This window comes from Rosa chinensis, chromosome 1, assembly GCF_002994745.2.
Source record: "Rosa chinensis cultivar Old Blush chromosome 1, RchiOBHm-V2, whole genome shotgun sequence".
In the NCBI taxonomy this organism is placed as follows: Eukaryota; Viridiplantae; Streptophyta; class Magnoliopsida; order Rosales; family Rosaceae; genus Rosa; species Rosa chinensis.
The window spans coordinates 49,566,376-49,710,554 of NC_037088.1; the positions used below are offsets into that span (position 1 = coordinate 49,566,376).

General features: G+C 38.2%; 9 protein-coding genes across 13 annotated transcripts; 2 read left to right on the plus strand and 7 right to left on the minus strand.

The window, feature by feature from the left end:
* The first annotated feature begins 11,513 nt into the window (after positions 1-11,513).
* LOC112182142 (3-hydroxyisobutyryl-CoA hydrolase 1) lies at positions 11,514-13,038 on the plus strand. Its single transcript, XM_024320590.2, has one exon. The coding sequence runs from the start codon at positions 11,629-11,631 to the stop codon at positions 12,826-12,828; it is 1,200 nt and encodes a 399-aa protein (XP_024176358.1). The 5' UTR covers positions 11,514-11,628; the 3' UTR covers positions 12,829-13,038.
* An 8,686-nt stretch (positions 13,039-21,724) lies between these two features.
* LOC112181741 (probable polygalacturonase) lies at positions 21,725-24,264 on the plus strand. The gene is made up of 6 exons (XM_024320126.2): positions 21,725-21,833; positions 21,925-22,278; positions 22,745-22,865; positions 23,022-23,196; positions 23,294-23,364; positions 23,454-24,264. The coding sequence occupies exons 1-6, from the start codon at positions 21,798-21,800 to the stop codon at positions 24,158-24,160; spliced, it is 1,464 nt and encodes a 487-aa protein (XP_024175894.1). The 5' UTR covers positions 21,725-21,797; the 3' UTR covers positions 24,161-24,264.
* Positions 24,265-24,614: 350 nt separating this feature from the next.
* LOC112181742 (mitogen-activated protein kinase homolog MMK2) lies at positions 24,615-29,674 on the minus strand. Its single transcript, XM_024320127.2, has 6 exons — positions 29,170-29,674; positions 27,973-28,102; positions 27,119-27,256; positions 26,087-26,419; positions 25,347-25,530; positions 24,615-25,107 (listed from the first exon to the last, which is right to left on the minus strand). The coding sequence occupies exons 1-6, from the start codon at positions 29,331-29,333 to the stop codon at positions 24,935-24,937; spliced, it is 1,122 nt and encodes a 373-aa protein (XP_024175895.1). The 5' UTR covers positions 29,334-29,674; the 3' UTR covers positions 24,615-24,934.
* Positions 29,675-31,913: 2,239 nt separating this feature from the next.
* LOC112181744 (protein BPS1, chloroplastic) lies at positions 31,914-34,424 on the minus strand. 3 transcript variants are annotated; one of them, XM_024320129.2, is made up of 2 exons: positions 34,269-34,424; positions 31,914-33,192 (listed from the first exon to the last, which is right to left on the minus strand). In XM_024320129.2, the coding sequence occupies exon 2, from the start codon at positions 33,178-33,180 to the stop codon at positions 32,122-32,124; it is 1,059 nt and encodes a 352-aa protein (XP_024175897.1). In that variant the 5' UTR covers positions 33,181-33,192; positions 34,269-34,424; the 3' UTR covers positions 31,914-32,121. The 3 variants fall into 3 exon arrangements, with proteins under 3 accessions (XP_024175897.1, XP_024175898.1, XP_024175899.1); XM_024320130.2 differs by lacking the exon at positions 34,269-34,424 and adding an exon at positions 34,039-34,237; XM_024320131.2 differs by lacking the exon at positions 34,269-34,424 and adding an exon at positions 33,621-34,026.
* A 3,954-nt stretch (positions 34,425-38,378) lies between these two features.
* Positions 38,379-41,516, minus strand: LOC112181746 (probable serine/threonine-protein kinase At1g01540). The gene is made up of 7 exons (XM_024320134.2): positions 40,800-41,516; positions 39,958-40,062; positions 39,741-39,863; positions 39,466-39,636; positions 39,236-39,365; positions 38,907-39,116; positions 38,379-38,814 (listed from the first exon to the last, which is right to left on the minus strand). The coding sequence occupies exons 1-7, from the start codon at positions 41,354-41,356 to the stop codon at positions 38,647-38,649; spliced, it is 1,464 nt and encodes a 487-aa protein (XP_024175902.1). The 5' UTR covers positions 41,357-41,516; the 3' UTR covers positions 38,379-38,646.
* Positions 41,517-44,239: 2,723 nt separating this feature from the next.
* Positions 44,240-49,869, minus strand: LOC112181796 (CAAX prenyl protease 1 homolog). The gene is made up of 14 exons (XM_024320197.2): positions 49,715-49,869; positions 48,928-49,075; positions 48,745-48,829; positions 48,555-48,650; positions 47,781-47,846; positions 47,489-47,587; positions 47,169-47,282; positions 46,961-47,071; positions 46,343-46,405; positions 46,144-46,236; positions 45,670-45,783; positions 45,330-45,401; positions 45,188-45,253; positions 44,240-44,769 (listed from the first exon to the last, which is right to left on the minus strand). The coding sequence occupies exons 1-14, from the start codon at positions 49,743-49,745 to the stop codon at positions 44,653-44,655; spliced, it is 1,275 nt and encodes a 424-aa protein (XP_024175965.1). The 5' UTR covers positions 49,746-49,869; the 3' UTR covers positions 44,240-44,652.
* Positions 49,870-51,875: 2,006 nt separating this feature from the next.
* On the minus strand, positions 51,876-54,824 carry LOC112177422 (CAAX prenyl protease 1 homolog). 3 transcript variants are annotated; one of them, XM_024315713.2, is made up of 14 exons: positions 54,706-54,824; positions 54,461-54,608; positions 54,305-54,389; positions 54,118-54,213; positions 53,905-53,970; positions 53,714-53,812; positions 53,488-53,601; positions 53,265-53,375; positions 53,118-53,180; positions 52,909-53,001; positions 52,646-52,759; positions 52,437-52,508; positions 52,289-52,354; positions 51,876-52,140 (listed from the first exon to the last, which is right to left on the minus strand). In XM_024315713.2, the coding sequence occupies exons 1-14, from the start codon at positions 54,734-54,736 to the stop codon at positions 52,024-52,026; spliced, it is 1,275 nt and encodes a 424-aa protein (XP_024171481.1). In that variant the 5' UTR covers positions 54,737-54,824; the 3' UTR covers positions 51,876-52,023. The 3 variants fall into 3 exon arrangements, with proteins under 3 accessions (XP_024171481.1, XP_024171486.1, XP_040368697.1); XM_024315718.2 differs by lacking the exon at positions 53,714-53,812; XM_040512763.1 differs by lacking the exons at positions 53,714-53,812; positions 53,905-53,970.
* A 46,768-nt stretch (positions 54,825-101,592) lies between these two features.
* Positions 101,593-102,164, minus strand: LOC112168859 (CAAX prenyl protease 1 homolog). Its single transcript, XM_024305782.2, has 4 exons — positions 102,147-102,164; positions 102,021-102,092; positions 101,873-101,938; positions 101,593-101,724 (listed from the first exon to the last, which is right to left on the minus strand). The coding sequence occupies exons 1-4, from the start codon at positions 102,162-102,164 to the stop codon at positions 101,608-101,610; spliced, it is 273 nt and encodes a 90-aa protein (XP_024161550.1). The 3' UTR covers positions 101,593-101,607.
* Positions 102,165-103,402: 1,238 nt separating this feature from the next.
* LOC112168870 (L-type lectin-domain containing receptor kinase IX.1) lies at positions 103,403-105,724 on the minus strand. Its single transcript, XM_024305794.2, has one exon. The coding sequence runs from the start codon at positions 105,694-105,696 to the stop codon at positions 103,783-103,785; it is 1,914 nt and encodes a 637-aa protein (XP_024161562.2). The 5' UTR covers positions 105,697-105,724; the 3' UTR covers positions 103,403-103,782.
* Between the last annotated feature and the right edge of the window lie 38,455 nt (positions 105,725-144,179).

A 144,179-nucleotide genomic window follows, 5' to 3' on the forward strand; every position in this document is an offset into this window, starting at 1 on the left:
CCCATTTTTCAAAGTCCTCAAAACAACCCACAAGAAGGTCATCGACTGGAACCCAGAGTGCCAGGCGGCGTTCCAAGGCCTGAAGGAATACCTGGCGGCAGTACCGCTCCTCTCCATCCCTGTCCAAGGTGAAACATTGTACATTTACCTAGCGGTATCTCAGTCAGCGGTTAGCTGCGCCATCGTCCGGCGGGAGGACCAGGACGAGCTCCCAGTTTTCTATGCCGGAAGGGGCATGAATGGAGCGGAGGCACGGTATCCTCCATTAGAGCAGCTTGCTCTCGCACTCATCGTTGCCGCCAGACGCCTCCGCCAGTACTTCCAAGCCCATACAATACATGTGCTAACCAATCAACCGCTGAGACAAGTTATGCAGAACCCTGAACATTCGGGGCGCCTCAGCAAATGGGCCATTGAGCTCAGCGAGTTTGACATTGATTACAAACCACGAACCGCCATGAAAGGCCAAGCGGTGGCAGACTTCATCGCTGAGCTCACCGAGCGTCAGCCCGAAACCAAGATCGATATACCGCTCGGAACAGAAATTGCTACGGCCGTAGAGCCGACACCCCAACAATCGGACTGGAACCTACACGTGGATAGTTCCGCTTCCGCCAAGGCCAGTGGTGCCGGAATCATCTTGACAGGACCACGGGGGCTTAACGTCGAGTATGCGTTGAAATTCAACTTCAAAGCTTCTAACAACATGGCGGAATATGAGGCACTCATTATTGGCCTACTCCTCGCCATCGATTCAGGAGCCGACAGTGTCAACATCTTCAGCGACTCTCATTTGATCGTTAACCAGGTCAACGACAGCTTTCAGGCCAAGGATCAACAGTTAGCGGTATACTTAGGATACACCAAAACGCTGCTCAAGAAATTCAAGTTCCACAACATCACACAAATACCCAGGGAAAAGAACGCCAAGGCTGATTCACTGGCAAGACTGGCAACCGCCCAACCACACCAGAGCCCAGCAGACACAAGGGTAGAATCCCTGGACAGGCCAAGCCTCACCAAAACCCTGGCGGAGATCTTTAGCATTGAGGCCAGTCCTAGTTGGATGGACGAGATTATCCAATACAAGCGCAACGGGACATTGCCAGAAGACAAGATCAAGGCGCGGCAGCTCCAGCGGAGAGTAACCCGTTACAACATGCAGAGCGGCAAACTTTACCGCCAGGGATTCACTCAACCCAACCTTCATTGTCTAACCCCAGAGGAGGGAAAGGTCGTGCTGACAACAATACATGGCGGGGAATGCGGAAATCACTCAGGCGCCAGATCCTTGGCTAATCGCACAATGCGACAAGGCTACTTTTGGCCTACGCTTGGTGATGACGCCCGGCGGATATCAAGATCCTGTCATAAATGCCAACAATTTGCAGACTTTCCACACGCTCCGCCGGGACCTCTGTCGGTTATTGTCAGCCCCTGGATTCACTCAACATGGGGCCTGGACTTGATGGGAAAATTCCAAACCGCCAAAGGTCAATTCAAATACATCATTGTCGCCATTGACTACAGCAGCAAGTGGATAGAGGCAAAGCCACTAACGGCAATAACTACCGCCAAGGTAATCCACTTCCTCTGGAAGAACATCTACTGCCGCTACGGTGTCCCTCATGCAATCATCACAGATAACGGCACACAGTTCAACAATAAGGAACACATCTCTTTCACCGCCAATCTGGGCACCAAGATGCGTTTTGCATCGGTCGCCCATCCCCAAACCAACGGCCAGGTCGAGGCGGCAAACAAGATAATCAAGAAACTATTGCAGAAGCGGCTCGATGAGGCAAAGGGTTTGTGGGCGGAGAAGTTCCCGGAGGTTCTGTGGGCCATCAGGACAACCCCAACCTCCGCCACAGGTGAAACCCCCTTTTGTATGATGTTTGGGACCGAGGCTGCCCTGCCTATCGAGGTAATCCAACCAACCGCTAGGGTCGAAGGTTACTGCCCCGAGACCAACAGCGACGGCGTTAACCTCGACAAGGATTTACTAGAGGAAAAGCGAGAGGCAGCCCATTTGCGCAATCTCCAGAATAAGCGGCGGGTATCCCGTTTCTACAACGCCAGGGTTAAGGCCCGCAACCTCTAACTGGGGGACTGGGTAATGAAAGAAGTTATACCCCCACCAACGAAACTCCGCCCAACTTGGGAAGGTCCATACAAAATTATAGAGGTCGTTAGCCCGGGCACCTTCTACTTAATGGACAAGGATGGCGTCACAACGACCCACCCTTGGAATACCGAACACCTTCGGTATTACTACAAATAGTCATACCGCTACCCAAGAGCATCTTCACTTAGCTAAATTTTTGTTCAATATTTAGCTAAGGGAAGCTACCCAACGGGTACGACCCCGCTTTTGTAAACGCTGTTCAGACAGCTATCAATGAAACGAGGAATTATTCAAACCATTGTTACCAAGTCTAGCACTGAGGGCAACTGGCAACGCCAGTCAGCGGACTACGTCGGCTACATTGTGCACTTGGACCAATTTTAATTCCTTTAATGTTTCATTCATGACCAAAAGCAATTATCAAGACTTCTAGCGGCACACACATTATCACAAACAAAAGAGAAACACTTGGAATTTGGGTGCCAACAAATTTCATTTCTCAAAACAGAATTACATCATTTATGCCTCAGCGGCTACAAAAAAAAAAACTGTCCTACTCCTATTTAGGGGTTGGCAGGGTTTGTCAGGTCGGCCCCGCTACCATCAGCAGTTCCACCGGCGGCCTGGGGAGGATCGGAGCGGCTCTTCTGGTTGGACCCTCGGGCTGTGGGACTGGGAGTCTCTATTGTGCCATCCGCCCGGGTGTGGGCCGCCAAGAACCCAGCACGGGACCCCTCGGACTGCGTAGGCGTCCGCTGGGAGCCGCCTTCTGGATGCTCGCCACTCTCCCCGCTACCAGAGCAGACTCCGGGACCAGGTGCGGCGGTAGGAGCGGTACTTGTTGTCGGCGGCGCTTCCTTACTCGGCTGCACGACCGGCATTGCAGCTTTCGCCCAGTCAATGGCGCCCCTCTGCCGCAACATCTCCACATTGGCCAGGGCACCGGCCTTGGCTGCGTCGTTGAGCGCCTTCTTGAGCTCCGCCGACTGCTTATACGATTCAACAGCGGCAGCCGCAGCACCGCTTCCCTCAGCCTCCAAGCGAGCGACTTCACCCTCCAGCCGCTTGATTTCGGCTTGTTTAGCGGCGGACTCCCGCTGAAGGATCTCAATTTTCTTCTCCTTCGCAGTCACCCGGTCACGCACCAGAGACATATCCTGCTCCAGCTTGGCGTACCGCTCATTTTGATCCAGGTGCCGCTCAATGGCAACGTTCAGCTTGCCCCTGGCATCCGCCGCATCGCAGTCGGCCTTTGTCAGACGCCGCTCGACATCAGCCAACTTCTCCTGGGTCTGCCCCAAGTCCCTCTGGAGGCCCGCCACTTCCTCCCTCAGCTCCCGCTCAACCAGGGGCTGCTTGGACGCCGCCTGGAACATCTTGTGAAGCCCGACGGCGACGTGCCCAAAGGCCGTGCTGAAGGGCGACTCGCTGACGGCGGTCGACCGAACGATTCCCTCCAGGCCGCCGAACCCCAGCCGCTCGCAGAGGTGATACAGGAAGTCCCGCTCACCGTCGTTGAGGAACTCGGCGTAGGCGGTAAATGAGTCCAGGCCGCTCGCACCCACCTTTTTCGCCACGTCCGCAACAACCCCGGGCGGAACCTGCCTCGACTTCTTGGGCTGCTCTCGGGCCCCCGTTACCTCCACTTCCTCCTCTTCCCCACCGGAGTCCGGCTGGCGGCGTTTTCGCTGGAGCACCCGCGTGCTCCCAGCAACGGCAGGCCTCGAACCCCCGCCAGCGGCGCCAACCCCGCTACAGTAACACCCTCGGTGGGGCGCACCGTTCTCTTCGCCGAGCCTCGCCGCAGGGCCGGTGCCCTCTCTTTCCTCGGCACCGCTTCACTCGCACCGCCGGTCCCCGCCTGGACGGCAGGCAGCCCATCACCACCGAGATGGGAGTGGTGCGGCATTGGCAGCACCACAGGAACCTCTGACTGGCTCAGCGCCAGTGTCTCTGGGTCCACCACCGTTTTTTGTGCCGCCATCCCGGAAGCATACATGGCTTCAAGGAAGTTGTCGATTTCAGCACGGTCCATGGCCTTCGCAAACGCGTCACGGCTAGCCTTGTTTCCCGGCGGAGTCTCTACAAAAATTAGTGGCAGGCCAGTTAGCATGGGACAACCTCACCAAAGGTACGATACGGCTAAGATTACTTACCAACGGCGCGCATCAATTGTTGAGCTACCAACATCTCCCACCCGCTAAGGAGACGGAAGTCCAGCAAGTTGTGATTCCGCCAGCAACCTCTGATGCGTGCTACTCGGCACTCTTCCTCACGAGTTAAGTTGTACTGCAACCCCGCTGCACAAACAGGTCATCATCAGTAGAGTACACAAAAAAAAAAAAAAAAAAAAAAACCACGCCAGTCGTGTTCAGCGGAAACAACAAACAACCTTGGATAGGCTGAAATTCTGACTTAATTCTAAACGACCGCTCCCCCTCGTTAGCCCCCGCCTGGTACTCCCATCCCGCTGTGGCAACTCAAAACGAGCCCCGCCAGTACAACATTGAGTCCCGCAGGTTTTCGATCAGCTTGGGCGCTCCTTGCCGACGGCTGAGGTTTACTTGCCCTCTACAACCCTGGCGCTTCACGTACACCAGTTCATAGAAATGCAACACCTCCGCCACGGTTGATCCTTCGCAACCAGACAACCGCCACAACGAGTTCAGCGACAGCAGTAACAGCCACATGTTGGGGCACACTTGCCCAAAGGCGATGCCAAACTCGCACAGCAGAATCTGAAGGTTGGGCACTAGCGGGAGGGTCACTCCCTCGCGAAATATAGCCTCGTGCACCGCGGCATGGCCCACCGGCAAAATCGAAGCTTTCTCCTCTACCGACGGTGGACGTAGCTTCACTGCCCCGGGCAACCGGAACACCCGCTTCAGCCGGTTGACGGCAACCGCTGTCATCCTACCTCCCGCCTCGTCAACGGGAGTGCCGTCCTCGAACACCCACGCAGACTCGGTATCCTCCCCCGTGTCACCTCCCCCGCCAGCAGAACTGCTGGCGGCGCTATTACTTTCTAGCCGCTCTTCATGCAAAGTATGCGCAGCGGCAGCCTCCCCCGCCCTAGAACTCTCCGGACGCGACGCACGACCCATATCTACGTCCCACGGAATGATCTGTAGCGGCTCGACTTCTAGCGGTTCTGGCAGTGAGGTTCCTGCACGGGCAGACGGACGCAACGAGTCAATAAAATTTCTATCCGCCGCGCTGAACGACACTTCAGATCCGGAATCCTCACTGCTCGAGATCTCTATGACGTCGGCCATCCCAAAAACCCTAAAACCCAAATCAGTTAGCTCACACAGCATCTAACCTATCCCTATAACAGTTAGTGCCCAAGAACATCAACAACACTCAACCCAGAAAATGCAAAAACAAGAACAAACCGACTAAAACCCAGATTCGACCATCTAGAAAAGCCCTAACAACCCCAATTGTCAATCACAACCACCCTTCCCCAAACCCCCTCACAGTACGTTGACAAAGAGCATATCACAGAAAAACCCAGAAATCCAACAACGCAGACACCCAATCAAACAGGAAAAAGGCCAGATTACCAACCTTGACAGTGGAGCCTCTGACAGCAGTGTGCACACTACTCTTCGCAGCCGGAGATCGTCTGTTCGTCCACGCACAAGAACTCGCCGATATCGCCTCGCCTTTCTCCTCCAATTTCAAACACAGAACACTTGAAGACGACGAGGGCACAGTTCGAAGTTTAGAGCAGTGCCAAATATGCGACCTCCCCCCCCTTTTATGTCAACGTCAAACAATCCCACGCCGTCCGTTTAAAAAATGACATCGACTACCAGCCGTACGCGTGTCCAACAGCTGCAGTTACTCTCCCGATTAACAGAGGCGATGCCTCGGTTACGAAATCCATCATTACTCGACATTAATGACGAGGAGACGGCTCGACGAAGGAGACACGCCTCCGCACGCTAACCCTTTAGGGGCTTGCCACGTGTCCACCACCATCAGGCGAAGCGTCCGACAGAAGCCACAACTTTTGGGTAAAAGGCTCCAAGTATCGAAGTCCGCTGAGCGAAACCCCGCTAGCGGAACTTCTCACTTGTCATCTTCCAAGTATCGAGGTCCGCTGAGCGAAACCCCGCTAGCGGAACTTCTCACTTGTCATCTTCCAAGTATCGAGGTCCGCTGAGTGAAACCCCGCTAGTGGAACTTCTCACTTGTCATCTTCCAAATATCGAGGTCCGCTGAGCGAAACCCCGCTAGCGGAACTTCTCACTTGTCATCTTCCAAATATCGAGGTCCGCTGAGCGAAACCCCGCTAGCGGAACTTCTCACTTGTCATCTTCCAAGTATCGAGGTCCGCTGAGCGAAACCCCGCTAGCGGAACTTCTCACTTGTCATCTTCCAAGTATCGAAATCCGCTGAGCGAAACCCCGCTAGCAGAACACTTGTCTTCCACTTGACAATTTGCAAGGGGCAGCCTAGGCTATACATGGCACTGCCGGCAGGGCCCTCTCCATCTTGCAAACCCCGTGCGTTGCTGAGCGCAGTTCCGCTCAGTAACCACGGCCGAACACGTCTACAAGACGCTGTTTTCCTGCTGCATCCAGCGGGGGGTATCCGCCACGCGGCGTTGCGGTCAGATCGTCCCTACGGGACACGGGGACTTGTCAACAGTTTACGACGACCCTGATCAGGTACGTTGACCCCCGCCACTCGGGTACTAAGATTGGGCTCGCTACCCAACACCTTCTGCTCTGCGCAGCTTCCCCTCATCAAACAATTTGCCGACCATCCGGAGGTCCGTCTTGGCTAGGGAGTGGGGGACTCCCTGGCGGGCCTGGCAGGGGCCCACCCGAAAGGGTATAAAGCGTTTGCTCAGTAAATCCATGGTTGACAACGCACTGACGCTAATTATGCTGTTGCAAGTCTAGCGGAAGTAACGCTTCACACCGCCGATCAACTCCCCAACCAAGATTGCCCTCCTTGACTGGGGACTTGGGGGACTTGTACCTACATGTGCTAGAACGAGCATAATTAGCTATAATGAGCCACGCTCATTGTACCGCCGGAGGTACCGAATCTCACCAAGAGGATGACCTGCGAAGTCACGGCCAGGCGGGCTACCGCTCGAGCCCCACCCCAACCCCCAGATCACCGCTGACGCGCCGCCACGCGCCGCGTCAAGATAGCATCAGAAGCCCCTGACGCTGGGAATCGAAGCACATCAGTCCCACATCGGAAACAAGAAGAAGATCAACCCCTTCCTCGCCTATAAAAGGTCCTCTCCTCTCTCCTCATTAATTACGCAATTACTACTCATTTATTGTTATGCTGCGCATATACAGTGACTGACTTAGGCATCGGAGAAGTGAAGACCGCCCAACGCGGTCTCCCTCTGACGCCCTGTCTATCGTGTTGCAGTAACAGGAATCACCTAATCCTAGGAGTAGCGGTCCGCCCACCGGACCCGCGTTAAGCAAGGAATCGGCTACCGCCGGACTTGAGCATTAACAAGGACGTACTGAGTTCAGTATCGTTGGAAATAGTGAAATTAAGTTTGAATCGTGATAATAGAATTTCATTTGTTGAGATATCATGGGTCTAATACGACCATCTTAATTTGTGATTTAAGATATGGTAGCTTGTGTAGGAATATTTGTGTAATGAATCGTTGAAATTAGTGTGATGAATCTTTGTGATGATTTCCATGCAAAGCTTATGTAGGAATATCTGTGTAATGAATCGTTGACATCAGTGTGATGAATCTTTGTGATGATTTCTATCTGTGTGATGACCGGCGAAATCTGTGTGATAATCAGCTGGACAATTGTTATCTGTATGATGACCGGTGGAATCTGTGAGATAATCAGTGTGATGACTGCTCAGTAGTGGAGTTGAATTGTTAATTAAGTTAACAATGATCGAGAAGACTGCCGTGCTGGTCGGGGCTACCTACAAATGACAGAGTGTGGGGTTACAATGACTTTTATGATTTGAATTGCTTGACTTAATGTGACTCCTGAACTAAACTATATGCAGGGGTTACTATGAATTGTTTCGCTTGTTTGAATTGTGATTGCATTGTTTTCTTCTTGATTTTATTGATTGATGGTTTGATTTATCTTAAGAGCCACAGTGGTGATGAATTGTACTCTGTGGTGAGGATAGGAAGGTGATTCATTGATTTTCACCTTTGATGTCATGTTGATGACAAAGGCTCCTAGTGGAGAGGAAATGAGTGTGATTTTGGAATTCGCCGTAGTGCGTTAGAATGACATCAAACATTGCTTGAGGAAGTTTTCTTTGACTGAATTTGTGTAATTGGATGCTAGGTTGAGAATCTGAGCATGAGGCTTTAGTCACCAGTTGACTTATGTAGGCACGATATAGAAGGATATGAAATTGATGGGTGTATGTGTGAGTTATATATGTGCATATCGTTGTTTAGGTTGAGGTGACTTAAGAATGTGTTTATGCTTTGTGGTTTTGAGTTTACTCATACAAACTTTCATAAGCTTACCGGGTTTGTTGTGTGGCAATCCAATGCACTATTCAATGGTGTAGGGGTTAATCTTGCAGGTCAAGGTAATTGTGGCTGAAGCTGAGGTTGCGTGCTGGCAGCATTACGGTAGGAAGCCAATTTTGTGACTTTACCATTGTTAAGACTTCCACTTGTAGTAAGCTCTAAGGAGCATTTACTTATTATTTTGTTGTGGCAATTTAATTTATAAACATGTGTAATATATGACTCTGCGGAGCGAGTCTGTATTGATTAGTGGGTTCAGGGCATTAGTATGTACTTGGTTTAAAAAGAAAAAAAATTTCAGGTATTTTGTATTAATGGCTGAAGCATCACGCATTTATAATTATGGGATTATATATCGATTTTTATTTGTGTTAAAAATCAGGGGAGTGACATTTCTTATGGTGAGGCTATTAATGGTATATAAATTTGTCACTATGATATGCATATGTTTATTCCTTCATTATTCTGAAATAAAAAATAAAAAAATAAAAACAAAAAATTCAAACAACTTGCCACTGGCGAACTAGCATTTGGTCAAGTAGATCAAACAATTGCCATTTTTTTTTTTTGAATCCCCTGCTTTCTGATAAAAGAAAATATAAAAGAAAAATTACTGGTCACTCCCTGTACTTTTAGGGCGTCAACAGTATGGTCTCTACTATCTTAATTTTAACAAATTACTCCTCAGACATTCAAATCTCACACAATTACCACTCATTTCCTCTCTCTCTCTCTCTCTCTCTCTCTCTCTCTCTCTCTCTCTCTCTCTCTCTCTCTCTCTCTCTCTCTCTCTCTCTCTCTCTCTCTCTCTGATTTTCTAGTAGACTCACTCACATCTCCGACCTTGAGCTCCTCATTCCTCCTCCAATATTATAGTCATAAGATCTAGACCACCACTATCTCTGGCCTTAATAAAGATTAGCAACTAGATGTTAGACAAAATGTTATAGTTGGACGAAGATTAGTTGATCTATCAAACTAAATTACCAAAATTAGATATTTTTAAATCACAAGGGCAAACACAAACATGACTCTAAACCACGGGGACTAATTATAACGTTTGACCTTAATTTTTTTGTATGAAATTTCTCCCAAACCTAATAGTAAATATACAATTAATTGCCCAACTCAATTAGGTAAGCAGCCTAACCGATTGCTTTAATACTGTTGTCAATTACCTCACGCTATTGAGACCAAAAAATTATTGTAAGAGTTTTGACATTTGTTATGGTGAGGCTATTAATGGTATATAAATTTGTCACTATGATATGCATATGTTTATCTCTTTACTTTGAAATTAAAAAAAAAATTAAAATTCAAACAATTTGCCACTGCCGAGCTAGCATTTGGTCAAGTAGATCAAACAATTGTCATTTTTTTTTTTTTTTTGGAATCCCCTACTTTACTGGGTGTTAGACAGAATGTTATAGTTGGACGAAGATTAGTTGATATATCAAACTAAATGACCAAAATTAGATATTTTTAAATCACAGGGGCAAACATAGTCATGACCCTAAACCATAGGTACTAATTATAACGTTTGCCCTTAATTTTTTTGTATGAAATTGCTCCCAAACCTAATAGTAGATATACAATTAATCGCCCAAGTCAATTAGGTAAGCGGCCTAACTAATTGCTTTAATACTGTTGTCAATTACCTCACGCTACTGAGACCAAAAAATTATTGTAAGAGTTTTGACATTTCTTATGGTGAGGCTATTAATGGTATATAAATTTGTCACTATGATATGCATATGTTTATCTTTGTCTTTACTATGAAATAAAAAAAAATTTTAAATTCAAACAATTTGCCACTGGCAAACTAGCATTTGGTCAAGTAGATCAAACAATTGTCATTTTTTTTTAATCCCCTGCTTTTTGATAAAAGAAAAAATAAAGGAAAAATTATTGGTCACTCCCTGTACTTTTAGGGCGTTAACAATCTAGTCCCTACTATATTAATTTTAACAAATTACTCCTTAGACATTCAAATCTCACAAAATGTGATCCAAAATAACTATTTTACCCCTCATTTGCTCTTTTTATTTTTTTTTATTTTATCTCTCTCTCACTCTCTCTGATTTCGTAGACTCACTCACATCTCCATAAGACCTTGAGCTCCTCATTCCTCCTCCATTATCATAGTCATAAGATCTAGACCACCGCTGTATCTAGAATTAGACCCCTAGTCCTTGGCCAAACTAGTACCACTACCACTCTTCCTCTTAAAAAGCATCAAATCAAGCCTCTCATCTTGGAATATGGATCGTCGTCGTTCATGAGGCGGTGCACCAGCATCAACGCCTTGAGCTCCATGATCCAGTCGTGCGTCTTCCCCAGTCGCTTCGACACCACTGACACGCACGCCTGCTCGTCTTGCCCTTAACGGCTCTGATCGCCTTCTAAACTGGAGGCTCAGCCACCGCTTGCAAACCAGCAGCGAACTCGGGTTCAATATGGACTCATGGCCCACTCTGGCCTTAATAAAGATCAGCAACTGGGTGTTAGACAGAATGTTATAGTTGGACAAAGATTAGTTGATATATCAAACTAAATGACCAAAATTAGATATTTTTAAATCACAGGGGCAAACACAGTCATGACCCTAAACCACGAGGACTAATTATAACATTTGCCCTTAATTGTTTTGTATGAAATTGCTCCCAATCCTAATAGTAGATATACAATTAATCGCCCAACTCAATTCAGTAAGCGGCCTAACCAATTGCTTTAATACTGTTGTCAATTACCTCACGGTACTGAGACCACAAAATTATTGTAACAGTTTTGGCATTTCTTATGATGAGGCTATTAATGGTATATAAATTTGTCACTATGATATTGTTAGTCTATTGCAACCTACAATCATTTTCATATTAGTGTTCTATATAAGATGGCCACAATTGTTCCATATTATGTAGTAATTATTCCCATTGATCACTAAGCATTTCCCATTATCCATTTTTCAATAGTTAATTGATCACAACATATGGCTTCTTTCAGCTCAGATTATCATGATAATGGGAATCCAGAGATTCTAGTACAAGAGAATAATCCATTCATTAGGACATTGACACTCCACAAGCCTCAAAAATTGAATGTTCTCTCCACTCTCATGATCTTGCAGCTGTTTGAGCTGTTCCTCAACTATGAGCATGATGCCTTTGTCAAGTTAGTCATTCTCAAAAGTAGCGGAAAAGCTTTTTCTGCCGGTGGTGATATTGCAAATATAGCACATCATCTCTACAATGGCAATTTGAGACATGCTCTCAAATTGTACAAAACTGCATACACCCTAATGTATTTCCTAGCAATAAAAACTAAACCTCAGGTTTCATTTCTTAATGGAATCACTATGGGGATGGGGGCAGGTGTTTCTATACACGGTAGCTTTCGTGTAGCAACAGAGAAGACAGTGTTTGCTATGCCGGAAACAGCTATCGGATCGTTTCCTGATATTGGTTCCTCTTACTACCTTTCAAGACTTCTTGGATTCTTTGGAGAGTATCTTGGTCTTACAGGTGCCAGATTGGACGGTCCTGAAATGCTTGCTTTGGGTCTAGCAACTCACTTTGTTCCGTCATCTAAATTGGCTTTGCTAGAAGAAGCCTTGGCAAGAAAACTAGACTCTTCTTCAACTAATACAAGCTCAGCTGACGATTGTGCTATTATTTCAGCTATTCTAGATGAATACTCTGAGCAACCAGCTCCAAAAATGAAGAGTGCTTACCACTATATGGATGTTATTGACAAGTGCTTTTCTCAATCAACAGTGGAAGAAATATTAAGTAGCCTGGAGAAAGAGCTTGCTACCATAATCAACATAACTGATCACCATGAATGGTTATTGTCAGCAATTCAGTCGCTAAGACAGGCATCACCAACAAGTTTGAAGATTGCTTTAAGATCGATTCGAGGAGGAAGGCGGCTTCAAGGAGTTGGTGAGTGCATTGTTCGCGAATATAGAATTATTTATCATGTTTTGTGTGGGGAAATCAGCAATGATTTCATGGAGGGTTGCAGAGCTATACTCTTGGACAAGGATAAGAACCCAAAGTGGAAGCCTTCTAGATTAGAGCTTGTCACTGACCAGATGGTAGGCCACTACTTCTCTAGATTGCATGATGACGAAGAATTAAAGCTCCCTCAAAGATCTAAATTGTCTGCAACGGCCATTTCCAAGCTTTGAGATTGATTAAGAAAACTTTCTCTCAGTTTTCAATTTTTCACCTAGTTAATAATTTTGTTTCATAGCACTGAGCCTATGTGTAGGGTAAACATTACTTTTTAGCATTTGTTTCTCCAAATACTGGGATTAATTGATAAATACAAATTTGTATTATCATACTCTGGAGTAAAGGCTTTTCTGAGAAATATATAGAAGCATAATTAGCTTTGATCTTACGTTGTGCATTATATGAATTCACATTTTCTAGTAAATTATAGTTTTCCGAGAGAAAATCCATACTAGTTGATGTACGTGTCCGTCAAGAATCCAAATTCCTAGTACATCCATTTAAAATTGAGCCATAGCTAGCTGACAGCAAACTCGACCCTCTAATAAAACACCAGATTTGCTGGTGTTCTATTCCTTGCAGGTTGGATGATGACGAAGAATTAAAGCTCCCTCAAACATTCTATTTGCCTGTCAATGCCATTTCCAAGATTTAGAAAATTATCGGTAAACTCTTCAAAGCTAGCAACTACTATAGTAAAGAAAGAAGAAACTTGGCTGGAAAGATATGAAATGTTCTAGTTATATTATCCATTCATAATGTAGACAACCTGATCGGGTTGGGATCACTAGATAATTGCCGGTTCATCTTGTACTCCTATATAATATACTAGAAAGTATCTCCTTGCTAATGTAATACTAATACTTATGCCTACAGTAACTCATCTACTCTACAAAAATCAGTTGGAAGAATAATATCCTACGTATTAGTAGTACCTAAAAGGCTCGTGGTGCATTAGTACAAGTATCATGAGACTTTATGATAAATTAAGGGTGGTGCTATTCGCACACCCATTTTCTCTCTTCACACACCCTCTCTATTTATCTATTACTTTAATTAATTTTTTTTTTTTTTTACAAATTACCCTAACTACCCACCCTTACAATTCTGTTTCTTTTTCTTTTTTTCTTTTTTCTATTTTTTTCTATTTGGCAAGTCAATCATTCCCAAATCCTAAACCCTTATTTTCCTGCAAACACAGAGGACTTCAAAACTCTTTGCGATTTTCTTTTTTAAGAATTCCATCAAAAACTTCTATAGCATAGTCATTCTAACTCTCTAACCTGATGCTTTGAAGTTTAATTATGGCAAAACAAGCAACTTTAGACCCAACTTTGGAAAGAAAAAAATTACATCTGATTTGCAATGGAGACATGAAAGAAAAATATAAGTTTAGTGATCATTCGAACCCCTTTGAATCCATCATTCCTGGTAAGATTCTAATTGAAATTATCTGATGTATTTCAATCCATTGCTCTCCACTAAAAGATCAATTTTCTCAATGATTTGGTGGACTAGGAGCTTTAAATTTGTGCATTTTGTTCGGCTTAGTTTGATTTTGGTATGGCTTGCTTGCTAATCATGGTTTTGACTTGAGTTGATAGATAATTTTGAAATTATTGACGATTTGATTTCATTTTGACTTTAGTCATATCATCACTCTACAAAATGTTTTATGTCACTGGGAATGGTATTGAATCAACGTTGCTTAGTCAGATGTGAGAGATTTTTGGATCTCCTTTAATTTAGGTGATATGCTTATATCTTTCTTCAGTTTTGTATAGCAGTCATGATGACATACCTAATTGCAAAACTTTTGACATATTGCACTTTGTCATGTCGATCAAATTTTTTTTTTTTCTAATCAGCAATGATATTCACGAGAAAAATTGGTTTATTGGATAATGATGTTTAATTTCATGATTGACTTGCCAAATAGAAAAAAGAAAAAGAAACATAATTACAAAAGAGAGTAGTTATGGTAATTTGTAAAAAAAAAATTGTATTAAAGTAATGAAAAAATAGAAGGGGTTGTGACTAAAATGAGTGTGCAAATAGCACCACTCTAAATTAACTTCAAAAACCAAAAACTACAATTTGCAATTATTCATATATGCAGATTTGCTCACCTAAGAAATAATTTTAAGAGACTATGAATGACAAATTCATAACTTGCTAAAGTATACGATAATACATTAAAAAAAATCATATAGACCCCATGTAATATATATATAACTTAATAATTCCTTAATATGTAGTGTTTATGATTCGACTATGAGGCCTTCACAAACAATGACTTAATCGTGTTTGTTTCTTCGTGAAATTGATGTCACATTGGATCTCATCTCTGACTTTTCTTAACATGCTAAGAAGTTCTAGTGTGATTTTCTCATGCTGCAACAAAAAATTATTAAATGACATCGTGACTGCTTTGAGAGCTTCCTTTCGGGAAACGGGCTCCATAGTAAAACTATCATTTTTAACTTCATCATCTTTATCATTTTTCATGACACTCAGAGTTATATGCTCGTCGGTCAACAAAGCACATTAAACAAAATACAACAATATTTAAGAAAATAAAGAATACTTTGATAAATTATTAAGTTATTAATTTATCGATTATTTAATATTCACTAAATTAACTATATTGTATAGTCTCATATCATCACGTTAATTTCAGAGTTAAATGATTTTTGCTTGCCAAAGACTGACATTACTGATAATTTGGAAGGGATATAGGAATAAGATCAATTTATTACCTACATTCACTAACAAAAAATGATAGGAACGCAAGTAAAATTCACATTTAAAAGTTATCAAATTGAAGTAGCTAATTAAATTCTCTCATTCTTTTAGAGATTCAGTTATATGGTGAGATGAGTTTAGATTTTTAACATATGTAGAGAATCTCCTTTGTAAAGAAAACTAACTCTATTGGCTTACGAAGCTTGTTTTAAGGAGACGATTATAGATATTCTTAGTCGATACATAGTTACATTCACTTACATATGGTGTTTACTAGAAAATTGGCCGTGCTTTGCCACGGGTTTTGTTTTTGGAAAGAAATTAGAAGGATTAAATAAAGGGAGGCTATGGACGGGAGATCATGGCTGTGTGCATATCAAACAAAGTCCATATTAATTCAAAGCCCAGACACCGAATAACAAAACTATCAAAAGATGACAGCCTGTAATTAAGAAGCAATGAAAGGGTAAAAACATATTTTCATATGTATATGACAGATGCGAAATTGTGGTAGAAGACCGGAGGTAAAATCGTCAGTTCACTGTTACATGAACAGTTATAAATAGTAAACTCATCTTTCATATACAGTGTAATTTTGGTACACTCCTCAATAGATATGGTCGGTTTCCTTCAAATGAAACTCATCTTATTCTCATACATTCATGCTTATATTTTGAAATTTAGTTGGAGAAGGATCTAACCAATAATGACAAAATGAGAAGCTCCATTGCAACTACCAAAAAGAATTTCTTGATTCGTATTATGTAACATCTCATGCTTTGCTTGGCAACTGGTTTGGATGCATATACTGGAGAGGATGGGCGGCAAACCAATAATTCGACCAAGTACCAACTCTGGTCGGTGCTCCACTAGTTTTGCGCGCACACTAACATTAATAAAATATTAGCAAAGAAAAACCCATAATTTGATATTTCTACAAAAGCTGCAATAGTGGCTTACATATAATTTTCACCTAGATTCCTAAACGTGGGATGGTAGTGGTTCATTGGATAAGGAATTATATTGTCTCCACTACAGAAGGCTGTTCTAGGCTTCTAGCTACCACCAAGATATTATCCACCCAAAGAAACTTTTCTTTTGTTGGTTGAATACCCAAGGAACTTGAGGCCAAGTATTGTAGTATAGCTTGAACCAGAAAATGCAATCTTTAAACAAAGATGGGGTCAATTAGATATAATGTTTCGTACAGAAGTACGTCATACCATTTTGTTTTTCGGATCACAGTGACGCCCTAGTCTTTCTGAAGCAAATCCGGTAAACTTAATTTCTTAGTTTGACAGTTCATACCCTTACCAACTATTTTTCCAATGCAAGTCTCTTTCATCCATTTTCTGGAGCATTTTGTTCCGACCAACATATGAAAAAGAAACGCAATAGATGAGAAAATGCTTAGCACTCGATGGTTTAACAAAAATTTGAGAAGCAACGTTTGCTTTCACTATCCCGCACATAGAATTGGCCTTTCTTTCTGTTAACATCACCCAACTTCCGCGCAACATAGACTAATGTCATGTGTGACTTGCACTTTTACGGCGTGAAGAGAAACTTGGTTTTATTCTCAACCACGTACAAAACCTCCACTAAGGAATACTGCTGCTTTTTGTTTTGTTTTGTGCCAAGAGACTTCTCTCGTGAGTGAATAGCATAATCTTGTGAGGGTTTTGAGCCTCTTAATAGGGTATCTTCAATTTTAAAATATATAGTCTTGTAGTTTTATCAGTTCAACAAACCCCAATTACATTATTCTGTTTCATAGCAAGCTAGAAGCCAAACTTCCATCCATTCAAGAATTCTACCTTCACGGGTTGTCAGGGATGTCTCCTTTTTATTGTCCCTTTTCATTTAGGACATAATATATTGATCATCCAAAACACATCTTTGGTGAATTGATTGATTGATCCAAAATTGCCTTCTTATAGAACAATTCATAATGTTTCTAACTCGGGCGAAATATAAAAGTCTGATTCTTTATCGAACATCTTGTCTTTGATCACACTTTAAAGAAAAAGAGCAAATAAAAGAAAAGATACATATACATATATATACACATTTACATTTTATCAAATATCTGGTGCATTTTGTTACCAGAAACTATCATTATTTTGCCGTGGGTTCCATAAACTAATTACTGCATCTGTTTACTCAACCTTAACGAGTCATCATGTAGCAGAAGTTTTGGCTCATATCAGATTATGAGGGGTGCAATGATTCCAATTTCAAAACCATTTTTTTCACAGATGTTAGAGAGATAGCTCCTGTGTTGGATTATTATGCTGCTGCTAAACAACTAAAGACCTGCATAATTCAACTATATTTAATTAGAAGAGCTCTAAGGTCTAATCATAATAAGTTTAGAGAAGTGAAATTCACACTCCTCATTTTACAATTCACACTGTATGTTTTCTTAATTTTTAGTATCTTAAGTTTTGTTTTTTTAGTGTAGTTTTTTTTTTTTAGGGCAACGGAAGACTGATCTATTGATATTAAATCATACGACCTCACTTGGTCAAGCTTGAGAGGTCCGAATACCACTCATATTACAAATCAATGCTCATATAAAAAATACTAAAGTCCACAGCGGAAACTCCAAAAACTAAATCCTAAAGGAACTGCATAATAAAAAACAGAATTTAAAAACTCTCTACCCCTACACTGCCCTAAAATGGTACCAATGTCTTGAATATCTTGACGTCTAAGACCCTTTTGGTGTACGTCGCAACATTCAACACACCCACAGCAACATTCTAGGAACATGCATAGGACTAAGAGCAGGATGGACCACCCAACGAAGGCCTAATCCCAACCCGAGAGTGAGAGAATAGGCGAATTGGGCTAACCTAGCCCCAATTCACTAAACTGCATCTCTGCAGCCCATGAAGGCAAAGGCCCAAAGACCCACTGCCTAAACCCTACATTCCCACACCCCGCCGGCCAAAACTGGAACCTCCAAGAAGCCAGTCCGCCACCACCTCATCAATCCAGTGGCCTTCCCAGGCAGGAGGCCATAGCAACCATCCCACCGCTCGCCAAACTTGATCGCTGCAATAGTCCGACCCTGCAAGCACGAACCAAAGCCTTAACAGGCAGCCCGAAAGCTAATCTCTAGCAATCTCTTACCGCTCTCCTCTTCTAGACCCGAGAGCGTGCCGCCTACCTCCTCCTCGTCAACCCTAAAGCCGCCCCAGAACAATAACCGGTCGCCGGCAAACCCAAAGCAAAATCTAAACCTTCAACTTTCTCTTCCGGCCAAACCGCCTCCGCAAACGCACGGAATAGATGAAGCCGCGTCCTTCTACCACTTGCAGGACCGGAGTGCCCTGCTGCAGACGGGATCGGAGCGTCGTGAAACCTAGAAGGTTTCGGTTTCGCCCAGCAAAAATGGGAGCACAAATGTCGAATTTTTTTATAGTGTAGATTGTAAAAATGTGATATTGAAATACTAAAAAATGTAACATAGAGTATGGAATGTAAAATACAGAGTGTGAAAATCCTTTCCCTAAGTTTACTAATCAAATTACCATTAGCAAATTAGGGTTAGGATGAGGGCCACCAGTAGTCACCAGTTTGTGATCGACCCGTGAATCTGTACGTGAAGTGGGTCGTCGTCGGCAAGGCAATGCTTAGATTTGAAGAGTTCACGAGATTGGATTGTATGTGATATGAACATGAATATGAGCGTGAATATAGCAAACTTCAAGAAAGTGACCGTAGAGTGTGGGAACCCATCAGCTACTTTCCAACGGCAATGGTCCAAAACTTCACAAAGAGGCAAAGATCCCTAGTTTCAACTCACAAGCTCATGAGTTTTGAATCTTTTGATGAGTCACTCTAGGAGTCATGGGTGAGATATCACTCCTTTTTTAGTTAGCTAATTTGTTTTTCTATTCTAATTTTAAATGTTACTTTGATAAGTAAAAGATGCTTACAACAACAAAAAATTCTACAACTCACGGAAATGGGCAGACAATCGACCAAATGGTAATATTCTTCCGAGGATAAACTAAATAAGTAATATGTAACATTTTCTTATTTTAGTAGAAGTAATATATAACATGGTTTTTATTTATTTATTACATTAACAACTAATAATTACAGTAACTAGTTTTTTGTGAGTCGAAATCACGACCTCTCACTTACAAATATGAGATTAAGTGTCATGTATGGCTTTCATGAAAAAAGATCTATTTGGCAATTGATAATTTGATAGCTATAATGATTAATGGTTTTTATAGTGGAATGGACGGCAACAATGGTTAGATGATCTCAGTTCTCAAACATGGGTGATCACATAGATCACTAATGGAGTTTACTATTTAAACTCGAGCAAGTACTTTATCTTTTCGATAAGAACTAGAATTAATGTATTTTTCAAGTTAAATGATCATTGAGGTAAGAGTGAAATCTTTTGATCCTTTAAAAAAAAAAAGTTAAATGACCACTAAGCTCAAACTAAAAGAGACAAATAGTGAAAAGGCTAGGATAAGCTTTGTTTTTATTATTTCAATCCCCGAGTCATTATCATTATCAACATGGAATTTCAGTGGAATTTGAATCGTCATTTGGCTCCAGAAGAGTGCCAATGGCTATATGGGGAGCCTGCGATTAACTTCGAAGATCTGACCTAAATTAAATTGCCAAAGGGCAATTAACTGAGCTGAATCCAAATCTTGCGATGATAAATAAATGTCACTGTGATTATTCAGAGCACCGCCGTGCACTTGCACCAACATAAATGAATGGTTAGATTGCATTAAATACACTTTTTGTTTATTAAAAATAAAGTTGATAATAAATATCAAGGGTTGAAATTATCACTTAGAATAATTTCCATCCAAAATCATGCAAAATTTTGTTACTAGAAAGTGGTTTTTCTTTGTGGTTGAGGTATAAGGTTAAATCATTATGAGTGAATAGTATATCAAATTGGATAGCAATCATCTAAGGGAAAATTATACAATGTGTTAACGTATGACATATATACAATTGCCTTAAAAGTGGTAAAATGAGTCCTCAAAATAGTAATATTAGTCCTCAAAGTGGTAACATGAGTCCTTAAAGTGGTAAATTTTCTTAGTTTACCGTATGAGTCCTCAAAATAGTAATATTAGTCCTCAAAGTGATAACACAAGTCCTTAAAGTGGTAAATTTTCTTAGTTTACCGTATGAGTCCTCAAAATAGTAATATTAGTCCTCAAAGTGGTAACACTAGTCCATAAAGTGGTAAAAATAGTTGATGTATGAGAAATGTTAACATACCATAGTTTTATCATCTAAGGTGAAGGATCCATATTTTCTCATGATTACAGCCGAACACAAATTTCAATTAGCTAACTAATGTACAAGGGTGTTGCACTTTATCTTCACCTCAAATGTCGACCATTTGAACTATGAATTTTTTTTTTTTTTTTTTTTTTTGTTGTGGTCTGAACCTTCTGAACTTTGCATATCGCCACCCTTCTTGCAAAGCAAATACTATCGTCCAAGCATCTAACTCCAAAAAAGAGAAGTGCAAGCAACATCTGGATAAGAGACATCACCGATTAGAGGAAGGATTGTTTCATTAGGAATTCAATCATCTTCTTTTACTAAATCAATCCTTACTATACACGAGATATATTTTCTTTTATTTGATAATTAAAGATATTCTGGATCTCATGTCAGTGATGCTTGAGGAAATTTACGAATAGATATCTGATAGTAATTTCGACTTATAGATGAGAGTCATGAGACATTGGATCGTTATAAGATGGTACCAAAATGCAACTCAAGCTCATAGCCTTTGTGAATCTTAGTTCATGGTTACAATGAAAACTCCCTGCCAATATAGGAAAAGGTGTTACCCCTACCTGGATCTGCAAACCAGGTAGATAGTTGCATCCCATATATCTTGGTCAAGATATATTTTGGTCGCTTTGTATGTGATCATAAATATGTCAATTTTCATTCAATATATCTAGTTGTTGATCTCACATTTATGTAACTAGTTCACATGATTGCTATTAGAACTTGGTCGAGAAAAAAAATAATGAAGGGTGTCATTTCTTCTCTACCTATATGTAAAGAGAGACTGTTATAACCGTAGCTCTTTGTTAGGTTATTCCCGTCATTCCGGCATGGTTAAGTTGAGTATATATAACAAGTGTAAAACAGAACAAACATTTCTTTTGTGACAATAAATTAAACATTAGCTTAAAAAGGAACTGAAATTCCATTTCTTTAATTCCTTTTGAGAATGACAACAAATCCAATATCATATTAATCATGCTAAACTATTCCCAGCTCAACTTCACCCCCCCCCCCCCCCCCCCCCCCCCTATATATATACCTTCTTTCTTCTGTGCAACACCAAAAACAAACTCCAAGCTTTCTTTCCACAATGGGATTGTTGAGAAGAAATCCCATGAAAACTCAAGTAAAAACCTCGCATTCTCTTACTCTCTTGTCCCGTTTCCTGCATTTTCTCAGCAAACAAATGCTAATGACCAGCCTTATTTTCTTTTCAGGTGATGAAATCAGTGTTAATAGTAGTTGTGGTGGCCTTAATACTAAGAGGGGGAGAGAGCAGAGGAGTAGCCAAGGCCAAGCCTAAGGGCCCCATAAAATCTGAGTCGTTTCAGTACTCTGCTATGAATTGCAGAGCTCACAGTGCTTCACTGACCGAGTTTGGAGGAGTTGGAGATGGAAAGACATCAAATACAAAGGCTTTTCAGACTGCAATCAGTAAGCTGAGCCAGTTTGCAACAGATGGAGGTGCTCAGCTTTTTGTTCCAGCTGGGAAATGGTTGACAGGAAGCTTCAGCCTCACCAGCCATTTCACTCTTTATCTTCACAAGGATGCTGTTCTTCTTGCTTCTCAGGTCTCTCTCTTCTTCTTTTTTCTTAGTTATTGATCCCTAAACATGCATATACTCCCATTTATGCTGTTTATTATGTTTTTATTTGTCTGTGAGAAAGTGGTTATGTGTGTAAGTAGGATGTGAGAAAGAATTAATCATCATGAAAATCAGTTCTAAAACTTTCGATCCGAAATGATGTGACAGAATGTTAGCGTTCATATTTGGCTTAATCCGAACATTATGTATGAACTCAAAGTAGCCTCAATATGGGCAAATGAAACACTGTCACACTATAATTTTGAGATATATTTTATAGGAATAATTGCTCTGGAATCAAAGAGTAATTTGTTAAATTTGAAAGGATCTAAGAACCAAGAGTAATAGTAAGGACCATTTTGGTTTCTTATGATGTGTTTGGTAGATTTTCGTATGTATACTATGTGTTTTGCTTGGTCTTCTAAACTCAACCAATCAACCGGGGTTTCAGGACTTGAATGAGTGGCCTGTGCTTAAAGCCCTTCCATCTTATGGTAGAGGAAGAGATGCAGCAGCTGGAAGGTTCTCCAGTCTCATATTTGGAACAAATCTCACTGATGTCATTGTTACAGGTACCTACTTGGTTTTTGTATAATCAGATTACTCATAATTTGTTCAATAGGTTCAATTCAACTAGATTTTACCTACCAACTCCAAATTGGTTATGTTACTTGAATATATTGGAGTGACTAAATTCATTGGGACCCATTTGATGTTTCCAATTTCAGGAGACAATGGCACAATTGATGGTCAAGGTGAGTTCTGGTGGCAACAGTTCCACAAGAAGAAGCTAAAATACACCCGCCCTTACCTGATTGAGATCATGTTCTCAAGTGATATCCAGATCTCAGATCTCACCCTCCTAAATTCTCCATCATGGAATGTTCATCCTGTCTATAGCAGGTAATCTACACCCTTTCACATTTGAAACGTGACACAACAGTAAAATTTATTTGTACCACATTTACTAATCATCACCGCTCCAATTATGATGTTTCAGTAACATTCTTGTGCAAGGGATTACTATCATTGCTCCAATTTCGTCTCCAAACACTGATGGGATCAATCCAGGTTTGACATAAATTTGTCTCTACATAGGCCATGTTAGGATAATGGCAAATTAACCTACTTAACATGTGTGTTTTGTATTTTGAATGCAGATTCTTGCACAAATACTAGAATTGAAGACTGTTACATAGTCTCTGGTGATGATTGTGTAGCTGTTAAGAGTGGTTGGGATGAGTATGGTATATCATTTGGAATGCCTACAAAACAACTAGTGATCAGACGGCTCACATGCATTTCACCCTACAGTGCAACCATCGCATTGGGCAGCGAAATGTCAGGTGGGATCCAAGATGTCAGAGCCGAAGACATCGTGGCCATCAATACCGAATCAGCCGTCAGGATCAAGACAGCTGTAGGGAGAGGAGGGTATGTGAAAGACATATATGTAAGGAGAATGACACTGCACACAATGAAATGGGCATTTTGGATGACTGGTAATTATGGGTCACATGCTGATGGTAACTATGACAAAAATGCCTTTCCTGAGATTACTGGGATTAACTATAGAGACGTGGTGGCTGAAAATGTAACCATGGCTGCAAGATTGGAAGGCATTGCCGACCATCCATTTACCGGGATTTGCATGTCCAATGTGACCATTGGATTGGCAAAGAAGGCAAAGAAGCAGCCATGGACATGTACTGATATTCAGGGGATCACAAGCGGTGTGACGCCAACGCCCTGTGGTCTGCTGCCTGATCAAGGAACTGCTAAACCTGGTGGTTGTGATTTTCCAGCAGATGATATACCGATCGACATGGTAGAGATTAAAAAGTGTACTTATAGGAGTGATGTGTAAGATTCCCCAAATCATGTGCTGTTTAATGGCAGAGCTAATTTGTCACACCAAAAGCAAATGCCATATCTGAGGACAAAAGTTTAATCCTCTATGTTTAACTGTTACTATTATTGATATTAGCGAGAATTAAATAGAAATATGAAACAACCAGAATTCTGAAATCAAAGAGACTGAAACAGCACCCTGCCCAGTGATAGAATCCAGAATTGATAGTACACCGAAATATTCTACACTAATATCTGAATTTTATAAGCTTTTGTCAGATTTCACAATGAAGCTAAGAAAGTTGTGTCTTGAAAGCAAGCAGAAATATACAGAATCGAGTAGTTTCAGCATATCAAACCTATTCAGACTATTTAGCCTACCATTCTAAATAGAAATAGTTGCAAGGCTGTTAGGCCTTACAACAGTTCTGGGTAATTCTCCAGCATCAGTTTAACGCAGTAAGCCAATAGGTCCAGAACCTCGGCTCCAACATCTACAACCAAAATCATGATGCTTGGCACCAATGAGGGGTTGAAGCTCTACATAATACACTGAATAGCCAGCCTTGACATTCAATTTTCATCCCTTTTACAAATTCGAAAAATACAGACATCCAAGGATGTGAACAAGTCATATGAATGACATCTCAGCACAATTTCTCAATAAACCCCAATATCTCCAACAAAGTTTTATAATTTGTTTTCTCCAGGAGGATCCAGGGGGTTCTATGTAGCATTATTGTACTCAGTTTTTGGGTTACTAAGTGCATACAACAGACTTGCATAATCTTCACTGAATTGGATCTGGATTGAACTTTACTGACTCTCTCCATATGAGTTCCTTGATGTTCTCTTCAGTAAACGATGGTTGCTCAAAGTCAAAACTGAAAGGACTTGGGCAGACAGGCTCCTCATTGATATCATGAAGAGGTGCCAAGTATGGGTGGCAAAGAGCCTCATCAACTGCAAAGCATGTCAAAGAAAATTAATTATCGATGCAACTAACAAATATGGTTGTTGAGACTAATAACACATGTTCCACCACATATATCAGAATAGAGAATACTAAATCTCCCATTACTTTGTTTTCTGACATTAAATATTTCCTTCTTCTTTTTTCCGAAGTTTGAATTCACTCTGAACGCTGCAGGATTCTTAAATCCTTGTTATACTTTATACCAGAACCAAATAACTAAGAATACCTGTAATGCGCCTGTTTGGGTCAAAGATAAGCATCTTCTCTAGCAAATCAACAGCACCAGCAGACATATTAGGAAATCCAACGGAGAAGTCCTTCTTTGCATACTGAGGTAGTTGTCGAACATATCTTCGGGCATTATCACTTCGTAAAAATCCAAGGCTTGAATCATCAGGTGAACCTATTAGCTGCTCAACAAAAATGGACAACATCAATGCACTAGTCGTCACAATCAGTATGGTACATATGAGATAAGAGAAAAACTACTTTGTAACAAAGATATGTGAAAGGAAAACCCATTTTCATCCTCCATAGATGCATCACCTACATCTAAGGAGCACCCATTATCTCTTACACAACCATATAGATTAATCTTACTACAATCCATTTTCCCATTTTCATCGCCATAGAATCAGTCAAATTTGTGCACTTCCTGCCATTGGCAACAAGAAACCTAGCCAAATGAAAATCAAGTCGTACCTCCATGACTCTTGCAACTAGGAAGGTTCTAAAAGTTGGGCATTAAGTTGTTTAAGGGGCCAAAAACTTAGAATGATCAGGATTACCAAGAACAACTGATACCCTAAGTAACATATTACCTGCTTCCCCATAAGTGAAAATTAAAGTTTTTGGAGGCTTATAATTTAAACATACATCTACAGATGCATCATTCCCAGAGACTTGAAAAATAGAAACTGGTGAAAGACCTATTTAGGTTCAGTAAGAAATATAAAGAAATGATACCTCTGTAATGAGTCTCAGCTGATGCACATAATCTTTGCCAGGGAATAGGGGCCGTCTGGTCATGATTTCACCTAGAATGCAACCTACAGACCATATATCAATTGCTGCAGTGTACTCTGAGCAATTAAGGAGCAACTCCGGAGCACGGTACCAACGAGTAACAACATATTCAGTCATGAAATCAGTTTCAGATGTTGTCCTTGCAAGCCCAAAATCACCAATCTTGAGATCACAATTTGCATTCATGAGCAAATTGCTGGGCTTCAAATCACGATGCAAAACACTTGCTGAATGTACATATTTGAGCCCTCGTAACAACTGATACAGAAAGTACTGCAAAGGTAGAACTTAAACATTAGTGAAACTCAGGCACGTCTCACCAATATCAAGATCATGAGAAAACTGCTAGATGCAAATAATTGTGTCTTAGTTTACACTTGTTTTTATATCTATGAGCCACAAGTGAAAGTTTCCTGGAAGATCCAGAAAACTTGAAAGTAAAGATATAGAGCCATGTTCCAAGTTCCAACCAAACTAGAGATATCACTACCTAAGCAGAGGACCAGAATCTTTTTTAAGAGATGAAATGAGGATCACCATACACAATTTATTATAAAGCTATGGAAGGACTTGCAAGATACTTAAGTCCTATATAGAGCTGAATGGGTAAAAAGGAATATGTATACCATCTTCAGCAGTTGCGTGAATCAACCTACTTCAGTGACAAGCAAGTATTGCTATCACCAGTAACCTAAACATAGAAATCTGGAATCCAACTACAAACCTTGGCCTTTAAAACAAAAAGAAAACCACTGTCAATAGTTTAGAACATTCCAGATTTCATATGAACATTCCATATGAACTGCATGAAAGCACTAAACCCAAATGGTATAGCAAATATTAACACACCAAAAAAAACTACTGTCAAAAGTTGAAAACATTCCAATGCAACTATATGAACTACAAAAACCTGGCACTTAAATTCAACTGGCATATCAAACATATAAACCAAGAAATAAAAGTAGTACCAACCCGGCAATGGTCATCAGTCAAAGTTTGGTTGGAGCGTATTATCTGATGAAGGTCGGTGTCCATTAATTCATAAACAATGTAAACATCATTGAAGTTCTCCTTCTGTGGAGGCCTTATGATGTCTTTGATGGCAATAACCTGAGCAGAGAAAGAATAAACTAGTAAGCTGTTGACTCCAGGAAAAAAAAAAAAAAAAAAGAGTAAAAAACAGAAAGAAAACTTAAAAAGAATCTAAATTCTCAATTTTTTTAACAAAAGCGGTGCAAACAAGCAGAATTAAGTCCATGTGAGATATTCAACTAGGGAGGGTAAAGAAAGATTTATTCCAGGAAAAATCCTCCCCCAACTTTGCCAATTATAATTTATAAGTACCTTTCTATCAAACTTGCTTTGAAGCTGGTGGAGCACGTCTCATAAAAATAAGTAAAAAAGAATTTTAAAATTAAATTAACAGACATGATTCTTCATGGTATTTACAAGATGCTCTCATCTTTATCTCCATAGTATTATTATAAGGAATCATTTTAACTGACTTATCTGTCTATAAAGTTTATATTCTAGTTGATACCATTTTCCACATTGAGAAAAAAAAAAAAAAAAAAAAATCATTCTATAGATGAAAGTGCTGCAAAGCCACAAAGGATGTGAAGAAGAAAAATGCAGTCGTATTTTTTAAGTGACGTATGATCAGATATGAATAAAGTGAACTACTTTGACACATACGATGTCGTCCACAATAGTTACATTGTAATTAATGATAAGCAAAAAGAGTATCTTGAAAAATATAGTGCTCAAGGAGGAGGCAGAAAAGATTCCTCATAAGAACATGAAGGGAAGAAGGTCACAAACATTACATTTTCATGATCCATGTGCCGAAGAAGTTTAATTTCTCGTAAAGTCCTTTTGGCGTCTATTCTGTTGTCAAATGCATTACCAATCTTCTTAATGGCAACCTCCTCATGAGTCTCAGCGTTCACAGCAGCACTAATAGCAACCAAAAAAAAATTATCTTCCTTCAATTTGTTGATAACACATAGGACATAAGTCAAATAAATGGAAAGATCATTTATAATTGAAACCTTGAAATAGCACATCATTCACCCAACAAAGGCTGCAGTCAAACACACAAACTCTGCACTGAGTCATGAGAACCCAATATGTTGTAAAGTTTTACATATTAAAATGAAAGAAATAAGACTAAGATATACATCCATGCAGAAATGTGAGTCCCGCTAATGAAACATGGGACAATAGAGGACCAACAATAACATAAGGGGAATCAGCAAGGAAGGTAAGGATCACACACTTAGAGCTGAAATGAATATTACATCTACATATGCAAAGTAACAAAGACAATTCAAGTTGACGACCCTCAAATAACATGGGAAATAAAGCTTCATGCTATCCATCCTGATTTTTCAGGAAAATGCACACTCAGTTGAGCGTCTTTCTTCCAGTTAAATTCAAAACACATAGAGTGACCTTGGAACTCTTAATTTCAATATTTTTCACATTCTCCTTGAAACAATGTAAATGCATCTTTGGACTGAAATCTCCAACAAGGAACACATAAAACATCACTTACCCCAACTTAAGAACACATAACAAATTTCATGGGAATATGTGTAACACTTCATTTATTGTACACAAAGAAACTGACCCTCTCCAACTCACAACCTTCATAACTTTATAACCAAAAACAGAAAACCACCCCTAAACCAGCACATACCAAATTCAACCCCCCAAAACAAAAATAGAAACAAACCTACACACAAAGAAAGCTACTATCTTTAGCAAACCCAGCTAATTTCCAGATAGAGATCTTCATAAAGAACCAAACTTTCCAACTACACCCACAATAATCAAATGAATACCTTGATCACAATTACAAACTGCTTCTCCACTAAACTAAACATTCAACCCAATACTTCCAACTCAAAACCAAACTAAACCCAAGAACTTCAAGAACCATAAATCACCACAGAACCCAAAAAGCCTCAGACTTTAATTACCAAGAAAAGCTCAAAGACCCAGTGAAGCAAGAATCTTACCAAACAATACCATAGGCGCCTCTCCCAACTGGCCTTATAGGAGGCACATACTTCCTGGAAACCTCAAAGAGATTCCCATACACATTGTACTGCACGTACCGGCCGCCGTGGGTGGGTACCCCTCTGATGTTGTGGTCAGCTCCTGAGGCAGTGCTGATGTCCATGGCAATCGGGTCGGGTCGGAAACGGAAATGGGTCGAGACCCAGATGGGATTTAGTGGCTAAAAAGCTGGAAGGGTAGCTAATGGAGGAGGAGGAGAGGTGGGAATGCAAAAATTGTGTCGGTAGGTGTAAGGGGTTTTGACATTTCTATGTATTGATTGGTAGCTTCTTTGGGTTTTTTGGGGAGAAATAGGCGAAGAAAATGGAGGAAGGGTTGTGTGTGTGTACGGGTGTACGTGAAAGAGGCTTTTTCAACTGGAAAACCCGTGGAGGAAAAATTGGACCTTTTTAACTATTCTTCATGTGAGGGTTGGTGTGGTGTCTGTGATTTTTGGGTTTACGATGATCCTTCTTTTTTAACTTCTGTTTAAAGCAGAAAAAAGAGAGAGACAGAGAGAGAGAGAGATTGAATTCAACCCAATGGCTTAGCCCGAAATCCTATCAAGGAGGGTCAAGAATATGATCAAATAACTTAGTATATTTATATACAATAGAACTAAATTTTTGTAGTAAGTAATATGATAGTCTTATGGCTTTTTCATTTGTTTGTGGCTTAAATCTATTAAAACTTGGATGGTTTATTGAAATGTAAACAAAAATAATAATATAATGTCATAGAATTCGGAAGAAGTATAGGGTTCAATGAAAGTTTTACGAGCTATGTGAAACTAAAAACATCACATAACTGGAACACAAAAACTAAAGTCAAAGGGGTCAATATACACTCCTCGACCACCTGTAGCTACACCCTTGATTAGTCCCTTGGTAGCGGTCTTCACACGAAGCGCTTACCCTACCTTAAAGGGAGAGGACCACTACACCCGAAAACCTATATACCATCCCCTCGGTAGTTTTGACCCTTTTTGTCTTATATGAACATCTTGACCTAAACAATAAAAAAACCACAAACTAAGATCATGTATGAACAAGAATACAAATTTCACAAGAATGACTCAAGCTGAACCACTACAAGTGGCTTAGTGGTTCTTGCCTAGTTGGATGTGCTCCCCAACCTAGGTTCAAACCCCAAAGTTGTCAAAGTGGTCAGGCATTGTGCTGCAATGAACAGTTGAAGCATTTCACATGCGCCGAAGGGGTTTATTTTGGACCTAGAAAGCCTTTGGGTTCCCTTGACAAAGTCACAAAAAAAAAAAAAAGACTCGAGCTGCATGATGTCATTGCATTATTCCATTGCCTCATCCCCAATTCATCAATTTTTCAAATAAATGAGTAGGGTCATAAACCGTTTATATAGGTAGCCTCTCCCATAACGGATTGGCTACTTGCGTACACTAGCTAATTATCTTTGAATGATCAAATTAATTGATTGGGTCCTGTGGTAGGTAAGATGTTCATTGTTGAGTGTTCACAGTTATTGTTGATTAGTAGCTGCAAAGTCTTGCATTTCTGTTTTCCCTTGCATTTTACATGTTCAGGTTGAACACAAATTTGACTGAAGAAAAGTGATTAGAAAAAAAGCATGCGTGAAGGAAACGCAGAGAAGTCAGATTCCAATTAAGACTTGACTATGGAGATTAATATCATAGTATATTATCCCAATTCATATCCCACATCGAGAAATTGACTGGGGAAATAGTCTGACACGAATCGTTTTGATGATGCTCATGTCTAATTCCTGCGTCTGAGTTAACAAGTCGAATAATAAGTTGTGGTACCATGGGGTCCTGAAGATTAGATTGTGATATGAATGTGAAACAAGAACTTGAATATTGGCGAAGTCAGATTTATCAAATGAATTTTCAGGTCTTTTGAGTTAAGCAAGCGTAATTAGTAGCAATGGAGAACCTATGATTGTTTAGTTACAAACGAACCAAGGCAACAATGATAATAATGTAATCGATGACCTCGGATTCAACACTAATGGGACTATAATCCTATCGGATCTTCACATAATAATCGACAAGGCTCTAGTTCGATCGAAACCAAAACATATTAGATATGGATTGACAAGTTGAAATCTGAAAAATCAAGCACACAACTCGGGACATGAAGTCGGAATCGCTACAAAATTGGGGAATCCCCACCACATCAAGAACCTCCCAGTCTCTCACCAGAGTAATACAACTATTTCAATGTCATTTGTCATCAGTAACCACTAGACTCCAAAGTTCCGACCATTGCCATTTGCTGTTAACGTGTTCTCATGCTTATGGTCAGTAATGTTCTTTCCCTGCTATGGAACATCAAGTTACACAAGAAATTAGGAGAACGCGGTACACAGACTAGATTCTCTTGCGAAGTCCAGGAATATCACGCCAAAATCATGCCTACATGAATCAGAAAGTTCTCCAAACCACTACCAATAACAATCAGGCAGTAGGAAATAAGCACATTGAACTTGTATATGTCATAGGCATTGGAGCTTGAATTTTTACCTAGAACTTCAGACATGAAACTTGCTCCATTATCTGAGTCTTTAGCTTTAGGCTAACACCAAGAGCAATGCCGTAGTGATTTGCGTGACAAGCTCAAGATCAAAAAGTCTGATAGTGGTAAATAATGAAGCATCTTTCAATTAAAACCAATGGAAGCAAAATAAAGTAGCAGAGCAGCCTCACACGATTTCAATCCAAACCATATTTCATATATAAACGTCAGCACATAGTGCAACATACTTCTACAAACCACTAACATAGTAATACAACATAACTTATACATCACAACATACTGATTACACTTAGCCATACAAGATGGTATACTTACAAAAACAAGAAAACTTAGAGCCACATACCTAAAACCATCTTTATAAAGGAAGATTAGCTTTGCTATTCACCTCACAACCTGCCCTTCTACATTTCCCATCAGCATCCGGTCAGAGACTGCTCCACCTGATCTCAGCTTAGAAAGCAAGGCATCGCGTCCAGTCAAGAGGATTTGGAAAAACCCATCCACTTCCTTGGTCAGAAGATCAAGTCCTTGAGAAAGATTCTGTGCCTTCCTTTCTAAATCTGAAGTAGAATTCTTGAATGCTTCTTCTTCTGCGAGGGCCACGCCATCTTGGATCATAGGATACAAGTGCTTCACAATACCATCAACTGCTTCCAGCTCTTTCAGTACCGTAACTCTACCACTAGAAAGTACATTTCTAATTTCCCCATTTACATTACTCTGTAAGTCATTAAATGCTTGTGCCCACATATATGTCTCGGCAACATTCAAATCTAACAACTTGCTTGCAGAACCAGAAAAGGCAGCGGCAAAGACACTACAAACAGATACTGTCAACACCTTCACTCCATACATAGCACGCATTAAAAGTTTCCCTTTTGCTGAGTTCTTAACCTTTGGTAGATCCAGTGATTCCACAAGCTTGTCCAAAATGGTGCTACAGTTCTCAACCCTGGGGTTCTTTGAAGCAATATGATTCTTCCAGTCATCAACTGAAGAACGGGCACGAATAAATTGCTTCGAAGAGGCTGAATTCAAATTATGCAACACAAACTGAAGAAACAAATGCCCCTGGTTTAAGCGTGCGATCTCAGAGCTGAAGACAATGCATATATCAAGCAACTTTACACTGATATCCAAGTACACATCAATCCACTTCTCATCCCAGGCACTCACGGGAAGATCAATCTCAGCTATGAGAGTTTTTATGTCATTATGAGTTCCACAAAGCGACTCCATTGCCAATTTCATCCATGACAAGCTAAGGACATCATTGTTATCTTTTGGGTTGAGCTTTCTCAACCTCTCAGCCAATGTTTCCTCAAAAGTGTTCAGCAGTGCAGAAAGGTTCGGAGTCATTTGAGAACCCTTTGGCGAAATCATCCGGAAAGGATTTCCAAAATGGAAGAAAGGTCGGTGCGGGACCTGTGGACGACTCATTACTAGTATTCACTGCAAGAAGATATAAACATGATGTTGCAAATCAGCTACCAAACACAACCAACTCAAAATCCGCAAGAACATTTACAAAACTAGCAATCCAGAAGACAACAGCAAGTAAAAATGATATACTACGCAAAATTTCACAACCTTCCACTTAATTCCAGGAGATAGAATAATTATAAAATAATAATTATGGCTAATTGATAAACATGAACAGGAAAATAGATAAACTGGAAGCCACAGTTTGTCTCTTACATTCTTAATATCCACCAATATGCAGACTACTCAAAGTTCAAACAATTGTACCCATATAGGACGAGTTATTCACATTCTTAATCAGCAACCTTGATAAATTTAACAAAATTGCTTCTTCTGAACGATAAATTAATACAGCATCCAATTCATCAGGATAAAAAAAAGTCAAAATTGAACCTTACCTGCAACCGTGTCATATCTTCAATCTAAAAACACCGAAATCACAAGACGCAAAGCTAAAAGCTTTATGGTAATTTTTTCTCTTAATATGTAATGTTCTCTAATTTGTTCAAGACTGCAACTTTCTCCGGTACCAACCCGACCATCAACCAGCATCAACATATAAAAGCTTAGCCATCTCCAATTAGCAAAGAAACCCCAAATTTCTACCCAAATCCCCAAACTTCAGCCTCATACATGACACATCTAATCAAAATACCACCAATTATCAAAACCAAAAACAAAATCAAAGCTTTACCCAACCAAAATTTCATACTTTTCACACAATTCTGTTCCCATACAAAAGAAATTACCACAAATTCATACAGATTCAACCATATATATCCAAAATTCAACAGTTATATACATCGATCCACTTACCCAAACAACCAGCCGCTAGATCGTTAAGAAATCAACAAATCTTCACCGATTATTGATAAATTCACAAACAGAAACACCAATTACTCCAAACCTAAGCCTAAATCTATCACAAAACTAAATCTAAATCAAAACAAAAAAATAAAGATTTTTTTTTTTTGTTTTTTAACTGATGAAGTTGTAATCGGTAAGAGAATGAGAGTTACATAGAGATTGAAGAAGAGAATTCAGACCTGATTCGGGAGATTTAGATATCAAGAAATTTCGGCGAAGCTTTCGACGAAGACTCCGTGTTTTGGGTCTGCGTTGAAAATGTGAGAGGCTGGCTGCGGTTGGTTTTGGATTAGTAGGTGAGGGGATTGCGCTACGGTCACCAGGAGTTACACGGGAAAAGGGCGACACGTGGAGAAAATCGAGCGGGGAGGTAACGGGAATATCTTAGATGTTTCCGTTTGGTTCGAGGAGCTTCGGTTGCTATGCTGGGGTCGCACAGAGGAGATTGGGGTTGAAAGTTTGAATTATTACGTGGAAGAGTATGGTTGGGTGTGGTTTTCTGAAAAGTCTGAGGAGTATAAATGTACACTTTTTGGGGAAACTGCATGGAAAGTACGAATTGTTATGTACTCGACTACGCGTATAGAGATACTTTCCAATTCAATAAAAAGGAAAAATAAAAATCTTGGCATGTCGAAGGCAGGAAAGACAATTAATTAGGCGTCAAGAAAAAAAAAAGAGACTATAAATTCTCGAAGATATGAGAATGGGGATTGAGTTAGTAATCCGATCTCTACAGAAATCTGAAAAATCTTACTTTTTAATATAAAAACTTACTTGCATTTTAATCATCTTTGTGTTAGCAATTGAAATGAAACATCATTAATCATATGTACATTAAATGAAAGTGTGTCATGACATTGCGCTACTTGCATTTTGATCACTTTTGAGTGTAAAGTACACTAGTTTGGCAAGTGCATGAGAGTACTTTCCAATTCAATGAAAGTTAGATTTACCGACGGCATGAACTACAACAAATTCTCGAAGATACGGATTTATGTTTTTTGGATAAGAATGAAGATTCAGTCACCTACCCTCATCATGTAATCGGATCCTCTAAGGAAATATGAAAATTTACTTTTTGATTATGTGCTTAATTTTTAAATTCTGATCTATGAATTTTATTTTCCTCTATTCCCATACATATTTCAAGTAAGCAAACCGGTCACCTTTTTTTTTATTTGTCATCTTCTTTTTTAATCTCTTAAAGAAATTTAAAAATTGGGGTGTATTAAGTAGTTATGCATATGTACAGTTGTGCTCACTTAGGGTCAAAGAAACTGTGAGAGAGAAATGAACTTATACGTGTATTAAATCAAATGTCAAAATTATAATAACTTAAAACTATGCATTTATTCTCCGCATTCAGGGGTGTATTAAGTAGTTATGCATATGTACAGTTGTGCTCACTTAGGGTCAAAGAAACTGTGAGAGAGAAATGAACTTATACGTGTATTAAATCAAATGTCAAAATTATAATAACTTAAAACTATGCATTTATTCTCCGCATTCAGATTCACTCGTTCCTCACAGTCCCTCAAAACATATCTTAAAAATAATAAAACTACTTTCAAAGATTATCTTTCAAAAAATTTAACAAAATAGCAAACTTTTGTTAAATGATTGTTTATCTAAGGGACAGTTTGAAGGGGACTGTGAGAGACAAGTTAATCTGACAGCTAAAAACAAATGCACTGTTTTAAGTTGTTATAATTTTATATTTTAAGTTTGATACATATGGTTGAGATGCACTTGTCTCTTACAGTCACTTAAAATTGTCATTTAGGTGAGAAAGTTTGCCCTTGATCATCTAAAATTCTAAAAAAAAACATTCAATACAAATGGTTACCATAATTGTTAGACTGGTTGAGAAAACCTCTGTACAATTATCAACAAATATCTCTTGTCAATTGAATTATAGACTTAACCACTGCAAGTGGCCTAATGGTTCTTGCCTAATTGGGTGTGCTCCCCAACTTAGGTTCGAACCCCAAAGCTGTCAAAGTGGCCAGGCACTGTGCTGCAATGCACAGTTGGAGTATTTCACATGCGCTGAAAGGGTTTATCTTGGGCCTAGGAAGCCTTTGAGTTCCCCTTGACAAAGTTAAAAAAAAAAAAAAAATTTGAATTATAGACTTCTATAATCCTCTCTGGTCGAATTTCAGTTTTGGTCTGTCTTGTTAAAGGGGAAAAGTCTCACATTATAGTAGTGAAAAGAAAATATACCTTTTAGGACAATATTAGTACAATTTTGGGATGTGTTCGTCGCTTTTTAACATGTGTTATCAACTTGGTTTATTTTTCTTCAACATGTTAATATGCCGATTTTCTTTGCTCACCATTCCCCAAATGCTTAACGAGTTCTTTAAAATAGTTTCTCAAATATTTGCACCCAACTAAACTGGTAGGCTACTTTTTTTTTGAGTTGAAAATGTCATCCATTATGCAATTTAGCAAGCAGTACAATAAGACTTGCCCGTTAGGGCTCTCAGAAAAAGCCATTACATAGAGCACACTATACTAGCACACCCCTCACACAAGCATACTACTCGGCACACCCCTAGCACACCCACCTTTTTTGATTAAGCGTAAAAACAAGAAAATATAGCCACCCCAAGAACAAATAAAACTAACATGAAACAGCTTGTTTCTTGTCGATCTGTCCCACTCAAAAAGAGAAGACAGACCCAAAGCCAAAACAAAAGAGTAAAACCAAATAATTAAATAGCCCCAAGCCCACAAAAAGAAGGCCCAATCTCCAGCCCGGCTTGGAAAAACCCTAGCAACCACTCCAGTAAAGCCACCGCTGCCAGGTTCTCTTCCGCCCCAACCACAACTGCTAGGCTACTTGATCAGTGAACAAAACATTGATAGGGCTATTGCTTTCACTCACAATCTCCAAATCCACAGCTAGCCTACTTATATAAATGACCCATACTAATGCACGAGACTTTGTATTATGTCATTGACAATAAGATGACTTGCTAGCACAAAATTATATAATAAGATGAGGCCATGAGATTGCAGTACTATGACTTATGAGATCATATATGAAAGAGTTGAAGAGAAGATGTTCGGGGGCAAATATCAGGCTGTATAAAAAAGATGGGATTTAGTGGTTCATCAAATCGAGTTGGTGATGCTTAGCTAAAAATAATTAGTAGCTTGTTAGTGGACCTAATTAAAGATTTGAATGGAGAGTTAACTAATCAACAAAGACTGCCAAGTAAAATACAATTAGAACCCTTTCAAAAAAAAAAAATACAATTAGAACATTCCCGCATTCAAAGGCGCCACTTGCTGTTTTGGGAAAACAAAGAGTTAACAAATCACCGTAGCAAAGTAAGAGACATAGTAAATCCCATACTGATTTCCTAAATAATGAAGGATTATCCATCGAGACCCTACATAACTCAATGATCGACCACATGCACATGCTATCAGTAGATAACGAAGCTCAGCTTGTGAAATGGTAGGCGAAGCGTGACTTGGTTACACATGCACATACCATCAGTAGCGTGACTCGGTTACACATGTCTTTTTGACAAAAATTTCTTGCCAAAGTCAGCAATGTAACTTTCAAGCAACGGCAGAGAAATGAACTGAAAAAGTCTATACGAGATTACTCGGATGAGCACGGCAGGCAATTTAAGTCATACTAATTTAGTTAAGCAGGTAGATTCACAACAAGAATACAAGAGACCAAGTACGCACCACTAAAGAAATCAACCTAACAACGCAGGCTCCTGCAAAAGACAATAGGATACTTCCCAAAAACATTCATGGCCAGCTTACCGTTATCATTTTTCAAGACAAATGTCAATGTGAAGCTCAGAGAGGGCACGAGCATGTTCTGGCATTGATGGAGAAACCTCAAGCCTGACCCCAGTTCCAGCCCTAACCCTAATCCTCAGTTGCCTGGCCAACAAGGACAAGAGGAGCCACATGAATGAGAGAAGCTGCAGGTTTTGTAGGCTAGTAACACCAGCAGCAGCTGTTTTAGCTGACTTTAGCTGGCTGCTGGGTCCAATTCCCAGAGACCATCCAAGGCACTGATGTTGATGTAATCTAAAAGCTTCAATCACAGAAACTCAGGAAGTGGGTCCCACTGCTCTTCATCGCCATCTGATTTCCAACGCTGGGAATGATGATAACACAAAGTTGGCAACAGAATCATGGTTTATGTACATGATAGCTACTGAGTAATCTCATCTCTGGAAGCAACTAGCATGTGGAGTTGTGGACAATGAAATTGAAAGGGAGTGAAGATGAGCAAGAAGAAAAGAATGTGACCACAGAGAAAAGAATATTTATATTGATGTAACACTAGTGATATATTGTTTTACAAACAGAACACCTATAAGAATGATGGACAAATTTGATTCAATATTGTACAAAGTGCATCATAATTTGATGCACATCCTAAAAAATTATGTAACCAAGCATGAAAACAAATGCAAATTATTGAAAGATACAGACAAAATCAGGGTAGAAGAAAAATGAGCTTCAAAAACTTCCGAGATAAAACTGTTAGTCACCTAATCCTTCCCAATGGCATTATCTCCACCTTGTAGGTTGATTATGGTTCCTACCACTATCACCTTCACTAGTATCAGAAGTCCCTTCACTCAAGTGTTTATCTTTATCACCCATCTTCATACCAACATGATTCTCCCGTCGATAATCAGGATCTGAACGGGATGTATCTCTCCCTGGTCGCCTTTCCTGCATATAATGAAAAAGATGGATAGAGTTAGGTATTGATCAAGAGAACAAGGTCATTACAAATCTTCATATTGAATTTTTGTCACACATACATCACGGAATAGCAAGTCATCAGCCTCCAGCATGTGGATCACATGTCCCATTTTTGGCCTTTTTGTGGCATCAGGATCAACACATCGAAGAGCAACCAGCAGAGCACGTTTAAGTGCTTTTGAAGCAGGCATCTCAGGCAACTTAGGATCAACTACTTCCTCAGCTTTTCGGTCTCCAACCATGTTTTTTAACCATTCAACTAGATTCACCTGGTAAAAAAGAAGTTATAATTAATTTTCAACTTGCAGTTTTTTTGAAGGGTTTCAACTTACAGTTAGAAGCAACAGAAAACCCGATAAATGAGGAAAAAAAAGGTTCCAAAACTAACCTCTCCTTTTGGCCGACCATAATCAACAGGGTTTCTCCCGGTTATTATTTCCATTATAAGTATTCCAAAGCTATATACATCACTCTTCTCATTCAACATTCCAGTGCAAGCATACTCTGGTGCAACATAGCTAAACAAACCACCAATTTGAGTCTTGATGCATGTGTTTAGGTCAATCGCCAACAAACCAAATGATAGAAAAGGAATGAGAGAAAAAAAAATGAACTAACCCAAATGTTCCCATCACTCGAGTCGTCACATAACTATTCTCAGAGCACAAGAGCTTGGCAAGCCCGAAATCAGACACCTTGGGATGCCATTGGCGATCAACTAGTATGTTGCTAGATTTTACATCACGATGAACAACCTTTGGTTCAAGACCCTCATGAAGATAGGCCAACCTGCACAAAGAGGAAACCTCAAATGAGTGAAAACTTGCATACATCAATCATGGTTTTTCTTTTTTGTTACACAAAAAGAGTAAAAATTGGGATATGGATAGTACCCTTTTGCAGTTCCCAATATAATATTCATTCGAATATCCCATGTTAGAGGGCTGACTTCACCAACATTTCCATGAAGCCATTGATCCAGATTGCCATTGTCAACGTACTCATACACAAGCATCCTAAGAAACAAAACCGGAAGTTGAATTGACACCTCTTAGATGCTCCACAGTAATAATAAACTAAAAATCCAATTCTAAGATAAACCATGTATACCTGTATGCACCTTCAACACAGTATCCGAGCAACCTCACAAGATTTTTATGTCTCACACGCCCAATTACTTCCACCTCCACTTTAAATTCCTTCTCAGCTTGACCCCTATACAAAATCAAAGGCAGTATCATTAGTTAATTACTGGCCATAGTGCTATTCACCACACAACATAAAAAAAACTGAGGCAAAACGTGAAAGTTTAACATAAAGAAAAATGAGATAAGTCAAAGTGGAGGTGTGTGTGTGTCAGACAGAGAGATTCTGATGCCAACATCATCAATTCAAGCTTGACTGTGAGCACAAGGAACCTAAAATGAATGATGGGCTCTTTTTCAGAAAGCAGGCGACTTTACAGCACAAATTGTCACAAACGCAAGATAAGAATAACATTCAAAAGCGAATAAAACATACAAAAAGATAATCAAATGATGAAGTCGTAGAATCAAATGCCCTGTTAGGTTGCCCAGAAAATCCATGAACAGAAGAAATCACAGCGGAAAAAAGAAAGTTAAATCGCAAACATAGTCAACTCACATCAGTACACCTAACTGATAGAAGGATCACTCTAAAATGAAAATTCAACCATTTTATGAAATATTCAAACGCCATTTTAGGAAACAAATAACAGAAAACAAATGAAAACTATTTATTTTTAGCTTCTGTAATTTTCTATTTAACAAAGTGCCTCACTAAAATTTTCACCAACCAAACTGAAGAACCCAGAATCGATAATCAAAACTGCCACAAACCCATATCAAAAACACACCCAAAGCCACAATACACACATCAAGTTTCCATCTTTTATCAAAAAAAAAAAAAAGGTATTAAAAACTATATAGTACCTGTTATTCAACAAGTTCTTAACAGCGACCTTAGTCCCATCACTGAGAATCCCACTGTACACAATCCCATACCCACCTTCTCCAATCACATTTTCTTCACACAACCCATTAGTCGCAGCCTCCAGCTCTCTCAAAGTGTACCACCTCCCCCACCCCAGATGCGAAACCTCGGGACCCACCACGTTGCCGCTCGCAAACGACACCGTTTCGCTGTTCAAGGTCGCCCTGCTCTCGCCGCTGGAGGCGCGGTCGGAGAACACGACGACGCGGTGGTCGGGCTTCCCGATCTCGACGTGGACTTCCGGCTGGGAGTGGTTGGGGTGGTGGACGATTTCCTGGATTTCTTTAGAGATTACTGGGCTGGGCACGGCGGCGAGCTTGTGGGCTTTGTGCGCCTTGTGGCGGTGGCGGGCGGTGAGGCAGAGGGAGAGGAGGAAGAGGGTCAGGACTATCAGAGAACCGACGAGGATTCCGATGACGACCCAGAGATGGAGGCCGAAGATGGAAGTGGGTTTCGAGAGCTCCGAGTTCACGAACGCCGCGTCGTACACTGACATTGCTGCGAATCTAATCCGGACCCAGGTGGAGAAATGGAGTTTAGAGATGTGGGTCGGGTCGCATTAGGCTCGCCGGAGATTGGTTTTCCGGCGAACGGAGAATCGGAGATAGGAGGAATTAAAAAAACTCTTCTTCGGAGCTGTGTGTAAATGATCTGTCTGGCTCTCTCTGTCTGTCTCTATATTACTACCGGGGGACTTGGTGGAATGACGATTTTGTCCCTTGCCTTAGTCTCTGCTTCACTGACTTGGTGTTTACTTTCCAAATGGAGGTTGGTTTAAGCTAATCAGCCAGCTTAAACACGGTTTAAGAAATTCTATTTTTACTACAACTCTTAACTATAACATTATTCAATAGTTCAGAGTTCACACAAACAAGTGTGTGAACTCCTCATTGACTAGAAACCTTACGGTTAACTTTGTGGCGTGCAACCGAATCAACTATGATGGGACTTTTAACCCTAGGCTCGAGAATATTTAAGCTTAAGGGCTTGTGATCCATATTAACGTAGAGATGGAAAAGAAAACAATCTCAGAAGGTGTTTGCCGATCGTCAATTGCCAATAATTAATTTCTTATTTTCCTGATCTTGCAAGGAGAAAGATAAAGAGAAATGTTAAAAGTTGAAGGTTTTGGGCCAGTGGATACTCAAGATATAGCTAAACCGCAACTTTGACATTCCTAGACTCGCCTCCTTTGTCACCAAACCACAAAAGAACGGGAGAATGGAGGTATGAAACCCTAGAGAAACCTAAGGAAGGAACCGGTCTCAACAAATTTTAAAATAATAAAATCCTCCAAAATTCCAATAGACAAAGAGAGTGGGGAAAAATAAGACCCTATTTAGAAGTGCAATTATTAGCTACACCGTTATTATGAAGGAATCATTTCACTCCCAGGTCTCAATCAAACAAAGAATTTGCATTTTGAAATTGGCTCATGCTCAAGTAATATTATTCAATTGAGTAGAGTTCACCTAAACAAGTGTGTGAACTCATCATTGACCAGAAACCTTACAGTTAAATTTGTGGCGTTCAATTTAATCAACCATGATGGGACCCTTATCTCTAGGCTTGAGAATATCTAGGCCTAAACTCACTATCATAGAGATGGAAAAAAACAATATCAGAAAATGTCTGATGATCACTAGTTATCAACAATTAATATGTTATTTTCCCGATCTTACAAGGAGAAAGAAAAAGAGGAACAAATGAGGTTGATGATTTTGGCGTGTGGGAACTCGATGGATACCTAATCCGCAACTTTGACATCCCTAGACTAGCCTCCTTTTGTCACCAAACCGCAAAAGGAGAGAACGAAGGTATAAAACCCTAGAGAAACTAGGGAAGGAACCAATCTCAACAAATTTCTAAAGAAAAATATCCTCCGAAATTTCCAATAAAAGGAATAAACAAATCGAGAAACAATAGACATAAAGAGAATGGGGGAAAATAGAACACTGATTAGAAGTGTGATTATTAGATAAACCGTTCAAGGAATCATTTCACTCCCAAGTCTCAATCAAACCGAGAATTTCCATTCCGTGAACACTCTATTATGTGCAAGAAGTCCATATGAAAGCACTATCTTACCTAATTTTTTTGTTTGAAGGGCAGGGAGAAAGATGATTGAAGACAATTGGGGGCCTACTAATCCACTTTTAAACAAGGTTAAGGTAACCAAAAGGTGACCGTTGGATATTTTGATTAAGCCACAAATTGATGTTTCCTTTCTTAACAAGGTTGTCTCAGCACTTATGTGTTGGGAGGAAATTTCCAGTGGAAAATCTTATCTGCAGCTTTAATAACCATGGTGTGAATTACGATGGAGTAAACCAAAAACATTTTGATAAAATCCAATAAGTCACCGTACGATACTACATTTCAAAGTTATTGATTCAAAGTCTTTCGGAGAATTCGATCACGATCAAATTAGGTTAGAGATTCGATCACCTTCAAATTTAACCAAAAACAGAAGATTATAGATCCAGAAAATGCTTGATTGCTATTTTGTCACTGCAAAATCAAAATGGAAGGGCATGTTTGCTTGCAAGTGGTGTTATGGACTTGTGGGAATCTTATTAACATTTTCTAATGTATCCAGACAAAGTGAAGAAAAAGCTAGAACACCACTAAATAGTGGAAAGCCCTCAAGGAATTGTGTGGACAGCATATAAATGACCCATGATGGAACTGAAAATGATTTCTTCTTTGCGCATTTTGCTAAGAGAAATTCTTATATAGGGGCTGCTGCACCACGTGGCGGTGCGGCCTTCCAATCAGAATAAAGAAATTTTTCCCTCTTTTCTGAAACTGTCCTTAGTTTTAATGTGAAATACCCAAAATACCCCCTATTTGGACACTGATTGGGCCACTGCACTGCCAAGTGGTGCGGGTGCCGTACGGAAGTCTCTCTCGCTTTTGCTCAAGTGTTGTCAGTTGTGACAGTTTGGGGTTCCCTCACATTTGGCTAATCAAGCTGCATAATTGGACATGATAAAAATAAAGCATCCTCTTTTTTGGTCTTAGTGGTGATTCTGAGGAGTATGATTTAGGATTTGGGTTAATAATTACAGAGCAAATGCTTAATCTGCAAGTAATCAAGTAATATTCATGATTAACCCAAATCCTAAATCATTCCATATAAAAAAGAGGATATTTTGGGATGCATGTGAAATAAATAATAGACCAACAGGCCATTCAGACGCATAATAATTTGCTTTGTCTCAGCCTCGTGATTAAGGGAAGGGCTTATGCGGTAAAAGGCAGTCCATCAGCTAATTAATTTCGGCACTTGAGCTAGTTGTACATAGAATACAATAGGCACTAGGGGCAAGAATTCAACAATGCCTGCAGAAAATTCTAACATATGATTAACAAAAGATTCGCAGATACTGTGGTTAGATTAAGCATGTGATTAACAGATGCTGTCGTACTAATTCAAGGAAAAGAAAGATGATACAGGGCCGAAAGAGAACTGCCATGAAAGCTGTTCCGAACTTCTGACTAGCTGTTAGCTCATCGAAACATTATACACAATTACACATAACAGAAACTAATTGTTTTTTGATCTGCTTACTTCTATTCATTTCTCCCCTGAATTCCCTCACTGATTCACTGTAGCCCCTTCATATCCTATTAATAAAAGTAGTACTACTTTTCAAATATGGATATGAATCCTCATTGAATTTAAAAATAAAGGTAACAAAACAGCCGTTGACAATAATGAGCGCTATGCCCTATGTCAATTGAGATTGATGAACGGTATTTGTGATGATCACCCATGGGATTACCATATCAGTCTGTTTTCTTGGCCTCTTCATCAATTGCAGCTAACCTTTCAACAAGCGGGGGGTGAGAATAGTGATACGCCGAGTACCAAGGATCAGTGTTCATAGCAGACAAATTCTCTTCCTAGAAAATCATTAAACCCCATTTAGTAATGCAAACGGTATTAGCAACAAGGTAAAGAGTACAAATACATCAATCAATTCAGATAGCACATAAATGCCTATACATCCCACCTGTTTGGTGTTGGCTAGAGTAATATATTAATTGAATCATGAATGAATCTAGGCACCCTAATAATGTGGCACATTCATCTGTCTAATGTTATAATAACAGAATTTTAAATGAATCTGAGCAGCCAGATTTATTTGTGGGACAGTTCATCTATCTATGCGATCAGGATAATCAATCACAAGGAGTCAAAATTTAATGAGCAAAAAAAAAAATCAACAACGGTCCCGAATTAGTTGCATTCAAGTTTTCTAGCTTGAAAATAGAGCAAATCAATTCATCTCCAAACAAGGGACAAAATTAGATAAATTACCTGCAGCCGAACAAGACCAGCTCGAAGTGAAGCGGCATAACCAAGCTCCGTAGCAAAAGCATCAGCCTACAAAAATACAAATCTGATGAGAAAAAATAAAGCAGTGTACGAGCAAGGATCAACTGATGAAGTATCGATTCACCTGAAATTCAAAAGCTCGGCTCACAAGGTTAAGAGCAAAGCTAACCAGGTGCTGGACAGGTATTATGGTGTGCTGCAAACAACAAAGTGAGGACAAAATACATTATACAGCTGGGAACTTGGGTTGTTTTATTATAACAAAGTTTTGATTAATCATTGAATCCAGGATAGCCCACATATAGGAGTTCATGAGTCATCCAAGAAGCCTGATCTTCTGTTGCAAATGGTTCACACAAGCCTAACAAATGGACTATACACATGACATGTGGTCTGTATATGTTTTATAATATCTATGATAGAAGAACAGAAGGGAAGTGGCAATAGCAAAAAAAATTTGGTACCTGAAATATGATGAGTCCAATGATGACTGGCTGGGTGTCAAACCCAAAACTTTGAAACAGACTGTTCGAATTTCTTACTAGAGTATATCCCCCAAACTGTAGAAGTGTAAGGATCTGTGCCAAGTATAAAAAATCATAAGCAACAAGAAAAATCATATAAAGAACTCACTCGGAGTCAAAACATCAGAAGAATTAAATTAAAATAAAATAATAATCTTTTAAGACCAAATTATAGGTAGACAAGACATGAACAATCATCTCTATGATGCCCTATGTTAGGGCAATAGGGTCTATGCTAATAAGCCTCAAGGCCTGTCCAAGGTCATTGATCAGACTTCAGCCACTTGCCTTGGGCCTAACCGAGTATAATTATTTACAACTCAGGTAAGGTCAACCTAGCTATAGGAGTTCAGCATTCTAGATGATAAAACAGATTAAAAGGTGATGCAGTTTGCAAGAAAATTAAAAGCATACCTGCACCGCAATAAATGAATACATTGTGTGATTAAGCTTCCAATGGCCTAGCTCATGAGCAATAACAGCTACAATTTCCTCATTATTTTTGCACTGCAAAACATAAATTTTTGAACAAGAGAGTATGCAACCATAAACTAACCAACAGGATACAAAATTGATGAAAGAAGAACTATTTCAAAAAGTTGCTGCTCCTGACCTGCTGAATCAATGTATCATAGAGGACAATTCTCTTGTTCTTAAAAAATCCATACATATAGGCCTGTATCAAGATAGGTAAAATGACTAAGTTCACAAACATTAACATAATTCAGAAAAAAATAGTCAACGAGAGGAAAGAAAAAAAGGAAAATTGTATTCCCCGTCCCTATGAGGGCAGTATTAGCTACGTAATGATATAAGACAAGAACACTATTTTAACAATTAAAGCATATAAATGAACACCCCCAAAGCATGTTCCCAAAACCCCTGATTGCAGTTTTATTAAAGCAAAGAAGATAAACAATGGTAAGAAGTAGGCCTTCTACTACTAATCAACCAAAATGCAAATGAGATAAGTTTACACTTCAGATGAGAAGTGCAGAACCTTTCTATCTTACTAACCCCCCTGATTGCAGCTTCATTGATGTAGAGAAGGTTAACTATGGTAATAACTAAGAGAAGGGTTTTCCCTACTCACTAAATAACAAAAATGCAAATGAACATCTAGAATACAAAAAATCACAAGTTTTACAATTAAGTTTCTGAAGTGAATGGGACATGTTTTCCCCCTTAGATTAATCACAGAAAACAGTTAAAACAAGGGTTGTGTCCTCACATTGCTATGGCTTGACCTTGTAGATCCATCAACAACAAACAACTTCTTCAATGGAAACTTGAGGGAAGAAGCGAGCTTCTCAATTTTCTCCCTGAGCAGACCCTCTGGAAGCTATTGTTACACATAACATGGAAAGTAAGACCACGAAACTGAATCAATGACAGGATAAATGGATTCTAGTTTGGTGAAAATTATATTGAACACTCACAGGGGTAAACTTGTTAAAGAGTGGAGCTATTAGAATAGGGTAGATCGTCATCATAACAAGAGAGAGCACAAACATGAATCCCCAAAGATAAATGGCCAAGTAAGCACCTCCTTTCTGTAACCACAGAGTTGAACATGAACAACCACCAACCATGAGAGATGTTTTGTACGATATCATAGAACTAGAGTGCAGATAAAATGAAGTTGTAATATTTACCCAAAACAAAATGTCTAACATGGGGATTCAAGAAACAATCATCAATTAAGTCAATGGACATAACTAAACACTGCATCTAAAAAGGTTTCAGCTCAAATTCTTACCTGCACAATCACAATAATTGCAGACACAATAGGTGGACCAAGAATAGCCATAAGGCAAATTCCTTTCAACATGTCTCTGAAGAATAACCATATAGTTTGCTGCGAAAGGGATGCAAATGTTAGAATGAGCATTAATAATTAATAATTAATAATAATAATAATAATAATACAGTAATAGTGATAATAACAATAATATACCAAAAGATAATATTAAGATTATCTAATGACTTAATGAATTATAAAGAAACTGATAAGACATGGAACTGAGAAAGGTCTGATTCCGAATACAAACCTTATTGAAACCATGACGTGCCTCAACCACAAATGTGGAGTAGAGAGAAAATGGCAAATCAGTGATCTGGTAAAAGAAAAAAGCAGCTTTTGTAAGCCAGTACAGAAATAGATCTACAAAATCAATGCATGACAATACCCATCCGATTTCTCATAAACACTTAGAACTTTCAAAACCAATGCCACCAGAAGTTGTTCATCATTTCAGACATTATGATAAAGGCCAGCATGATGATTAGTTTCTTATGGAAAAATGTTACCAACCTTGTGTGTGGAATAAAAAATTATATGCGCTACAATGATTAAAGGAACCATTTTGCTACTGGTAGCTACTAGCCCATTAGCTCAGATAAGGTCCAACACTTGCACAGAGGCATTAAGGGAAAACCTTTGCACAACAAAATACAGCTTCTGCACACCGGGGGGGGGGAGCTCAAATTTATATATAAGATACATCAGACCCTCCTAAAACCCAAAAATAGAGGGAAGGGAAAGCCTTATACACTGGGCTCCCCCCAAACCTTTTATTTATACTGTAGATCTTTTTTTTTTTTAGAAGAAGTAGATCTATTTACTAGAGATCAGAATGAATCATCGACATTCCACACTCCACTAAAACTTAAATACCATGAGACAAGAGTGTGAAGATATTTATAAATCAGGAGATCTATTTAAGATTCAATTAAGTTATAACACACTTAAGGAAATTTCACCATCCACAATAAAGCTGGAAAAAAAAAAACTTGCATATGCAGTGAGGAAATCAGGTGTGCACCTGTGACCACATCGTTACACCAGCTAAAAATGCAAGTGTATGCAGTATTTCATTTTCGGCATTTAGGCCAGCTAGAACCACAAAGTCTCCTGATTTCTGCATTGTCGAAACAAAAGAAAATATAAATATATCAAACAGTTCGCAGGGGAAGTTTGCAAAAAGGAAAAAAAAAAAACTCCCAATTACTAACCTTCCAAAACCAAGGCAAAACCCGAAAGAACAAAATTGCTGAATCCATCAGTATTGTCACAAACTCATGAACAAAATGGAAATGACTGCAAGTGAACAAGATACATCAGGTAAGCAAACCCGCGCATGTGTTCAAACTTCAAAATTAAGAGTATCAATGATGAGAAGTGTGACTAAGATATACCTCTTTTCAAGACTGTAGGCTCGTGACTTCTCAAACTTCTCTTGGCTGATTACTCCTTCCAAAGTTTTGGGAAGGGTTGGAAGCTTGAGAGCAGAATGTTGCCGTGTATCCAGATAAGTCTCAAAGATGTACATTAATATCATGAAACCTGTAAACAATCACAAAGCAATTACAACTTACGGAACAGCAAGAAAAACTGAAGATAAATTCAATAAGAGCCAAAGGAGCAGAAGGTCATTTCGACAGAAAATGACTAGAAAACAATGAAATCAAAACCAGAAAGTTAATAGAACATATATCAATAACATAATAATCACATATCAAATCCAAGAACATGTTATTCAATTCTTAAGTAGCCAAAAGCTCAATTCCATCAAGCCCAATTGTTCATACTATTTGAAGCTGTGACGTCACAATTCGATTAAACCCAAATGTTCAAAGTCCAAACTTTGACCCAGCTCCCATTATTCTAATTCCTTTTCTTTGTTAGATCACTCTAATCTCTCTTTGAAAACATAAAGCTCTAAACCTCAAGAATCGCAGTTAAAGACACGAACTTTAATCCGGAAAAACCCTAGCACATCTTCAAAATCAAGATTTGGGTAACAAGTCAAGATTTTTAAGCACAACCCACAATACCCTAATGCTCAGATGAACAAGAAAAACCCAAGAAAAGCTGTAATCTAATGCAAGATAGACGAAAAAAGATGACGACTTTGAATCAGAAACAAGAAGTTGGGAAAGTTAATCGGAAAATTGAAAGAGGTTAGGGCATTTGGAAGAGTACCAATCACAGCTTCGAGGAAGGGGAACTCCATGGCTGAGTGAGGAGGAGGTGCAGAGAGGAAGAGAGGTTTTGGCAAAAGCAAATTGTTTTTGCCAGGGCTATATATCGTGACGGGTCTCTCTTACTCCACCCGACTCCATTTTATGACCCGATTGAAGAAGAACCCTTTAAAAACCCACTTTTGTTTAATCTCTTTTTTTCCTTTTCTTTTTTATGGGAAAACGACACTATATTAACTAATTAATTAATTAATTAATAATTAATTACACACGATGTTATATTATTTTGGAGGAATGACAAAAATGAGACATAAATGATCACATGTGTTGAGTTGTTAAGAGCCTCTAGGTATGAAACCCCTACACCTGAATTCGAATCTCACCTATGTTGATTGAAGTTTAAATCTCAATCTATTCTTAGTAGTCAGGAGGGAGGAAAAGTTTTGACATGATCCTCAAGCAATGATAAAGGATCAGTCTCTGAGCCTCAGAAATCTTTCAGGAAACTATGTGATCTCAATAAAAAATAAAAAAGAGACATTGTCTGTATGGTCTATACCTATCTATGTGTTATTACTTATTAGTCAAAATTTTTTTTTGACAAAACTGACTGTCAAAGATTAAAAAACTTTGAGAATTAATTACATTGTAAGGGCAATTATGATGATTACAAAATAATTTTTTTTTTAAAGAAAAATAAACAAAAAAGAATCTCACAACTCATTTTTCACTCCTATTATCTTCTCTTTGCAATAAGCGTATTCTTCCATTATATTTTATTTTTTAGTTTCTAAGAAAAATTACACATGCTATATATATAATTTAAGTAATTTTCGCTATTCTCGCTCAATTAATATCAAAAGGATAGGTCCTGATATGGACCATTGCAAAAAAACCTTTAGCTTAACACCTAAATGTTTCACCTGTAAAAATAAATGCTATTAGCATGGAAGATGGGCTATTTCCCACTGGACTAATGTCATGGTAGACATAAGAAACTACACCCAAGAGCCCTGGAATAGTGGAATTTTAGATATAAGATGCTAACCCAAATCGGATCAATTAAAATTCGTTACACTAATAATTTTCTTATCTAAAAATATATTTTCCAATATCTTGGAAAGAATTTGATATTTATAGTAGAACTGAAGTAAGTTTATTTAGTTTTGTAACTAATCAGATGCAATCATGGGGCGGTACGCTTATAGTTATTGCCAATTAGAAATGCACCAAATTCACATTTATTTGTTGTCATTGATTTCTGTACTTGCAAGTACTGCATGACTACTCCTTCAACAGTTTCCAAATTTGGAGTAAACTCCAGGCTTAAGAATTTGCTCCAGTAAAAACCATTTTGGGAAATTCGAATGCTACATGCATGCCTGGAAAGTTTCATAAAGAGGCAAGTGAATTGAATTAGTAAAAGTCGCCTTATTGTTTCTGGACAGTGCATCAAAGTAAGTAGTACTGACTGTATCTACTTGCTGCAACAAAATCCAAGAGAGGTGAAAAAGTAATAGTAAACAATTGGTTCAGAGTTCAGATTTGCTCCATGGACTTTGTTTCCTTTTTCAGCTATCAGCTTCCTGAATTTTACAAGCATTTACCTTGAAGAAAACCCATGCATGATCCAAATGGGTAGCTACCTCATTTTGAATGCTTCAAATTTTCGATGGAGAATTATACTACCAATTGGGACCCCAATATTTCATTGTCAAAACTATCCCATACAAGTTACATCATTTACATCTGGCTTATTCCCATTTCGATCAGAGGCATAGGGTAATTTTGGGAAGAGAAGTAAATATTGATAGGGATGGGTAAACATCACTTTGCCTTGACTTAAATCATTAGTTTAACGTGAACTTATAAGTTTAAGATTTCATTGACTTGAGGTCCAAGATTTTAGCAAGTGATCCTAAGTTAACCTCCCAATATATCCCTAATACGTTTTGAAAGATTTTGGAACATTCATTTCAGCAACGACCCCTGCAATTGAACACTTTCAATATTTGTGCACTATACTCAATGCCATAATTACATGGTTAGAACAAAACAAGTCTTTTAGCCATGAATTTGACCAGGGACCAAAAATCATTTTAATCAAAGGAACTGTATTGATTTACTATATATCCATACTGTCCTAATAAATATAGCAGTACTTGAACTAGGAATATATCAATCCTCACTGAACTTAAATGAATAGAAGAAAACAGAACAGTGTTATTGATGATCATGAGCACGATGCTTTCTGTTAATTAAGATTGATGAATCGCATTCGTGCTGCTGATCATCCATAAGCTTCACATATCAGTCTGCTTTCTTGTCTGTTTCACCAATTGCAGCCAACCTTTCGACTAGAGGGGGATGAGAATAGTGATATGCCGAGTACCAGGGATCAGTATTCATAGCTGACAAATTCTCTTCCTGGAAAATATATACCATATTTCCGTTTAGTAATAATGTAATCTGTCTTAGCAAGAAGATAAGAGTAGTGCAAATAGAATGAAATGATGCAGAACTTAACAAAAGCTATGTATCCTTCCAACATGGATTAATGAATCAGATAAGCTACCTGTAGTCTAACAAGACTAGCTCGAAGCGAAGAGGCATAACCAAGTTTCTTAGCAAAAGCATCAGCCTACAAAGAACCAGATATGATAAAAACAAACAAATCTGGTGAAGGAAAAGAAATCAAAAGCCAACTGTGAAGTATGGTTCACCTGAAATTCAAAAGCTCGGCTCACAAGGTTGCGAGCAAAGTGTACTAGGTGCTGGATAGGTGTTATGGTATGCTGCCAACAGAAAGTGTAGTCATATTAATAATGTCAAATTAATATTATGCATATTCAAAACCAACAGATTACAGTGAAATAAGCAAAATAGAACAGTTGCATGCATAATTAGCAAAAGGGCTATATATTGATGGTACCTGAAATATGATGAGACCAATGATTACTGGTTGAGTATCAAACCCAAAACTTAGAAACAGACTGCTGGAGTTTCTCAGGAGAGCATATCCCCCGAAGTGTAAAAGCATACGGATCTGCAACAAAGAAGGAAAATCACACAGCAATACTACAGAGCTTACTATTTTTTTTGGTCTGAAACTAAAGAGCTTACTCAGAGTCAACCAGAAACGTCACTAGTTTCTAAAATGACATTCATTAGCAAGAAAAATTATAGCATAAATACCTGCGTAGAAATAAATAAGTACACACTGTGATTAAGCTTCCAATGGCCTAGCTCATGAGCTAGAACAGCTACAATTTCCTCATCATTTGTACACTGCAAATACTCAATTACACACATTAATACCTTTTTTCCACAACGATATTTATTTGCAGCAACAAACTAACCGAGATAATGCAAGTTCTGATAAATTTTTGGTATGAAATTAATACCTGCTGGATCAGTGTATCATAAAGGACAATCCTCTTGTTCTTAAAAAATCCATACATATAGGCCTGTACCATGATATAAAGGTAAGATGAGAAAGTCCACAAATATACCAAAATTCAGAACAATGTAAACATAGTGAAAGTCCTCACATTGCTGTGACTTGACCTTATAGATCCATCAACAACAAACAACTTCTTCAATGGAAACTCGAGGGAAGAAGCGAGCTTCTCAATTTTCTCCCTCAGCTGACCCTCAGGAAGCTATATTCACACATAACAAGGAAAGTAAGACAACAACACCAAACTTAATTAATGAAAGCAGGGTGAATGAATCGATTTCAGTTAGAGTTCAATAAATATTTTGAACACTTACAGGGGTGAACTTGTTAAAAAGTGGGGCTATTAGAATAGGGTAGATCGTCATCATCACAAGAGAGAGGACAAGCATGAACGCCCAAAGATAAATGACCAAGTAAGCACCTCCTTTCTGTAATTACACAGTTGAACATGAAAAGAAACTAACTATATCATTCTGAGGATTGAAGAAATTTAAGTATGGTTTGCCGAGAATTCAAAAGCTAATACATGATCTTACTTACCTCTACAATTACAATGATTGCAGACACAATAGGTGGGGCAATAATAACAGAAAGACAAATTTCTTTTAACATGTCTTTCAAGAACAACCATATTGTTTGCTGTGAGACCAATTTAAGGTAGATGTTAAATAAAAGAGAGATAACATAAAAGATGGGATGGAACATGATAAGGTCTGAGTAGGAATGCATACGTTATTGAAACCATGACGAGCCTCGATGACAAATGTGGAGTATAGAGAGAATGGTAAGTCTGTGATCTGGTCCAAAGATGCAAATTTTCATTACCTTTGCAAGCCGATATAGATATATGTATGATCTATCAACGCAATAAGTGCAATGAAAATTCCAAAGGGATGCTTATAGATTCTCAGAACGTACTAATCTATTAGCACTCATGTGTGTACCTGTTCCCAAATCATCATACCAGCTAAAAACGCAAGGGTATGTAGTATTTCATTTTGGGCATTGAGGCCAGCTAAGACTACAAAGTCTCCTGATTTCTGCAATTCAAAACTTAATTATTAAACAGTGACAGTGCATCATCAAGGAGATTTCCAGTTTTCTACAGATAAAATCCCTGCTATTACTAACCTTCCAAAACCAAGGCAAAATCCGATAGAACAAAATTCCTGAGTCCATAAGTAAGGTCACAAAATCATGAACAAAATGGAAGTTGCTGAAAGTGAAGAAAGATACATCAGTTAAGATTACCAAGGTGAACTGTTGGTCAATAAGAATCACATATACCTTCTTTCAAGACAGTAGGCTCTCGACTTCTCAAACTTTTCTTGGCTGATTACTCCTTCCAAAGTTTTAGGAAGTGTTGGAAGTTTCAGAGCAGCATGTTGGCGGAAATCCAAATAAGTTTCAAAGTTGTACATCAATATCATAAAACCTGTAAAACAATAATGATAAATTAAAGGTAGGTACAAGCTATGGAACAGAGAACCACAGAAGTTAAAGTGAGGGGAGAGATAGAAATAGATTAGTACCGATAACAGCTTCCAAGAATGGGAACGCCATGGCTTAATATGAAGGTGCAGACAGGAAGGACATAGCATCTTCGATACCAATTTATAGCTGTACACAAGGAGTAGACATGAGATGACAGACCCAAAAAAAAAAACTGATTACTGTGGACTTGACCAAATAACTTATATTTAGGGGCAGACTTGACTAACCAAAAAGAAAATATCTAGAATCTAGAAACACCATTATTTTTTATAAATTCCAAAGTAATTCTAGCACAGCTTTGTGTTTCTTTATATAATACACCTCTACTTTCAGAAAAGTTCGTACGAACTTTTAAACTACTCCCATAAGAATAAAACTACTAACTAGACCCACTTTTTCTCTAAATATTCCTTCCAAGTTGCATGGTTCATATCTATCTTATTCCCATTTAGGAAGAGAAGTAAATGACTTGCCTAGACTATGTTAAGGAAATTAGAATCTCTCTTGTCAAGGCTCACAGAGTAGACCGATAGAAAAGTAAACAAACCATAAGACAAGCGACAAGAGAACACCAAGATTTAATGAGGTTCAGCATAAATCCATGCCTACGTCCTCCCAAGAGATACTTGTTCTTCACTATGAGAATAAATACAGTACAAGATACAATTGAGCTAAATCACCATAACCCAAACCCATAACCCTTGTACACCCACACTCATAGAGTTTCCCAAGAACTCACTCTCACCCAAGAGCTGTATTCACTCTTAACATCTCTGCTCCCTTACCCAAGAGATATACACTCTTGTCGATGATCGCATGCACCGACCATGCCTTGGTTTATTACCCATGCCCTCTATATATAGGCACCCCAATTATAATCCAATTGGTAGTAGGAAAACCAAACCTTCTTGTACAAGAGAAAGATCCTATTCCTGATAGGAATAAACTTTGACATCAACCATGTCCAATTAGGAAGACTAACCAAGTCCAACTAGGACTTGCCTTTCCTAATTAATTCTCATCACATCTTAACAATCTCCACCTTGATGAGAATGCTATGCAAAATTACCTTGCACCATCTTTAACCATTGGCCTTTTTTGTACCAGCAACACATAGCCTGAATCAATTGTGGTCCTCCCTGATTCATAACGGCCAATCCTATGTGTAACTGCACCGAGTCAACAATCAATAGCTGACTCTGAAAAGGGACCTCAAAACAACCCCTTCCCTAGCAGGATTTCTTTCTCACCATCATCTAAACTCGAAAACTTGTCAACAACGTCTCTGCTGTACCCGCAAACGAGACTCGCCTATGCGCACTCCTGTTTCCCATTATCCATCGAGGTCTGACATACCAGATGATACATACCACATTGTTCTCCTTGTATGAGGACTGTATCTCAATGTGTGATTTTTTCCAGCTCCACCTGCTATAAACACTTATAGCCCTTGGAAACCAACTAGCTCCTAAATATCAAATTCCTCTGTAACTTTGGGACATCGTCACACCACCCAAAGTACGCCAATCCCAAATCTAATATCTTGTCAAAGAACATGTGTCACCTATGGAGATTGTGAGAGCATCTCCATATGAAAATCAGTTTCTGCTACAGCAATGCCATCCAAGCCTTTTGCTTCATATGACCCTAGTCACGACGCTTGTAGCATCCCTGCCTCTAGATTTAGACCTGCTATGATCACTAAATCCCCGACAGTTTTCCGTGCATTATTCTCTGTCTTCTCCAGTTTCACATCCTTTCCCTTCAACACTTTACTAAGCCCTGTTGAACTAGGATGTCTTTCACTCACTTATACCCAAAGAGTGAAACTTCCTTTTCTGTCAAACTACTCCACCTCAAACTATGAGGCAATACTTGAAGCCATAACGAACAACCATGATCAACATGCAAACCTTCGGCGAACGAATACCACGAACGACGAACAAGCACGATCGCTGACACCACGAACCACCTTAGTGAGATATACACTCTCACCAACCATCATTCCCTTGAGTCATATCTTGGTCTCTTGCAACTCCACCTTTAATTAGGATTTTTTCTGAGTCTGGCTCGCACCACTTAGCCTCCGAGTCACTCTACCTATCGACTACCTTCGATTAGGACTTTCTTGAGTTTTTGACCCACTCCACGTTGCTAGAAATTTTCCCCGAGCTGGCTCCACCTAATGCACTTTTGAGTTAACACCTTAACCATCTAACTGACTACACCTGGAATGATAACGTGTCCCAGCCGAACCTTACCACTTGCTAAGGAAATTAGAATCCCTCCCGTCAAGGCTCACAGAGTAGACCGATAGAAAAGTAAACAAACCACAAGACAAGCGACAAGAGCACACCGAGATTTAATGAGGTTCAGCATAAATCCATGCCTATGTCCTCCCAAGAAATACTTGTTCTTCACTATGAGAATAATTACAGTACAAGATACAATTGAGCTAAATCACCATAACCCAAACCCATAACCCTTGTACACCCACACTCATAGAGTTTCCCAAGAACTCACTCTCACCCAAGAGCTGTATTCACTCTTAACATCTCTGCTCCCTTACCCAAGAGATATACACTCTTGTCGATGATCGCATGCACCGACCATGCCTTGGTTTACTACCCATGCCCTATATATATAGGCACTGTTGGTTTGTGGCTTAAATTAATAAGCCCATCAATTATCTTTTGGACCAAGCCCACATGATTAACCTAATTCTATTAAGTTTTGGAGTATGCCTCATGCACATATAAATATATGCTTTCTGTCACCAATTAAGGTGTGAGAGAGAAAAGAAAAAGCCGCAACTTAGGGTTATTGAGAAGTAGCCGCAGTTTTGGGGTTCTATAGAAAATTACCTTTTGCCTTGTTGCTTTTGTTCTTGTGAGCGACAATATATATTTGAGGTAGTTGTTCTTCTATTTGGTCTTTCTCTTTCCGTGAGTGTAATCGGGTTTTGGGTTTGAGTGGTAAACACCTTGTAATCTCCTTTTGATATTAGTGGAATCTCCTCACCATTTCCGCCCGTGGATGTAACCCTTTGATTTTGGGGTGAACCACGTAAATCTTTGGTCTTCTGGATTTTTTCTATTAATTTATCTTTTCATATTTCTGATACTTCATACCTGTTTGACGCTTCCGCGCAGCAAGTGGTATCAGAGCTTAGGCTACGCTTGGGCTATTTGATTCAATGATGAAGTCTGCTTCTTCAATGAAATATGAAATTGATAAATTTAACGGGAGGAATGATTTCAACCTTTGGCGTTTGAAGATGTGAGCCCTATTAGTTCAACAAGGGTTATTAAAGGCGCTGAAAGGTGTGAATGCTTTGCCAACTACTTTGTCAGAAGAAGAAAAAGGAGACATATTAGAACGAGCACATAGTGCAATTTTGTTGTGTCTATCTGATAAGGTTCTGCGTGAAGTTGCTGATGAGACAACTGCACCTAGATTGTGGCTAAAGCTGGAGAAATTATATATGACCAAATCCCTGACCAGTCGACTATATTTGAAGCAACGACTATACACTCTTCGTATGTCTGAAGGTACACTTGTTCAAAGCCATATTGATGAATTTAATAATAAGCTTATATCTGATTTGAGAAGTATGGATGTGAAAATTGATGATGAAGATCAGGCTTTGATTTTACTATGCTCTTTGCCTCTTTCTTTTGATAATTTTGTTGACATCATGCTGTATGGAAGAGAGGCTATCTCTTTAGAAGATGTCAAAGCAACTTTGAGTTCTAGAGAACTGAAGAAGAAAGTGTCAGAGAATTTGAATGATAATCAAGATCATGGTTTGGTAGTTCGAGGTAGAGAAGAAAGCAGTAATAGAGGAAGTTCGAGATCTAAGTCTCGAATTAGAAAAGGTACATGCCACTATTGTCAAAAAGAAGGTCATTGGAAACCTGAATGCCCTAAACTCAAAGATAGAGGTAAGTCTTCTGAAAAATCTTCTGGTGATGATGCGAATTATGTGGATGATGAGTCTACTACTTTTGATTTTGCCTTATTTGCTAGTGATTCTTCTGTTAATGCTTGGTTGCTTGATTAGGGTTGCTCACACCATATGTGCTTCAATCGAGATTGGTTTGACGATTATCAGTCTATTGATGGAAGGTCTGTCTTTATGGGGGATAATACTCCTAATAAAGTTATGGGGATTGGAACAGTTCGAATTAAGATGCATGATGGAATTATCAGGACTTTGACAAAGGTTAGGAATGTCCCAGAATTGAAGAACAATTTGATATCTTTGGGTACTCTTGACTCACAAGGCTATAAGTATTCGTCACAAGGTGGAGTTTTAAGAGTTAGTAAGGGTGCTCTTGTTGTGATTCAGGGAAAGTTGATTTGCTATAACCTCTACGTACTTCAGGGTAGCAGAATTATTGGTGCTTCATCAGTTGCCTTTTCATCAACTCCATATTCAGATTTTGGTACAAGTGTATTTGTTGAGGGCCAATTTGATCAGTTCTGTGAAGATCAGATAGTGAGACACCGCACTATTTTGAAGACACCACATATAAAAATTGCAGAATATATTTGTGGATCCCTCATAGAGAAAGCGCTTTGCATGCTTTCTAACTTGGATAATTCTAAGGACTTTGGTGTTGAATCTGTTAGTTCCTGCTACTTGATTAATTGGTCTCCATCATCCGCATTTTATATGAAGACTCCAATTAAGGTATGGTTTGGTACTCATGCTAATTATTCTGATATTAGTTGTCCTGTTGGTGCTCATGTGAGTGAAGGTAAACTTGAGTGGAGGGCAAAATTTAAATTCCATGGATTTGCATATGGGGTGAATAATTATGACTTGTGGTGTGTTCAATCTAATAAGTCACCTAAATTTGTAATTGGCCAAGTTATGAACTTTGAAGAGTATGTCATGCTATTTGGAGGAGAATCTATGGATGCAAGTTCGGGCCACGGTGTTAGTAAGCAGGTGGAGCTTGTTCAAGCTTCAGAAAAAGTGTTAGACTGCACTTTTATTTAGCCTAGTCAGGAGATGCTTGTTTTTGTTGGTGATATTGAAGAGAAGCAACTTCAGTTCTACAAGGTTGCTTTGTATGAAGAAATTCAATCTCTTCGTCAGAGTCATCTAATTTTGATCAAGTCAGTTCATGTTTGCAAGTTCAAGCTTGGCTTGGGCATTTAGTACCCCTTTGGGGTTTGATAGAGGAGACATTCAGAGGAGATTTTAGTTAATTGAAGTCAAGGTGGAGATTGTTGGTTTGTGGCTTAAATTAATGAGCCCATCAATTAACTTTTTGACTAAGCCCACATGATTAACCTAATTCTATTAGGTTTTGGAGTATGCCTCATGCACACATAAATATATGCTTTCTGTCACCAATTAACTGATAGGCTGAAGTTATGATTTCATTAACATAGAATCATATCTTTATACAAGTGTGATTACAATTTGTTCCTACAAGTCAGGAATCTGTTTACTATCTAAAATACATATAAGGAAGGCTACAGCTATTACACAAATCAAATGATAAATCAATCTATATAGGAGATATGGCTGACTACTTTCCTTACACTCCCCCTCAAGTTGGAGAGTGGATGTCTTGCACTCCCAACTTGCGAATCATAGGAACAAAGATATCTTTCCCTAAAGGTTTAGTAAGAACATCGGCAAGCTGATAAGCTGATTTCACATACCTTGTGGCCACAGTACCATCTAGAATTTTGTCCCTAATGTAGTGGCAATCCATCTCGATATGCCTAGTTCGCTCATGGAATACAGGGTTGGCAGCAATGTGCAGTGCAGCCTTGTTATCACAAAATAGCAGAGCCGGTTCACGGAGGGATAAACTGAGATCTCTGAGTAGATAACGCAGCCAAGTTAGCTCACAACATGTTCCTGTCATAGCATGATATTCCGCCTCTGCTGAAGACAAAGATACTGTCTTTTGACGTTTTGACCTCCAAGAAATTAAGGAAGGTCCAAGAAAAACAAAGTATCCGGTGGTAGACCTTCTAGTGACAGGGCATCCCGCCCAATCAGAGTCATAATAAGCCCTCAATTTCAGATCATTGGTGGAAGAGAAAAACACTCCTTGTCCAGGAGCACCTTTTAGATAGCGTACTACTCTCAGAGCTGCCTCCCAATGCATTTTTCTAGGTTGGTTCATGAATCTGCTAAGAACATGGACTGCATAAGTGATGTTAGGAAGTGAAACAGTGAGATATATAAGTCTCCCAATTAACCTTCTGTACTTTCTAGGGTCTTTGAGCAAATCACTGTGATCAGATAACTTTAGACCTTTTTCCATGGGAGTATCCACAGGTGCAGCTCCTAGTAAACCTGTATCTTCAATAATCTCTAAAGCATACTTACGTTGACATATAAAAATCCCCCGTCTGGAAGTCGCAACTTCAATACCAAGAAAGTATTTTAAGTCTCCAAGATCTTTGAGACAAAATTAACTATGTAAGAAAGCTTTAAGTGCAGCCAATAGTCTCCAAATCATTTCCAGTAATCAATATGTCATCAATGTAAATCAAAAGTGCAGTGAATGAATTCCCATGTTTTCTAGTGAATAATGAATAATCAGCTTTAGAATGAACGTACCCAGCTGACCGTACAGCATCAGAAAACTTCTCAAACCATTGCCATGAAGCCTGCTTCAAACCATATAAGGACTTGTGTAATCGGCATATCAGATTCTCCTCCCCCTGTCACCGAAGACCAGGCGGAGGAGACATGTAAATTTCCTCAGACAAATCTCCATGGAGGAACGCATTATTCACATCCAATTGGTGCAATGTCCAACCACGAGCTGCAGCCAAAGCTAACAAACATCTAACAATAATGATTTTGGCAGTAGGAGAAAAGATTTCTTGATAATCGACCCCCTCCAACTGAGTAAAACCCTTAGCAACCAGGTGAGCTTTATACCGTTCCACAGAACCATCAGCCTTGTGTTTCACCTTATAAACCCATCAACAACCAATAGGGACCTTACCGGCCGGAAGAGGAGTCAGGGTCCAAATTTTGTTAGCTTGAAGAGCCTGTAATTCAGAAAGCATTGCAGCCTGCCATGCAGGATGGACGGCAGCCTCAGAATAGGTAGGGGGCTCGGTAACTTGACTGAGTTGGGCTGTGTAGGCGAGGTGCTGCGGGAGATACCGATGATAGGAAACATAATGAGCCAAGGGGTAGTGAGTACCTTTGATAGGACCAGGCAGCAAGGAGGACGATTGGTCGAGGGGAACGGTAGAGCAGACATGGTAGGTGAGGCGGTCCGGCGGAATGACTGGACGGTTGGAGCGACGGAGAGGGACTAGCACGGCTGGCTCGGGACTGGGTAGGGGAGCGGGGTGAGCGACGGGACTGGGTATCGGAGCGGGGACAGCGACGGGACTTGGGGAGGGAGGAGAAGAGATCGGCGGTAGAGAGAGAGGAAGATCAGAGGATGGGTCGGGAAGGACGGTGTCGCAGGCCGGAGGAAGCAGCAAACGACGACGGGAGGAGGTACGGAGTGGTGGTGGGGGCAGTGGCGAAGGGGATTTGGGTGATGCCGAAGTGGATGGGTGCAGTGGCGAAGGTGATGTGGGTGGTGGCGAAGGGGATGCGGGTGGTGGCGGCACAGGGTCAGAAGAGGAAGATGAAGACACGGGAATGGAGGAAGAAGGAAACGATGTGGAAGGAGCAGTGGGCAGAGAGAAGTCATCGTCAGAAAGCAAGGGAATTGGGCTGGGTTGGTGGCCCAATAGGGAGGTAAGAGAACCAGGCTGAAGAGAATAAGGGAAAATGTGTTCATGGAATTTGACATCGCGGCTAGTAAAGATTTTCTTGCGGGATAAATCAAACAACTTGTGGGCCTTTTGACCGATGGGATACCCGATGAAAACGGACTGAATGGCACGTTGATCGAATTTATGAGCGGGATTTACGTTAGTAGCATAAGCCAAACAACCAAAAACACGTAGATGGGAGTAGGAAGTAGGTTTCAAATAAAGAAGTTTGAAAAGAAAGAATGGGAGAAGGTAAGAGATTGATGATGTGGATAGCGGTAAGGGCACACTCCCCCCAAAATTGAGAGGGGATGTGTGCTTGGAATTTGAGTGCACGAGCCACTTGGAGAATGTGTCGGTGTTTACGTTCCACAACCCTATTTTGTTGGGGCGTGTAAACGCAAGAATGTTGGAAAATGACGCCATTATCATTAAAAAAGGAGCGGAGGGATAGGAATTCACTACCATTATCACTACGGAAAGTTTTAATGCGGGAATCAAATTGAGTGATAGCATAGCTAAAAAATTGTTTGATGAGTGATTGAGCTTCATCTTTATGACGCATTAAAAATATCCAAGTAAAACGTGTGTATTCATCAACAATGGAAAGAAAATAATGAGCACCAGAAATGGAAGAAAATCGATATCGACCCCAAAATATCACAATGAATAATTTCAAATGGTTTGACAGAAGATATGGTACTAGTACCAAAAGGTAGACTACTTTGCTTGGCCAAAGGACATATATGGCAAGCATTATTAGATGGAATGGAAACATGTAAAAAATTCTTAGCAATGAAACCTAAACAAGAGGATGACACATGTCCTAAGCGGTTGTGCCATAAATCGGTTGAGGTGATGGTAAGATGACAAGCTGAGCGTGTGGTGGAAAAGTGAGGAGTAGTTTTGGATTTCTCCGTCGCTAATGCCTTCAAATAATATAATCCATTGCGTTGTTCACCCAAACCAATCATCCTCCTCGTAGCCAGATCCTGCAAAATACACCAATATGGGTAGAAAGTCACTGAACAATTCAATCCTCTTGTCAATCGACTAACCGATAATAAATCGACTTTAAATTTAGGCACAGATAACACATCATGAAGATAGAACATGGTACTCAGAGGTATTGATCCTTTTGCAACAATGTCAACTTTATCTCCACTAGGCAATAAAACAGGTGGTAACACTACACCAAAAAGGTTAACAGACAACACTTTTTGCACAACGAAAAAAAATGCGTTGTGTGATGAAGAAAAGTGAATCACACAACATGTTTAAAAAACTTGCGTTGTATAAGGCTATTAAAATTCAAAAAAATTTAGCAAGAAGGTAATTGTACCACACTTACAAGAACGATTCGTTGTGTGAATGAAAAAAAATGAGTGGCAGATTCCCCCCCCCCCCCCCCCCCAACCATGACTCAAATTTGGCCTTAAATTTGTACTACATTGTACAACAGAATAGTTATATCTGTTGTATGAGTGTAGCTTGCAAAATGTCATACAACAGTTTTTGTTTTTGTGTTATTTGATCAAGGAAGATATATTGGGAGGTTTAGATGTGCCTCCAAAAACCACTCATTCCCCCCTTAAAATTGAAACTTTGATTGCATAAAGCGGGAACTTCCCCTCCTTGCTGCCTTAGCTCAAACTTAAAGTGAGCAGAATTAGACAACAGAACTTCATTTATGTGTTGTGTGATTCATGAATACAAAATAAAAAGAGCCAACTGCCCAGTAATTGACAACTTAAGTTAGGGCTATCAGCTTGTGTCTACTACTTCATTTATTTCCAACGCCATACAAAACACCATGAAAACACGATTTCTTCATCAGTCTCCTTCTCTCCCCAAAACACAGATACCTTCCTCTTCATCCACAGCCAACCTTCGCGTCCAACTCAAAAGAAAATCCCTCATCTAATCGAAGCGCGCCCAGCTCCTCACCTAAATGTAAAGTGCCCAATGGATTTCACCTTCTCTCCTCTGAAACCCATCCCTCAGATCCCTAATCATCCCTTGCTGTCTCTCTCCATGACTTATCTAGATACGTCTCCGGTGACGCCGAAGCTGGTTGACTAGAGGTCCCGGTGAGACTCTGTAATTGAGTGACGACGACTCCATTCAACTTTGATATAGGTCCAATCCTCGTCCAAGACCCAACCTTTTCCGCCTTCGACTCCAATACCTTTATAGCATTCGTCTCACAGCTCGAGGTTAGGGTTTGTTCTTCGTAGATTTTTTTTTTTATATGTGAATTTTTGTTTGAATGGCTCTGTTGTATTCGTTCACCTAACGATTCTTGTATGAGTTTGATTTATCTAATGGCCTTCTTTATGTATTGATAGTATGTGTTTGTGCTGTTTGCTATTTTCAATTGCGGACGGGTCTCATGGATTTTTCTATTTGGGGCTCTTAAGGTTTACTGATTTGATTGATATTAAAAAGATGTGGATGATGTGTTATACTAATTTTGAAGGTAGGATATTATATATCAAGCAAATTTGGAATATTTTGTTGGTTGTGTGAAATTTGAGACGCTTACTGGTGATTGGGTAATGCTTTATCACCTGATATCGATCTCCAGTTATCTCTAATTGGTTTCATATAAATGTTACTCTATTTGCTTGTGTTATGAGTTAATGGGTTCAAGTATACAAGGTTGGCAATTCACTCTATTTCATGAAAGGATTGAGAGCTTGGTTGTGTTGGGTTTCATTTTATCAGAAAGAATATAACTGGTTTAGATTTGGTTCAAATTTAGGGATAATTTGATCTTTTGCAGCAGAGAAAGCTATGGAGGTGGGAGAAGAGATGAAGCAAACAAAGTGGAAGAGAATTGTTCAAAAGAGAATCAGCTTATCAAAGTCATCATCATCTTCTTCTTCTTCTTCTTCTTGTCTTATAAACAATCTTGATGATGGCTGCCTCATGCACATCTTTAGCATTGATTCTCATGAGTCTTGCAATAGACCAATATTTGGGGGTTGCTTCAATTTGGATAATTGATATTGTGCAATTGCTTTGTTTTGTTGGGCTGTAGTGTTTTTAAGGTCTGAGATATGTGTTAATTTTTTTGTGGTAAATCTGCAATTGATAAAGAAATAGTATTGATGAGACTAAGGCTTCTATTCTTAACAATTTAGCGTCACTTATCTCCTCTAACATGTTCCTCTGTATGCCTTACTGTGCTCCTTGATTAATTTTCCAGCTTGGCTGTGGCCATGGACTTCCTGGTATCTTTGCCTACCTGAAGGTTAGGTTTTGTCTCTTAAGCTTGTAAATTTAGCATCTTAGATTATATTCCTTAAGCCTCTGATGTTGCATCAGGGTGCAGCTGCTATTCATTTCTAGGACTTCAATGCTAAGGTCCTGCAATATCTCATAATACCTAATGTAAATGCAAATGTTCCAAGCTTCCAACCCCCAGCATTGCAAGAGACATAGTGTCATAAGGGGATGGAAATTCGTTTTTTTGCTGGGGACTGGCATGAAGTCCATAACCTTCTTCCCTATGCACAAAACAATGAGAAGGATGTTAATGTTAGTTCAAGGCAAAGTCCAGATGCAGAATATGATATTATATATTTTAATGGTAGAGACAATTTACTCAATCTCCACTCTTCAGCATATCTATGTACTCATAAAGAAGGTATTATCTATATAGTTGTTCATTGCTTATAGATTCAGACTGTGAAGCTGCTTTAGGTCCAATATGTTTGATTACAGTGCATCACTCGTCCTCATGGAGTAGTCTACTTGGCAGCCAAGAAGCATTATTTTGGAGTAGGAGGGGGAACTCGAAAGTTCCTATCAGTGGTGAAGAAAGATGGTGAGCTAGTTGGAAATTTAGACTCATGTTTAAAAAATTACAGACCACTATATCACCATAGAATTTGTTGGCTCTTGTTTCCTATCTACCTGATTCATTGGGTGAAAGTGAATAGGAATACATGATACTATAATCATGTATGAGTGGGTTTTTTTTTTTTTTACATAATTATTTATTTATTTGATACTAATATGGTTTCTATGTTAAATATTATGAATATGTTTACGCTTTAAAGCTATGAAGCTCAAGGATGTGTTTATTGACTGTTCATGAATATGCATATGAACTTCATTAATTTTCAACCCTTTCACTTACTACCTATTTACCAAGTTCTTTCTCTCTCAATCTATTGGTATCATATGCCAAAGCCATTCATATGTAATTTAAATGTATACTTTTTTCTTTTTTTGTCTAGAGTATAAAAGAAATAAATCTAAGAGCTACAGAAACTCCTTCAATCTCTTGCTATACTACCTGACCATCTTAGCGCTTCAAGTAAAAATAATGCATGAACTATTTATGACATTTTTCCTGCTTATAGTGTTTCATAGTGTATAATATGTTTGATAATACCCTCTGTATTATCACAGCCCAAACAACTACTATGGAGAAACTGGAAGTTAATATGAAAACAGCTGCCACCCCAATTCTTATACAGGTGCTTGCCTTGCATTGAATTACTGTTTACATTAGATGTGGTCATTTTAAGAAGATGGATATATGTGGCATATAATGTGATAAATTTCTTACTTCACCGTCAAAACGTAGGAGTCCAACTGGCAAGAAGTTTGTGTTGTTATTGTTTCTCACTTACTATCCGGTATGAATATAGGCATCTTTGATTTTAGCATTCTCAATTGCTTGCAGTCGAGCATGCTTCACTCTTGTCCTTCCTTATAACAATTTGAACATATCTGGGGGCATTAAGGCTCCATGTTTTGGGAATTTATTTACTGACCACGGTGTCAGTTTAAGAGTTACCTTCATTGACAATCATAAAGATCAACTTATATAATGCTTGTTTGAGAGTCAGCATCAGTATTGCTGAAATACAATCTTGCGGAAATGCCACCATCGCTTTGGAACTTTGGAGCTTGAATTTCCATCAATATCGACCACAAACTATTGAGGATTTTAATATTCCAATCTTGTAGTCCAACCCTTAGAATATAAGTGAAAGTAGCATTTGCTACTACTCAGCTACCCAAATATCTAGGGTGGATGACTATTTCCCCTATAATTTTTCTTTAAGAAATTATACTGACCATAAACATAAACATTTTGTACCTTCATAATCCCACAGTATATATTTATAATGCACCACTCCAATCTCAGTGAACTCTTTTCCTGTGATGATTCATGCTGCATGGAGCCAATTGTGTAGCACATAGGCCTTGTCTTGCTTTCTAAATTAATATATGACTTTTTTTTTTAATGCACAGGTAGATAGATTTGGTCTCATGCATCAACATCAAATGCTTTAGTTTTCTTGTGTTATGTGCCCAAGCTAATATGATGTATGAAATTACATATCTATAATTAGGTCAGGAATGATGTTACGAGATACCGCTATGGGGATGAGCAGCATGTGGATGAGGCGTTAAAACGAATTTTCCAGTATGGTTAGGTAAGTTGTCCAATTGTGTGTATATGTAGAGATTTATTCGTCCATTCAGTTTTTTTGGAATATTGTGCATGGGACACGAATTTTTATTTTTTCTATCTACATAATTTTCTTGTTCTTCTTCTTTCATATGTGGTAGCAAGGTATGGAACCCTTCCCCAGCCGCGCTCATTTCTGTTTTCTGCATGATTTTAGGAATTGTTAATTTGCTGGCATTTTTCTTCTAGTATTACCGATATTGGCTTTTCGTCTCTAGGTTCAAGTATCTACAAGCATTTGATATGAATGGCTAAGCTTGTTTTGATATTTTGACTCTTCCTGCATTTGACACCCAAGCTGAACCAGTGGGGCATTTCATGATTTTCGAAAAACCTATACTTCTTATTTTACTCTCAGTTTTTGATATCTTAAAGGAGACTCTTCAATGATCATTTTGAACATGGTTCGTGAAAAAAGGAGTTAAAATGAGATACTTATGCTATTTTGAAGTTACTGCACTGTTTCAGGATTTCTGCAGAATTCAGCATTTCAGTCACTTTGGATTCTTGTTTGACCATCCATTTGAACTGCGAATAGCATGAAACTAAGCAAAATAATAGCTTTGCATGTCTACTTGAAATCTGGAAAGTAGTGCTTAAAATCACTGAAAGAATAGTTGTTGGTGAATTTTTCTTTCTTGTTACCAGTTTTCTGAAACTGTCTCAAGCTTGCAGCTTATTGTTACTCTTAGAATGCTTATGAGTATGTTTGTAGGATTTTGGGTATTTCCAGCAATTTTTATGGTTTTAGTTCGTGTTTTTTCAACTTGGAAATTAAACCCTTTTGATTATTTCTGTAAAAATGCAGAATAATATACTGAATTTACCTAAGAGGATAGCTGTTAGTTATTCATTATATCCTAAATTTGTTTAATCTATTATTTTTAATGGGATGTTTTCCCTGTGGTGTGTAGGAATTAAAGCAGTATCCCACTTTAAGAGTAGAAGTTGGGAATGCAAGATTTGAATCGTTGGATAGGATGAAAGAAGAGAGCAATGAAGCAACTATGCAGCTAGTTGATATGGAGTGTGATTACCTCACCGTTGAATTTTTCCGCAAGCTTCCTCAGGATATTGAAAAGGGGGGACATATGTATCAGCTGCATAGTTGGTTACATATTGAAAATGGGGGACATATGTATCAGCTGCATATGTATCAACTGCATTGTGTGGTTACATATGTATCAGCCTTTTGATGTCCCAAGTAGATGGGCATGCACTAAATGCTTTTCTTGTTTAAAATGTTGGGTTCAATGATTAGTGGTTTGCAATGTTTATATTTGATAGTTTGTAATGTTTATATTTAGTATGTAAATAGATCAAATGCACAATCTAATACAGGAATGAGATATGTTCAAATAATCAGACAACAGAATAGATATAATGATAACTGCCCGTTGTCTGAATGGCCAAAAATGGAGACAAATCACACTGCAATAATTCATATCACACATCGGTTTTTAACAAATCACTGTCTTCTAATCTACACTCACACAACAAAAGTAATTTAACTCTGTTGTCTCAATGTTAATCAGACAACACACAAAATAAAAGTCTGTTGTCTGACAAGCTTAACATACAACAGCTTGAAAACAAGCACTGTTGTCTGAAGGCAGCGCCGCACCTGCAGCGCAGCTGCGTTTGGCATCTGCCAAGCTATCAGACAACATGTTTAACACATACCCGTTGTCTGTTTGTTTCTCAGACAACTGTGTTCCACTGTTGTCTGAATTTTCATCAGACAACGGCTCGGTCTACAACGGTGGGTCTTCAAATCCCACAACGGTTTTCTGCCTTTGTCTGATAATGTTTTTAGTGTAGTGTAATAAGCAATTATTATTTTTATGCAATAATTGCGAAGAGGAAGTAATATGGTCGGTCGCACCGCTGTCAATGATCCAATTACGAGAAACGACTTTAGACAAACCTGGTTTGGTCACGACATTAGCTTGGAACTTGAACTAGCATTTGAATTGGGCTTCAAAGTTGGATTACTGAGGGCAGCCATAACTGTTTAAATTGGGCTTCAGTGAGAGTTACCGTCGGCCCAATATCATCTTCAACTACTTCACTAACATGATTCGCTGAAGGCATTGCGACTCTTGACTGTTTTGAAAAAACGGTGCCCTGTTTTGCTTTAGGGTGACCTGGGGGATACCCAATCAATTGATAGCAAGTTTGTACCCAGTGGCCCTGATCTCCACAGTAAGTACAATGCGGTCTTCCCCTGCCAGATCCTTGATGTCGTTCTGTGTCAACTCGGCGTCCTTCCTGAGATGCAGAATTACGATCTGGACGTTAGTTTTGGCGAACAGTCCTCTCAAAACGTCCCCCTCTTCCTGAATGGTAATTGGGTCTTCCTGGATTGCGCACGGCCATTGCGGCGCTTGAAGATTCTGCAGTGGGATGAGAAGCACAAAGGGAACGTTGCTTCTCATCCTGAGCAACTGCTGCATAGGCTTTACGACCTGTTGGTAAAGGAGTCATCAGAAGAATTTGTCCGCTAACAGAACTGTAAGTATCATTCAGTCCCATCAAAAATTGCATGAGTCTTTGTTGTTCTGCCTGTGGTCCACGAGAAATCTCGGAATAGGTAGCTAGTTCATCCCATAGGCTCTTCAATTTTGTATAGTAGGCTGAGACTGATAGCTATTCTTGTCAAAGACAGGCTATCTCTCGTTGAATTTCAAAGATTCGTGGGGCATTACCTTGAGAGAAGCTCTCACGAAGGTCTTCCCATACTTCGTGAGCAGTAGGATAGTAGATGACACTGTCACTGATTTCTGGATCAACTGTGTTAATGATCCATGAGTGGACCATATCATTGCAACGCGACCAAGTAGCATAACCTTCTGGACCGGTTTCTTCTTAGGAGCCTTTATTGTACCATTCACAAAACCCAGCTTGTTCTTGGAATTCAGAGCTAGAGTCATAGCCCTCTTCCATCCTGCATAATTGTCTCCATTAAGGGGTTTGGAGACTAGGACCAGCCCTGGATGATCTGAACGATGGGTGTAATAAAGATTGGAAAGATCAGATTTTGACATTTCGGATGTAGGAGGGTTGGAGGAATCGGCATGTGATTTGCCATGGTCTTTTGATGGTGGAACATCGTCTTTGCCCATGTTGGAATGGCAAGAGACTAAAGAGAAGCTACACGAGAAGATAGAGTGCAGCAAGGAAGAAGAAGAGTCAGGATCTAGTCCTGCTCTGATACCATGAAAGAAGGAGAAACTGATAAGCTGAAGTTATGATTTCATTAACATAGAATCGTATCTTTATGTATCTAAAATACATATAAGGAAGGCTACATCTATTACACAAATCAAATGATAAATCAATCTGCAATAATATGGGAGATATGGCTGACTACTTTCCTTACAAATTAAGGTGTGAGAGAGAAAAGAAAAAGCCGCAACTTAGGTTATTGAGAAGTAGCTGCAGTTTTGGGGTTCTATAGAAAATTACCTTTTGCCTTGTTGCTTTTGTTCTTGTGAGTGACAATATATATTTGAGGTAATTGTTTTTCTATTTGGTCTTTCTCTTTCCGTGAGTGTAATTGGGTTTTGGGTTTGAGTGGTAAACACCTTGTAATCTCCTTTTGATATTAGTGGAATCTCCTCACCGTTTCCGCCCGTGGATGTAACCCTTTGATTTTGGGGTGAACCACGTAAATCTTTGGTCTTCTAGATTATTTCTATTAATTTATCTTTTCATATTTTTTTGTTTTGATGAACCTCGACGAAACGAGGATAATTTATTGAATAAAAAATAAATACAGAGAGGGGGAACTACACCAAACCTCTCTACAACATCAACAGAAACGAAAATTAGGAAGACCCATTTGGTCCAGGTTACAAAAAATATGAATGATAGGCGGAGCCAAATCCCACCAAACTAAACCTGAGGAAGTAGTTCCAAAATCTGCTAGTGCGTCTGCAGCTTGATTCCCTTCACGAAATATATCAGTAGAACAAAATTGCATTTGAGAAATACGATGCAAACAATTACCCCATTTCACATGAAGTTGCCAAGGTATAAGATGGGGAGATTGTAGAAAATTGAGAACCAATGTAGAGTCCACTTCCAACTATATGAATTTCCAATCTTGGACCCATGCTAATTCTATTGCTTTAATAACCGCCATGACCTCGGCTGCAACAGAACTAGGCATATCCAAATTAGAGCAAAAAGCACCCAAAACAACACCTTTATAATCTCGAAACAAGCCACCATAACTTGCTTTCCCCAAGTCACTTTTCCATGCTCCATCTATGTTTATCTTGATCCAACCAAACAACGGAGGATGCCAATTAACTTCAATGATGCGAGGAGTCTTCCGCTGCCTGAAATCAGCCGACATGCTTTCCCCACGTCAATATTTGCACCGTCAAACTTGACCTTGTTCGTTGACCCAATCCAATGAAGGAGAAATATCTTTTCATATTTCTGATACTTCATACCTGTTTGACGCTTCCGCACAACAGGCACCCCAATTATAATCCAATTGGTAGTAGGAAAACCAAACCTTCTTGTACAGGAGAAAGATCCTATTCCTGATAGGAATAAACTTTAACATCAACCATGTCCAATTAAGAAGACTAATCAAGTCCAACTAGGACTTGCCTTTCCTAATTAATTCTCATCACATCCTAACAGACTACACCAAAGACTTACAAGTTTAAGCTTTCAGAGTTTAAGATTTCGGAGTGACAATTAAGTGCTAAGGTTATGAGAATCCTGAAAGTAAACTAGATTCATCATTGGTTGAAACTGACTCGGTGTCCAAGATTTCAATAAGTAATCCAAAAAAAACCTTCCAATATATCCTTTTTCTGAAACAATGACACTGCAATTAGACACTTTGTGTAGTGTACTCAATACCATAATTCCACGTTAGAACAAAACAAATAGTCTTACAGCCATGAGTTTTATCAGAATTAAAATTCTGTTAATCATAGAGATCTGCATTATATAAAAAATCATTAGTCAGTATGCGCGCAGCCATGATTAACAGTGACCTATAGTCCCCATTTGGTTCGCGGAATGAGTGAGACTCAAAATAGAAATGAATTTGTCTTCATTTCTGTAACGGTCTGAAAAACATTATACACAAATAAAAGCCAACTGTTTTGATCATGTTCACTCTTCATCTTTCCCCTGAATCCTTTGTTACTGATTTACCAGCTATACATGTCACCATATATAAAGGTAAGTAGTACGTGAAGTCGTGAACTATGAATATGTGAATCCTCATTATACTTAAATGGATAAAAGAAAACAAATCAGTGCATGTTATTGACGATGATAAGCACAGTGCTTTTTGTCAACTAGATTCAAAAATCGTATACGTGCTCTATCGATCAGTCTGCTTTCTTGTCCACATCACCAATTGCAGCCAACCTTTGAACAAGCGGGGGATGAGAACGGTGATATGCGGAGTACCATGGATCGATGTTCATAGCTGACAAATTCTCTTCCTGAAAAATGCCATCAAAATCCTATTTACCTGCATATGCCCCTAATTTTAAAAGCATACGGATCTGCACCAAAGTAGAAAAATCATCAATCATAAGTCATAACTAAAGAACTTCCTGATCAAATTAACCAGAGATGTCACTATTTTCTATACTGGTCTACATTTGCAAGAAAATTATAGCATTATACCTGCCAGAAATAAATAAGTACACAGTGTGATTAAGCTTCCAATGGCCTAGCTCATGAGCTAGAACAGCTACAACTTCCTCATCATTTTTGCACTGCAAACCATCAATTGCTCACATATGTACCTCTTTGCAGAAGGTGATGCAGCAGAATTAATATCAACCAAGACAAAGAAAAAATTAATATTGTTTTACTGGCAAGAAATAAATAAATACCTGCTGAATCAGTGTATCGTAGACGACAATTCTCTTGTTGTTAAAAAAACCATACATATATATAGGCCTGTATCATGATATATAGGTAAGATCAGTAAGTCGACCAATACTTACCAAAACTTTGAACAAAATAAACAAGGTGAAAAACTTGAATACTCACAGTGCTGTGAGTTGATCTTGTTGATCCGTCAATGACAAACAGCTTCTTCAATGGAAAATCAAGGGAAGAACAGATGATGTAGAACGAATGGCAGTCCGAATTAAAGAACAGCTTGATCGTGCTAAAGGAGGAAAACCAAAATCCAAGTTACTATTGCAATTTTCGCATTCGGTGTCCGATTTGAGCGTGCCATAGCTTTCCAGAAAGGGAATCGTGCCAGGAACAAAACTCGTGGCTTGGCCACGTTGTGTGGGCCTTTTTCGGGCTTTCGGGTTCGTTTAGAGCCTCAAAACTGTAATTTACTATTTTTCAGAATTTTCGGTTTCCTAGTTTGTCTTGGATTTGTTTTATTTTTACCCGTAGGCTTTAGGGTTTCATTGTTAGTCGCCCTAGGGTTTCTTTTCTCATATATAAGCAACCTTAAATGGCTGCAGAACGATCTTTTATCATATTATCAATCAAATTGCGATTTTTCTCTTTTATCTCTGGTGGACTCCAGAACCTTTGTTTTAGGTTTATTGCTTGTAAACCTTAGGTGATCTTTCCGTCTGCATCAACAGAGCTTCTCAATTTTTTCGCTGAGCTGACCCTCTGGAAGCTATTGTCACACATAATAATGATAGTAAGACAACAAAACCAGACACAATAAAAAGATGACTTGATCGATTTCAGTTAGTGATAAGTATTTTGAACACTCACAGGGGTGAACTTGTTAAAGAGGCGGGCTATTACAATTGGGTAGATGGTCATCATCACAAGAGAAACAAGCATGAATGGCCAAAGATATATGGCCAAGTAAGCACCTCTTTTCTATATTGGCTTCAGCTCGGCTCTCTATCTTATTTAATGGCTCTCCAGTGGGATTTTTTGGCTATAGCCGTGGAGTTCGACAAGGCGATCCATTGTCTCCTCTTCTTTTTTGTCTTGCTGAGGAGGTTCTTAGCCGTGGTATCTTGCGTCTGGTCGATATGGGGCATGTCCAAGCTATTTCCTCTCCTAATGCTATGAAAGTCCCTTCTCATGTTTTATATGCTGATGATATAATGGTTTTTTGTAAGGGAGATAAAAGAAGCCTATTAAATCTTATGGCTTTCTTTGAGGAGTACGAACTCAACTCGGGCCAGTTGGTGAACAAAACCAAGTCTCATGTTTATTTGGGGAGGTCAGCTGTTCATCGTCGTACCCCAATATATTCTTGGTTAGGTGTTCCAATGGGTAAATTGCCCTTCATGTACCTTGGTGTGCCAATTTTTGTTGGCCGACCGAAGCGAATTTACTTCCAAGTATTGGCTGATCGAATTTGTAACGTTATATCTAATTGGAGAGGGCATTCTCTTTCCATGGCAGGACGAGTAACACTGGTCAATTCTGTGGTGGTTAGTATGCTTTCCCATAGTTTCACAATTTATGCTTGGCCAAGGACCGTATTGCAACAAGTTCGGAATTGGATGAGGAATTTTATTTGGACCGGCAATGTGTCTTCTAGAGCCTATCATCTAGTTTCTTGCAAAAAGTGTTGTGCTCCATTGAAAGAGGGTGGTCTTGGTGTTCGTAATATTATGTCTCAGATAAGGCTTTCCTCCTAAATTTTTTTTGGGATTTCTTAACTAATCTACACCAACGGTTGCTTTTTTTTTCTGCTCGGTTTCTTCAACGTTCAGGTTAGCCATGTTCTTACTAGAAAAAATCATCTATTTGGCCTGGCATGCGACTCTTGTTTATGGATATTTTCTACAGCTCTAAATGGTTAGTGGGCAATGGTCGATCAATTGATTTTTGGCATGGTAATTGGCTTAATGGTTCAGTTGTTGATAGATTGGGTATTGAGCATCAGCTGAGCAAATTATTATGTGCCAAAGTTTCTGATTTCATCAAAGATGGCTCTTGGTATTGCTCTAGTAATTTAATTGCTGATCTTGCTGCACTTTGGTCCAACATTTCAGCTATTAGGGTTCCTTTTACAGACATGGAGGATAAGTTGGTGTGGTTGGATTCTTCTGATGGGAGTTTGTCTTTATCTATAGCCTATGAGTTAAAGAGGAGTAAACAGGCAATTGTTCTTTGGGATAGATGGGTTTGGCGTCAATGCTTTCGTCCTCGAAACTCCATTACTTTATGGAAATTTCTTCATGGTAAGATTTTAACAGATGATCTCTTACTTTAGCGAGGCTTTTCTTTTGCTTCTATGTGCTCTCTCTGTCAGGCATCTGCTGAGACGGCCCACCATTTTTTTTTTTTTAGTGTTCTTTCTCTATGTAGATCTGGTCCACAATTTTATCTTGGTTTAAAGTTAATACTTATTTCCTAGATATATACACTTTCTTCTCTTACCCACTGCAACATGGTTTTGGTACTCAATTGCAATTGCTTTGGTGAGGAGTGATGGGAGCTGGCTTTTACTCTCTTTGGGACGCTAGAAATTCTATTCGTTTTGATGAGCGTCGCTTAACTGCTGATTACTTGATTCACTTTATCAAGCAGCAAATTCGAGAGGTTGATTCTTGGGGTTTTGGAATTATGCGTAACTCAGTAAATGAGCTTTGTATTTGTAGTGCTCTTGGGATCAGCGGTAGAGCCTCAAGAACACATTAAATTCGTGAGGTAAATTGGCATCCTCCTTGTGCTTTTCAGTTAAAGGTTAATACGGATGGTGCTGCTAGTGGGACACCAGGCCTCGCGGGTTTTGGAGGTATTTTTCGTGATCACTTGGGCAATTGTATGGGTTGTTTTGCTAGTTCCATGGGTATTGCTACTGCCCTAGAAGCAAAGCTTCAAGCCATTATTCATGCCGTTTTAATAGCATCAGGAAAAGGGTGGACTTCTCTCTGGATTGAGTGTGATTCAGCGGTAGCAATTCACTTTCTTGCCAATAGAAATTGCTCAGTCCCTTGGCGTCTAAGTGTTGATTGGGTCAATTGTTGTACCATTCTCTCCTCTATGCAGATTCGTTTTTCACATATTTATCGAGAAGGGAATCAAGTGGTTGACTGCTTAGCTAACTATGGGGTGGATCATGAGGGGCATTATTGGTGGGACTCTTGCCCTCCTTGTGCTTCAGTTGCCTTTGTTCACAATCTGCAAGGTTTACCGAATTTCCTTATTAGCTGAATTTTGATGTGCTTGACGTTGCTATATTCATCAGTCTGTAACTAGTTTAGCTCAGTGCTCACTTTGAGTACTTTACTTCATTTTGTTCTCAGAGAGGTTTTCGTTCTTGTCCCCTCTCTCGTCTTGTGATTTTTTTTATTTTTTTTTATTAATAAAATAAAATAGAGGGACGGGCGGTGGGTTCCCGGTTGCGATGACCCCCTTTCTTTCGGGATTGCGGGTGGGTGCCAGTCACCCCAAATCGGCTGTCGCAGAGGAATTAATATCACATAATTTTCTATTTAATTTTTTTAAAAAAAATGTAAAAGAAATCTAACCATAAATTTGCAAAAGCTAGTACATTAATTACATGTACAATTACAATGATTGCAGACACAGTAGGTAAGGATAACAGAGATACATATTCCTTTAAGGATTAATTTCAGTTTACCCCCCTAAGGTTTGGGGGTGTCATCATTTCACCCCTCTACTTTCAATTTTGAATTTTTACCCCCTAAACTTTCCAATTTCAATCAGCCGTGTCCAATTTCTACTATTCTGTCCAAATTGGACGTTAAGTTTGACTTTTGAGGGCTAAAATGGTCATTTCAACATAAAAAAAATAAAAAACTAAATTTTTTTTTTCTGTTTCTTTTCTTTTTTCTTTTTTCTTTTTTACTTTTTTTTTTTGTCTTCAATCTATACACCACAAGTTATAATAGGTTTATAAAAACAAAAAAAATACTCTAGGTGGTTGAAAGCCGCTCGCTGATCTATGATATTTGTGATATATCTATGATAAAGTGAAGAATTTGAGGATATATCCCCAATAAAGTGAAGAAATATTTGTAAAAAATAATTTTACACTTTATCTGTAAATAAATATCTGTATATCCCCAATAAAGTGAAGAAATATCTGTGTAAAATAATTTTTGATCTATGATATTTATGATATATCTCCAATAAATTGAAGAATTTTATGATATATCCCCAATAAAGTGAAGACATATCTGTAAAAAATGATTTTACACTTTATCTGTAAAAAATGATTTTACACTTTATCTGTAAATATCTGTATATCCCCAATAAAGTGAAGAAATATTTGTGTAAAATCATTTTTTACAGATATTTATTTACAGGTAAAGTGTAAAATTATTTTTTACAGATATTTCTTCACTTTATTAGGGATATATCCTAAATTCTTCACTTTATTGGAGATATGTCACAAATATCGTAGACCAGCTGGAGGCTTTCAACTACCTAGAGTATTTTTTTTGTTTTTATAAATCTATTATAACTTGTGGTGTATAGGTTGAAGACAAAATAAAAAAAATAAATAAATAAAACGAAGAAACAGAAAAAAAAAAAAAAAAAAAAAAAACTAAAAAACAGAATTTTTTTTTAAAATTTTTTTATGTTGAAATGACTATTTTAGCTCTCAAAAGTCAAACTTAACGTCCAATTTGGACGGAATCTGATTGAAATTGGAAAGTTTAGGAGGTAAAAATTCAAAATTGAAAGTACAGGGGGTGAAATGATGACACCCCAAAATCTCAGGGGGGTAAACTGAAATTAATCATTCCTTTAAAAAGGTCTCTAAAGAATAACCATATTGTTCGCTGTAAAACAGATATAAATTTGTGTTAGAAAGTAACAGAACAACTGAGATAAAAGATGGGATGGATCATAAATCTGAGCAGCGACACAAACCTTATTAAAACCATGACGAGCCTCGAACAGAAATGTGGAGTACAGAGAAAGATGTAACTTTTCTATCCGGTCCAAAGATGCAAACTATCAATACCTTCAAAAGCTGATAGAGTACAGATTTATCTACAATCCATCATTGCGGGCAAATGTGATAGGAGCATTTTAATGCGACGTTTTAACTGCATTTCCCTACATTTCTTGCGTTAATTCCTTATTAAAACTCTGATTGGGAAAGTTTCCATTCTTTGATTGGGAAAGTTCCTATTTGTAGAAAGTTTCTATTTGTGTAGTTTCTATTTATCATTTTTAGTAAGTTTCCATTTTCGGTAGTTTCTATTTTTCATTTTTAGAAAGTTTCCCATTTTCAGTTTAGGAAAGTTGCCATTTTTCATTTTAGGAAAGTTTCTATTTTTCTTATTAGTTTCTATTTTCAGGACCTCCGAGCTAAAAAGTAGAAATGAACTCACAAATGGAAAGAGGAGCTTGCGAAAGTCAAGGGGAGCAAAGATGAAGAACAATGAGCCACAGAAATGAGCAGAAATGAAGAAAAGATGTTTTCCTGGTCCAACCAGGAAACCCTGCGAAAAGGAGGAAAGCTTACCTATGAAGTTTCCAACGTTATCATGAAAAAGAAATGGAAAAATGAAGTGTTATGACGTTGGAAGGTGAAAAGGCTTGAAGTTGAAGCAACAAGGCCCAAGAACTCTCAAGACTCATTGGATTTTCGGCAAATTGGATCAAAGGCCCATGAAGCCCATACATTTAGGGTTTATGACGCATGAATAAACCCTAGGGGAGTGTTGCCGTTCAAAGCAAGAGAGAAACAAGGAGGTGACGTGGAAAATCAGAAATTAAAAGGAGATTTTTTAGGGCTATTTTATGGAAATAAATCAAGAGATAAACCCTAGAAGACTCCTAGCCGTCCAAGCCAAGAGAAAAAGGAGGGATTGCCGTGCAAACCCTAGAGAATTCGGCCAAAAGATAATGAAGAGAGAAATTAGGGTTTTGCCGTGAGGAAAAAATCAGAAAATAAAAGAGATTTCGTGGAGATTTCTTAGGGAGCTTTTAAAGGAAAGAGAATATGTGTTGAACACAAAAAGCTCTGAAAGGAGTCTAGATTCATCCCCCTTTAATCTCTAAACATATTGTTGCCGAAATTGGTGTAGAAAATCAGAAATTATCTATATATTTCGGCAAGAATTGTTTAGGGAATTAATATTGGAATTTTGTGATTGGTTGCACCACCTCATAGGGCTTATGTGGCAAGAATTCATTGGAGGAAATTATGTGGAGGAAGCAAGCACATGCCGTGAGTTTGTCTAGGGTTTTGGACGGCATGGAGACCTAGGGGCCGTCCCCTATATATTCTCACACATTCTCAACGTCAAGGAGTTCCCACTTTTGACGTTTTACACTTGAAAGAAAAATCAGAAAACTCTCTCTAGCCTAGCCGTGTTCATCTCCATCCTCTAGGGCAACCACGAAGTTCAAGCAAGGTCAAGGAAGAAGAAGACAAGCCGTGCACATCATCCATCACCATCCTTGAAGATTGCTTTCGAAATTCAAGAGACCATTCATCACTTCATTCATCTCATCCTCATCACGGTGTAATCCGATTCTCCTTGTAACCTTTGCTTTGTAATTTTCGTTGGTTATGCCTTAGTTGACACAATTGTTTGAACAAATATTGATTTCTGAAATTTTATGATTAATTGTTAATTTTCAGATTCATATATTGCGAATTATGGTTGCTTTTGTGTGAGTGTTTGATTAAATTTGCATGATAGAAATCTTTTGTATGATAATCTTGAATGGTTCGAAACATTTAGGGTTTTTATGTGAATGTTGCTACGAATTTGAGAACATGGATCAACTTTTTGGTTTTGTGTTCTTGAATCAATAAGTAGTAAAGGTTTTGTGCAAAAACCGAATTTAATCAAAGAAGATTGCAATTAGGTGGACTTTTTCATACTAAGTTGCACATTCGAGTTGATAGCCTTTCTAGGTGCTTAATGCGTTAAACATGACATGATTGACTAGCTTTCTAGGGTTTGATTGCATGTTTGATAGGATTAGTCTAGGTGCTTTCGCTTAGGTTAATTAGCATTGAAAGTAAAATATGGGAAATTGTTTGCTTTTGAACGTTTCACATGATCAACTCCTCTTGCATGACTATGATGAACAATGATGAACTTGAATGGATTTTAATCATATATTTCGACTTTGATCTTTGTTCTCACATCTCATTTGTATTTTTATGTTTTTACATTTTAATTATTTTCTTAACTTAGTTTAATTTTCGAAAACAAAAATCAAAAATATCCCCCCTTTTTCATAAATATGTTTATATTGTGTAAATAATATACTTTGTTTTAATTTTAATTGTTTGTTTGTCCTACATTGACAGGTGTACCCTCAATCCCCGGAATAGAACGATCCCTATTTACTTTATGCTACTAATGACATTTCAGGGTTAAATTATGCGCTTGCTTTCGAGCGCATCAATTTTTGGCGCCGTTGCCGGGGATTGAAAAATCACTTGTTAAATATGTGAATATTTGTTTTGTTTATATGTTGTGTTCGAAAAAAAAAATTTTACTTGTTAAGTGTTCATAATTTGTTAGTTAATTAGTTAATTAATTACTTAGGTTATTTATATTATTGAATACGAATTTTTATTGTGAGTTGTAAATTAAAGAAGGAATAGGTGAAGTCGTGTTTATTAATATTGGCCTAAACCCCTTATTGGTACCTAGTCCAGGTCCCTTAAGGTTGAGGGCGGCCTTTATTAACATTCATTGAACTGTCTTCACACTTAGGACCTTTTTTCATCCAAGTAAGTATAGCCTATGTGGGATGGTGTCTAGGAAGGGGACAACGCTCATGACTGGTTCTTGAATCCAGAAGTGCGTGCAAATGAGCCTAAACCACAATGTGGGAGTAGCTCATGCCAAAATGGATCCTACCTCTTGTGTTCGCCCTCCCCTACCTGGCCATTTCAGTAAGGTTGCCCAAAGGATGTAGGAGGGACTTAGTGTCTTGACGAATATACTTGGGCCGCACGTCCTCTTGATTTACCGCTTAGAATTGAATTTGAAATCAATGATATATATAACAAATGAAAATATTGTGATTCACTAAGGTATATTGGATTAAACATAGTCTTGAAAAGGGTAGCTGTTTCAGTCCCATTGCACATCGAGACTCCCTGTTCCCGTACCTAAGTGTTGAAAATAATTGTAAAGAAAAAGAAAGAATGAAAATATTTGTAAGTATTTTCATACAAAAAAAAAAAAAAAAAAATTTGTGACGTTTGTTTGTTGTCTTGTTTGAAAGTTTTTGTAAAATGTGTCTAATCTTGTAAACAAAAGAAAAGAATTAATTGTAAATATCGTTAAAATTCTTGATTGTTATAAGTGTGTAAAATCGTATGAGTAGATAAGGGCCCTTTTGTTAATATTGGCATTAACCCTTCATTAGTGCCTTTCTAAGGTCTTATGAGGTTGTGGGCGGCTTTTATTAGCATTTGGAGAACTGTCTAACACATGAGTTCTTTTCAAGCTGAGTAAGGGGCATATAGGTGGTGTCTTAGGTTGAGACCCTGGGTGATGGGTTCAAATTGGATCTCAGAGACACTATAGACCGTGCGTAAACCACAATGTGGGAGTAGCCAATAGGGGCCTAAACCTCAATGAGGGAGTAGCCTCCGTAGTGTCACCAAAATGAGTCCTCCCTCTCACTTACCTCTTAATCTGGCCATCTAAGCCTTCTGAAACAAAGGAAAGTAACTTATGTCTAGGCGACTATCCCTAGATCGTATCTCACCAATAGTAGTGGTTTCTATTGGGCTCGACTTACAACTTGTAATCAATTGAGATATTAACTTTATTTTGTAAAGATAATAAGATACTTGAACATAACCTCCACTTGTAAATTGTGTTGTTTTGTACATTTTTACTTGCATAAACTTCTTATGTGGTTTATTTGTGAGAAGATTGTGGATAGTTTGTAATTTATACTTGTATAAATCATAAATAGTAAATTCGTGAATAGGAACTTGTGAATAGTGACTCGTGAATAGTAAGGTTGATGTATAAATCACTAATTTGTAATTAACTCACTTTATATTTTGCTAACCTCTTTGAATGTTGATGATGTTCAGGATTCCTATGAATGACCGAGCCTTTTAGACCCTCCACAATAAAGGAAATTGAAGCAAGGCTCGCTCGTTTGAAGAATCCTTCACTTCTTGAGTACACAAGCCCTTCCCCTTCAACATACAAAGAGTACACATTTAACGAGCAAGGGAAGCGGACTTACTTTTCTGAGGAGTCTACATCACCTACACCGAGTCCATCTCCTCCTTCACGTTCACCTTCACCTGTGGTTTCATCCAACTCTACACCACCATCACCACCACCTGAAGAAGTCGAAGAAGAGAGAATGGCATCTATTAGGGAACTCTCCACCGCAACTGTTGAAGGAGGACCCCCCACAGGCATAGTATACCCTGCCCCTGCAGCTGGAAGACAGGCAGAGTTCGAGCTTAAGAGTGGATTGTTGCACAAGCTCCCTATCTTCCATGGACTTAATATGGAGGATGCTAACAAGCACGTACGAGAATTCCAATCTGTTTGTGCAAACATGCAACCACAAGGGGCGGATGAAAACCTTCTTAAGATGAGAGCATTTCCATTCTCTCTAGCTGATAGAGCCAAGGATTGGCTATATGAACTTCCTGCAGGACGTATCACATCATGGGAAACAATGAGAAAGGCCTTCTTGGAGAAATACTTCCCAGCCTCAAAGGTCATCACACTTAGGAAGAAGCTTAGTGGAATAGAGCAAGCTCATGATGAGTCCTATGCTGCCTACTATGAGAGGTTCAACTCCTTACTTGCACAATGTCCTCAACATCAGATGAAGGATGAGACCCTACTTACATGTTTCTACGAAGGACTCCTACCCTTGGAGAGGCAAATGCTTGATGCTGCAGCTGGAGGAGCTTTTGTGGATAAGTCACCTGCGGTTGGGAAGGAGCTTATAGCTAATCGTGCCCTAAACTCCCAACAATATGAGGGGATAGGACACTCTACTCGTAGGGTACATGAGGTGAGCAAGAATACTGCCATTGAAGACCAACTGAATAAGCTTACTCTCCTCATGAACCAAGTGGTAAGTTCCAAGGGACCAAGTGCAACAATGGCTTGTGGGGTGTGCTCTATGCAAGGGCATGTTACAGATCAGTGCCCCCAACTTAATGAAAATGGAGGATGGGAATCTGCGAATGCTATTGGAGGATATCAAGGAGGACCTCAACGTCCAAGACATGACCCTTACTCCAATACTTACAACCCAGGATGGAGGGACCATCCCAACTTCAAGTGGACCAACAATGATAACGTTCAGAATCCTCTTGGAGGAAATTTCCAACGTCCACAAGGGCCTTCATTCCAAGGATCATCTTTTCAAAGGCCTTACCTACCTCCTCCACAGAATTCAGGACCCTCAATGGCTCACTATGACAAAACGTTGGAAGCCTTGACTAGTTCTACCCAAGCCTTGACAAACTCTACACAGGCTTTGATTCAAGGACAACAGACCCACACCAAGGACATTGCAGAGCTCAAGAAGCAAATGGGTCAAGTTGTGGATTTCATGAGCAAGATCCACGAAACTGGCAAGCTCCCTAGTAATACAATACCTAACCCTAATGTGGAGAATGCATCAGTTGTGACTACAAGGAGTGGAAAACCATTTGTGGATCAACCGAAGCAACCCAAGAAGGCTCAAGTGAGCATAGAGATTGAGGAAGACCAAGAACCCACCAAGTTGGGTATTGAGAAGGACCCTGCAACGTCCAAGGAAGAGACCAAGGCGTCCTCACCATTAAAGGCAAAACCGGAAGTAATAGGTAGTAATTCTAACTTATCAAATTCGGTTATTGCTAATCCTTCTTCTTCTTGCATGCCCTTCCCACGCAGGTTCGCCCAATCTAAGAAGGATGAGAGTGACCAAGCTATCTTGGAAACTTTCAAGAAGGTGCAAGTAAACTTACCCCTCCTAGAGGCCATCAAGCAAGTCCCTAAGTATGCCAAGTTCCTCAAAGAGCTTTGCACTACTAGGAGGGTAAACCGTGAAAAGGAGGTGGTAAAGGTAAGTGAGAACGTCTCTGCCTTGATTCAGAGGAAGATTCCTCCAAAGTGTAAGGATCCTGGAAGCTTTACTATTCCTTGTACTATTGGTAACTCTAGATTTAAGAATGCCATGCTAGACCTAGGTGCATCTGTTAATGTTATGCCCTACTCTGTTTATGAAACCCTAGGTCTAGGGGAACTTAAGTCTGACAATGTTATCATTCAATTAGCTGACAGATCCAATGCATACCCTAGAGGTTTGTTGGAGGATGTGCTTGTACAGGTTAACCATCTTATCTTCCCAGCTGATTTTTACGTATTAGAAATGGAGGACTCCCCTGTAAGTTCCACTTCATTGCTTTTGGGACGTCCTTTCTTAAGGACAGCTAGGACGAAGATTGATGTGTACGCAGGCTCCCTCACAATGGAGTTTGATGGTGATGTTATAGGCTTCAACATTTTTGAAGCCATGAGGTATCCTCTTGATGAAAGTGATTGTTTTTCTATTGACATTCTGGATGATCTTGCACAGAAAATGTTTGATGTCATGAATGAGGATGCCCTAGCCACGACACTTGCACAAGGAATAGGTTACACAACAGGTGGCGTCACCATCTCAGAGGACAAGTTGAAAGACACTTGTGAGGAGAAAATCATTGAAAACGTCTCCTTCCTTGAGGCATCACCCTATATAGGTAAGTCTATCTCTCCCTTATCCATTCAGTTATCTGTTAACAAGACTTTACCTTCAGTGGTCCAGGCCCCAGAACTTGAGCTAAAACCTCTTCCAGACCATTTGAAGTATGTCTACTTAGGGGATAAGGAGACCTTACCAGTGATTGTGTCCACTGCACTGACGAGTACACAAGAAGAGAAGTTGGTGGAAATGCTGAAGCACCACAAGACCGCCATAGGATGGACATTGGCGGATATCAAGGGAATCAGCCCTACTACTTGCGTCCACAGGATACTTCTAGAGGAGGGGTCTAAACCCACTAGAGAGGCTCAACGTCGTCTCAACCCTCCAATGATGGAAGTAGTGAAGAAGGAGGTTATCAAACTCCTTGATTGTGGGGTAATCTACCCCATTTCAGACTCCAAGTGGGTCTCCCCAGTTCAGGTCGTGCCCAAGAAATCTGGGATCACTGTGGTGAAGAATGCTGAGAACGAACTGGTGCCCCAAAGGACAGTCACAGGCCACAGAGTGTGCATTGACTATAGAAGGCTCAACGCAACTACAAGGAAAGACCACTTTCCTCTGCCATTCATTGATCAGATGCTTGAGCGCCTAGCTGGACATGACTACTACTGCTTCTTAGATGGATACTCTGGTTACAACCAGATTGCAATTGCAAATGAAGATCAAGAGAAGACAACCTTCACTTGCCCCTTTGGAACGTTTGCTTATAGACGTATGCCCTTCGGACTTTGCAACGCTCCAGGTACTTTTCAGAGATGTATGGTAAGTATCTTTTCAGATTATATTGAGAAAATCTTTTCAGATTATATTGAGAAAGTTCAAGTGTAGGCTCGTGACTTCTCAAACTTTTCATGGCTGATTACTCCTTCCAGAGCTTTAGGAAGGGTTGGAAGCTTGAGAGCTGAGTGTTGCCGCAAATCCAAATAAGTTTCAAAGATGTACTTTAATATCTTAATTAAAACCTGTAAAAAGATTATAAGTTCAAAGCAGTTAGAAGCTATGTAACAGATCAAGAAAAGAGAAGACGAAGTGTGGAGAGACAGAAATTGAGAAGTGCAGAGAGAAAGATATCGTCCACTAGAAACCTTGCTGCATAGGTTGTAGAAGACATGTCTGACCAAAGAAAAATATATCGTAGTAGACTTGATGTATCAAACCTTGCTACATATGCTGTAGACTTGATTGACCAAAAAACGATAAATACAGTATGAGACTTGATGACTAAAAAATGACTAGGGGTCTTATACAAAAAAAGGTCACTGATTGTTGCCCGTTTGCTACACATCTCCTTCAAAACTTAGCTCAACACAATTAGCCTGATGAGGTGTCCAACCTATTAGTATATGTGTTTCTATCTGGATTTATGAATCTCACTTATCAGTTCACTTCCTAGTTCCTACGGTTCTCTAAGGAATTCTCTAAGGAACTTAGACATATGTACTAAAGCTGCTGATCAGTAGGCTGCTTATACGGGAAGTTTAATATATTCCTCAGATCCGATATGTTTCAGCAAACCGAAAAGAATTTGTCCACAAACAAACACTGTCTAGAAACAAACAGTCTCAATTTCCATGTACCCTTTAGATTCCATCCAACTTTTTCTGTTTGAAATATGCGAGAGCAATCATGGAATTGAATTTGGAGTTACTGAGATTCAAAACGATAAATTCTCTTTATCGAAACTGTATATTTACTCCACACTATATTAGATTTATTGCTTGATTGGTCTGCATGTTGATTTTTACTGTAAATCAAACTAACCCTGATTGTTCTACATCACTATAACTAGCTGTTCTGCATTTTCAGCTAAAAAAATTGTGGTGTAGCCGACTCAGGCCATGAGGAGTCTCTTAAACTTTGTTGCAGTAGGTGCATGGATTTCAAGATGTAGATAGATGCATGTATGTATAACTTTGAGCAATACAAGTTCTGAAACAACTATCTTTATGATCTTCACTAAGCCAAACTGCTGTTTCATCCTATCACAAATATATGAAGAGCAAATACAGGTTAAGATGAAGTGGTCATCGAGTTCCCTCCTGTAATTTGCAGATAAACTGTGCAAATAAGTGTGGATATTTGGTTGTCAATTTTCAATTTCTGTCTGCCTCACTTTCTTTGTTTGAATGATGTGTTTTGCAGTGGTACATGCTACTCATCAATAATAAAAAAATGAGGTCTGTGATAATTGACAAGCTCAATTCATTGAACAGGTAAAATGGTAAATGCTCAAAAAACAAAACAAAAAATCCCCTTTTCAACCGCTTTGTCAAATCTAACATCTAATTTAAAACCATGAAATGAAAACAAGAAAGTTCGTGGAACATATATCAATAACAGCATAGACAAGCAAGTTTAAAACCAAATTACCACACAAGAGGTTGGTTTGCATTAGGTAATAATTACATATCAAATCCAAGACAATGTTATTCAATTCTTAAGAGGAGTAGAGTAAGAAGCCAAAAGCTCAATTCCATCAAGCCCAACTGTTCATACTATTATGGGAAAGAACAGGACAACCCATTTGAAGCTGTGACGTCACAATTCAATAAAACCCAAATGTTCAAAGTCCAAACTTTGACCCAGCTCCCATGATTCTAATTCCTTTTCTTTGTTAGATCACTCTAATCTCTCTTTGAAAACATGAAGCTCTAAAATTCAAGAATCGCAGTTAAAGAAACGAACTTTAATCCTGAAAAGAGAGGAGGAGGTGCAGAGAGGAAGAGAGGTTTTGTCAAAAGGAAATTGTTCTTGCCAGGACTATATATAGTGACGGGTCTCTCTTACTCTACCCGACTCCATTTTATGACCCGACTCAAGTAGAACCCTTTTAAAACCCACTTTCTTTTCATTTTAAATGGGAAAACGACACTATATAAAGTTATTAACCAACTAAAAATAAATAAATGACTAATAGCGGCGAAAATGGGCAATAAAACCCAATTATCCCATGGGACTAATGCTAGACATAAGAAACTACACCCAAGAGCTCTGAAATAGTGGAATTGTAGACAAAAGATGCTAACCCAAATCGGATCAATTAAAATTCAAGACATGTTGTAGAGAATTGGATAATTGTATTGTATTCGTCTCACTATGAGGTTTATATAGGGTTACATCATGTATATAAAAGGCAATACATAATAACTATACTAATCAATCGCACATTACAAGTATGGCAATCGCATACATTACGAGTCTGTCAATCGCATACATTAAGCAATACCTATTGCATGAATAGTCATTATCATTTACAACACTCCCCCTTGGATATTCCATGTCAATAGTGTTGCCTCTGCTATGCGCTTCTAAGTTGTCTCGTCAAAAACTTTGCCAAGTAATAAAAACCCTGTGGGAAAAAACAACCTTGGTCGAAGGAGAAAAAAGCACAACTCGCGTGAATGTGGAGTAGTCGACATCCTTCCACACTCCCCCTTGTGCCGCTTAAACTCGGTGATGACGCTTTGATCGTTGCCTCACTAAAAACCTTGCTAGGTAACAAAAACCCTGTGGGACAAAAATAACCCTGATCGAAGGGCAAAAAGAGCACAACACGTCCTTCACTCTTCGAGATCGAACATGTAGACATCATACCTCCCCTTGATGTCAAGGTCTCCCCCTGATTTCTACAATTATGGGAGTTCGGATAACTTTCTTAATCCGATGCTCTTCACATGTTTCTCGAAGGTGGATTTAGGGAACGACTTGGTAAACAAGTCCGCTACATTATCCTCTGAACGGATTTGATTCACTTCAATATTTAGAAGTGTTTGTTATTGTTGATTGTAAAAGAATTTAGGCGATATATGCTTGGAGTTGTCGCCCTTGATGAAACCTAACTTCATTTGCTCAATACAAGCTGCATTATCTTCATAAATGCATGTAGGTTCATCTGTGGTAGATTTCAAACCACAAGTTCCTCGAATGTGTCTAACTACAGACCTTAGCCATATGCATTCTCGCATGGCTCCATGTAGAGCGATAATCTTTGCATGATTTGAGGAAGTAGCAACAAGGGTCTGCTTTGTAGACCTTCAAGATATCGCAATGCTTCCCATGGTAAAGACATAACCCGTTTGGGAGCGACCTTTCACTACTAGAATTTTGGCCTTAGACATCACGTCATTTAAATCGGTTCAGAAAACACGTGATGTGAAAAATATATTCTAACATCGATTTCTGAAAAATCGATTTCTATATATATAATTAACATCGTTTATTACTGTTGACCGATGTCTATATTTTGATTCCAAAATTTTCAAAAACGCGGAAAGACTAGGCGGCAAACAAAATTTTCCTACTTTACCTCACTCACTTAATCTCCAACATTCACACGCATACTCTCACTCTTCCCCGATATCCTATCCCTCTTGTCCTTCACCTCACCCCTCTCTCTCTCTCTCTCTCTCTCTCTCTCTCTCTCTCTCTCTCTCTCTCTCTCTCTATCTCTCTCTCCCCGTCCTAATCGAGCCAAAACCACAAAACCCTAGAACGAATTCGCAGAGATTTCGTTGTTGCTCCTCTTGGAGGTGGACTGGACGGAGATGTGTGGCCGTGCTTCTAGTCATCGCAAGAGGACGTGCAACCTGGCCTTGACTCGTCGAAGGAAGGCGAAGACGATGGTGGCTGCGGTGAGTCACACTGGTGGTCGGAGATCGGTGACGGGGGAGAGAGAGTCCTCCAGATCCACTTTCTCTCTCCTCCATCTCTCTCTTGTCTGTGCTTTTCTCGGGTCTAGTCCTCTCCGGAAACCTAACTTTGATTGAGGTAAAAATTTCAGCTAATCTATCCAGTTAAATCTCTGGGCCTTTATCAATTTTCAGCTTTGTTGTTTGATTGGTTAGTTCGGAACTGGGAGGAAGCTCAATCAGTTCGCTCAACATCATAATTAAAGCCCTTGCAGATTATATTCACATATCCACCCTAAATTGGATTTCTTTGTTGTTTGAGTGTAAATGTTGGTTGGGTTTTGGTAATCTTGATATTGAACTGGTTGGTTGTGTGTGCAATGTGCAATATACAGTGAAGTGAGCCTGCACAATCAAAGACTGCATTTGGTTTACAATGGAGTTGAGGTATATACTATCATTTGTTAGTTTCTTCTCCAGCAGTTTCAAGTCTAATGCATTTGGTAGTATACACACCTAGATAATAAAATTGATATGCTATGCTGTTTCCTATGTTACCATTAGATTGGTGGCGGAAGTCTGAGAATTTATAAACGTGAGGTGCAGCAAAAGGTTTTGGAAATTGTTGGCATCTCCAAATGAGAATTCATAAATGGAAGTTGTTGTCGAGTAAGCTAGTCAGGCAGAGTAATTGGCTTATTATTTAGTGTTTGTCCATGTCAATAAATTGTTTGCATTCACGATGTTAATGCTTGTATCCAACTTTGTTTGATTTCTCTTAGATAAACTAGACAGTTCATGTCTATGTATTTGGTAATTCGAATAAGTGGATTTTGATTCTTTCTTTTACACCTTTAATGTCCCAAGCTGTGCAGTACTTCTACTAGATTAAAGCTTCACATACTTTGGTGAGTTGTGCTTGGCAAGTTTGTGTCTTTATTGGTCTCTTGCTCAGTTATACTATATGGGTTTTGATTTCTAGGCTTAGTTTTGGCTAATTGCTCCCAGTTTGGAACTGGGTTTCTTTTATTCAAATTGCAAGTGTATGATATAGTTGCATAGCTCTTTAGGTTTGATGAATGGGGTCTTTGGTTTTGTGGGGTTGACACGGAGAGTGGCTTTTGGGGCTTGTCTATATATTATGGGCATATTTTCTTCATGTGGGCTCTTAGAAATTTTCATTTATGCAGCACAACATGTGTGATTCTCTTTAGGGGAATAGCACAATATGATCTTTGCTTCAGTATTTTATTAGAATTTTCTGCAATATATTCTGGTAGATTCCTCAGATTTCAGTTCAATTTTGTAATAATTTTTTTGTTGGTAGTTAATGTTTGGTTGTCCATAACTATAATAAACTTAAATTTGGGATCTTTCTCTCATTTATTCCCATACTTTGCCCAAATAAAAAGAGATGCTTGTTGTCTACCGTTTTGGTGGTTTCTTCAACTGATACCGAGATGCTGTTTTTAGTTGCAGGTTTTCAAACTTCAACAGTATAAAAGAAGTCTATACAATAAATCTGGTTGATGTGTACATGTTGGGTTTGGAACTTGAAGCTTTACAGATGTTAAGAGGGTCTTTGAAGTCTATATCATACACATATTGTTAGGCTAATGCTGTAAACATTATCTTTGCCTAGAGAGAAGGATGTCTGCCCATGATAGTAGCTTTGGGTTAAAAGAGTGAGTAGCTCATGAGAGTTATTATTGGTTACCCCAAATGAGTTATTAGGAATTCATGCTTCTTATCAGTTCATTATTCTTGAATATATATATATATATATATAATTAATACTTCTCTGCTTTCCTTTTCAGGTAGAAGCTTTAAAAATGGCCCAGAGTCTTCACTTTACAGAAGAGGTTCGATCTACGAAATGTCATCTAGGTGATTTTAAGGTTAAGATAGAGTTTGACGACCTGAAGAATAAGGCCCTTCATACGTGCAGTTGCTTGAGTTCCCTTGTTAGTCAAATTGAGAGGTAAAGCATATGTTCCTCCTCAATATGATGCAATGTGACAAAAAGCACCATGATATGTACTGCCTTGTGTTATATGAATAGCTTAAGTTTCCTTCTCAAGCTATGGCTTATTTAACTATGGTGTCTACATGTGAGCATTATTATATATCTATAGCTTATTTAATCTGATTCATTATGTATCTCTTTTATATCTCATTATGCAGGTCTTATCACTGACAACTTGTTCTTCAGTAACCTAAGCGCTAAACTTAATGACTGACAATGCATGTTTTCTTTTTCATTTTTTTGCATCCAAGTAATAGACTACAATATTTAAGGAGCCCATTGTATTGAATTATTTTTGCAGTTTCAGTTTCTTAAGTTTTTGTTTGTGTTTTAGTGCTTAAAGTCTTTTTTTATATTTTCTTTCTAAAATTCATGTTTCTTTATGAATAGTATGTCTACTAACGTGCCATGCTAACTAAGAACTTTTTTCTGTGAATAATTGCAGTTTACTTTAAATTTACCATCATCATCTCCTATTGTCTTGACTATTGAAAATCCTTGTGCAGGTAAACTTCTTAACCATACGGGTAGGTTTTGAAAAAAGAAAAGAATTTGGAGGAGATTCTTCAGTTACAAGAGACAAACAGCTGCTTATAATGGTTCCCTGTCATGTTTCTTGAAACTGTAACAATGGTGAGTTACTTGATAAACTAACATGGCTTCAGAAATTTAAACTTGGCTTTTTTTGTTCTTTCTTTCTTTCTTTTGTATTGTATTGTAGCAGATATAATATGCATTATTAACTTGTCCTAATGCAGATATAATATGCATTAGCTGAATATACACCTGAAGTTCTCTCTATCAAGGTTAGTTTATATGTTGGTTTAGTGTCACATTTGATCATCAATGGAGTTCTCTTAAACTTTCTATTCTATATGGATGTTGGGTTGTTAAGAGGTAGAGAAACAGCAAGTGCAGTATAACGACTTGTTGTAGAATAATCATAAGGAGTTATCTAGGAAAATGATAATCCAATTAGTTTTTCACTTTGTTATTTCTTAGGCTGATATTGTTGATAAGGTGTATCATCGGGGTTGCATTTTCTTTGTAGGATCAACTTGCAAAAGAACAGAGCAAAGCAGAGGCATTATTAGCTGTTGTATATGGAGAAGTTTAGAAGACTTCAATCTTGTTCTTTTCTTTTGCTGTTTAATATGGAGAAGTTTAGGCCATACGTCCCCTTCTCCCTACTCTTTGTACTCTTTTTATCAATAGTATTAATGAGAATTTTCTTTTGCTTACCAGTGGTATTCTCATTGTGAAACTTCTCTAGCAAAGAAACTGATTTAGTAATCACTTCTAAAATAGAAATTGAAGCAAAAAGAACGAAAACATACAACAATTTGAAATAACAAACTGGTGTTATAAATGACAAAGGACATCAGTTCTATCTATAAAACATATGTCTAATACTGATATATAAATCAATTTCTTATGTAAAACGATGTCATAGTAGGAAACAAAATCAGTTTTGTATAAATCAAACGATGTCTAGAGTCATTTTATACATCGGGAGCTTATAAGAAACTGATGTCTAGAGTCATTTTTAACATCGGCTAAAAACCGATGTCTGGGATTTCCTGATCTTTAACATCACCCACTAAGACATCGGATGGTTTTTTTTTTAACATCGGTTTCTGGCCGATGTCTAAGGCAAAAATCCTAGTAGTGTTTGTGAGGGTCAGAGAGATACCCTGCATCAGCAAAACCCATCAAGACATCGTTGTCATTTTGATGGAAAGGAGAAGGAGTATGGAAGGTGGCGTTTTGCCTTGTGGAGTCTGATTCCACACTTTCGTTATTTCTTTTCTCTCTGTAGGGATAGAACAAGCCCATATCAATCGTACCTCTCAAGTATCGAAAGATTGTCTTTATGCCAATCCAATGGGGCGTGTTGGCGCAGAACTGTGTCGAGCTAACAAGTTCACTGCGAATGAGATGTCCGGTCTTGTGCATTGAGCTAAGTACAATAATGCGCCTATTGCACTTAGATAGGGCACTTCAGCCTCTAATAAGTCTTCGTCCTCATCCCTTGGACGAAACGGATCTTTTTCAGGCTCAAGACTACGACCGATCATGGGAGTACTCACAGGCTTTGCTTTATCTTCATTAAAGCGCCTTAATAATTTTGAGTATATGCTGATTGATGGATCATAATCCCATCACTATGGTGCTCGAGTTCTAGTCCGAGGCAAAACCGTGTTTTCCCAAGATCTTTCATCTCAAATTCGGATTTCAAGTACTTAACAGTTTCCTTTAACTCATCTAGAATTCCAATTAGGTTCATGTCATCGACATAAACTGCTACAATTGCAAATCCAGAACTTGTCCTCTTTATAAACACGCATGGGCATATTTCATTGTTGACATATGCCTTCCCAATCAAGTAGTCACTTAGACGGTTATACCACATCCGTCCGGATTGTTTTAATCCATATAGTGAGTGTCTCATTCTTATTGCAAAACGCGCTCCGTGGTTTAGAGCCACTTGACTTGGGTAATTGAAGTCCATCTGGAACCTTCATATATATATATATATATATATATATATATATATATATCTCTGAATCTAGATCCCTATAGAGATATGTTGTAACCACATCCATAAGTTGCATGTCAAGTTTTTTGGAAACTACCAAACTGACAAGGTAGCGGAACGTTATAACGTCCATTACGGGAGAATATGTCTCCTCGTAGTCGATTCCAGGGCGTTGTGAGAAACCTTGCGCCACAAGGCTGGCTTTGTATCTAACAACCTCATTTTTTTCATTACGCTTTCTAACAAAGATCCATTTATGGCCAACATGCTTTATACTTGGGGGTATGCGTTATAGGCCCAAATACATGTCTCTTTGTTAGTGAATCCAATTTAACCTGGATCGCATCTTTCCATTTAGGCCAGTCTGCTCTTCGTTGACATTCTTCAATGGAGCGAGGGATATCATCGTGTTCTATAATTCCTTGAGCAATAGAATATGCAAACACATCATCAAGGATAATAGAATCTCGATTCAACGTCTCATGTACACTAGTGTAATTCATGGAGATCTCCCTATTCCCTGGAATTGGTTCTAACATTGGAGCGTCCCCCAATGATGTCTCTTGGACATAACCATAATCCGGAATATTTTCATGAGACGGGTTATTTATGTCGATGATTAATGGATCTTTCTGTGCCAAACTCGCTTTCTTTCTCGGGCGAGAATCCATCGAATCTTTAGGCTTCCCACGTTTCCTTGCTGGGAGCCCGGCCTGAGACACATTGTCATCACTATTAGTGGTGGCGGTGCCCCCTAGGGGTGGCGCCATGTCCATGATTTGTAGGGACATCAATCCTTGCAGGCACGTTTGCAGCAGGTATATGTGATCTTGTCACTTTAGTGATATCAGAAAACACATCAGGCATAGAGTTTGCTACGTTCTGAAGATCGAGAATTCTCCGCACTTCAATTTCGGACTATGCGGTTCGGGGATCAACATGAGACAAAGTGGGGACAGACCACGACAATTCTTGTTGTTCCTATTGAACATTATTGTTCCTATTTCCCCCTAACGACGGGAAGACTGTCTCATCAAAGTGACAATCCGCAAATCTAGCGGTAAATAGATCGCCTGTCAAGGGTTCTAAGTAGCGGATAATGGTTGGAGAGTCATATCCAACATAAATGCCTAATCGTCTTTGAGGACCCATTTTGGTGCGCTGTGGCGGCGCAATTGGCACATAAACTGTACACCCAAATATGCGTAAGTGTGAGACATCAGGCTCATATCCAGTAACCATCTGGGACGCAGAAAAGGGTTGAGTGGCAGTAGGCCTCAGACAAATGAGCACAGCTGCATGCAATATTGCATAGCCCCAAGCAGAAACAGGGAGATTCGTGCGCATAACCAATGCTCTAGCGACCATTTGAAGTCTTTTAATGGTAGCTTCTGTGAGACCATTTTGGGTATGAACATGAGGAACAGGGTGTTCAACCTCAATCCCAATGGAAATGCAATAGTCATCAAACGTTTTTGATGTAAATTCTCCCGCATTGTCAAGACGAATTGACTTAATGGGATGATCAGGGTGGTGAGCCCTTAATTTAATGATTTGTGCTAGGACTTTAGCAATTGCAGCATTTCTTGTGGACAATAGCATGACATGTGACCATCGTGTTGATGCATCAACCAACACCATAAAATATCTAAATGGTCTGCAAGTTGGTTGAATAGGTACGCAAATATCACCTTGGATTCTTTGTAAGAATGGAATATTTTCTTTAGTGTCCTTTGAATAGGATGGTCTCGATCCTAATTTTGCTAAAGAGCAGGCTTTGCAAAACGAAAGATGGGCTTTAGAAGCAACCAGGGAAGTATCCGGTTGAGCCACGAAGTCACAATTGACTTTAGAAGTAGAAAAAGGAACCAAGGAGGTATTGGTGGCGTCAATACCACTTTTGGGCCGCAGGGGGTAGGCGGCGCCAGCCCTACCTTGGATCAAATTTTGGTTCTGACTTCTTTTCTTTTTGAAAAATGGATGTCCATGTGAAGTCTTTAATATACGGATCATCATATCACGACCTGGGTGTCCCAAACGGTCATGTCAAAGCCTATATGTGTTTTATATGTGTCAGAATCCCATAAGTCATCTCTCATGACATGGTTGGATTCAATAATTCGAATAGTGGTTGCATACAACCCACTAGATCGACACATAAGTTTCTCTAATACTCGTTTATGTCCGTAGTCATTAGAGGTGATGCAAAAGAACTCTTGTTCATTCTCACAATGTGGTTCCACATGAAAACCATTGGCTCTTATATCTTTAAAACTCAATAGGGTCCTTCCAGCCCTAGGAGCATATAGAGCTTCGGTGACATTAATACTTGTGCCATTTGGCAACATAAATTGAGCTGGTCCTTGACCATGTATCAATTGTGATGGTCCAGCCATCGTAGTCACAAAAGATCGACTAGGCGTCATCCATAGAAATAGTTGCCTATGTAGCAATATAGTATGTGTGGTGCCACTATCAACAAGGCATTCCAACTCTCCAGGAAACATACTGAAAAATAATAATGTTCGAAATTAAAACATATCCATGACATCAAATAATAATAGGATACTTTATTAATAAAGATAACCAATGATTACATCAAAGGTCCCAAAAAGTCTAATCCAAAATAAAATCAAATTAAGACACATTGTAGTCACTCTATCCGTTTGGTAACTCCAATCAAATATGACCAGGAAAGTAGAGAGAGATTTTGGTGGAGCGAGGCTCTCTTAAGTACCATCAATTTCAATGACTTTCCTAGACATCATATTTCATTGGGTACCATTAATCTCATGTTTAATACAATTGTCATTTATTGACCAAGGCATATTGCCATTACAAAAATTCTTGGAAAATAAAAGGACTAATCTAATCAAAGTCTGCGGCATCCTTGTGCACTTCATCGTCAGCTTTGAAGTCCTCTATGGTGAGATGGACGTCTCCACCATTTTCTTCTTCTTCTGCAAGTTCTTGCTCCCTCAGGTCCCTGTATGCCCTGTATCTTGAAGCTAGTTGCTCGCTTGCCTTGCATTGCTTGAACCAATGCTCACTTGATCCACATCGATGACACATGTCATTGTGGTTGCCTCCCTTTAATTGAGGTGCATGTTGTGCACGTTATGGACGTTTCTTAGGAGGGTTGATGCCACCATCACGAGCCATGGCGCCTCCACCACAAGCCATGGCGCCACCACCACGACCAAGGATACTACGACCACCTCTCCCACGTGTGGCATTGCTACCACTTGTATCCGCACCAAACATGCAGTTTCCTTTCTTGTTAGGGCGGTTATATGGACCCATACGTCCCTCATATCCCTTATTCTTAGGGTTCCGCTCCTTGCGCCCTCTTTTGGGTGCATTATAATTCGCCTCATGAACGCTTTTAGTTCCAATGGGCCTTGAATTATAATTCCTCAAGAGTATGTTATCATATTTCTCAGCTACAGATATGAGATCGATAAGCTGATGAAACCTCGTGATCCGTCCAGCATTGACTTCAGTGCGGTATTGCTTTGATACCACAATGGCTGAAACGGGGAAGATGGAGAGAGTTTTCTCAATTAGCTCTTGCTCTGTGACAGGTTGTCCACAAAACCTCAACATGAACTGTAGGCGAAGAGCTTTTGAATTATATTCAGCAACAGACTTGAAATCAGCAAAGCGCAGATTGTTCCATTGAACCTTTCAAGTCAGGGAGGAGGAAATCTTGGACATTGCCAAAGCGCTCTTCTAGCGCTACCCATAGCTCTCTTGCGTCCTTGATCGACATATACTCCAATCTGAGTGCCTTGTCCATATGGCGTCGCATCAAGATAACTGCTTGAGCATGCTTTGTAGGTGTTCGCACGAACACACGATCTGGGTTAGGTGCCTAGATTATGGGTAATATTCCCTTTGTAGTGAGGTGGTTCACAACATCGGTTACCCAACTGTGGTAATCCGAGCCTGTTGAGTCAAGCATGGGAAAGTCGAGTCTTGGTTCATTCGACATCCTGAAAATAAGAAGAGAAGATATATTAGTTTCGGAGCTAAACTTCCACGAAAACTAAAAATAATAAGATTTCCGAGCTATGCTACCAAGAAAACAATTTCCAAGAATCTCTTTTGGATTAGACCAAACAATAATGTTTTAATATGGTCACAATTTGATGCTTACGGACGCTCTTAGTCCGAGCATTATGAACACTCTTAGTTCATACGAACACTCTTAGTTCGTTAAGCGTGAATCCCCACAATTCCACTTTATTAAATAATTGAATTCATGTTCGTATATTGAAAATCCTGCAGAAAATAAAGGAATTTAAAAGACAAGAAAGCAGGAACTTTAATCTTTAAAACTTACTTGTTGAAATTCGGAGCAGATTCGCTTCTAAACAGCTCCCACTTCGAATGGTTTACAGATCTCAAAAAGACTCTAATAGGGATGAAATTTTGAGATCAGATAGAAGAGGCAGAGACGAACAACTTTGATGAAGGAAGGATTTTGATCTGAGGTCCCGATCAAGACGTTTCGGGGAGTACAAACAGGCTAATTTGCACAGGAACGAGCGTGCTGCTGTGCTGCAGAGGCAGCAGGCTTGCGACGATGCTGCAGGAGCAGTAGGAGGCACACGGTTGCTCAAGGGCTGCATGAGCAGTGCACGGTATGGCTAGCAAGGGCTAGGAGCTTACGGCAGTTTTTGGTGAAAGAAATTTCGGGTGTTAGGGTTTTTTTCTGGCTAGGGCTTAGGTTAGAGTATCGTGCTGATAACGTGTTGTAGAGAATTGGATAATTGTATTGTATTCATCTCACCATGAGATTTATATAGGGTTACATCATATATACAAAAGGCAATACATAATAACTATACTAATCAATCACACATTACAAGTATGGCAATCGCATACATTACGAGTTTGTCAATCGCATACATTACGAGTCTGTCAATTGCATACATTAAGCAATACCTATTGCATGAATAGTCATTATCATTTACAACAAGACACTCATATTTTATTATCTAAAAATATGTCTTCCATTGTTTAGGAAATTGTTTTGGAAAGAATTTGATATTTAAGTAGAAGTAAGTAAGTTTATTTAGTTTTGTAAATAATCAGTTGCAATCATGGGGTGATGGACTTATAGTTATTGCCAATTAGAAATGCACCAAATTCACATTCATCTGTTGTCATTGATTTCTGTACTTACATTACTATCATGACTACTCCTTCAACATTTTCCAAATTTGGAGTAAACTCCAGGCTTAAGAATTTGCTCCAGTAAAAAACTAAAAACCATTTTGGGAAATTTGAATGCTGAACATGCCTGGAAATTTTCATAAAGAGGCATTGAATTGAATTAGTAAAAGTTGCCTTATTGTTTCTGGACAGTGCATCAAGGTAAGTAGTACTGAGTGTATCTACTCTGCTGCAGCAAAATCCGAGAGTGGTAAAAAAAGTGATAGTAGACAATTGTTTCAGAGTTCAGATTTGCTCCAAGAGTCCAAGGACTTTGTTTCCCTTTTCAGCTATCTGCTTCCTGAATCTTTTACAAGCATTTACCTAGAAGAAAACTCATGCATGATCCAAATCGGTAGCTGCCTCATTTTGAATGCTTCAAATTTTCCATGGAGAATTTTAGTACCAAATAGGGCCCCATTATTTCAGTGTCAAAACTATCCCTCACAAGTTACAGCATTTACATATGGCTTATTCCCATTTCAATCAGAGGCAAAGGGTAATTATGGGAAGAGAAGTTAATATTGATAGGGATGGTAAACATCACTTTGCCTAGACTTCAATCATAAGTTTAACATGAACTTATAAGTTCAAGATTTCGTTGACTTGAAAAACCCAGATGAGCAGTGGCTAGGTTATAAGTGTCCTCAAAGTAAACTAGCTAAGATTCATCATAGGTTGAATGACTTGGGATCCAAGATTTTAGTAAGTGATCCAAAGTTAACCTCGGCCCTAATCCCTTTTGAAAGATTTTGGAACATTCATTTCAGCAATGATCCCTGCAATTGAACAGTTCGATATTTGTGCACTATATTCAATACCATAATTCATGGCCAGAGGCGGCCCTTGGGGTGTGCATGTGGTGCAGGTGCACAAGGCCTCCGATTTTTGAAGGCCTCCGAATTTCGTAATGCCTTTATGTACATATATATAAATTGAAAGTGTGAAAATATATGATGAACCGTTGTAATTATTTGATTTGATCTGATATGTCTTGGGTTTGAGTCCCTTGGGCCTTTCTATTTTTATGTTTTTTCTTTGATCTTCTTCTTTGTTCTTTTGTTTTGTCTTTCTTCGTTTCATGTTTCTTCTAGTAAGGCCTCTCTATTTTTATTTATTTTCATTTTCTGTTATCTTCATCTCGTTCTTTTATTTGTTTTCCTTTTTTCATTTTCCTTCTTTGTTTTGTTATGTTTTTATCCTCTACTCTTTTCTTGTTTTATTTATACTAAATATTCTTTTTAGTTCTTCAACTGAGATCATAATTAATAAGGCTTCACTTATATTTTCGCACTAGGCCTCTTAATTTTCAGGACCGGCCCTGTTCATGGCCAGAACAAAACTAGTCTTTTAGTCATGAATTTCATCAGGGAATAAAAATCATATTAATCTAAGGAACTGTGTTGATTTACTATAAATCATTCTGTCCTAATAAATAAAGATAGCAGTACTTGAACTAGGAATATGTCAATCCTCACTGAACTTAAATGAATAGAAGAAAACAGAACAGCATTATTGATGATCATGAGCACGATAGTTTCTGTTAATTAAGATTGATGAATCATATTCGTGCTGCTGATCATCCATAGGTTTCACATATTAGTCTGCTTTCTTGTCTCTTTCACCAATTGCAGCCAACCTTTCGACTAGCGGAGGATGAAAGTAGTGATATGCTGAATACCAAGGATCAGTATTCATAGCTGACAAATTCTCCTCCTGGGAAATACCATCAAATTTGCGTTTAGAAATGATGTAAACTGTTTTAGCAAGAAGATAAAAAGTAGTGCAGATATAATAAAATGATGCAGAACTTGACAAAAGCTATATATCCTCCCAGCATGAATTAATGAATCAGACAAGCTACCTGTAGCCTAACAAGACTAGCTCGAAGTGAAGAGGCATAACCAAGTTTCTCAGCAAAAGCATCAGCCTACAAAGAACCAAATATGGTAAAGAAAAACAGATCTGGTGAAGGAAAAGAAATCAAAAGCCAACTGTGAAGTGTGGTTCACCTGAAATTCAAAAGCTCGGCTCACAAGGTTACGAGCAAAGTGTACTAGGTGCTGGATAGGTGTTATGGTATGCTGCAAACAGAAAGTGTAGTCATATTAATATATGTGATCAAATTAATATTATACATAGGTTGTAGAAGACATGCCTGACCAAAGATAAATATATCGCAGTAGACTTGACTTATCAAACCTTGCTACATATGTTGGAGACTTGATGAGGTGTCCAACCTAGTAGCTATATGTGTTTCTGTCTAAATTTATGAATCTCAACTTTATCAGTTCACTGCCTACTATTTTCCAAGGAACCTAGACATATGTACTGAAGTTGCTGATCAGTAGGCTGCTTATTCGGGTAGTTTAATATATTCCTCTGATCCGATATGTTTCAGCAAACCAGAAAGAATTTATCCACAAACAAACACCATCTAATTTTCCAATTTTGCAGAATTCAGTCCACTATATTGGACTGAAATGAAAGAACTGTAAGGGATAAGTGATCTAAGTTTCGCCCAACTTCATCTGCATATGAACAGGTCCTGAAAGAATGACAAACATCATTAAGATTCTGTCATTCTATGCATGTCTCTTGGAAAAACTCTTTTAAGGAAATAACCAAATAATCACCTTAATCTTTGAAGGTGATTTTGGAATGCAAATTTTTGCTAAATCTTCAGAGTTTACATTGTTATTTTTCTGACACTGGAAGATCGGTAGCACCTGAAGAATTCTGGACTGGTAAAATAATGGTCAGAAATTGGCAATCGGTACCACTCCCAATAATCTGCCAATTCCTTGGAAAAGTCAGTTCTATAAACTTACATAACCGGCCCAAATAATATATGAAACAGAAACAGTGAAACACCGCTGCATGTATACAGTAGATAGCTGATCACAGATTAAATTTTGCATGTCCTGCAGATTGCACTGTAGTACGAAAGTACCGGCGTGCCAAGTTACACAGTGGAGGTTGTCTATGGTACAAAAGAAACTAATTAACCTTGGTTGAATATGTTCTTGGTTGTATGGTTCTAGAAAAGATTGCCACAGCAGCTGACCCAATTTCAAGTAACTAGCTAAGCAAGCTAGCTAGCTACAAAACCAAAACTGAATAAGAAACTATGCAATGCTGTTTTTGTTCAATTTTATAGACTGTCCTTTGGTAAGTCAACAATATATAAACTAATTAGATGATACACAAGTAGATGAAATCAAATGTCCATCACATCCTTCTGAAGAATTCAAAAACAGGAGAAGCTTCAAATTCTAATGCTGCCTATAAGCGCTCTTCTAAAACTCTCACTCTCTCCTATCATTCTCTGCTTTTGGTAGCCAAACACCTTAAACTTGAAAGACACCCCACATAAAAAAAAAATTGATTAATTGACAGAGTAAAGGATACAAGCAACTTTAACCCTGTGACAATTCACCATCCCAAGTTCCCAACCAGACTGCACTGCATAAGTCAATTAACCCATGGTATCATATCGCAGCCAGTCTAGCTCCAATAAACAACTAATTATTTGAACTCCATACATTAAACAAGGTCTAGAGTTGGGGACACAAACACTTAATTTATTACATTAAAAAATAACTGCACGCAAAAGAAAAAGCAATGACAAGAATTTATCCTGATGAACTGGTTCCACCTCACCTTGCCCTTCAAATGATTTAGTGACTGTTTCTACTACTCACAGGTACTATATATAGCATTATAGCTGGTAGAAGTTGAGGACATCTGAGAATGGTATTGAGGTTGAGGCAGTTATGGATCAGCATGCATGTCATATTGAAGTTCCGGCAATGGTGCTTTATACTGAAGAACCTCCATCACCTGTCCTGCTTTGGGTCTTTCCTTGTAATTGGGGTGAGTACACCATAGTCCAACAATCAACAAGCATTTCATTTCATTTCGATCATAATTCATTTCTAATCTTTCATCAGCTGCGTCCAGAATATTTCCTCCAAGGAACAACTGCCAAACCCACCTAAAGAGTGGCACGTGATCTTTACCGTCTTGGTAAGTCTTCCTTCCACAAGCAATTTCCAAGGCTACAACTCCAAAACTATACATGTCAGATTCCTTACTAGCCCTCCCTTCAGTAGCATATTCCGGGGCCATGTATCCAAAAGTCCCTACCAACTTTGTTGTTTGAGACCTCAAGCGGGCATCCACAAGCTTAGCGATACCAAAATCACCAAGCTTAGTGCTGAAGTCATCATTCAACAGTACGTTAGCTGGTTTGATATCCCTATGAAGTACACAGTGCTCTGCATCTTCATGTAGATAGTGAAGGGCTGAGGCCAAGCCCAAAGCTATCTTGTACCTGTTGTCCCATTGCAGGGTTGTTCTGTTGCCAAATAGATGCGTGTCGAGGCTGGTGTTTGGCATATATGCATAAACAAGTAAGCATTCCCCTTGCTCATGACACCACCCAATGAACTGCACCAGGTTTCGATGGATTAAGCGGCTGATGATTTTGACTTCATTGATGGAGACTCTCTCATCTTGCTGATCAGATCTTGCAAAGATTCTCTTCACGGCAACAGTGCAGCCTCCATGGTCTTGTAGGAGTCCTTTATATACTTGTCCCGAGCCTCCTTGGCCTAGCCTTCTATCGTCTGAAAACCCGTTGGTGGCAGCAAACAATTCTTGGTAAGCAAATCGTTTTGGAAAGGCTAGCCACTCAAGATCAGAGACTTCAGTGGAGTGATTGTTTCTCCGATTCCTTAATACCATCAACCAACATATGACTGAACCAAGCGTCAAAGTGAAACCAGGAACTGCAATGACCAGTATCAAGAATATCTTTTTCTTCTTTTCCTTGCTGTCGGCTCCTCTAATATCACTATCCACCAAAGTCGAATTAAACGCCCATGAATTTAAAGAAAACCGTCCAGGGTTTGATATTCCAGATGAAGCAGAAAAACCGATTGTAACCCTTTCGGGGAGAATCTCTAGCAAGTCAACATGGTAAGTAAGGGAAGAAGTAGTATTGCCTGGAAAAACGAGGTTTGTGTTTTCCTCGAATGTCCAAAACACAGAAAGGTTCTTGGTAGTAGCGTTGTAAATTATCCTTGCATTACCTGTCTTCCCGATGATGTTACTGGTATTCCAATTGGTGGACGTAACCGAAGAGATTTTATTGATGTCTATCCCAACATGCGGCTCGTCAGTATCCCAATCACCGTTTCCACAGGTGTCGAACTCTACGGCTACAATCTGGTTGGACAAGGCATTAAATTCGTTGGTGGAGTTGAATAATCCCAGATGACAAGCAGCGGAGTTGGGTGGAATACCGTAACCAACAGGAGCAAGGAAAAAGGCAATTCCATCAGTGGCACTCCCATCTTTGGGAGCAGAACCAAGGTTGACCATGAAAGTGAAATGAGTAGTGAAGTCTGCCAGCGACCCAGTAACATTGTCCCATAGATGCAAAGGCTCTGCATAAATAGCTCGTCCAGTCTCGTAACAAGTGCCTGGGTTGAGCTCAATCCTTCCCGATGAAAACTGGGCAGCACCTTCAAAGCCAACTCCTTTTGTACTCTGGTCGAACTGAGTTATATTGAAGGAGAGTGGATGAGCAAAGTGAGAGAAGAAATTGATGAAAATAATTAGGAAGCAAATATTACAGAAGCAGATTGCTTGCGTACTGCTGCTTCTGCTTTCAGACATCATAACTTCAGTCAAGCAAGAAATGATGAGTGCTTGCAATGATGAAGCCTTCATTTTTTCTCTTTAGGCTTGAAACCAGGAGAAATTTTTCTATCCTGCCGTCACATCAAATAGATTGTGTGACGGGCCAATAAAATTCTTACATGTGGATATTGTTGCCAACTCAGATTGGTGTTGAAAACCAATTTCTCTAGAATACCCTTTTTCTACTCTCTGCCCAGGGTTCTCTTTCCATTCTTTTTCTTCTTCAACCCCCTCTACAATTCCTTAGGAAGAAACCAGAACCTCGAAATCTAGAATTTATGGATGCCTTTTTCTCTTGTCTATACTTGAATGTCCTATTACAACAGGATTCGGATCCTCCCCTCGGCTCCATTTGGGCCTTGTTTCTCCTTGACTTTTAATGCTGGCCATTAATTGCATATCTAATGGCTCATGAGTTACCACATCAGCAAGTTTTGAATATTAAATGTAAAAAATTAATATTTCCACATTAACAACATTTAACCAAGGTTTTAAATTTCTCCGAAACTGTCGAAATTTCCTTAATTTTGAAATACCGAAACGAAATTCATATGTTATATCATTTCCGTAAGAAGTTTCCCGAAATTTTCAGAAATTTTCCGTACATTTCCGCGAAATTCTTAATTTCCGAAATATCTACACACACAATATATATTTAAAAATTCACACCGAAATTTTGTCCGAAATTTCTCTAAAATTTCTGTTAAATTTTTATGTCACCTACAATGAATTTTTACTTCATACTTTTATAGAGAAAATATGAAATTTTGATTTTTTTTTTTTTTTTTTTGCAATCATGTTGAATACAACCTTTTTGTTTTTATCTGCTGCAAAGTTGAATGCTCTAACCATAACATGATTTCCTTTTTGCTTTGTCTCAAATATTGTATGTTTCATACACTGTAACATCATATTAGGTAATTCCACAATATCCGATATATGAATTGCATGTGGAAAGGGAACAACACGTACACATACAATAACCATATGATGAAGTACGAAAATCATTTCCAAAATTCATGTACTTGGGAGCAGTATTGTATGATACTAAATGAAAGCAGTTCAACCAGCTATATCGAACCACATCATAGTAGTTTTTATATTCCTTTTGTTATACTTGTTCATTTTCATTCAAATGGGTTTTAGTTTTATGTGCCCCGCCCCACCCCCTTGTAATTTTCTAATTATTAAAAAAAGTAAATCATATTTACATTATCAATATACAACACATTATCAATACACATAGATAAAAACACTAGTTTAGCAACCTACTATAGTACTAGTTAATTACTCGTCCATATAAACTATCATAATTCTATTATAAATGTATAATTTTAGAGATGTTACATTGTAAATAGGTTTATTATAGGTTAGTTTAGTCTATGTAAAAGTTTCATTCAAAAATATCATTTTATAAATGCAATTAATTTGATTTCTTTATTTTTAACTGAAATTTCCACCGAAATCGAAACTCCTTAAATTTGAAGTACCGAAACCGAAATTTGAAACCTTGCATTTAACAGCGTTTGTAATTTTTTTTTTTTGTCTCACCTTCGTCTCTTTTATCTTCTTTGATAGAGAGAGAGAAGAGAGAAACAGCTTTACTTTTTTTTTTTTGGCTGTTTAGATGGCATTAGTTTCTGTCAACGTGAAAAAGCTAACTTTTATATTTATTATTCATAATGTACTGATGCGGTCACTAATGAGCCCTTAGATAGGCGGTTAATGGCCAGGATTAAAAGTCAAGGAAAAACAAGGCCCAAAGGGAGCTAAGGAGAGGATCCGGATCCATTCCAAAGGATAAGCATGAGGAAAGAAATCCCGCTACATTAATTACAAAGAGAATTATTTCCACAGCGGTTATGAGAGGAGGGTCGGCCTTTACTTTGTGGAAACTAAAATTCTAAGAGCAAGTGCACCGGTCTTGCTTTGCCCGGGCAAAAGGGGAGAATGATGATGTGGTGACCAGGCATAATGAAAATGAAGCTTCCACCGGTGATTGCTTGACTGGGCAAAGCTTGGCTTTGCATGACTGAGGTCAAAAAAAAGGGCAAGGCTGTGACTTTTTTCTTGCCCAAAGTCATGGAGCTGCCAGCTCGATATTGTGAGGAACGTGGGTGACGTCAGGAAGAAAAGCAAAGAGGCAGGACACTTGGCAGCGCTGGGTTGGCTTCTTAAGTGATTTTGATTCCAACGTGAACAGTAATATGAACAGTGAACAGAAAAATACGAACAGTAACAGTGAAATATGAACAGTGATTTAAACAGCTAAATCCAATGGTGAACTACGTGAAACAGTACTATGAACAGTGAATTACGTGAAAAGTGTTGACCGGGCAAGAAAAACAACGGGTGTAAACCTATGTCCAGTGGCAGTGAATAGTAACTTGACTGGTCGAATTCTTAACTTCTCGACTTCTCGACTTCTCGACTTTGCCTTTTCTTGACTACGGGTGCACTTGCTTTAAGCCACCCTTGTACTTCCACGGAGGCAAACTAAAAGTCTAAGCCGCATTAATTACAAAGAGAATTATTTCCGCAGGGGTTATGAGAGGAGGGCTAGCCTTGACTTTGTGGAAACCAAGGTTTCAAATTTCTTTGAAACTACCGAAATTTCCATCGAAATTTCTGTAATTTGGAAGTACCAAAACGAAATTCATATGCTATATCATTTTTGTCAGGAGTTTCCCGAATTTTTTGAAATTTTTCTTACATTTCTGCAAAATTCTTAATTTTTGAAATATCTACACACAAAAAATATATTTAAAAATTTTAAATTCACACCGATTTTGTCCAAAATTTATCCAAAATTTATGTGAAATTTGTATGCCACCTACAGCGAAGTTTTCTACTCATATTTTCATAGAGAAAATGAGAAAATATGTTTTTTTTTTCCAATCAAGTTGATTATAAATAATTTCTCTCTTTTTCCAATAAATTCTAGGGGTTAAAACTTGGTCTCTATTAGCCCCTAGTTTCATTGACTGTTGCGTACTGCTTACTTCTACCTTCAGACATCATGATTTCAGTCAAGCAAGAAATGAAGAGTGCTTGCGACAAAGCCTTTGGTTTTTCTAGGGGGTAAGACCTGGTCTCTATTAGCTCCGGGTTTCAATGAGCGTAAAGAAAGGATGCAGGTCCCACTTTCTGAGGACCTTGTTGCAATGTTGCCTATGCTAATAATACCCAGACTTACTTTTTTGTATCTCCAACATACATGCTGTCAATTTCCGTCACGTCTTCGTCAATTTCAACATGTGTCATGCATGTGACTCGTTAAATGAGGCAAAAAAGTCCGATTTGCCCTCAATTTGTTTTATAACATGAGAACCACAATTTCTTCCCTCAAAATTCAAAAACATGTTAATTTGACCAAGACTTGACTCACCTGAGTTGTTCTTCCCTCCAAAATTATCAAACCTATGAACTCTTCCCTCCAAATTTGACCAAGACTTGTTTAAGTTCCCTCCCAATTTGACCAAGACCTATATCACTTCAGATGGCTACAAAAACATAATCCAAAGAGATATGTACCATATGAAAGGCAATTGTATCTGTTCTTATGCATGGATATAAAGATAAAAAAAAATGACAATATCAAATCCACAAGTTAACATACATTGATTGCTCTATAAACCTACAAAATGGTTCAATAAAATGTCATCAAAAGAGAGCAATTACACCAACTGTTTTTGACATCATTGAATAGATCATACATAAAACACTTCAACTCTCCATTGACCTCCCTTCTTCTCAAACCAAACTCTTTCTGCCATGGCCCTAATAAACAATAAATCCTAGACACTTCCATCAATTTATAAACAACACTATATGCCCGACAACATATATATATATATATATATATATATATATATATATGGAGGATCAAGAAAGGATGTTCTTAAACTCTTAAAGTGAGGATATTTTTATTTTTAGCATGTATTTTAATAATCACACCATTCATTCTCTAGTTAGCTACACACATATGAATCCTACAAAAAATTAGCCAAATTAGAAAACCATTTGATTAGCTCAATATTCGTTTTAATTTAATCTAACGGTTTACATTTGTTTACACAATTTTGAGTAACCAAATGATCGATTATGAATTTGGTTGATTTTTTGTAGGCACAATTCTTACATAGGAATCTAAAGGATCAATTGTTGAAATTAATCATTGAATTAAGTCATGTACTAGTGTGAAATAGTAGAAATTATCAAATTCTTAAAGTAAGGATGCTCTCTCTTGATCCTCCCTATATATATATATATATATATATATATATATATATTTATATTTATATATAAAAGTTTGCTCAGGTGCGGATATCCGCACTGAAGAAAAAGGTGCGGATTTCCAGTTTTGACCCACTTTCTGATCACATTTTCACATCTTAGCCGTTCAGTTTTTAGATCCTAATGTATAGATCATCTCTGCAAAATTTCAGCCAATTTGATGATCGTTAAGGCATCCAAAATTGCAATTTACACGAACGGACAGAATCTGTCGAACCGGAACCGTTCGTATTTATAATGGTAAATTGCAGTTTTGGATGCCTTAACGATCACCAAATTGGCTGAAAATTTTGTAGAGGTGATCTATACATTATGACCTAAAAACTGAACGGTTAAGATGTGAAAATGTGATCGGAAAGTGGGTCAAAACCGGAAATCCGCACCTAAGCAAAAAGTGCGGACGTCCGCACCGGAGAAGCGCTGTGTGTATATATATATATAGTTCATGGAATCAAAAGCAACAAGTAATTGGAAAAAATTCCGAACCTATACCAATTCAACCTAGAACCCTCAGATACTCAAATTCATTGAAATCATAGCAGTCAAGTGGTTAAGCATATCCCGAAGTAGAGTTTACGCGCGTACTGCATCTCCAGCACCAAAACCTTATTTTCTCTAATTAATCCCAATCACTAGCAATAAAGAAATCAACAAAAACAAGATGAAGAGAGAAATTCAAGAAAACTAAGAGCTTTGTTTTTTTTTTTTTTTTTTTTTTCGATGATTACTAAGAGCCTTGTTTAAATGTTCAAGCTTTGGGATTCCACGCTTTAGCTGACCAGACAAAAGTGCTTTTACAAACATTAGACCTTGATCAAAGCATCATCCCAACCAATCACAAATCTGAATCATAACAAGGTAATGATGGATCGTTCATAGAAATTAGGATTTCAGCAAATCAACTCCACACCTCCATTTTCCCAGCCGTGGAGTTTGGGTTTAAAAAAATCGGGAGGTCAAGTGGAGAGTTAAATATTTTTGTCAGACGACGAATTCTGCTTACGGCGTTTCTTAACACCAATACATGTAGAGTTTTGTTTTTATTTTTTTAATAATAATATAGGTGTCACGACCTGATTGGCTAGTTAAAAGAGAGATGAATGAGCTAATTCACCTGAATGGATAAACCTAAGAAGTGTTAAATAGTTACTATGTTCACTTGCTTTTGTTTCCTTTTTTCGATCACCTATTGAAGGATTCTGATTCTCTTTTTAAAACAAACACATAGAATCTCTTTCCCTGACGCAACAGAGCATTAACTGCTGGGCAAGAGCATGCCCTTTCAAGGGTTCTGTAGGAGGATCGTAAAGTAAGTTAATCAGAGATTGCGATTCCTTTTCTTTGTGTCCACGCAGCTTGGGGATCGTAAGGCGGCATTTGTAAGATCAAATATGGACATAACACATATCATCATAAAGTAATTGATGATTAGCTTAATATCAATCCTAGTTTAACATGGATACAAACAGTAAATCAATACTTGTAACTTAATGAAGCAGTGTATCTGTTCATTAAGGTAAGTAATCCTATTCTTAGTCTGCAAGAAAGATTACAATGAAGTGTTACATTAAGAATCTAACTAGGAAACCTAAACCGATATGGATAGCTTTAATGGGAAGCTTCTTGAGGGTTAAGTCTCCTATATATACAGATGAATTGGTCCCTGATTACTACCGACGTTTTGCATATTGTTCTGTCCATTCAGAAGCAAGTTGGTAAGTAACAGAAGACCATATTCAGTGATTGTGTTTGCAGCTGCATAAGATGGAATCCATGCCAGTGATTGCTGAAGGTAAGCCTTGATCCCTTTTATGATTGTGTGCATATATTGTGAGCATGTATATGGTTTTTACAATTGGTATCAGAGCATAGGCTCACATATATCAAAATCGTTTTAGGGTTTTGCAAAACAAATACAAAAAAAAAAAAAAAAAAAAAAAGGTTTTTGCTTTACGGGTCAAGTAACTGACCAAGTCACTGACCATGTAACTGGTCATGTAACTGATCAAAGTAAGTTACTTAAGTCGATTGCTGCATCTGGTTAATTATCAAATTCACGCTTCCGCTGTGATTTTTAGCAGCAAATTGGGGAAAAAGCAAAAACAGGTTTTTCTGTGAAATTGATTTCGATTCATAGCATGATAATTGAGTTTTTGATTGTGCTCAAGAACACTAGTAGCATTCCCGGCGTGCGTTAGGCTAGAGTAGATGGTGACCGGATGAAATTTACAATTTCTTGATTGTTCTGTGGTTTCTTGGAATCAAATCAATTTTGGTTATGCTTGAATATGCATGTTGAATTGATTGATGATATGGTATTGTATCTGTGATTGTGTAAAAATTGCATGAAGAACAAAAATCTCCCAGAATTTTTTACACATTATTAAAATTGACAGATTTGAGAGCTTAATTTTCTTACAAGGATGAATCTGGGTAGAATATAAAGTTAAAAGCTCATGGGTTTTGTGGTTTTCTGTTGGCATAAGTGATTATGATGCACAAAGCATTCTTCATTGATGTTGGCAGAAAACGATGATCAGGTAACTGACCAACTAGTCAGGTCACTGACCATGTAACTGGTCGGGTCACTGACCAAGTAACTGGTCAGGTCACTGACCATGTAACTGGTCAGGTCACTGACCATGTAACTGGCCAGGTCACTGACCATGTAACTGGCCAGGTCACTGACCAAGTAACTGGTCAGGTAACTAATCAAGTAACTGATCGAATAACAAAACTGAAATTGTGTTTTGTGTTTTAAAACTATGCTTCAGTTTTATCTTCCAAAGAAGTGGTCAAGTATGGTTTTAGAATACAAAACAGCAATATGCGTGCTTGATGAAAATAAATACGGATACTTAGAAATTTTTCTTCTGTCTAAAGATGTGGATAAATTTCTTTGGATAACTTGTTTTCATTGAACATGGTATATTGATAAAGAACTCCAGGATGTTATGCTTCTGCTCAAAAGTGTTGCTTAACATTATTTTTGGTTATGGACTGATATGAATGCAAGTATGGATTGTTTAGGTTTTCTGTATGTTCTTGTTTTGGTTGCTTAAAGCTAAATAAAACACAGAAAACTTAAAGTTATTTTCTTTACAAATTGAGAACTCACACGAATTTTTGTTTTGCTCCTTAGGTAACTCTTACATGAACTTGAACAGTGTCTTGATGCTAATTGGAACCAACTATAGAGCTTGGCTAGATTCTGTAGAGAACTATATGGGAATGCATGAGAACATAGACTATTGCTTCACTGAGGACAAACCTGAAGAGTTAACTGAAAAGAGCACTAAGAAGGAAACTGATCTTTACAAGAAGTGGCATAGGTCCAATAGAATGGCTAAGAACCTCATTCGTACCTCTATGTCCAAGACTGTCAGAGGAAGTATAGAAGAACCTGAGCTAGCATCAGATTTTTTGGAACTCATAGGTGCTAAGTTTAAAGAAGTGAAAAGGCAGAAGCTGCTAGGCTAACCAAGGAGTTTCATGATTTGAAGTACATGGGTTCAGGGGGAGTTAGAGAGCATATTATGAAGATGATCAATATAAATGGCAGACTCAGGGAGCTCTTGATGGGGGTTAGGGATGAGCAGGTAGTGCATTATGCACTACATTCCTTGCCTAATAGTTTTAGTCATCTTAGGACCAGTTACAACTCTCAAAAGGGAAACTGGACTCTAGATGAACTTATATCCATCTGTGTGGATGAAGAATCTAGGATCAAGGAAGAAAAGGAACCTGCTACAACCATTAACCTCATTGAGAAGCCTAAAAGGAAAAAGCCCCAAAATAAGCTCAAGCCTATCAAAGCCATAACTAAGAGTTCAACAGCTGCAGTGGCCAAGGAAAATAGGCCATTTAGGTTCAAGTGCTACTTTTGCAAAAGAGTAGGACACATGAAAAAGGACTGCACTGGCTATAAAAATTGGTTAGCCAAAAAGGGTAAGATTTTTTCTAATACAGTTTTTTCTTTAGAAATTAATCTTATAAATATTGAACCACAGTCTTGGTGGATAGATTCAGGCTCACCTATTCATATTACTAATTCTTTGCAGGGATTCATAAGGAGGAGAATCCCAAAAAGTGATGAAGTGAACCTGTGTGTAGGCAATGGCATGAGAGTGGCAGTCAAGGCTATTGGAACCTTAAAGCTCGATTTAGGATTAGGAAAATTGTTAGTTTTGGACAATGTTTTTTATGTACCTTCCATGAGAAGGAATTTGGTTTCGGTTTCTCTTTTAGTAAAATCTGGTTGTAGACTTGTTATGGATAGTAATGGAATTCTTATTTCTAAAAATTCTGTTCAAATTGGTTCTGGTGTTATTATGAATGATTATTTACAGTTAAATTGTTCAATGGCTCAACAAGAAATTTTACTTGTTGAAAATAACACAAACAGTACTAACACTTTAACAGGTGTTAAAAGAACCAAACTAAATGAAAAGTCTGCATTTTTATGGCATAGAAGACTCGGCCATGTTTCAAAAGAGAGACTGAAAATTTTGGTGAAAAACAACATCCTAAATGAACTTGATTTTTCTGATCTAACAGACTGTGTTGAATGCTTTAAGGGAAAAATAACTAATACTAGAAAGAAGACTGCATATAGAAGCCAAAATTTATTAGAACTCATACACACTGATATATGTGGACCATTTAGGCATCAAACTATCTGTGGGAATGTGTATTTTATCACATTCATTGATGACTTTTCTAGATACAGTTATATTTATCTACTTTCAGAAAAGGCACAAGCATTGAAAGCCTTTCAAATCTTTAAGTCTGAGGTAGAAAATCAACTAGAAAAGAAAATCAAAACAGTGAGGTCAGATAGAGGGGGAGAGTTCTATGGAAAGTACACTGAATCCGGCCAACAAAAGGGTCCATTTGCCTTGTTTTTGCAAGACAACGGAATTAAAGCTCAATACACAACACCCTATAATCCACAACAGAATGGTGTTGCAGAGAGAAAGAATAGGACTCTTTTGAACATGGTTAGATGTATGATGTGTACAACTGGTTTGCCTAAATTTCTGTGGGGTGAGGCTTTAAAAACTGCAAATTATATTTGCAATAGGACACCTAGCAAAGCCATAGAAAATACTGCTTTTGAGCTTTGGTGTGGCAGGAAACCTAGTCTTCATCACTGTCATGTTTGGGGATGTCATGCAGAAGCTAGGATTTATAATCCAAGCTTGAATAAACTTGACCCCAAAACTGTTAGTTGCTATTTTATAGGTTATCCAGATAAATCTAAAGGCTATAAATTATATTCTGCTCATCATTCACCTAGAATTTTTGAAACACATCAAGTAAAGTTTCTAAGTGAAAAAGTTCACAATACAAACCTTGAGGATTTAACCTCAGATTTTGAGGAAATTGTGTCAGATGAGAATATAAGTGTAGCATTGCCTTTAGAACAAGATGTAACTGATCATGTCACTGGTCACGTAACTGACCATGTCACTGACCAAGTAACTGTACCTGGTCGAGTAACTGGCCAAGTAACTGACCATGTCACTGACCAAGTCACTGACCATGTCACTGACCAAGTCACTGACCATGTAACTGACCAAGTAACTGTGCCTGGTCAAGTCACTGCCCATGTCACTGACCAAGTAACTGTGCCTGGTCAAGTCACTGCCCATGTCACTGACCATGTAACTGACCAAGTAACTGTCCCTGGTCAAGTAACTGACCACGTAACTGGTCAAGTAACTGAACCTCACCATCCTCCAGTGGCTCAGCCTAGAAAATCACAGAGAGCAAGAAAACCAACTTATGGGGGGAAGAGAGTGACTACATTGTTTATCTGCAAGAAGCAGAAATTGAAATGGACTGTGCAGAGGACAATGATCCAACTACATTTAATCAGGCCATTGAAAGTAGTGAATCTCATCAATGGCAGCAAGCAATGGAAGCAGAAATTAATTCCATGAGTCAAAATGCAGTTTGGGAATTAGTTGAACCTGACCCCAACCAGAAGCCTATAGGTTGTAAATGGGTTTTCAAAACCAAAAGAGATGCAAATGGTAACGTAGAGAGACATAAAGCAAGATTAGTTGCCAAAGGTTTTACACAGAAGGAGGGCATTGATTTTACTGAGACTTTTTCTCCAGTTTCTACAAAAGACTCGTTTAGGATAATCATGGCTTTGGTGGCTCATTTTGATATGGAGCTGCACCAGATGGATGTTAAAACAGCTTTCTTGAATGGTGAACTAGATGAAGTGATTTATATGAGGCAGCCAGAAGGGTTTGTACAAGCTGGAAGTGAAAACTTAGTGTGTAAGTTAAGAAAATCAATTTATGGCCTAAAACAAGCTTCTAGACAGTGGTACAAGAAATTTGATTATGTGATTTCTACTTTTGGATTTACAGAAAATCTTGTTGATGAGTGTGTTTATTTGAAGACTGTTGGGAACAATTTTATTTTTCTGGTACTCTATGTGGATGATATACTTTTGGCTAGCAGTAACATTAAATTGCTTAAAGATACCAAGAGTTTTCTGTCAAGGAATTTTGACATGAAAGACTTAGGAGAAGCATCCTATGTACTAGGTATTGAGATTAAAAGAGATAGGGCACAGAGACTACTTGGTTTGTCTCAACAGAATTATGTTACCAAAATTTTAAAGAGATTTGGTATGGAGAAGTGTGCAGCTGGAGAAGTTCCCATGTCCAAAGGAGATAAGTTAACCAAGAAGCAAAGTCCCAATAGTGATGTTGAGAAAGAAAATATGGAGTCAAAGCCTTATGCCAGACTTGTAGGAAGTCTCATGTATGCACAAGTCTGCACTAGGCCGGATTTGTCTTTTGCAGTAGGGATTTTGTCAAGATTCCAATCTAATCCAGGCCATGAACATTGGGTAGCTGGGAAGAAAGTGTTGAGATACCTGCAGAGAACTAAAAACCACATGCTAGTTTATAGGCAAGTGGAGGATCTGAAACTCATTGGATTCTCAGACTCGGATTTTGCAGGGAATTATCCAGACTCCAAGAAGTCCACTTGTGGATATGTGTTCTTGCTTGCAGGAGGTGCTATTGCTTGGAAAACCATGAAACAAACACTTGTTTCAACTTCTACTATGCAAGCTGAATTTATTGCAGTATATGAAACTGTGTGTGAAGGACTTTGGATTAGGAATTTTCTCATGCAGACCAAAGTATTGAGTCACATTGTGGCTGGAACACTTGTAATTTATTGTGACAATGAGGCTGCAGTTTTCTTTAGCAAGAACAGTAAAAGGTCAAATAATTCCAAGCATATTGATCTAAAGTATTACAGTGTTAGAGAAAGAGTAAAGCATGGTGAAATAGCTATTTTGAGTATTGACACAAATTCACAGCTAGCAGATCCTTTCACCAAGGCATTGTCAGTAGCAGCATTCCAGACACATACAGCAAGCATTGGAATTTTAGCTAATTTAGATGCTTAGGTTCAGTAGAGAGTTAGTCCAGTTGGAGCATTTAAAATTCTAAGGTTTTTTGAGTTCTTGTGTTTTAGTTGTGATCTTTTATTTTGTTTATCACAACTTGTTTGTAATGACAGATTTTATTATTAATAAATTTTGAGGTATTTTCAGATTTTGGTTATTACTGCAGTTTTTGTTGAATGTTCTGAAAATTATCGATTTTGTGTTTAAAGTTATACTTGCTATCAGATGGCTTAAATCATGTGAAGCATGATGTTAAGGTTCAAGCAATATCTTTAAGCCATCAGTGTTCAGTAAATTTGCTTGAGTTTTTGGTTTTAGAAACATAAAGTAGGACCTAATATATGTTTACTTGTTGATACACATTAACATATATTGTATCACTTCTGGTTTGACATATGTGGATTGCAGGAGCTTGTGTTTGTGGTTTTGAAACTCTGCATTTTTTGTTAAAATGTATACTGTTTCTTGCTCTGCATAAGTAACTGTGATCTGACCATGTTGGAATGGATTTTCGATTTAAGTTTGTTATCTGGCGCGCACTTCAGTAAGTTAAGTAGGTTTTGATGTTCTCTGGTGCAAATCATCGAGCATGATATGTGTGAGTCCAAGGGGGAGATTGTAAGATCAAATATGGACATAACACATATCATCATAAAGTAATTGATGATCAGCTTAATATCAATCCTAGTTTAACATGGATACAAACAGTAAATCAATACTTGTAACTTAATGAAGCAGTGTATCTGTTCATTAAGGTAAGTAATCCTATTCTTAGTCTGCAAGAAAGATTACAATGAAGTGTTACATTAAGAATCTAACTAGGAAACCTAAACCGATATGGATAGCTTTAATGGGAAGCTTCTTGAGGGTTAAGTCTCCTATATATACAGATGAATTGGTCCCTGATTACTACCGACGTTTTGCATATTGTTCTGTCCATTCAGAAGCAAGTTGGTAAGTAACAGAAGACCATATTCAGTGATTGTGTTTGCAGCTGCATAAGATGGAATCCATGCCAGTGATTGCTGAAGGTAAGCCTTGATCCCTTTTATGATTGTGTGCATATATTGTGAGCATGTATATGGTTTTTACAGCATTTGCTTTTGAGTTGTATTGAATTGGCAGCCAGCTGATGATCAATGATCATGCACTGGTTCTTGTACTGCAAAAGCTTTAATGGCGTCTCTTCATTCTTGGGGTGAGCAAAAGCCTTAATTGATCAGAGCACAAAGTGTGACATTTTTAATATGTATTTTCCCTCATTTGGCTAAGTTATTCTCTTAAAATTAATAATTATAACATAGTTTATGTTTTTAGGTATTTCAAGGACTGAAATGGAGAAAACAGGCGAAAAAGAGCAGAAATGAGCATAAATTAAGGACAAGTCATTTTAGAAACTTTCCTCTTTCATTTTAGGAAATATTTCCTATTTTGTTTTAGGAAACTTTCTTCATTTGAACTTTTCTATTTCTGATTTTTATATTTTAATGAGAGTCCATCACATTAAGAACTCTTGACTAATGAATTCAAGGAAAACTTAAAACAAAAATCATGAAGAATTCAAGGAGATAAAAGGGAGTGTTTATAATCAATATTTATTCTTGATTATCTTATTTACTATTGATTATAACACTAATTAAATTCTGATTTTTCTTGATTGTAGGAGTTCATTATGTGCACAATTGGAAGAAGATATTAGTGCAAATCAAAGGAGAGGAATAAGGGATGTATCTGGTCACTATTCAAGGAATATACAATGAGTCATTAAGGGGAAAAGAGATCAGAAAAATCAAGACTTTGTCATGAGAAAATCAAGCAAATTTGGAGGAGAAATCACCTCAAGATGATTGGCCATGATTGCATCACAAGAGATGAGAATTCCACTATAAATAGCAGCCATTCTCTACTCCAAAATCATCACTTCTTCATACAAAATTCAGTTCATTAGCTTAGCTCTCTTCTCTCCAAAATCCTCTCCAAATATTCAGAAAAAGCCTCTTGTCGTGAAGAGCTTTAGGACTTCTCCAAGGCTATTCGTGTTCTTGAAGGCCAAGCCTTGTGTTCTCTTGACGTTCTCCAAGCTTCTTTGAAGATCAAAAAGTGTAATTCATGGCCCTTATTTCTGTTTTCGTACTCTTTAGTATTGAATTTCAGATTTCTTTTATGAGCTTTATTATTGGAATTGGATTTTTGTTGAGAATGAGTTTATGTTAGTAATTTTCAGATTTGTTTCTTTATGTTCTTGATTTGTTTATGATATCTTTATAATATGATTTTGTGCCATCCTTTATATCTTTAAGCATATGATTTTGGTTGAATAACTATGTTAATCTGCAGGTTAATAAAGCCAAATTTGTGTTCTGATTCACCTAATCGTTTTGGGGCATAAATTGAAGTGGTAAAGGCTATGTACAATGGTCGAGATTATATGCTACATGTTTGTGCGTTTGTAACTTCTTATGGATGCATACATGTTTGAATTCAGAATTCTAATTGCACTTAATGATTCATATTTAATGTTGACGGATGCTCTTCAGTATTAACGTGATGTTTTATATGAAATATTTTGAGTTACGGACTTTTCCTAACTTAGGAGATTCAAAAGAAGAATTAAAGTGGTACTCGATCTCTTCAGACTTGTACTTCGAATTCATTTCTGATATTTAGTGTTGGCACGATTTTAGGTTGTTTAGATTGAAATAATTCATTGCATGTCGAGATGGTTTGGAAATTCTGATTTGAGTGTGAAGAAGTCGATCACATGTATATATTTATCTTTTTGTTTTTATTTCATAGGAACTTAGAAACCAAAATTTGAATCCCCCTTTTTTATGGTTGTTTCTTGTGTAAATTTGTAGATAAATACTTGTTAATATTTGTTTTATTAATTACTAATTTAAATTGACCTTTTTGTTTAGGTGTACCCTACAATCCCCGGACTGAACGATCCCTGCTTATCCTATACTAACAACTACATTTTACAGGGTTAAATTGTGTGGCTATTTTAGCCGCATCAATTTTTGGCGCCGTTGCCGGGGATTGTTAAAATCTCTAACGCTTAAAGTGTCATTAATTTTGTATTTATATAGAATGCATGCTAAATTTTTGTACTACATTTGTGGAATGGTGACAAATTGCGATTTATGCTAGGCCGAGCTATAATTGTGATTTAGTTTAAGTTTTATGAGTGTTACCAAATTAAGCATGTATTTTATAATTGTTGTGCAATTTGTAGAGGTTTTATTTTTCAGCATGTTGTAAATTATATGTGTTTCACTTAGATTAAGCATGATGTAAATTGTAATTAATATACTTAGGTTGTTTTGAATTTCATTAAATATTTAATTGTTGTAAGTGTGTAAAAATAAAGAAAATAAAGAAAATTAACTCAAAAAAAAAAAAAAATTGTTGTGAGCAAGGAGAACAGTCCAGGCTGAAGGACTATAAATATTAAGCGCTGCATGGGAGGCAACCCATTTCAACCGAAGCTGTGGAGGAGCCATCAACGAGAGTTTGACATTTCTATCCCTTCACTTGTTTAGGTTGAATTGTACTTGTGTCTTTTATTTTCGTTTTTGCTTTTTTGTTTTCGTATTTATTATCGTAAATTCCATTCCTATATGCTTAATTGTTCCATTTCATGATTATGATTGATTACATTGAGGACAATGCAATATTTAAGTGTGGGGGAAGGGATTTATACTTTTTTCTTGAGTCATATATATTTAAAATACAAAAAAATCGAAAAATGTGTAAAATTAAAAAATTTCGTTGCTTTTATTTATTGAGTCAAAATGATTTTTGGGTGAAATAACTTCTTCAAAGTAGGCGCATCTGATGGGATATGATGTCTAAGGTCTAGTTTGGATCCGAGAAGTGCTGACAAAGGGTCTCGTCCCCTGTCAAACAAGTGAGCTGAGCTCCGCCAAAATCGGTCCCCTCTTCACCTGGTCATGTTCCAAAGGAGTTACCGAAAGGAGAAAGAAAATAAACCTAGTCCAAAACCTTGTTTTTATTTTTTTTATGTTCTTGTTTTTATTTTATTTTATTTTATTTATTATTATTATTATTTTTGTTTTGTTTTGAGTCTTAGGATGCCCTTAACTGTCTGGGATGATTCAATATCTCTGAAATTATGGCTAAAAGAGGATCACAGATTGAGATGATGTTAAATGTTATTCTTTGGTTAACTGAGATATATAAAAAGCATATGCATGTGTAGTTGATATGGATTTCGTAACCTTGGTACAGAATACGAGCATGTTAAGTTGAGTTTTGATTCATAAAAAAACCATGTGAGATATTTGAGCCATGTCCCTTTTTCTTGGAGTGATAAATGAAATATATTCTTAATTTCTTGGCGATGTTTTGATGATCTCATTATTCTTCATTTGATTGATCGCTTGCCATAGATTAAGTTTGATGGACTAGAGAATGCTAGAATTCACTCTTGTGCTTGTTGAGACTTTTATCAATACATGTCCCTGATTCTGGAAAGGATAGAGGCACCCTAGGAACTATCACCATAGCCAAATTAACTTGTTTCCATTTGTGCCCGTCGTGGGACCCCCTAGTTTAACCACTTTGAGCCTACATTAAGCTTTTTTTTTCATCACCCTTAAAATCCTTAACTCCTGAACCTTAGTATAGTTACTACCCTACCCTTTGTTCTAAGAACTTAGTGGAGCTATCTTTTGAGATTACTACATGGATTTGGTAGCAAAAATGAAGACTAAGAAGAGGTGAAAGCTCAAGTGTGGGGGTAGACTTGTCCATGAGGAAAGAAAAAAGTATGTGAAAGCCGTGAAAAAGAAAAAATGTGTATGGCTAGAAAAGAAAAAGAAAGAAAAAAAAATTGTTTATGGATTTTAGTCCCCCATACTTGGTGAGTTTGGAGATTGTTTTGAATTGAAGGCCCACTATTGAAAGGTTTGGTCTTTGTCCAATTTACGAGAGTTCAAAGGAAGTTTAGAGTGATGACATTAGGCTTTTTATTTTGCCTCTATGGGATGTAACGTTCTGTATGCCTTGGTGGATTTCTAGAAGTCTCTCTACATCAACATGAGCTCTACTAGGTTTTTAGGATACTTTGACATTCCTTAACCTTTGTTTCTTAAAACCTTGAACCTTAGCCCCATTTCAACCCTTTAAAGTCCTTTTTGATCCTTAAGATGGGACAGCCTTTGATCTGTGGAGATGAGTTATAAGAGTTGAACTTATGGCTTGGGTCCATCCGTGCAAGTAGTTGATATCTTTCATGAGATCTTGAAAAATTAAATTCACAAAGTGCTTTTCGCTTCTTATATATGTGAGCTATTTGATTGACTCAAAATATTTTCTCTCACATATAATTGAGTGTTTATAAGCTTTTAAGCATTGCCTTGATCTGAGTGAAGAAAGAGTGGATATACCTTGTGAGGATATGAATCATACTTGTCTGAAACATGCTGAGCTCCACCCATCACCATTGTTACACCCAAGTCCTACTTATTTATATGTGGATTATATGCTTCAATTAACTCTCGAATATCTAAATATTGATTCTTGATTAAGTGCTAATTTTGATACCATGAGAGTAAGGATTTATGAGACAAATGTTAAGGGCAAATATAGTCTTTGTGTGTCACTTGTGTAGAGTCTAGTAGTGACGTGTTTGCTTTTGTTGAGTCTTTTGTTTTGATTTTGCTAAGGGACTAGCAAAAGCTAAGTGTGGGGGTATTTGATCAGAGCACAAAGTGTGACATTTTTAATATGTATTTTCCCTCATTTGGCTAAGTTATTCTCTTAAAATTAATAATTATAACATAGTTTATGTTTTTAGGTATTTCAAGGACTGAAATGGAGAAAACAGGCGAAAAAGAGCAGAAATGAGCATAAATTAAGGACAAGTCATTTTAGAAACTTTCCTCTTTCATTTTAGGAAATATTTCCTATTTTGTTTTAGGAAACTTTCTTCATTTGAACTTTTCTATTTCTGATTTTTATATTTTAATGAGAGTCCATCACATTAAGAACTCTTGACTAATGAATTCAAGGAAAACTTAAAACAAAAATCATGAAGAATTCAAGGAGATAAAAGGGAGTGTTTATAATCAATATTTATTCTTGATTATCTTATTTACTATTGATTATAACACTAATTAAATTCTGATTTTTCTTGATTGTAGGAGTTCATTATGTGCACAATTGGAAGAAGATATTAGTGCAAATCAAAGGAGAGGAATAAGGGATGTATCTGGTCACTATTCAAGGAATATACAATGAGTCATTAAGGGGAAAAGAGATCAGAAAAATCAAGACTTTGTCATGAGAAAATCAAGCAAATTTGGAGGAGAAATCACCTCAAGATGATTGGCCATGATTGCATCACAAGAGATGAGAATTCCACTATAAATAGCAGCCATTCTCTACTCCAAAATCATCACTTCTTCATACAAAATTCAGTTCATTAGCTTAGCTCTCTTCTCTCCAAAATCCTCTCCAAATATTCAGAAAAAGCCTCTTGTCGTGAAGAGCTTTAGGACTTCTCCAAGGCTATTCGTGTTCTTGAAGGCCAAGCCTTGTGTTCTCTTGACGTTCTCCAAGCTTCTTTGAAGATCAAAAAGTGTAATTCATGGCCCTTATTTCTGTTTTCGTACTCTTTAGTATTGAATTTCAGATTTCTTTTATGAGCTTTATTATTGGAATTGGATTTTTGTTGAGAATGAGTTTATGTTAGTAATTTTCAGATTTGTTTCTTTATGTTCTTGATTTGTTTATGATATCTTTATAATATGATTTTGTGCCATCCTTTATATCTTTAAGCATATGATTTTGGTTGAATAACTATGTTAATCTGCAGGTTAATAAAGCCAAATTTGTGTTCTGATTCACCTAATCGTTTTGGGGCATAAATTGAAGTGGTAAAGGCTATGTACAATGGTCGAGATTATATGCTACATGTTTGTGCGTTTGTAACTTCTTATGGATGCATACATGTTTGAATTCAGAATTCTAATTGCACTTAATGATTCATATTTAATGTTGACGGATGCTCTTCAGTATTAACGTGATGTTTTATATGAAATATTTTGAGTTACGGACTTTTCCTAACTTAGGAGATTCAAAAGAAGAATTAAAGTGGTACTCGATCTCTTCAGACTTGTACTTCGAATTCATTTCTGATATTTAGTGTTGGCACGATTTTAGGTTGTTTAGATTGAAATAATTCATTACATGTCGAGATGGTTTGGAAATTCTGATTTGAGTGTGAAGAAGTCGATCACATGTATATATTTATCTTTTTGTTTTTATTTCATAGGAACTTAGAAACCAAAATTTGAATCCCCCTTTTTTATGGTTGTTTCTTGTGTAAATTTGTAGATAAATACTTGTTAATATTTGTTTTATTAATTACTAATTTAAATTGACCTTTTTGTTTAGGTGTACCCTACAATCCCCGGACTGAACGATCCCTGCTTATCCTATACTAACAACTACATTTTACAGGGTTAAATTGTGTGGCTATTTTAGCCGCACCATTAATGCAGGGAAAAGTAGAAGCTACGCAAGTAACGCAATGCTCTTTCTGCCAAGCTACCTCCATGGAATGGTGTACTGTAATTTTGCATGTATGCCAACTTGCGTATCTCGTCATTCGACTTCCTCATTGATCAATTTAGTTGGAGATATCTTCCTTCCCACCTAATTTAGTTGCTCGCAGACCAGAAAAGGCAAAAGCTAATTTTGTTAGTCTTTCTTGGTGCTTTCATGCCTTACGGTTTTCTTTCTGGGTCATATGATGCCTTGGGGCTTGGGGTTTAGTGAGAATACTGTTTTGAGGGTATTATATAGCTTGCTGCATCCTAACATCTAAGGCTATCTCCAGTAAGGGAGGGCTATATTGGGGCCAGGGCTATAATTTAGCCCTCAAAAATATTATTCTTTATTCATGAACAAGTGAACCATCTCCAGTAAGGGAGGGCTAAATTTTAGCCCTATCAAGTATTTTATGATTTTACATTATGTTTTTTAATTTTTATGATTTTATTTTATTTTAATAATAGTTTAATTTAGAATAAAATTAATTTAGACTAATATTTTAATAACATTTTCTGATAAGTTTTTTAAGTGCCACGTGCCACTTCATTGTCATGTCATAATGCTCGGGTCTTAGTTTGTTTTATTTTTTTTATTAATGGGTGACTTGTTTTTATTTGCTTTAACTTTTATTGTGTGGCTTTTTTGTTTCAATTGTAATGAATAAAAGTGTACTTTAATTCTACTTTACTTTCACCATTTATTTCATAAATAAAATATTACATAAACTTCATTAACATGATATAAAATGAATAAATTAAAAAAAATGCACTTGAAAGCAATTAAAACAAATGCACTTGAAATGCAATTAAAAATTTTCATAAATAAATTACTTTCACCATTATAATTATAACATGATACAAAAAAAACAATTATGAAGCCAACGGCTAGTTGTGAATATGTATAATTATACTCATTAATTGTGAGCCATTGGATTTAATTGGTTGCATAATTATGAGCCATTGGATTTAAGTATTGCATGAAGAAGAGGAAGATTTGGCTGATTTTCCGTGGGTCCCACCAAGGGCTAAAGGGCCAACCATAGGACTAAATGTAGCTCTCTCCACCCACCTCTCCACCTCTAGCCCTTTGGACCTTCCCTTGTTGGAGTTCATTTTTTAGCAAAAATGGCCAAAGGACGGTTACCTATAGCCCTCCTTATTGGAGATGGCCTAAGGATACTAGAAGTTTATTCTTGTCTAGCAAACTACTAATTACTTAGTCACTTGGCTTTAATTAACCAAAAAACTTTAAATGCATGGGAGGGTTCTTGATACATACTAATGTACGTTAATTCGCTTAAACATAGTTTATATGGAAATATTATTTGTCAATACTTCTTTTGACAGCGAATTTCTATATTAAGCACCCACCATAGCTTAGTTCTCCCTTATCCACTCATGTTTGTTCCGCCTGATTCACATTATGGTAACTAAGCCTTACTACATCAACAGAAATAGATGACAAGATAACGTCAAGTACATTTTTTAGTTATTACAAAAAAGTTGCCTATAAATATTAACAGCTCAATTCTGCTGAAATTGCAGATTCATCTGCACCACCACCGGTACATAGAAGAATTTTTCCATAAAGTATGGTCAAAAGCTATGTTTTATTTTGACCAATTCATGTGGACTCTTCAAGACGCCAATTCAATAGCAAACTTGAAGTTAATCATTAACAGCCCAGCCCCAGATTAGGGTCCATAATCAGCCATGTGCTATTCATCTTTGATATATCTAACACGTTAAATTAATTAGTTGTAATTAGCTCTTCCTTCCTTCTCAAACAAAAAAAAACACACACACACGCATTAAATTAAGGGGAATGCTATATACACACGCAACTGAGTGTGTGTTAGCCACACTCAGCCATGTGTCACTTTTTCATTTGATAAATGAATAAATCAATCAACCCACTTCTCTCTCCTCATGTGCATGTTTTTGGGTCAATTTTACCTCGTGTCTCACAGCCAACTCTCCTCCACCACCACTCCCTCCGACTTCCATTTTTTATCCAAAAAATTCCACCATGAATTCTGATCTGGGTCTCAGATCTAACCACCTCAGATAGCTCAACGATCAAAAGAACAAAACCTCCTCCTTCACCACCTCGCAGCCATCCAAACCCGCTTGGCAACCCAACAATATCTCATGGACCCACCATCCTGCTTCGGCGCCCCAGATGCCTCTCAACGACCCAACTTCCATGGTCGAAGAAGGGAGATGACCACCAGCACCACCTCCATCACCACCTCTATGGGGATTTGATAATTCAATGAGAGCCTTGCAAATACTGAAATTTGGGATTTAGGAAAGATGAAATGCGATTGGGTTCTTCTTGCTTAAAGAGTAGGCACAAAATTAGAAGAGAGAAAGCAAGGAAAGATGAAATACAAATAGAAAATTGGCTGAGGATTTTGGTCTGGGTATGAACTAGGAAGAGAGAGAGAGAGAGAGAGAGAGAGAGAGAGAGAGAGAGAGAGAGAGAGAGAGAGAGAGAGAGAGAGAGAGGAGAACAGGCCGAAGAAAATTTCAGCACATGAGAAGAGACAAAGGGTAAAATTGACCCAAATGATATGGCACATGAGGAAAGAGAGATCTGTTGCTGGTTTATTTCTCTAACAAATGAAAAAGTGACACTTGGCTGAGTGTGGCCAACACACACTCAGCTGCATGTGTATATAGCATTCCCCTTAAATTAATTCTGGGTCATGGCTTTACTAATTAATGTCGACTTCAGACCAGACGAAAAGAAACATGAATTAATTCTAGGTTATGGGAGCAGATATTTTGGGTTAATTAAAAGGGATATTGACCCAATACCCAAATATACTCCCACTTACTCTACTAAGAGTTTTTTACTCTCATTCACCCAATTTAACATTTAATTTTGCCCTATCAAATCACCTAAAACTCATCGACTCTCTCCTCCCAGAGTCCCTCTCTCTCTCTCTCTCTCTCTCTCTCTCTCTCTCTCTCTCTCTCTCTCTCTCTCTCTCTCTCTCTCTCTCTCTCTCTCTCCCCCCCCCAGTGACGTCATCGAGGCCCAATCCAAGGCCACCGGAAACGCGCCGTCGTCGACACTTAAATCGGTCCGGCATCGAGGCTCTTAATCCATCTTCATGCAGCACGGTTTCAACTCAGACAGAAACTTCGGCGCAATCTTAGAGGCACAAATCGGTCCTGCATCGAGGCTCAATCCGTCGACGTGCAACACAGACTTCGACTTCGACTCCGACGTGCAACCCAAATTCCAATTCCAGTTTCGACTCTGACAATGACTCCGACGCCGACATTCGGGCAATCGGTGTTGGTTCGATGAGGATCTACAACACCAGAGATATCGATGAGGATCTGCACAGCAGGCGGCTTACCGTCTATGGCCGGAAGTCGATGAGGAGACTCTTCGATTCGAATGTTTTGATCTCAGGGATACTGGGCCTCGGTGCTGAGATTGGTACTGATTAATCAGAGTGATGAAATGATAGATTTGGATTTTTCTACTTCAGTTTTGTTGATTATTTTCGCATAGTTTTGTGATTACTGATTAACGAATGAGAATAGAGTTGGATTGGAGCTGCTTCATGAACTGTTATATCTCTCTCTAGTTATACAGTTACCTTTCCATATTAACAATCATGCTAGACATATCACCCAGCTATGTTCCTGATTAGATTCTTTTTGTGAGCTGGACCTTGTCTATATTTATATATGTGATTGTTGTCGATAGTCTCTCCCTAGAGTTTTGCAGACTTGCAGGTCAGCAAAAATTACTTGTTATTTAATAATATTTTTATTGCGGGGGGCCAATAATGTTTTTATTTCCCCCCAATAATATTTCTATTGGGAGTCAATAATAATATTATTGGGAGGCAATAATATTTTTATTAGGGGCCAATAATGTTTCTATTGGAGGGCAATAATAATATTATTGGGGAGAAATAATATTCTCCCGTGACCTTTGGGATCTCCGACGAGCTTTTTGAGGACTTCCGGAGATCGGACTCCAGCGACTGGTGATCTGACTCAGGCAACCGGCGACCAGAGTCAGGCGAGCATTGACCCAAATTCGGCGGCGGTGACCGGAGTCCGGCCACCGGTAATCCGGCTGCGGTGGTCGGAGTCCGATCAAGTCTCCGTTGACTTCCCTCAAAGTGACAATGGAAGGGAGGGCAAAATTGTCTCAATAATATACAAAAAATAATTTTAAAAAAATACTTAATTGGGTATTAGGGCAAAAAATATGTAATTTGTTGGATAAGTGGGAAATCTTATAAGATGCTTGGGTAAGTCCGTAAGTGGGGTTAATGTAGCTCAATTTTGGGTAAATGAACATTTTCCCTAATTAAAAATAACATTATGGGAGTTAAGTTGCTATGACAGGTGTCACAACGTAATGCAAGTGACAAAATTAGCACACGTGTAGTTCAAAAAAGAAAATTAGCACACACGTCATGAGATATAAATGGTGCTTTGTACAATCAAACCACCACTTTTTTCTTTGAGTGATTCTATTCACACCTCCTCTATTAGTATTTGGACCTCAAATGGGACAAGTGGTGGACTTTATGACCAAGTTTCACGAAACTGCTAAGCTTCCGAGCAATACAATTCCAAACCCAAAGGGAGGCTTTGAAGGCCCAACCAACTAAGGACAAGAGGAAACCACGTGTAGGCTGAGAAGACGTTAAAACCAAGCGTTATTTGGGAGGCAACCCAATCCAATCAGATTTGCTTTCTTTATCCTTCTCTTTTATTTTTCGATTTTGCTTATTTGTTTTAGTAGCTATTTTCGTAAATTTAATCCCTATATGCTTATTTGTCTCATTGCATGCTTATGATTGATTACATTGAGGACAATGCAATATTTAAGTGTGGGGGAAGGGATTTATACTTTTGTCTTGAGTCATATATATATATATTTAAAAATACAAAAATTTGAAAAATGTCAAAAAATTTTAAAAAAATTGTTGCTTTTATTTATTGAGTCTTAGTCCTTCGTCTTTGTGTTTGAGTCATAGGATACCCTTTCAACTGTCTAGGATGATTATATATCTCTGAAATTATGGCTAAAAGATGATCGCAATATTGAGATGATTTTAAAATGGTATTCTTTAGTTAATTGAGATATATGAAAAGCATGTGCATTTGTAGTGGATATGGATTCGTGACCTTGGTACAGAATATGAGCATGTTAAGTTGAGTGTTGATTCATAAAAGCCCATGTGAGATATTTGAGCCCATGTCCCTTTTCTTGCAGTGATAAATGAAAAATATATTCTTATTTTCTTAGCGATGTTTGGATGATCTTATTATTCTTCATTTGATTGATTGCTTGCCATAAATTAAGTTTGATAGACTAGAGAATGCTAGAATTCACTCTTGTGCTTGTTGAGACTTTTATCAATACATGTCCCTGATTCTGGAAAGGATAGAGGCACCCTAGGAATTACCACCATTGCTATATAAGCTTGTGTCCCCATTTGTGCCCGTCGTGGCATGGGACTCCCTTAGATAAACCATTTGAGCCTACATTAAGCCTTTTCTTTCATCACCCTTAAAATCCTTAACCCTGAACTTTAGTATAGTTACAACCTTACCCTTTGTTCTAAAAACTTAGTAGAGCTATCTTTGGAGACTTACTGCATGGGTTTGGCGTTAAAGATGAAGAGTAAGAAGAGGTGAAAGTTCAAGGGTAGGGGTAGACTTGTCCATAAGAAAAAAAAAATGTATGTGAAAGCCATGAAAAAGAAAATGAAAAAGAAAAAAAATGTGTACTGCTAGAAAAGAGAGAGAAAGAAAGAAAGAAAAAATATGTTTATGGATTTTAGTCCCCCATACTTGGTGAATTTGGAGTTTGCTTTGAATTGAAGGCCCACTATTGAAAGATTTGGTCTTTGTCCAATTCACTAGAGTTCAAAGGAAGTTTAGAATGAAGATTAGGCCTAACATAAAGACATTAGGCCTTTTACTTTGCCTCTATGGGTGTGACGTTTTGAATGCCTTGGTGGATTTCTAGAAGTCTCTCTACATCAACATGAGCTCTGCTAGGTTTTTATGACACTTTGTTAAATTCCTTACCCATTCATTTCTTAAAACCTTGAGCCTTGGCCCCATTACAACCCTTAATAAGACATTCTTGGTCCTTAAGATGGGACAACCTTTGATCTGTGGAGATAAGTTATAAGAGTTGAACTTATGGCTTGGGTTCATCCGTGCAAGTAGTTGATATCCTTCATGAGATCTTTTGAAAAAAAAAAAAAATTATATTCACAAAGTGTCTTTCGTTTCATATATATGTGAGCTATTTGATTGCTTTAAAATATGTTCTCTCACATATAATTGAGTGATTATAAGCTTTTAAGTATTGCCTTGAATTTTGAGAGAAGAAAGAGTTGATATACCTTGTGAGGATATGAGTCATACTTGTCTTAAACATGCTGAGCTCCACCCCATCACCATTGTTACAACCAAGTCCTACTTGTGTATGTGTGGATTATATGTTTTAATTAACTCTCGAATGCCTAAACATTGATTCTTGGTTGAGTGCTAATCTTGATGTTGTGAAAGTAAGAGATTTTTGAGACAAAATGTTGAAGGAAAATAGAGTCATTGAATGTGTAGAGTCTTTTTCTTTGTTTTCGTTGAGTCTAAGTTTGTGTGATTTTGCTAAGGAACTAGCAAAAGCTAAGTGTGGGAGAATTTGATAGGAGCATTTTAATGTGACGTTTTAAGTATTATTTCCTCATATTTACTTAGTTATTTCCTTAAATAAATTCTTTTGGTTTAGGAAAGTTTCTATTTCCTATTTTTAGAAAATTTCCATTTGTTATTTGTAGAAAGTTTCTATTTTCCATTTTTAGGAAATTTCTATTTTTAGTAATAGTTTCTATTTTCAGGTCCTTGGAGCAAACAAGCTGAAATGAACTAAAGAGAGGAAAGAGGAGCTAGTCAACGTTGGAGGGAGCTAAGACAAGACACAAAGAGCTACATAAATAAGCTGAAATGAAGAAATGAAGTTTTCCTGTTTCAACCAGGAAATCCTGTTCAGAAGAGGAAACTTTGTCAAGCAAGACTCCTGAGCCAACTAGAAAGCATGATCAAAATAATAAAGGGAAATGACGTTGAGAGAAGATTCCTGGAGGCACTAGGAGACTATAAGGCTTGAAGATGACGCAAGGAGGCCCAAGGCCCTTCTAGATTAAATGTGGATTTCGGAAAATGGATAAAAGCCCATTGGATTTAGGGTTTTGTGACATAAAAGAGATATTTTTGGGAGGATATATGTGTTTGCCGTGAAATACCAAGAGGAATAGAAGGATACAACGTGAAAATCAAGAAAATATCAAGAGATTATGTTGGAGATTTTCTAGGGAAAGTTTTAAGGAAAGATGAAGTGTGTGCAACAAGAAAAGGTTCAAAACAAGTCTAGATTCGTTCCCTACTTTCTCTAAGGATATTATGGCCGAAATTGGTGAAGAAAATCAGAAATAAATCCTATATATTTCCGCAATAATATATTAAAAGGGATATAGACTTATTTGGAGAGTTTTGATTGGTTGGATGACACACCAGGGCTTACATGGCGCTACGTGATTGGTCGAAGCTATGTGGACTTATTAGATAATTCCTTGGAAAATAATAGAAGATTCATGAAGCTTGGAGACCAAGTTCACGTCCCCTATATATACTCCCCCTTCTTTGACGTTTTCTACACTTCCTTTTCATTCAAAAAATTCACACAAAAATGTAAAAGCTCTCTCTTCATTCTCTAGTTCAAAGTTTGCGTTTTCAAGCAAGGGAGGAAGAAGGAAGAAGGAAGAAGAAGCCGTGAGCATCCCTCCATAATCCACCTTGAAGCCATGAGTTTTGAAACTTGCTTCCAAGATTCAAGAGTTCAATGATTCAAGTTCTTCATCACCATCTCCATTCACGGTGTAATTCAACCTTTTTCCTTGTAATCTCTTTCGATTTTCCTTATTTAAATTCTTATGATTTTGTTCTAGTTAACATATAACATTTAGGGCAAAGTTTAAGCCCAATTTCTATGATCAAATAAAGTTTTCGATTCCTGTACTTGTGATTCTAAGTTGTTTTTGTGAGATTGTTCAATTGGATTTACTTGATTGATATCTTTTATATGTTTATTCTAATTGGTTCGAAACTTTTAGGGTTTATGTATAATTGATACTAGATTTAAGTTAATGATTCACCTAATAGTTTTGTGAACTTAAATCAAAAGTAGTAAAGGTTTTGGACAAAAATCGAATTCAATTGAAAAAGATTGCAAATAGATGAACTTATTCATACTATGTTGTACACTTAAGTTGATAACCTTTCTCTATGTGTTTTGCGTTGAACATGTTTTGATTAGCTAGCTTTCTAGACTTTGATTGCATGTTTAATAGGATTGATCTAGGTGGTTTCACTTAGGTTAATTAGTAAAGGAAAGTAAAATATGGGAAATCATTTGCTTCAAATGTTTTACATGATCAACTTCTTTCTCATGACTTAGATAATCAATTATAGGGTTCTAATCGAATTTGACTATATGGAATTGGTTTTGATTTTTGTTCCTTATGTTCCACTTTTGTATATGTGTCTTTTGTATTTTCTTTGTTTTGTTTATTTTAGTTTTCGAAAACCTAAGTTTAAACCCCCCTTAATTTCGTACTTGTATATATTTTTGTACATATTATACTTTGTTTTTATTTCAATTCTTTATTTGTTTTACAATGACATGTGTACCCTCAATCCCCGAATTTGAACGATCCCTATTTACTATGTACTAACGATGATATTTTCAGGGTTAAATTATACGCTTACTTTTAGCGTATCATTATGAAGCCCATTATGGGAGAATACGTCTCCTTATAATCAATCACAGGGCGTTTGAGAAAATCCTTGCGCCACTAGACGAGTCTTCTGTATCACAATCTCGTTTTCCTCATTACGCTTCCTTACAAATACTCATTTAAATTCTACAGGTTTAACATGGGGAGGTGTAGGGACAACAAGTCCAAACACCTTTCTCTTTATCAAGGAATCTGATTCGATCTGGATTGCTTATTTCCTTTTTTTGGCCAGTCGTCTGTTCGTTGATAATTATCAACACAACAAGGTTCGAGGTCATCGCTTTATAGTTTCGGTGGCCACCGCAAACATAAACATATCATCAATGATAATCTCATTCTGATTTCAAATCTCACTAAATTTACTGAGATTTCTCTATTCTCAGGAGTGGGTTCAAATGTTGGAGCGTTCCCCAACATCGTCTCTTCTAGGACAGACCCATAATCCCGATTTATCTCATGAGATGAATCGGTTTGAGATTGCGTTGTCAAAAAGATTCATTTGTGCCAAGTTTATCCTCTTCCGGGGATAAGAATCCTTCGAACCTAATGGTCTACCTCACTTCTGGGTAGAGATATATGATTGGTTAACCGCCATGGTCATACCTCGTCCATCTGGGACGATACATCCTACAGGGACTTCTATCATTGCAGGCATATTTGCAGCAGGTATATATGATCTCGTCACTTTAGCTAGATGAAAGAAAGTGTCTGGCATATTGTATTCTATTCTCTATAGATATAGAATTGTCCGCACTTCACTATTTTCGTGCGGTTTGGGGATCAAGATGAGACATTGTGGGGACATTCCATGTTAATTCACGTCGTTCATCAGGAACGGTGATGTTCATATCTCCTCCTAACGGAGGGAAGACTGTCTCATCAAAGTACCAATCAGCAAATTAAGCGGTAAAGAGATTGCCTGTTAAGGGCTCTAAAGAGCACATAATGGATGAGACTCATAATCGACATATATGCCCATCATTTGTTGAGGACCCAATTTTGTACGTTGTGACGGCACAATTGGCACGAGGACTGCATACCTAAATGAGTGTAAGTGCGAAACATCAGGTTCGTTCCCAGTCACCAGCTGTAACGCAGAGTAAGGTTGGTAGCAGTGGACCTCAACAAGACCAACATAGCTGCATGCAAGATTGCCTAGCCCTATGCAAAAACTAGAAGCTTGGTGCGCATTACCAAGATTCTATCTGCAAGACCATCTTGGGTGTGAACATAGGGAACTATATGTTCAGCATCAATCCTAAGGGATATGAAATAATCATCGAAAGAGTTCGATGTAAACTCTCCGGTATTATCAAGTCTTGTAGACTTTATGGGATAATCCAAGTGGTGAACCCTCAATTTCATGATCTGGGTGAGAGTTTAGTAAAAGCAGCGTTTTCTTGTAGACAATAGTGTAACATGTGATCACTTTGTCGATACATCAACCAAAACCATTAATATTTAACTGGTCCACATGGTTGTTGGATATATATGTCCACAAATTTCCCTTGCATTCTGTGCACAAAAATGGTGGTGTATGTACTAGTCTTTGTATATGATGGTCTAATATTAAATATTCTTAACGAGTATGGCATAGTGTGTCATTATATACAAGACCCTTATTCAGAAGGGGATGCACCTGCGATGAGTTGAAGATACAATGCATCATACTTTGACCTGGGTGTCCTAAACGGTCATGTCATAGCAAGTAATTGCTTGAATTAGTTAGCTTCTAACTAACAGATTTCAATTTCTCCAATGTAAGCTTCTGGCCGCACACTCAGAGGTTATGCAAAGATATTCCACTCATTTTTCTCAGTGGTTTCAATGTGGTAACCGTTGGTTCGAATATCATTTATACTCTATAACGTTCTTCTAGAACATGGAGAATATAAGGCCTCATTAATGGTAGGTTCAGTACCATTGGACAACATACAGTGAGTTTTGCCATAATCCTCTATCAGGTTGGATTGGTCTGATACGATTGTCACAAAGGTATATATATGAATAGACAATAAGTTTGAAAAATATCTCCGATTTGGGAGTATGGTGTGCGTAATAACACTTTTAACCAGACAACAAACTTCTCCACAGAATATGCTTATTCATTTATTTAATTCAATGGATCACATGTATAAATGAGTTTATTGAATTAAATATATTCGAACATAACCACATTTCCATAATCCAAAATAATTGAAAACATAAATCACCAAAATCCGAAGATGTTTCATTCATTAAGATGAAATAGATATGGCACAAGGGGCAATTATACCCATGTCTTCGAGTTCTAATCCTCGGTATATTCAGTAACTGCCTGAAAATCCATGATCTCTAGTGTGGAATTGATAGAAAATGACCCTTCGATAAAATTGGTATTTTGAGTTTCGCGACTGGCGTAATACTCATCTATTGCTTCGGCTATTGCACAGCAGGTGCGGGACCAATAGTCAATTCCTCCGCATCGATAACAAATATCATGCTGATTTTGGTGGCAGCGGGCCGAACCAGTGTTCTTTTCCACTTTGGCACTTGGGCAGGGGCACTATAACATGGGGCCATGTTTTGGGCCGATTATATGGGTCATTTATGGGCCTACCTCTCTTTCCTTGTCTCAAAAAATTGGAATTTTTTTTGTCCCATTCATGACCACGATTTCTCCTTTTGCGATTAGGTTTGCGATGAGCAACATCATTTCCTTCAAGCAAAAGTGCTGCTCGGGTACCGATGGACTTGGCTTGATCATTCCTCAACAGGAGGTTGTTGTTCATTTCAGTGAGTAACAAGGTAGGATCAATTCTGAGAATTAGTAAAGTGCCTCTCCTTGTATTGTTTTGGGCAGATGGGCTTGTTCAATATCTTGCTAATCATGTTTTGCTTCAGGCAAGAAAACATGTCAACTTTAGATAATTTCTTCCAGAAACTTTCAATTGCTAAAATTTGATATTAAAGAACAAATAATCGTGGTAAGTGCTTTTTGGAAAAATTCATGAGCAACAAATGGGAAATTCGAGTTCTTATAACTTGGTATAACAAATCAGATTAAACTTGTAAAATCTACTGGTTTTATCATGTGTGGTGAATTTATGAAGGAAACTTCAAGTTTCTTAAATGACATTATCGAAACTACAAGTTCGATTTATGTATGAACTGCTAGGTTCATTTATGAACTTCTAGTTTATTGGGTACCTGCATTTTCTACACATATATTCTAGTGCGAAAATTTAAACAAGTAACACAATAATATTGAATAGGGCAAAATTAAAATAATATCTCACAAATTGGAAAAATAGAAATCACAAATCAATTGAGATATTAATTGCATGCTAGTAATATAACATATAATTATCACACAATTATGTGAATAATTGCTTCTGGCAATTAATTACACATATTAAATATGGTAAATCTATTTACAATATCAAATCATTTTTCGTTTTATTTGATTCTGCTGGACCAAAGGAGTGGGCTTGATAGTGAAGCCTATATGGCTTAGTCTACGAGCTCGTGACCTAGGCTTTCAAGCACTAGTCAAAGAGTATGTGAGGCCTGCTGGGCTGCTAGGTCCTGCGCAGGGAGAGTGGGCCTGCTGGGCTCAAGCTGGTCTGCCAAGCAAAAAGTTATTACTCAACTCTTTAGGTCACTCCAATTGAATAGGACCAGGTAAGGAAGGATGAGGTTTAGGGGGAGCGAGGCTCACTTAAGTACATGGCCTCATCTAAACCTTGTCTAGACATCGCATCCAACTGGATGAGCCTAGTTTGAGAAGATTCATAACTTTTGTCATGGCAACATGTGGTGAGCTTTTGTTCTCGCCTTTCAACTTGGGCCTGAGCTTCTGGCTCGAATTTGTTGTTGTGACTTTGGGCTTGATTTGAGCTTCTGACTCAGCCTCTATTAATATTCACAATTATAACATAACCAAATTCAATATATGTTATTAAATCATAACATAAATAAATTAATGCAGCGGTTATGTACCTAAGGAAATGGGTTCAATTAATCCCATTAATGCTTCTGGCATTTCATATAAATAAATGGGGCCGTGACCACTTAGCTTTTAGACTAAAAATTGCTCACTTGCTCCACTAAGAGTTTTTTAACCTCATTTACCCAATCTAACAGTGTTTGACAATATTGCCCTCATACTCCCTCCCTCTCTCTCTCTCTCTCTCTCTCTCTCTCTCTCTCTCTCTCTCTCTCTCTCTCTCTCTCTCTCTCTCTCTCGTACTCATATCCCAAACTACAAATCCTAAATTGCCCAACCTCTCTCTACAATTCCTCCATTTTTGGCGGCCTCCAAGACCCCTGACGAGTCTTCCATATCCAAGATCGAGGGGACTACTGCGTTCGGTTTTGGATCGCAGTGCAGAAGACGTAGAACGGCGGAGGTTAGTATACGCATAGTGCATTTCGTCGGAGCCGATCTGGATAGAGGTGACACTGGTTTTGTTCGTCAGAGGTTCGAGAAGCTCCCAATCTCCACGCTCCAAGTTCGGGTCTAAGCTTCGTCGGTTTTGTTCGTCAGAGGTCCGAGAAGCTCTAAAGCTCCACACTCTGAAATCGGGTCTGAGCTTTGCTGGCAGGGCTCGGACTAGGCCTCATCAAAAAGCCCGCGGATCAAATGGGTCGATGGAGGCCCGCAGGCCCTGAGGGCCAAAAGCCAGGCCCGTCCCGGCAAAAAGCCCGCACAAGCCCACCTTGGTGGGTAGTGGTCCGTCCCGTCAAAAGCCCACAAAAACCCTGCCCGGCCCTTAAAAGCCCTCAAACAAAAAATATTATATAAATAACACAGAAACTGTTGTGCAGAATATCTAACTTCGCTGAATTAGTGAGAACTGCTCAAATGGAATTAGGAGCTATAACCTATATGCACGGAAAGCCCCATGTGTCTAGTTTCTGAGGAATTTTACGGTTTGCAATTTCGACTTTTATAGAAGGAGTTATGGCAATTTAAGTGAAGGAAGTTCAGCTTGAATTAGAATCTGCAACACAGAAACTGTTGTGCAGAACACCTAATTTCTCTGAATTACTGGGAACTTCTCGGATGGAATTAAGACCTGTACCCTATATGCACGGAAAGCCCCATGTTTCTAGTTTCTGAGAAATTTTACGGTTTGTGATTCCGACTTTTCTAGAAGGAGTTATGGCAATTTAAGTGAAGGCAGTTCTGCTTCGATGGGAATCTACAACATCTTTTAGAAGTTCATGTCTAGAACCGAACTTCGCTGAATTACTGGGAACTGCTTGGATAGAATTAGGAGTTGTACCCTATATGCACGGAAATCCCCATGTGTCTAGTTTTTGAAAAATTTTACGGTTTGCGATTGTGACTTTTCTAGAAGGAGTTATGGCAATTTAAGTGAAGACAGTTCAGCTTTGACGGGAATCTAGAAGACCCAACACTTATATTTGGAAATATTCAGTGTGCCACATCATCATTATATGTGTGTGTGTGTGTGTGTGTGTGTCTCTTTGTGTGAGTGTGAATTTGTTGTAATTTGGCTTATGGTGAAATTGGACGTTCTTATACTTCTATATACAATATGTGCATATATATTTTACATGTCATGACTACGGTTGACCGATTCGATCGGATTAGAAAATATGGTAAAATTAGCTAAATTTTTTACCACACTTATAATTTATTATAATAATCTCATCCAACGGTCGGTTTTTCCATTTTATTTGAATTGATAGAGGTTACCCTTTGGAGTGTATGATACATAAATATAGGTTTATAAGAGTAACTAAATTTGACCTAGTTGATCAAATTCAAAACGAGAACTAAATTGGCTGAAATTTTTACAACCACTATGAAACATTACAATCTCTCCATCGAGCGGTTGGTTTCTCCAAATTCATTTTTCACTTCATGTTTGCTTTAGAATGAACCTCAACAATTGTTTGCTTTAGAATGAACCTCAACAATTTAAATGCAATTAAGTTATACAACTTTAGGAGGCAAATTAGTATAGGCCAATGTCTTTGTAATTAAAATTGAAGTTTTTATTTTATGTTCACGCACATCCATCTATGGAATATTTACAGACGTGATGTGAAAAAATAAGCACGTTTCGCTGTCGTTGTTTCATCGGTCAACTAAGAAAACATACAAGTGATGATGGTTGACCAATTCGATCGGATTCGAAAATATGGTGAAATTGGCTAAATTTTTTACCAAACTCATAATTTATTGTAATATAATCATATCCAACGGTTGGTTTTTCCATTTTCTTTGAATTGATAGAGGTTGTTCTTTAGAGTGTATGATATATAAATATAAGTTTATAAGAGTAACTAAATTTGACCTAATTGATCGAATTCGAAACGAGAACCAAATTGGCTGAAATTTTTACAACCACCATAAAACATTACAATCTCTCCATCGAACGGTTAATTTCTCCAAATTCATTTTTCACTTCAAGTTTGCTTTAGAATGAACCTCAACAATTTACATGTAATGTATAAGTTATACAACTTTAGAAGGCAAATTGGTATAGACCAATGTATTTGTAATTAAAATTGAAATTTTTATCTTATGTCCACGCACATCCATCGATGAAATATTTACAAATGTGATATAAAAAAATAAGCACGTTTTGCTGTCGTTATGCCATCGGTCAACTAAGAAAACATACAAATGACTACGGTTGACCAATCCGATCAGTTTCAAAACTATAGTGAAATTGACTAAATTTTTAACCACACGCATAATTTATTGTAATAATCACATCCAACGGTCGATTTCCCATTTTCTTTGAATTGATAGAGGTTGCTCTTTGGAATGTATGATATATAAATATAGATTTATAAAAAAATTGGTGTCTTTAAATATTTATTATAAATAAAGCCCACAAGGTCCATCCGGAAAAAACCCGCAAGGCCTGGCCAGGCCCGAAAAAGCCTGCAATGCCCGCTTTATATGAACGGGCTTGGATCCTTCGATTTATAATAAAGCCCGGCCCGGCCCGGCCCAAGCCCGCTATGAATGGGCCCGGCCCGGCCCGTTGACGAGGCCTAGCTTGGACGACGTTACTCTGTTAGACAGCATCGTTTTGTTTTTTTGTTTTTTTTGGTAAATTTGGCAGAAGGCTTATAAGGAAAGAAGAAAGAAGAATGAAAAAAAAAAAGTTTTATTGAGTAGTTATACATGTCTATCGCAGGGCAATAATATGATTAGAGTATTGGGAGGCAATATTATGAGTATTGGGGGGCAATGATATGCATATAAATTGATCAATTGTGCATGTAGTGTATTCATTTTGGTTTTGGGAGTTTATATAATTCACTGGAGGCCAATAATATGATTATTGGAGGCAATAATATGAGTATTGGGAGACAATAATATGATTACTGAGGGGCAATAATATGGTTACTGGGTATTATTAGGGGGCAATAAATTCAGACGCAGGAATCTGGTCACCAGTCTTGTAGCCGAATTCCGGTGATTGGTCGCCAGATTTCGGTCATGGGTTGCCGGATGTAATGCTCTGTACCTTAAAATTTTTACTAGTTACATCTTTACCGTTACTGACCGAGGAGTTGACTTTTTCTTTGTCCGTTGAGTTAAGAAAATTCTTTGAGAATGTCGTAGAAAAATCGAGTTTGTGGACACCTAGTTTGTTTAAATAGGAATTATATCTAGAAAGTTGTGACCAAAAGGGAAAGTTACTATTCATCATTGATATTTTAAGTGGAAAGTGGGTAAAAAGGTGTGTGTGAGAGAGAGAGAGAGAGTGAAATCGGGAGAACCGGACTCCAGCCCCCCTCTTCTTGCTCTTTTTCTTCTCTTCGGACCCGGAACCCATTTCCGGTGAAATCACTGCCACCGGCCTCTTCACCTGCCATTTGAGGATTCTGTCTTCCTCCTCTTGCATCTAAGGTAAGATTTCTGAATTGGGTAGCTTTGATTTGTGGAAAAATCGAAGAGGAAATTTCCAGGAAAGGGGAAAATAGGAGATTGCTTCGATCTCTGGTTTTCAGCAGGATTTCTTTGGGGTTTTTGTTGCTGGGTCGAAGCTAACCTTCATCCCTAACCTCTTGCAACTTCTCATGATCGGTGGAGGAAGTATTGAAGGTGTTTGAGAGTGTGAACAGTGGCGTGAACAGTAACTGACGAAATCTTGATTTTGGGATAGAATTTCCGACCCCTTCTGCTTGGTTTTGGTTGTTGTTGCAGGTATAAAGATTGTTGGGTTTGTTGTGGAGATGAATTTGAGCTAGATAGGTTGACCGAAATTGGGGATTGGTGTGGTGGTGCGTGAAGCCACGCGTCGTTGCTGGTGGTGGTGGTGAGGAGGCTCAGTCAGCCCTCCGAAACCCATTAATTTAATCTTTGAGTTATGTTTTAGATTTGAGGTTGTTTGGGTATTGAAATTGCTTAAACATTTGATGGTGGACATGGGTTATAAATTTTATGGTTTAAATCTCTTGGTTAAATGCTAACGGTGATGAGTCGGTATTGAATTATTGTGTTGGGAAATTGGAGTGATGATTGTGAATCAAAAAGGAAAATTTAGAGAGAATTTGGAAATCTCGAAAAGGGAATTATGTTATAATTTTGGTGGTTAATTATGGTTAAGGAATTGGAATTTAATTGGCTAAGTTATAGAAACAATCCTTGTGAAGATTTAAGATTAAGTGAGGGTGTTGAATCGTTAAGGAAATTCCGTATTCAAGAATTTAAATCCCAAAATGAAGTGTGAGATTTTTATAAGCATTTATGAGTAATGAGTACTAATTCCAGAGGGAATGAGTTTTGATTTTGAGATTATTTCCTCATTATGGTTAATTATATCATGTCCATTTACTACAGGACATACTGAGCCCTCGAGCGAGGAGGACACTGGCAGGCAGCAGAATTAGCTGCGAGACTCACTTGTGAGTACTTTTGTTTTCTTTAAATAATGCATGTAGCACAGTATTAAATTTATAATGGATTATTATTTGAGTAAATGTGATTTTCGTGGAAAGAAATGAATTGGCAAGGAGGTTATTTCCGGCGCATGAGTACATTACCTAGTCGGCAGTCTCCTCCAGACTATATCCCGGTCGGTAGTCCCCTCCGGTGAGTCATCTGGTCGGCAGTCCCCTCCAGATGACATGGGTTAGTTAGTTGACAGTCCCCTCTAACTACCTGTGGTTAGTTAGCAGTCCTCTCTAACCACCGCCTCCTAAATCCGGTCGATAGTCCCCTCCGATGAGTCATCTGGACGGTAGTCCCCTCCTTATGGCATGAGATGAGTAGACAACAGTCCTCTCTAGTCAACGAACGAGTTTCCTTAAAAAGGATATTTCCAAAAAGGAATGAATTGGAAACGTTTTGTAAATCTCATTGAATGCCGGATTTTGTTAACAAGAAAATGGGAAGCATTCAATTAATTGTTCATAACTTGTTTTAGTTTTGTCCACTCACTCTAATGGATTTTAAATGTTTTCCCCTGGGCCATTCGGTTTCAAATGCCCAGGTTTCAGATTGGCTGAGATCGCGTCCAGGAACTCGAGGCATAGGAATCAGCGCTTCCTTTTGATTGTAGGTTAATACTTAACCTACTTTGTATGATATCGGCTTAGTTATGTAGTATTGCTCTGATAACCCTTTTTAATTTGGAGAATGTTTTTACTTGAGAAGTTGTTTTCGTTTTGAAGTTGTGATGAATTCGTACTTTCTGGATGTAACTTATACACTTGGAATGTAAATCTTGGATTGTGTCTGTGAGTGTGAGATTAGATTTGATCATGTCCAGGTTTTGTGAATTTTTGGGTAGCCCATTTTAGGGGAGGTTCTGCCAATTTTTGGGTAGGATTTCACTTAAAGTGGGCCCCACAGGCTTGTATCCGGGTTTCGGGGTGAAACTTGGGTCTGGTTCTGTCACCGAATTCCGGTCACCGGTCGCCGGAGTCTGCCACCGGAGTCAAGCAAAGTCTCCAATGACTTCTTTCTCTAAGTGACAAAGAAGGAGAGGGCAAAATTGTCCCAAAAATAAATAAAAATGAATTAAAAAATACTTAGTTGGGCATTAGAGAAATAATCTCTTAGAGTGTTTGGGTAAGTGGGCAATCTCTTAGAGTGTTTGGGTAAGTGGGCAATTTTTAAGCTAAAATTGGGTAAGTGATCATTTCCCTTAAATAAATTGGGCAAATGCTTCTGGCATAATGTTTATGTAATAATCGCGTAATAATTTAGCCCATAATGCTAGCATAAGGAATTATAATGGCATAATTCAAATTTGTGTAACCGAAAATTAAGCCCATAATTCTTCTATCATAATTCATGCAATAATT

What these genes read in the sequence shown, in the direction of transcription:
- LOC112182142 (XM_024320590.2), top strand. Translation starts at nt 11,629, where the DNA reads ATGGCTTCTTTCAGCTCAGATTATCATGATAATGGGAATCCAGAGATT.
- LOC112181741 (XM_024320126.2), top strand. Translation starts at nt 21,798, where the DNA reads ATGGGATTGTTGAGAAGAAATCCCATGAAAACTCAA. An exon ending in CTGTTCTTCTTGCTTCTCAG is followed by an intron (nt 22,279 to 22,744) that starts GTCTCTCTCTTC and finishes CCGGGGTTTCAG; the next exon opens with GACTTGAATGAGTGGCCTGT. An exon ending in GTTCATCCTGTCTATAGCAG is followed by an intron (nt 23,197 to 23,293) that starts GTAATCTACACC and finishes ATGATGTTTCAG; the next exon opens with TAACATTCTTGTGCAAGGGA.
- LOC112181742 (XM_024320127.2), bottom strand. Translation starts at nt 29,333, where the DNA reads ATGGACATCAGCACTGCCTCAGGAGCTGACCACAACATCAGAGGGGTA. An exon ending in GGCACATGGATCATGAAAAT is followed by an intron (nt 27,257 to 27,972) that starts GTAATGTTTGTG and finishes TTCTCTGCTCAG; the next exon opens with GTTATTGCCATCAAAGACAT. An exon ending in CCCAAACAGGCGCATTACAG is followed by an intron (nt 25,108 to 25,346) that starts GTATTCTTAGTT and finishes CATGCTTTGCAG; the next exon opens with TTGATGAGGCTCTTTGCCAC.
- LOC112181744 (XM_024320129.2), bottom strand. Translation starts at nt 33,180, where the DNA reads ATGAGTCGTCCACAGGTCCCGCACCGACCTTTCTTCCATTTTGGAAAT.
- LOC112181746 (XM_024320134.2), bottom strand. Translation starts at nt 41,356, where the DNA reads ATGTCAGTGTACGACGCGGCGTTCGTGAACTCGGAGCTCTCGAAACCC. An exon ending in TGTGTTGAAGGTGCATACAG is followed by an intron (nt 39,864 to 39,957) that starts GTATACATGGTT and finishes TTTGTTTCTTAG; the next exon opens with GATGCTTGTGTATGAGTACG. An exon ending in ATGACTTGCTATTCCGTGAT is followed by an intron (nt 38,815 to 38,906) that starts GTATGTGTGACA and finishes CATTATATGCAG; the next exon opens with GAAAGGCGACCAGGGAGAGA.
- LOC112181796 (XM_024320197.2), bottom strand. Translation starts at nt 49,745, where the DNA reads ATGGAGTTCCCCTTCCTCGAAGCTGTGATTG. An exon ending in ATTCATTTATTGCGGTGCAG is followed by an intron (nt 45,784 to 46,143) that starts GTATGCTTTTAA and finishes TACTTGGCACAG; the next exon opens with ATCCTTACACTTCTACAGTT. An exon ending in TTGGACTCATCATATTTCAG is followed by an intron (nt 45,402 to 45,669) that starts GTACCAAATTTT and finishes TGTTGTTTGCAG; the next exon opens with CACACCATAATACCTGTCCA.
- LOC112177422 (XM_024315713.2), bottom strand. Translation starts at nt 54,736, where the DNA reads ATGGCGTTCCCATTCTTGGAAGCTGTTATCG. An exon ending in CAATCATTGTAATTGTAGAG is followed by an intron (nt 53,602 to 53,713) that starts GTAAGTAAGATC and finishes GTGTAATTACAG; the next exon opens with AAAGGAGGTGCTTACTTGGT. An exon ending in TTGGTCTCATCATATTTCAG is followed by an intron (nt 52,509 to 52,645) that starts GTACCATCAATA and finishes TTCTGTTGGCAG; the next exon opens with CATACCATAACACCTATCCA.
- LOC112168859 (XM_024305782.2), bottom strand. An exon ending in GCCGAGCTTTTGAATTTCAG is followed by an intron (nt 101,939 to 102,020) that starts GTGAACCACACT and finishes GGTTCTTTGTAG; the next exon opens with GCTGATGCTTTTGCTGAGAA. An exon ending in CTAGTCTTGTTAGGCTACAG is followed by an intron (nt 101,725 to 101,872) that starts GTAGCTTGTCTG and finishes GGTATTTCCCAG; the next exon opens with GAGGAGAATTTGTCAGCTAT.
- LOC112168870 (XM_024305794.2), bottom strand. Translation starts at nt 105,696, where the DNA reads ATGATGTCTGAAAGCAGAAGCAGCAGTACGCAAGCAATCTGCTTCTGT.